Raw genomic sequence first — 144,179 nt, forward strand, 5'->3', positions numbered from 1 at the left:
TGACCTTAAATTTAAAAATAAGATAAGATATAATCAAATTTAAAAATAAGATAGATTTTTAAGCAAGAAGATAGATACTAATTCTATTCAAATTCAAATTACACTAATATCTTGAATTAAATTTAAAAAATATTAAATTAATTCAAAATGATAATTAGAATTGAATTAGGAATAGTAATAGTATATATACAAAACTATACAAAAAATCGGAAGTTAATTCCATGAAAAAGCATGAAAAATCGAAGAAAAACGAAAAAATTATGAGCTGTACGGACAGTTTTCGCGATCGCAGGAAAATTTCAGCACAGCTCCGATTTTTTTCGAATCTTCAAAAAATCATAACTAATTCAAATAAAATCGAAATTGAGTTCTGTAAAAGGCTAACTTGCTTAATTTTTTTCCATACTATCTAATAAAATTAATTCCAGAAACAGAATCGTAATTGTTTTTGACGAAAAATTTACAAACATCAATCAATCATCAAATAACACTCAATACAACATGATACCATCCAAAAACAAACAAACAATTGTTTTAAAGTCCAAATTTCTTGCAAGTAAATCAATTACCATGGCTCTGAGGCCAGTTGTTGGAGTTATTTTACCAGGATCTTAGATCTACTCACAAGTATGTTTATTAACATCCTAAATAAGAACTTTCTAAAACGATAAATTAAACACATATAAAGTTTAGTAAACCTTACATTGGGTGCAGCGGAATATAATGACTCCTTCCGTTCAGATATCTTGCCCTTGATTCCATTCTGTAGCAGAGCATTATCAATATCTGAACCTGGATCTCTTTCTCTGAATCTTTGATGCTGAAACTCCTTTGCTGATGATCTTTCTTCACGATCTTCACTACTACAAAAACCCCCTTTAGAGGCGGTTTTTAAGCCCTTTCAGCGTCGGTTTTCGCGAAATTCGCTACCGACGCTGATCAGGGCGACGCTAAAGGGTTTATAAAAACCGACGCCATATGTACCCCTATGGCGTCGGTTATTATGAAATAACAGACGCCACAGGACCCCTATGGCGTCGGTTATTATTAAATAACCGACGCCACAGGGGTACATATGGCGTCGGTTTTTATAAAATAACCGACTCCATAGGGGTTTCCTAAATTTTTTTTCAGCTTTCATTAATATATTTTTTTTACATTTATTAAAAATCTAAATTTATTTTTGTATTATTAATTAAATTAAATTAAAGCATAAATAAAATTAAATTAAAAAGTTAAATAAAGACAAATTATATTGCTCTATATGTTTGTATATTAGGTATTTTTTTATTAATATTTTATATTTTATAATTAATATGTGTTTGTATTCTAGTATTTTAGTATCATTTTTATAATTTTTTAAGTTATGTTTTATATAATAATTAGTATATTGAATATTAAAATAATGTGTAATATTCTAATTTTTATGTAATTTAATATTTTTATACATTTAAATTTTATAATATGGGTTTGTATTTTTCTAGTATATTATTATTATTTTTATAATTTTTTAAGTTATGTTTTGTATAATAATTAGTTTATTGAATAATAAAATAATGTGTAATATTTTAATTTTTATGTAATTTAATATTTTTATACATTTAAATTTTATAATAGGGGGTTGTATTTTTCTAGTATATTATTATTATTTTTATAATTTTTTAAGTTATGTTTTGTATAATAATTAGTTTATTGAATAATAAAATAATGTGTAATATTTTAATTTTTATGTAATTTAATATTTTTATACATTTAAATTTTATAATATGGGTTTGTATTTTTCTTGTATATTAGTATTAATTTTATAATTTTTTAAGTTATGTTTTGTATAATAATTAGTTTATTGAATAATAAAGTAATGTGTAATATTTTAATTTTTATGTAATTTAATATTTCTATACATTTAAATTTTATAATATGGGTTTGTATTTTTCTAGTATATTATTATTATTTTTATAATTTTTTAAGTTATGTTTTGTATAATAATTAGTATATTATCCCAATATTTTTGTATTTTTTTAGCTTACTATATCTATCATTAACACTCAACAATATCTATCCTATGTATTAATATTATTCGAAAATTACTCTAAGTATTTAAGGATTATCTAAATATATATAAAAAATATTCTTATAAAAGTAAGTTAAAGAAAACATACCTTATACCAAAAATTATGTACTTGACTTCCGATAAAGTCACTTCCGATAAAATCCTAACAACCAAGTTTAAGAGAAACGAAAATCAAATATTATCCTAATTCTATCAAAATTTCGTCAGCATAACGGCTATAATTGAACGTTTCCAAAAAATTTAAATCTATTAATAACATTTTCCTAATACCATTAATAAACAAAATTTGAGAACCTTTCAAATATGAACTTTGACATTGATAATCATGGTACTAACACGAACATATTATCAGTCAAATATAAAGACCTACTAAGTATAATAAATGCATAGACACATCAATTAGATTATACAAGACAAGTGCCTAAAGTAACAAACAAAACAAATGTCACCTAATTTCACGAACATGTTTTGAGTCAAATATAAAGACCTACTAACATGAACATGTTTTGAGTCAAATATGAATGTGTTATGTCACCTAATTTCTTACAACTAGCGAGTAATAACCTAGTTATTTATGTTATGTACTTTTCCTTTAACATTTATGTTTTTTATAATAAAATTTGATCCAAATTCTACTCGAAATTTTGGCAAGATAACTACTGTAATTGGACGTTCCCAAAAATTTTAAAAGTGCCTAAAGTAACAAACAAAACAAATATAACAATACAGAACAAAGAAACTAACATAAACAATACAAAATTTATCCACCCATCCGACCGCAGTACATGTATTCGCAGAACCTACTTCACTACGGATGAATATTTAAGATATTCAAACTCAACTAAGCATGCATTGATAATTATTTATACTAACAAAAGGTTAGTGGATGGATATACCTATTGCAAATTCGATCAACACCGAAATATGTCGACCCTCAAATATTAGCACACAACCAATAACATAATGCAATATACAACCAATTTAAAATTTTAATTATTAAATTACTTACTAGTTGTTAAATAAAGTAGCAAGTTACTAGCTAGTTACTAATTTCCATAGTTAATTTTTTAAAAAATAACATATAAATATATATACATATATAATCAATTATATATTCACACTACCATTATTTTAAAAATTTTATCTCTAAACTAATTAAATTCCTACTACCTCTCATTCTCATTCACAACAAATATATATATAAAATACAAATACACAAAAGACACAAATAGTATATACACACAAGATATATATAAACACATATTCAATAATAAAACACAAAATATATACATATATATTATATATCAAGTTAATAAATATTTACCTTATAAACGCAATCCGGCGATAAAATGCTACAAAAATCCGACCACCTCTAGAACACACACAATATAATATTAATAAAATAAAAAAATTCTAAAAAAATTTACAAAAACGAAATAATACCAATGTACACAAATAAAATGAATAGAAAGCATATTTATACCTTAATGGACGTTGAGACTCAACGTTTTCTCCGCTAAAATCGGTGGCCGGAGTTATACCCACCACCTTTCTTTATAATAGGTTCGGTTTGGTATATAGAGGGGAAAAAAACTAAACTTTTTTACAGTATAGGTTTAGGTATAGAAAATAGAAGATTTTAAGACAAAAATGTGGTAAAATGGTTAAGAAATGAGGGAGAATGAGGTTGTTTTAGTGGTGGTTGGCGAGGGTTTTTTCGTGGGTTTGGGGCTGCTGTGGGTGGCTGTTCTTCGTGCTCAGCAAGGTGTGAAATGAGGAAGTGAGGAAGACGAAGCAGAAAGGGTCTGATATATAACCCTATGGCGTCAGTTATTAGGTATTAACCGACGCCATAGGTGCCACGTGTCGAATAAAGGTGGCACCTATGGCGTCGGTTAATACCTAATAACCGACGCCATAGGGTTATATAGAAAAACCCTGATTTTTCCTAACCCCCAACCGACGGCATAGATATATATACACTCTATACCTACGGTTTTTACCAAAAAACCGCCTCTAAATGTCAATGCAGATATTTTCACCCCCTTTAGCTTCCCTTTTTATAAATTAGATTGAAAAAAGGGAAGCTAAAGGCTTAGATTGTAGTAGTGCTTCCTCACTATGATTGAGGTATCACTTGCTGTGTGTGGGCACTACTCATACACTAAGGATTTCGAAATTCAAGAGGGAAGAGAAAGAAGAAGTGGCAGCTAAAGATAGGGAGAGAGAAAGGCTCAGGTTTTTCTCTGAAGGAAAAATAAATAAATTAAGTGTAATTTTCCTGAAGCCTTCACTATCTATTTATAACATTCCACTAGGGTTAGGTTTAAATTATTTGGCATTAAAATAATGAAAATATCAGAGGGAAAACCCTACAAAAGTGGCCGGCCATGCAAGGTGGATTTATTAATTGAACCATACAAAGTATCATAATTAACAAATATGCCCCTAAAACTCTTTCTTTACAATTTCGCCCTTACTTAGTGAAAAATTCACAAATAGACATAGTCTAATTTGAGAATTATAATTGATTAATCAAAACCAATTACATGAGTCTTACAAGCAATATTATCTCAACTAGTGGGGGGACCATGGGTCTATATAACCGAGCTTCCAATAAGTAGATCAAGAATTTAGCACTAAAATTCACTAACTTATTAATTCTTCGTTGAATCCACGCATAGAACTTAGAATTGCACTCTCAGTATATAGAATGCTCTATATGTTCCACCATATAGACACATCATTAGTTATCCCTTGTTATAATCCTAATGTGATCAATGATCCTCTATATGAATGATCTACACTGTAAAGGGATTAGATTACCGTTACACCCTACAATGTATTTTATCCTTAAAACACTTGACCCTGTATAAATGATATTTCAGCTTATGTGAAATGAGATCTCCACCATTTATGTTCGTTTGGTCAAGCTCGAAGGAGATCATCCTTTGCTTGCTATTCGCGAGATAGAAGCTATAGATTCCATGTTTATGCTAGCGCTCCCACTCAATTGCACTACCGTGTTCCCAAAATGTACGTATCACCCTGACCTAAAAGTAGGCTTAACTAACAAATCAAAGAAGACGAATAGCCTTTCAAGATTGAGCCTAATCATAACAGGATTAAGTTCATTTGATCTAGGATCAACTAGGCGATATTGACTTGAATAGATATTACGGTAAGTTTAATAAATCTAAGTCAAAGTTCAATATCGGTCCCTTCCGATGCATACTCCATGCATCCAACCTGAGCTTTACTTTAACCAATGTTCTGGAAAGAACATAGTATTTCTCCAAATACAAGCAAACTCTTGTTGTAGATTATCATATCAGTAAAACCCTGTGTCTGATAAATCTAGGAAACTTTATTCACATAGTCATGTTTACTTTCCAATGTGTTAGCGGCACAATAAAGAGGATCAAGTATGTGAAAAGGGTTTCAGATGAATTTATACATTATGTACATATAATCATGAAATAAATCATGTGAACCATGCAACATTAAATGTTATTTCTGATCTATATTAATAAGTAAATCTGATTATATTAAAATGAGTTTTATTTAGGGCATAAAACCCAACAAGTTTGTGTCCGTGTTTGTGTCCAGGTCTGGACCCCGATCTGGGTCTAGGTTCGGGTCCAAGTCCTAGTTGGGGTCCCGAGTGCGGATCCAAGTTTGTGACTGGGTCAGGATCTCAGTCCAAATCTTGGTCCAGCATTTTGATCCCAATCTGGGTCCTTGTCCAAGTCCAGGTTCGAATCCAGATCCCTATCTAGGTCCAAGTCTATGTTTCGGATCCTGTCCCAGATTTAGGTCGAGGTCCGGGTCTTAGTTCCGGTCTAGGTACACGACCGTGTCGGGGCCAAGGTTCCAGTCTCAGTTTGGGTCTAAAGCTAGGTCTGTGTTTGGTTCTAGGTCTGGGTCCGGGTCCTTCTCACGGTCCTAATCTTGTTCTAGGTTCCTGGTTCGACGATTCTTGTTCAGGTTCTAATTTTGGGTACCAGGTCTCAGTCTGGGTTCCGGTTTTGCTCTTCGTCTGGGTTCTGGTCGAAGTCTGAGTCCCAGATCTAGACACCGAATACTGGTCTATTCTAGGCCCCGTTACCTGAATATGGAGTCAAAATCTAGATCACTGTCTTGGGTCTTGGTCTGGTTCTTGTTCAGGTCCAAGGTCACATTTCTGAGTTTGGGTTCGAGATCGAGAATGCGTTGCGGTTTTAGGTCCCGACCCTGGTTCTGTGTCCCTAGTCTGGTTCCATGTTGGGTCTGAGTTGAGGTTCGGGTTCAGGTCTCGAGTCCAGGTTTGGGTTGCGATCCGGGTCCAGCTCCCAATTCAGGTCTAGGTCTGATTTTGAGTCCGGGTCCTTGTCCGGTTACGGTTCTGGATCTAGGTCCAATTTCAGTTATGATTCCAAGTTGAAGTCCTAGTTCCAGTCCCGGTCAACTTCCCGTTTTGGTTTCAATTTTGGGTCACAGGGTACGGGTTCGGGTCCACATTTAGGTTTGGGACTGGGTTCCAGTCCGGGTGTGGGTTTAGGTCCTTGTCAGGGTTCGGGTTCAGGGCTGTGTCCCAAATCAAGACACCGACTACAGGTTTTGTCCAAGCTCTGGGTCCATATCCGGATCCTAATCACGGTTCGAAGTCTGGGTCCATTTCTTATACCGGGACACGAGCTGGGTCCAAGGTTCATGTACGGGTCTGGGTCGGGTACTTGGTTCATGTCCTAGTTCTGTTTCCCAGGTCCCTATCCTGATTCTTAGGTCAGGTCCCGGTTATTGTGTGGGTTTAAGTATCGTTATAGGTTCGGGTTCGAGTCCTAGTCTCATTTCAGGTTTAGGTCTCTATCTGGGTTTTTATATTGGTTTTGATTTGGGTTTAGGTCCTGGTCATAGTCCTAGTTCGGTTCTAGTTCCATTTGAGATTCTGAGTTCGAGTTTGGGTTTGTGTTCGGATTTCAGTCTAGGTCCAGATCAAGCTCCGGGTGTCAGTTCGCATCCTGGGTCTTGCTCTAGGTTGGGTCCCAATCCCAAGTTCCAATCCCGATCTGAGTCTGGATTCAGTTCCGAGTCTAAGTGCTTTATTCTGATCCTAGTCTAGGTTTGAGTTGGGTCCAGGTCCGGGTCTAGTTTGGGGTCTGATTCTAGATGTGGGTTTGAGTTTGGGTCTGAGTCTATGTCCGGGTTTGTGTCCAGGTCTGGACCCCGATCTGGGTCTAGGTTTGGGTCGTGGTCCAAGTTGGGGTCCTCAGTGCAGGTCCAAGTTTTGGTCTGTGTTAAGCATTTCGATCCCACTCTGGCTCTTGGTCTTGGTCTGTATACTAGTTCGTATCCGGATCCCTATCTACGTCCAAGTCTGTGTTTGGGATTGGGTCCCAGATTTAGGTCCAGGTCCAGGTCTCAGTTCTGGTCTTGGTACACGACCATGTCTAGCCCCGAGTTCCAATCTCAGTTTGGTTATGAGGTTAGGTCTGTGTTCGGTTCTAGGTCTGGGTCCGGGTCCATGTCACGGTCCTAGTCTCTTTCTAGGGTCCTGGTTCGGCGATTCTTGTTCAGGTTCTAATTTTTGGTCCCAAGTCTAGGTGTGGGTTAGGGTTTGGTTCATCGTCTGGGTTCTGGTCCTAGTCCGAGTCCCAGATCTAGACACCGACTACTGGTCTATTCCAAGCCCCGTTTTCCGAATCCCTGGTCCTGACCCTGGTCCTGTGTACCTAGTCTAGTTCCTTGTTTGGGTCTGAGTTTAAGTTCGGGTTCGGGTCCTGAGTATAGGTTTGGGTTGGGATCCGGGTCCGTCTCCTAATTCCGGTCTACGTTTGATTTGGAGTCCGGGTCCTGGACTGGTTACTGCTTTGGATGTAGGTCCAATTTCAGTTATGATTCAAAGTCCAAGTCCTAGTTCCAGTCCCGGTCAACTTCTTGTTTTGGTTCCAATTTAGGGTCACAGGGTACGGGTTCAGGTCAACTTTTGTGTTTGGGACTGTGTTCAGGTCCGGGTGTGGGTTCTGGTCCTCGTCATGGTTCGGGACTTGGGCTGGGTCCCAAATCCAGACACCGACTATAGGTTTTGTCTAAGCTCTAGGTCAAGATCTGGATCCCAATCTCGCGTCCAAGTCTGGTTCCATTTTTGGTGCTGGGTCACGAGCATGGTACTAGGTTAAAGTTCGGGTCTTTGTCGGGTAATAGGTCCATGTCCTAGTTCTGTTTCCCAGGTCCGTATCCTGATTCTGGGTCCAGGTCCCGATAATTGTGTGGGTTTGGGTCTCGTTCTAGGTTCGGGTTCAAGTCCTAGTCTCGGTTAGGGTTTAGATCTCTGTCTTTGTTTTGATCAGGGCTCGGGTTTGCGTTTAGATCCTAGTCCTGGTCCTGGTCCTAGTCCTAGTTCGGTTCTAGTTCCATTTGCGATTTAGAGTTCGAGTTTATGTTTGAGTTCGGGTCGGAGTTCGAGTCATGGTCTGAGTTTGGGTTCGGGTCCTGATTTCAGTCTAGGTCCAAATCATGCTCCGGGTGTGGCTTCGCGTCCTAGGTCTTGCTCTAGGTTGGGCCCGAGTCCCAAGTTCCAATCTCGATCTGAGTCTGGATTCAGTTCTGGGTCTAGGTTTGGGTCCAGGTCCAAGTTCGGGTCCTGAGTGCGGGTCAAAGTTTTGGTCTGGATCAGGATCTCGGTCCACACCTAGGTCAAGCATTTGGATCCCAGTCTGGGTCTTGGTTCGAGTCCTGGTTCGTATCCGGATTCCTATCTACGTCCAAGTCTGTGTTTGGGATCGGGTCCTAGATTTAGGTCAAGGTCCAGGCCTTAGTTCCGGTCTTGGTACACGACCGTATTTGGGCCCGATTTCCAATCTCAGTTTTGTTCTTTGGTTAGGTCTGTGTTCGGTTCTAGGTCTGGGTCCGGGTCCTCGTCACTGTCCTAGTCTCTTTCTAGGGTCATGGTTCGGCGATTCTTGTTCAGGTTCTAATTTTTGGTCCCAAGTCTAGGTCTGGGTTTGGGTTTCGTTCATCGTCTGGGTTTTTGTCCTAGTCTAAGTCCCAGATCTAGACACCGACTACTGGTCTATTCGAGGCCCCGTTTTCTGAATCACGAGTCTAGATCTGGATCACTGTCACGAGTCTCGGTGTTGTTGTAGTTCAGGTCCCAGGTCCCGTTTTTGAGTTTGGGTTAAGGATCGAGACTAGGGTGCGGTTCTAGGTTCCGACCCTGGTACTGTGTACCTACTCTTGTTCCACGTTTGGGTCTGAGTTCATGTTCGGGTTAGGGTCCTGAGTCCAGGTTTCGGTTGGGTTCCGGGTCCAGCTCCTGATTAGGGTCTACTTTTGATTTGGAGTCCGGGTCCTGGTCTGGTTATGGTTTTGGATCTAGGTCCAATTTCACTTATGATTCAAAGTCCAAGTCCTAGTTCCAGTCCCTGTCAACTTCTTTTTTTGGTTCCAATTTAGGGTCTCAATGTACTGGTTCGTGTCAACTTTTGGGTTTGGGACTGGGTTCAGGTCCAGGTGTGGGTTCTGGTGCTCGTCAGGGTTCGGGTCTTGGGCCGGGTCCCAAATCTAGACACCGACTACAGGTTTTGTCCAAGCTCTTTGTCCAGATCCGGATCCCAATCTCGGGTCCGAGTCTGGTTCCATTTCTGGTGCCTTGTCACGAGCTGGGTCCTAGGTTCAAGTTCGGGTCTTTGTCGGGTAATAGGTCCATGTCCTTGTTCTGTTTCCCAGGTCCCTATCCTGATTCTGGGTCCAGGTCCCGGTGATTGTGTTGGTTTGGGTCCCTATCTAGGTTCGGCTTCCAGTCCTAGTCTCGGTTCGGGTTTAGGTCTCTGTCTTTATTTTGATCTGGGCTCAAGTTTGCGTTTAGATCCTTGTCGTGGTCCTGGTCCTAGTCCTAGTTTTGTTCTAGTTCCATTTGCGATTCAGAGTTCGAGTATGGGTTTGAGTTCGGGTTAGAGTTCGAGTCCTGGTCTGAGTTTGTGTTCTGGTTCTGATTTCAGTCGAGGTCCAGATCAGGCTCCGGGTGTGGGTTCGCGTCCTGGGTCTTGCTCTAGGTTGGGTCCGAGTCCCAAGTTCCAATACTGATCTGAGTCTGGATTCAGTTCTGGGTCTAAGTCCTTCGTTCTGATCCTGGTCTGGGTTCGAGTTTAGGTCCGGGTCTAGCTATGGGTCTGATTCTAGGTGTGGGTTTGAGTTCGGGTCTGAGTCTGTGTCCGGGTTTGTGTCTAGGTCTGGACCCCGATCTGGGTCTAGGTTTGGGTCCAGGTCCAAGTTCGGGTCCTGAGTGCGGTTCAAAATTTTGGTCTGGATCAGGATCTCGGTCCACACCTAGGTCAAGCATTTGGATCCCAGTCTGGGTCTTGGTCCGAGTCCTGGTTCGTATTCGGATTCCTATCTACATCCAAGTCTGTGTTTGGGATCGGGTCCTAGATTTAGGTCAAGGTCCAGGCCTCCGTTCCGGTCTTGGTACACGACCGTATCTGGGCCCGATTTCCAATCTCAGTTTGGTTCTTTGGTTAGGTCTGTGTTCGGTTCTAGGTCTGGGTCCGGGTCGTCGTCACTGTCCTAGTCTCTTTCTAGGGTCATGGTTCGGCGATTCTTGTTCAGGTTCTAATTTTTGGTCCCAAGTCTAGGTTTGGGTTCGGGTTTGGTTCATCGTCTGGGTTTTGGTGCTAGTCTGAGTCCCAGATCTAGACACCGACTACTGGTCTATTCCAGGCCCCGTGTTCCGAATCAAGAGTCTAGATCTGGATCACTGTCACGAGTCTCGGTGTTGTTCTAGTTCAGGTCCCAGGTCCTGTTTTTGAGTTTGGGTTCAGGATCGAGAATGGGGTGCGGTTCTAGGTTCCGACCCTGGTACTGTGTACCTACTCTTGTTCCACGTTTGGGTCTGAGTTCAGGTTCGGGTTAGGGTCCTGAGTCCAGGTTTGTGTTGGGATCCGGGTCCTACTCCCGATTCGGGTCTACATTTGATTTGGAGTCTGGGTCCTGGTCTAGTTACGGTTTTGGATCTAGGTCCAATTTCAGTTATGATTCAAAGTCCAAGTCCTAGTTCCAATCCCGGTCAACTTCTTTTTTTGGTTCCAATTTAGTGTCACAATGTACGGGTTCGTGTCAACTTTTGGGTTTGGGACTGGGTTCAGGTCCGGGTGTGGGTTCTGGTGCTCGTCAGTGTTCGGGTCTTTGTCGGGTAATAGGTCCATGTCCTAGTTCTGTTTCCAAGGCCCTATCCTGATTCTTGGTCCAGGTCCCAGTTATTTTGTGGGTTTGGGTCCCGGTCTAGGTTTGGGTTCAAGTCCTAGTCTCAGTTTGGGTTTAGGTCTCTGTCTTGGTTTTGATCTGGGCTCGCGTTTGGATTTAGATCCTGGTCCTGGTCCTGGTCCTTGTCCTAGTTCGGTTCTAGTTCCATTTGCGATTTAGAGTTCGAGTTTGGGTTTGATTTCTGGTCGGAGTTGGAGTCCTGGTCTGAGTTCGGGTTCGGGTCCTAATTTCAGTCTAAGTCCAGATCAGGCTCCGGGTGTGGGTTCGCGTCCTGGGTCTTGGTCTAGGTTCGGTCCAAGTCCCATGTTCTAAACCCGATCTGAGTCTGGATTCAGTTCTGGGTCTAAGTCCTTGGCTCTCTGATCCTTGTCTGGGTTCGAGTTTGGGTCCGGGTCCGGGTCAAGCATTGGGTCTGATTGTAGGTGTGGGTTTGTGTCCAGGTGTGCACCCCAATTTGAGTCTAGGTTCCGGTCCATGTCCAAGTTTGGCTCCCCAGTGCGGGTCCAAGAATGGGTCTCGGTCAAGATCTCGTTCCTGATTTAGGTCCAGCATTTCGATCCCAGTCTGGGTCTTGGTCCGAGTCCAGCTTCATATCCATATCCCTATCTAGTACAAGTATGTGTTTGGAATCAGTTCGCTTATTTAGGTCCACGTCTGGGTCTCTGCTCCAGTCTGGGTATACGACCGTGTCCGGGCCCGAGTTCCAGTCTCAGTTTGTGTCTGAGACTAGGTTTGTGTTCGTATCTAGGTCTGGGTCCGGGTCCTGGTCACGGTCCTAGTCTTGTTTAGGTTCTAATTTTGGGTCCCACGTCTAGGTCTGGGTTTCGGTTTGGTTCTTCGTTTTTGTTCTGGTCCTAGTCTGAGTCCCAGATCTAGACACCGACTACTGGACTGTTCCAGGCCCCGTTACCTAAATCCCGAGTCAAGATCTGGATCACTGTCACGGGTTTCGGTCTTTTTCTTGTTCAGGTCCCAAGTCCCATTTCTGAGTTTTTGTTCGAGATCGAGACTGGGGTGTGATTCTAGGTACCGACCCTTGTTCTATGTCCATAGTCTGGTTCCATGTTTGGGTCTGAGTTCAAGTTCGGGTTTGGGTCCCGAGTCCAAGTCCTAGTTCCAGTCCCGGTCAACTTTCGATTTAGGTTCCAATTTTGGGTCACAAGGTACAGGTTTGGGTCAGGATTTCAGTGAAGGTCCAAATCAGGCTCAGAGTGTGGGTTCGCGTCCTGGGTCTTGGTCTAGGTTGGGTCCGAGTCCCAAGTTCCACTCCCGATCTGAGTCTGGATTCAGTTCTGGGTCTAAGTCCTTCGTTCTGATCCTTGTCTGAGTTCAAGTTTGGGTCCAGGTCCGGGTCTAGCTTTGGGTCTGATTCTAGGTGTGGTTTGAGCTCGGCTCCGAGTCTGTGTCCAGGTTTGTGTCCAAGTTTGGACCCCGATTTGAGTCTAGGTTCGGTTCCAAGTCCAAGTTTGGGTCTGGATCTCGGTCTTCATCTAGGTCCAGCATTTTGATCCCATTCTGTGTCTTGGTCCAAGTCCAGCTTCGTATCCGGATCCCTATCTAGGTCCAAGTCTTATTTTGGGATCAGGTCCTAGATTTAGGTCCAGGTCAGGTTCACAGTTCCGATCTGGGTACAAGACCGTGTCCGGGCCCGAGTTCCAGTCTCAGTTTGGGTCTGAGGCTTGGTCTGTGTTTGGTTCTAAGTCTGGGTCTGGGTCCTGGTAACGGTCCTGGCTCGGCGATTCTTGTTCAGGTTCAAATTTTGGGTCCCAAGTCTAGGTTTGGGTTCGGGTTTTGTTCTTCGTCTGGGTTCTGGTCCTAGTCTGAGTCCCATATCTAGACACCGACTATTGGTTTGTTCTAGGCCCTGTTACCCAAATCCCGAGTCAAGATCTAGATAACTATCACGGGTCTCAGTCTTGTTCTCGTTTAGGTCCCAAGTCCTATTCTGAGTTTGGGTTCGGGATCGAGACTAAGGTGCGGTTCTAGGTCCCAACCATAGTTCTGTGTCCCTAGTCTGGTTCCATGTTTGGGTCTGAGTTCAGGTTTGGGTTCGGGTCCTTAGTCCAGGTTCTGGTTGGGATCCGACTCCGGCTCCTAATGCATGTGTAGGTCTGAATTGGAGTCTGGGTCTTGGTCCGGTTACGGTTCTGGATCTAGGTCCAATTTCAGTTATGATTCAAAGTCCAAGTCCTAGTTTCAGTCCCGGTCAACTTCTTTTTTTGGTTCCAATTTAGGGTCACAGTGTACAGGTTCAGGTCAACTTTTGGGTTTGGGACTAGGTTCAGGTCCGGGTGTGGGTTCGGGTCCTCGTCAGGGTTCGGGTCTTGGGCTGGGTCCCAAATCCAGACACCGACTACAAGTTTTGTCCAAGTCCTAAGTCAAAATCTGGATCCCAATCTCAGGTCTGAGTCTGGTTCAATTTCTTGTGCCGGGTCACGAGCTAGGTCCTAGGTTCAAGTTTGGGTCTTTGTCGGGTAATAGGTCCATGTCCTAGTTCTATTTCCCAGGTCCCTATCCTTATTCTAGGTCCAGGTCCCAGTTATTGTGTGGGTTTGGGTACCGGTATAGGTTCGGGTTCAAGTCCTAGTCTCGGTTCGGGTTTACGTCTCTGTCTTGGTTTTGATTTGGGCTCAGGTTTGGATTTAGGTCCTGGTCCTAGTCCTAGTTCGGTTCTAGTTCCATTTGCGATTATGTGTTCGAGTTTGGGTTTGAGTTCGCGTCAGAGTTCTGTTCTGAGTTTGGGTTTAGGTCCGGATTTCAGTCTAGGTCCAGATCAAGCTCCGGGTGTGGGTTCGCGCCTTGGGTGTTGGTCTAGGTTGGGTCCGAGTCTGAAGTTCCAATCCCGATCTGAGTGCGGATTCAGTTCTGGGTCTAAGTCCTTGGTTCTGATCCTAGTCCATGTTCGAGTTTGTGTCCGGTTCTAGGTCTACCTTTGGGTCTTATTCTACGTATGGGTTTGAGATCAGGTCTGAGTTTGTGTCCAGGTTTGTGTCCAGGTCTAGACCCCAATCTGGGTCTAGGATTGGGTCTCGAGTGCGACTCCAAGTTTGAATCTAGGTCAAGATCTCGGTAAAGATCTAGGTCCAGCATTTCGATCCCATTTTGGGTCTTCGTTCGATTCCAGGTTCATATTTGGATCCCTATCTAGGTCCAAGTCTGTGTTTGGCATCAGGTCTCAGATTTAGGTCCAGGTCTGGGTCTCAGTTCCGGTCTGGGTTCACGACCGTGTCCGGGCCCGAGTTCCAGTCTCAGTTTGGGTCTTAGGCTAGGTCTCTGTTCAGTTCTAGGTTTAGGGGCGGGTCTTGGTCCTAGTCTTGTTCTAGGGTCCTAGTTCGGTGATTCTTGTTCAGGTTCTAATTTTGGGTCCCAGGTCTAGGTGTGGGTTCGGATTTGGTTCTTCGTCTAGGTTCTGGTCCTAGTCTGAATCCCAGATCTAGACACCGACTATTGGTCTGTTCCAGTCCCCGTTACCCGAATCCCGAGTTAAGATCTGGATCACTGTCACGGGTCTCGGTCTGGTTCTGGTTCAGGTCCCAGGTCCCATTTTGGAGTTTGGGTTCGGGATCGAGACTTGGTTGCGGCTCTAGGTCCTGACCCTGGTTCTTTCTCCCTAGTCTAGTTCCATGTTTGGGTTTGAGTTCTGGTTCAGGTTCGGGTCCCATCTCCAGGTTTGGGTTGGGGTCCGTGTCTGGCTCCTAATTCGGGTCTAAGTCTGATTTGGGGTGCTGGTCCTGAACCGGTTACGGTTCTGGATCTTGGTCCAATTTCAGTTATGATTCCAAGTCCAAGTCCTCGTTCCAGTCCTGGTCAACTTCCAGTTTTGGTTCCAATTTTGGGTCACAGGTTACGAGTTCGAGTACACTTTTGTGTTTGGTACTGGGTTTAGGTCCGGCTCGGGGTTCGGGTTCTTGTCAGGGTTCGGGTCCAGGGCTCGGTCCCAAATCAAAACACTATAACGGGTTTTGTCCAAGCCCTGGGTCCAAATCCGGATCTCAATATCGCGTCCTAGTTTTGTTCCATTTCTGGCGTCGAGTCACGAGCTAGGTCATAAGTTCAAGTTCGCGTATGGGTCGGGTACTAGGTCCTAGTCCTAGTTCTGTTTCCCAGCTCCCTATCCTTATTTAGGGTCCATGTCCTGGTTATTGTGTGGGTTTGGGTTCCGGTCGAGGTTCGAGTTCGGGTTCGAGTCCTAGTCCCGGTTCGGGTTTAGGTCTCTATCAGGGTTTTGATCTGGGTTCGGGTTTGGGTATAGGTCTTGGTCCTGGTCCTAGTGCAAGTTCGGTTCTAGTTCCATTTGCGATTTTGAGTTCGAGTTTGGGTTTGAGTTCGGGTCGAAGTTCGAGTCCTGTTCTGAGTTTGTGTTTGGGTCCGAATTTTAGTCTAGGTCCAGATCAGGGTTTGGGTGTGGGTTCGCGTCCTGGGTATTGGTCTAGGTTGGGTCCGAGTCCCAAGTTCCAATCCCCATCTTAGTCTGGATTCAGTTCTGGCTATAAGTCCTTTGTTCTGATCCTGGTCTTGGTTCGAGTTTGGGTCTGGGTTCGGGTTGAGCTTTGGGTCTGATTCTCGATGTGCGTTTTAGTTCGGGTCCGAGTTTGTGTCCGGGGTTCTGTCCAGGTTTGCACTTCAATCTGGGTCTTAGTTCAGGTCCTGGTCCATTTTTGGGTCCCGAGTCCGGGTCCAAGTTTGGGTCTCGGTCAATATCTCGATCCAGATCTAGGTCTAGCATTTCGATCCCAGTCTCGGTCTTTGTCCGAGTATAGGTTCGTATCCGTTTCCCTATCTAGGTCCAAGTCTGTGTTTGGGATAGGGTCCTAGATATAGGTCAAGGTCTAGGTCTCAGTTCCGGTCTGTGTACACGACCGTGTCTGGGCCCGAGTTCAAGTTTCAGTTTGGGTCTGAGGCTAGGTTTGTGTTCGGTTCTAAGTCTGGGTCCGGGTCCTGTTCGGCGATTCTTGTTCAGGTTCTAATTTTGGGTCCTAGGTCTAGGTTTGCGTTCGGGTTCAGTCCTTCGTCTTGGTTCTGGTCCTATTCTGAGTCCCAGATCTAGCCACTGACTATTCGTCTGATCCAGTCCCCGTTACCCGAATCCCGAGTCAAGATCTGGATAGCTGTCACGGGTCTTGGTCTTGTTCTAGTTCAGGTCCCAGGTCCCGTTTCTAAGTTTGGGTTCGGGAAAGAGACTTGGGTGCGGTTCTAGGTCCCAACCCTGGTTCGTGTAGGTCTTATTTGGAGTCCGGGTCTTGGTCCGGTTACGATTCTAGATCTAGGTCCAATTTCTGTTATGATTGCAAGTCCAAGTCCTAGTTCCAGTCCCGGTCAACTTCAGGTTTTGATTCAAATTTTGGGTCACAGGGTACGGGTTCGGGTCCACTTTTGGGTTTGGGATTTGGTTCAGGTCTGGTTGTGGGTTCGGGTCTTTTTCAGGGTTTGGGTGCAGGGCTAGGTCCTAAATCCAGACATCGACTACGGGTTTTGTCCAAGCCCTCGGTCCAGATCCGGATCCCAATCTCGGGTGCCAGTCTAGTTCCTTTTTTTGTGCCGGGTCACGAGCTAGGTCCTAGGTTCAAGTTCCCGTCTGGGTCGGATACTAGGTCCTGGTCCTTGTTCTGTTTCCCAGGTCCCTATCTTGATTCTGGGTCTAGGTCCATGTTATTTTGTGGGTTTGGGTCTCGGTCTAGGTTCGGGTTCGAGTCCTAGTCTCGGTTCAGGTTTAGCTCTCTCTCTGGGTTTTGATTTTGGTTCGGGTATAGGTTTAGGTCCTAGTCCTGGTCCTAGTCCTAGTTCGGTTCTAGTTCCATTTGCGATTCTGAGTTCGAGTTTGGGTTTGAGTTCGGGTCGAAGTTTGAGTCCTGTTCTGAGTTTGGGTTCGGGTCCGGATTTCAGTCTAGGTCTAGATCAGGCTCCGAGTGTGGGTTCGCGTCCAGGGTCTTGGTCTAGGTGGAGTCCGACTGGAAAGTTTCAATCCCGATCTAAGTGTGTTTTTAGTTTTGGATCTAAGTCCTTAGTTCTGTTCCTGGTCTGGGTTCGAGTTTGGGTTCGGGTTTGTGTGTTATTCTAGGTGTGCGTTTGAGTTCGGGTCTGAGTTCGTGTCTGGGTTTGTGTCAAGGTCTGGACCCCAATCTATGTCTAGGTTTTGGTCCAGGTCCAAGTTTGGGTCCGGAGTGCCGATCCAAGTTTGGGTCTGGGTCAAGATCTCAGTCCAGATCTAGGTCCACCATTTAGATCCCAGCCTGGGTGTTGGTCCAAGTCCAGGTTCGTATCCGGATCCCTATTTAGGTCCAAGTCTGTGTTTGGGATTGGGTCCAAGATTTAGGTCCAGGTCCGGGTCTCAATTCTGGTCTGGGTACACGACTGTGTCTGGGCCTGAGTTCCAGTCTCAGTTTGGGTCTGAGGCCAGGTCTGTGTTCGATTCTAGATCTGGGTTCGGGTACTGGTCACGGTCCTAGTCTTGTTCTAGGGTCCTGGTTCGGTGATTCTTGTTCAGATTCTAATTTAGGGTCCCAGGTCTAGGTCTAGGATCAGGTTTGGTTCTTTGTCTGGGTTCTGGTCCTAGTCTGAGTCCCAGATCTAGACACCGACTAATGGTTTGTTCCAGGCACCGTTACCCGAATCCCGAATCAAGATTTGGATCACTGTCACTGGTCTCGGTCTCGTTCTGGTTCACGTCCTAGGTCCCATTTCTGAGTTTGGGTTCGGGATCGATACTGTGGTGCGGTTCTAGGTCCCGACCCATGTTCTGTGTGCCTAGTCTAGATCCATGTTTGGGTTTGAGTTCAAGTTCGGGTTCGGGTCCCAAGTCCAGGTTTGGGTTTGGATCCGGGTCCGGCTCGCAATTCGGGTCTAGGTCTGATTTGGAGTCCGGTTGCTAGTCCGATTACGGTTCTAGATCTAGGTCCAATTTTTGTTATGATTCCAAGTCCAAATCCTAGTTCCAGTCCCGGTCAACTTCCAGTTTTGGTTCCAATTTTGTGTCACAGGGTACAGGTTCGAGTCCACTTTTGGGTTTGGGACTGGGTTCAGGTCCGGGTGTGGCTTCGGGTCCTTGTCCGGGTTCAGGTCCAGGGTTGGATCCCAAATCTAGACCGACTACGAGGTTTTTATCCAAGCCCTTGTTCCAGATCTGGATCCCAATCTCGGGTCCCGAACTGGTTCAATTTCTGGTGCCGGGGCACGAGCTGGGTCCTAGGTTCAAGTTCGGGTCTGGGTCGGGTACTAGCTCCCGGTCCTAGTTCTGTTTCCCAGGTCCCTAACCTTATTCTGTGTCCACGTCTCGGTTCAGGTTTAAGTCTTTATCTCGGTTTTTATTTGGGTGCGGATTTGGGTTTAGTTCCTAGTCCTGGTCCGAGTCCTATTTCGGTTCTAGTTTCATTTGCGATTCTGAGTTCGAGTTTTGGTTTGAGTTCGGGTTGGAGTTCGAGTCCTGTTCTGAGTTTGGGTTCGGGTCAAGATTTCAGTCTAGGTCTAGATCGGGCTCCTGGTGTGGGTTTGTGTCCTAGGTCTTGGTCTAGGTTGGGTCCGAGTCCCAAGTTCCATTCTCGATGTGAGTTTGGATTAATTTCTGGGTCTAAGTCCTTGGTTTAGATCCTGGTCTGGGTTCGAGTTTGGGTCCGGGTCTGGGTCCGGGTCTAGCTTTGGGCTTATTCTAGGTGTGGGTTTGATTTGAGGTCTGAGTCTGTGTCCGGGTTTGTGTCCATGTCTAGACCCTGATCTGGGTCTAGGTTCGGGTCCAGGTCCAAGTTGGGGTCCCGAGTGCGGGTTCAAGTTTGGGTCTGGGTCAGGATCTCGATCCAGATCTAGGTCCAGCATTTCGATCCCATTCTGGGTCTTGGCCCGATTCTAGGTTCGTATCCGGATCGCTATCTAGGTCCAAGTCTGTGTTTTGGATCAGGTCCCAGATTTAGGTCCAGGTCTGGGTCTCAGTTTCGGTCTGGGTAGAGTTCCTGTCTCAGCCTGGGTCTGAGGCTAGGTCTGTGTTGGGTTCTATGTCTGGGTCCTGGTCTTGGTCGCAGTCCTAGTCTTGTTCTAGGATCCTGGTTCGGCGATTCTTGTTCAGGTTCTTATTTTGGGTACCAGATCTAGGTTTGGGTTAGGGTTTGGTTCTTCGTTTGGGTTTTTCTCCTAGTCTGAGTCCCAGATCTAGACACCGACTATTGGTCGTTTCAAGGCCCCATTACCCGAATCCCGAGTCCAGATCTAGATAACTGTCACGGGTCTCCGTCTATTTCTTGTTCAGGTCCTAGGTCCCATTTCTTAGTTTAGGTTCCGGATCGAGACTGTGGTGCGGTTCTAGGTCCCAACCCTGTTTCTGTGTCCCTAGTCTAATTCTATGTTTGGGTCTGAGTTCGGGTTTGGGTTCCAAGTCCAGGTTTGGGTTGGGATCCGGGTCCGACTCCTAATTCGCGTCTAGGTCTGATTTGGAGTCCGGGTCTTAGTCCGGTTACAGTTTTGGATCTAGGTCCAATTTAAGTTATGATTCCAAGTTTAAGTCCTAGTTCAAGTCCCGGTCAACTTCAAGGATTGGTTCTAATTTTGGGTCACAGGGTACGGGTTCGGGTCCACTTTTGGATTTGGGACTGGGTTCAGGTCAGGGTGTGGATTCGGGTCCTTGTTAGGGTTTGGGTCCAGGGATGGGTCCCAAATCCAGACACTGACTACGGGTTTTGTCCAAGCCCTGGGTCCAGATCCGGATCCCAATCTCGACTCTCAGTCTCGTTCCATTTCTGGTGCCGGGTCACGAGCTAGGTCCTAGGTTCAAGTTCGTGTCTGGGTTGGGTACTAGGTCGCTGTCCAAGTTCTGTTTCCAAGGTCCCTATAATTATTTTTGGTCCAGGTCTAGGTTATTTTGTGGGTTTGGGTCCCGGTCTAGGTTCGGGTTCGAGTCCTAGTCTCGGTTCGGGTTTAGGTCTCTTTTTGGGTTTTGATATGGGTTCGGATTTTTGTTTAGGTCCTGGTACTGGTCCTGGTCCTAGTTCGGTTGTAGTTCCATTTGCGATTCTGTGTTCGAGTTTGGGTTTGAGTTTGGGTCGGAGTTCGAGTACTGTTCTTAGTTTGGGTTTGGGTCCAAATTTAACTCTAGGTCCAGATCATGCTCCGGGTGTGGGTTCGCGTCCTGGGTCTTGGTCTAGGTTGTGTCTGAGTCCCAAGTTCCAATCCCGATCTGAGTGTGGATTCAGTTCAGGGTCTAAATCCTTTGGTCAGATCGTGGTCTGGGTTCGAGTTTGGGTCCGGTTCTGGGTCTAGCTTTGGGTCTGATTCTAGGTGTGGGTTTGAGTTCGAGTCTGAGTCTGTGTCCAGGTTTGTGTCTAGGTCTACCCCCTGATCTGGGTCTAGGTTCGGGTCTAGGTCCAAGTTGGTGTCCCGAGTGCGGGTCCAAGTTTGGGTCTGGGTAAGGATCTCGGTCCAGACCTAGGTCCAGCATTTCGATCCCATTCAGGTCTTGGTCCGAGTCCAGGTTCGTATTCGCATCCCTATCTAGGTCCAAGTCTGTGTTTGGGATCTAGTCCCAGATTTAGGTCCAGGTCTGGGTCTCCGTTCCGGTCTGGGTACACGACTGTGTCCTGGCCCGAGTTCTAGTCTCATTGGGGTCTGAGGCTACGTCTGTGTTCGTGTAAAGCCCGCTTAGTTAATTTGGAAATTAGCAGTTATTTATGTTAATCAGGAAATTATTTATAGCTATTTAAATAATTTATCATGGATATTTATGGAATTCGGATATGCATATTTATGACATCAGCAGTTTTTATATTTCGCATTTCCGGTGTCCGGTATTTTGGAACGCGGCGTTTGGCTCAGTAGAAATCACAACTTAGTATGTTAGATTTTGGGGACGGGTTTTAGACATTGGGAATGTCGGGAATGGCCGGGAATTTAGAATGTCCCAAAAATACCCCTTTAGTGATTTTTATGTGATTTTAGAAAGGAGGGGCAAAATGGTCTTTTTGCCCCAATGACTTTTTTGTCTTTTGTGACTTGTAAATGGAATTATATGTTGATTTTAATTATTCTTTCTTGGCTGAAATTAATTGATTAATATGTTATAAAATCCCCTTTTTCTCAAAATTCCATCACTTAGGCAAATTTTAAAGAAATTAGAAAATCAAATAGAAAAACTCTCTCTCTCTTTTCCTCTCTTTCGGCTGAGACTTGGAGGTTCAAAAAGCTGGATTTTCTTTGGTGATTCAAGCCCTAACTTGCAACTTATTTGATCTCTTGTGTGGTATGTGTTTCCTAGGCACTTTCTCTTTAAATTCTTGAAGAAAAATGATGAAAAGTGTTGAAAATGCATGTGAATTTTGAGAGTTGTTTCTGCTGTATTTTGTTGTTGATTTATGTTGTTCAAAGCATGATTTTTGATGTTAAATGAGTTGTGTGAAGCATGAGTAGCTAGATTGTTCAAGCTTTTTATTAATTGTGTAAATTGATGATTTTTGTGAGAAAATGCCATGTTTTGTTTCTGTATAATTGCTGGGTGTTTTTGTTAGTTTGCTGAGAGTTTTTCTTGCTTAGTTAAGTAGAATTAACTAGGCTAGGGTGCATGCTAGTGGGTTTAACCAAGTTTGAGTTCTTGAACTCAAAGCTTGGTCTTCAATGGTGAATTTTGCTTGTGAGGTTTCTGGGTAGGTTTGAGGCCTTGGAATGGTCATTTGGGACCTATGTAGGAGGTCTGGAAAGTTTGGGACCATTTGGGTTCGAATTGGTCGAGATATGGGAATTTTTGGTTGTCGCTCGCGAGGAACCGAATTCCGGTTGAGCATCCGGAATTCGGATGGGGTTCGCATTTTCCCGAACCGGAATTCCGGTTGGGCAACCGGACTTCCGGATGGGGGATTTTTCAGAACCCTAGTTTTCCTCGTTTTTGGGTTTTTAGGGGTATTGCCATGCTTTTTATCGATAGGGAAACTTTTAGTTTCGAGTTTTAGTCCCCGGGAAGTGATTTAGCGTGTCACTTATAGCGTTGTGGTTTTTATGGTTTAGGAGCCGATCCGCCGTTCGGCTTCGATTCCGGTCGGGTTGGCCACACACCGAAATCGGAATCCAGGTAAGATTAGTATAACAGTATGCATATGTAGATTACATGTTTAGCGTGCATGTAGGAAGCCTGTTAGATTACATTAGATATGTATTAGGCTTCGAACCATCCAACCCTGTCACGTCGGTACAGGCTGGAGTATGACCAGCAGCCGGAGTATGACCGGTTTGACCGATCAGGCTGACACTTGGTTGGTGGTTCCGTGCTATTGACGTATCCCGTTCTGCAGACAGCCGGAGTATGACCCGCCGGAGTATGACCGGTTCGACCGATCAGGAGGATATAGTAACACGTCGGTACAGGCTGGAGTATGACCAGCAGCCGGAGTATGACCGGTTCGACCGATCAGGTTGTTACGTGTCAATAGTACCGTCCCCTGAACGTTCAAAACTCAGTACCATGTTGGACATGGCAGTAGTGCTCAGTACCATGTTGGACATGGCAGTAGCGGGACTCAGTATCGTGTTGGACACGGCGATCGGTTTTATGTATGATATTATTATGCTTTTCTTCGAGTCCGTCGACTCACGGTTTACGTTGCATGTGTAGGTAAAGGCAAGGCGATTCTTGATGGACCGTGAGCGAGCTTATGGGATTGTACATGTCGGGGCGGTTAGGCTGGAGCGTACGATCCTCGGATAAAGACGGCTGAGATTTTGTAATTGTCGTTAGACGACTTTATTTTGATGTAAAAGTTGAACAGTGAAAACGTTTGTAAATATTTTTATAAATCGGGATCCCGAGACTTTTTGGTAAAATGGTTTATAAGTTTAATGAAAAAGCAAAATTTTAATTAATCACGTTTTTCCATAAACCTCGTTGATTAGCAACGAGCTGCACAGTATGTTTAAAAATCACGTAATACGCCTAAGTTAGTTAGGGTGTTACAACTTGGTATCAGAGCCACCAGGTTGTCTTCCGAAGATCGTCACGACATGTACAATCATCATCGATTAGCTCGGTTCACGGTTCAGTAAGCCTTTATTGCTTTAGTAGTTTATTTTATTCAGTTATGAAAAAGAAAAGCCTGTTAGGAAGCATGTTAGTAGCCTGATAGTAGAATAGGCGCATGTTTCATTTCTAATTTCCAAATTAAGCGGCATTAGTAAGCTCGCCTTGAATACGACCTGATATGCCAACTCTTGGTTTCGCAGGCGGTTCTAACTAGATGGACGCCAGGCGGACTACCAGGAGTCGAGGCAACTCAGTGGGGTCGAATCAGGGAGAGGGAGCTCGGTTTCCCCCACCTGCTAGGGGCCGAGGTAGAGGTCCCCGAGGCAGGGCTCGTGGTCAGGATGATGAGAACCCGCCACAAGCCGCCTGTGCTCCCCGCCCGATCGTGAGCCCCGAATCGGGAGTTACGGTTTGCGGAGATGCAAGCCGGGATCGAAGAACAAGACCTCGAGATTCGGAGGTTGAGACGGCGGGGTGCTCCGGCGGTTCCGGTGCCGCGTAGTTCCGGCGGCACACCTGCCCCTGCGCCTGTGCCGAGATGGTAGTGGCGGCCCATAGATTGGAACCTTTGTATGAGCGGTTCCGGAAGCAAGCACCTCCGGTATTCCTGGGAGGTCCAGATGTGTCGAAAGCCGAGCAGTGGCTTACGGTGATCACCAGGATTCTGAACTTTATGGGTGTCACCGGCAACGACAGAGTGGTGTGCGCCACATTTCAGTTCCAGGAGGACGCCCTGGTATGGTGGGACATGGTGTCTCAGATTCATGATGTCACCACCATGACTTGGGAGAGGTTCCAGGAACTTTTCAACGCGAAGTACTACAACGAGGCGGTTAGAAGCGCCAAGAGAAAGGAATTCGTTCACCTGACCCAGCGGGAGAACATGAGTGTCACTGAGTATACCACTCGGTTGTGGGCTGGCGAGGTTAGCCTCGGGTATTGTGCCGACCGACTTCAGTAGGAAGGAGAAGTATCTGGACGGGTTGCATCCCAAGATCAGGCATGACCTGATGATTACCACTGACGACAACACCACCTACGCTCAGATGGTGGAGAAGGCACTGCGAGCTGAGGGCGCAGTGGGGTGTATGTCAGATTTAGCCAGTACTCCGGTTGGTGGCGGAGCTCCTACCCCTCCTGCATCAGGCTTTAGCAGGGGGAGTAGTGGTTCGGCCATTGATCAGAGGAAGAGGGCACCCACTGCTTCCGGCGGCTCGAGTCAGAACAAGAGGTTCCGGGGGAACCGCAATCGGAGGGAGTCGTCTGGTGGTAATGAGACTCGCTTCTCCTATCCCGAGTGCCCTATCCGCAAGAGGCATCATCGGGGAGAGTGCAAGGGGCGGGGATGCTTTCATTGTGGCATGCCCGGCACTTCAAGAGGGAATGTCCCCGGCTCCGGCCGCAGGCACCGAGAGCTCCGGCGATGCCCACTCCGGCCCGGGGTATTCGCGATCACGCAGGCGATGCGGATGCCGGCCCATCGGTTGTTACAGTCGATTCTTATTAACGACTCGTTTTATTCAGTCTTTGTTTGATTCTGGGGCTACACGTTCTTATGTGGCGGCCAGAGTCTTTAGTAAGTTGGGTAGACCCTTTGATAGATATGAGTCAGGGTTTGGAACCCTGTTACCTGGCGGAGAATTGGTTATCTCCAATAGGTGGATTAGGTCTATGCCGATCAGGATAGATGGTAGAGAGTTGAGCGCTGATCTGATAGAGATGAGCTTAGTCGAATTCGATATTATTTTAGGAATGGATTTCCTATCTAAATATTCGGCGAGCATTGATTGCAAGAGGAAGATGGTGGTCTTCCAACCAGAAAGTGAAGAACCGTTCGTATTTGTGGGTTCGGTTCAGGGATCTCGGATCCCGGTGATCTCGGCTATGTCAGCGAGAGAATTATTGCACGGTGGGTGCTTAGGGTTTCTGGCCGTGGTGGTGGACACCACTCGGCCAGACACCATTCGGCCAGAGGACATCAGCGTGGTTCGGGAATTTTTGGACGTTTTTCCCGAAGAACTTTCAGGGTTACCACCTCAACGGGAGATTGACTTTGTGATTGACTTGGCACCAGGGGTGGATCCGGTTTCTAAAGCCCCGTATAGGATGGCTCCAGCTGAACTTAAGGAGTTAAAGATTCAGCTCCAGGGGTTGCTTGACATAGGGTTCATTCGGCCCAGTGTGTCACCCTGGGGAGCCCCGGTTTTGTTCGTGAAGAAGAAGGATGGATCTATGAGGATGTGCATTGACTACAGAGAGTTGAACAAACTGACGGTGAAGAACAAATATCCATTACCTAGGATCGATGACTTGTTCGATCAGCTTCAGGGGAAGACGGTCTTTTCTAAGATTGACCTCCGTTCGGGTTATCATCAGTTGAGGATCCGAGAGGAGGACATTCCAAAGACGGCTTTCCGCACTAGGTATGGACGCTACGAGTTCCTGGTTATGTCATTCGGACTAACCAATGCTCCTGCAGCCTTCATGGACCTGATGAATAGAGTATTCAAGGATTTCCTCGATATCTGTGTGATTGTATTTATCGACGACATCCTCGTGTACTCTCAGTCAGAAGAGGAGCATGAGTTACATCTTCAGATGGTACTGCAACGACTTCGAGAACATAGACTCTACGCCAAGTTCAAGAAATGTGAGTTCTGGTTGTCGCAGGTGTCCTTCCTAGGGCACATTGTGAGTAAAGACGGGATCAAGGTGGATCCCGGGAAGATCGAATCCGTCAGGGATTGGCCGAGACCGAAGACAGTGACAGAGATCAGAAGCTTCTTGGGATTAGCTGGGTACTACCGTAGGTTCGTGGAGGGGTTCTCCAAAATTTCTATGCCCCTAACCGAGCTTACAAAGAAGAATCAACGATTTATCTGGTCAGATAAATGCGAAGCTAGTTTTCAGGAGCTGAAACAGAGGTTGATTACCGCTCCGGTACTAGCTTTGCCTTCGGACAAGGAGAAGTTCGTGGTCTATTGTGACGCATCCAAACAGGGTTTGGGGTGCGTATTGATGCAAGCCGATCGGGTTATCGCTTATGCCTCCCGACAGTTAAAGGATTATGAACAGCGATACCCGACTCATGATTTAGAATTGGCCGCAGTGGTTTTTGCACTGAAGATTTGGCGGCATTACTTGTATGGTGAGAAGTGCGAGATCTATACCGACCATAAGAGTCTCAAGTATTTCTTTACTCAGAAAGATTTGAACATGAGACAAAGGCGTTGGTTGGAGCTAGTGAAGGATTATGATTGTGAGATCCTTTATCATCCCGGGAAAGCCAATGTAGTGGCCGATGCCCTGAGCAGAAAGGGTCCCGGGCAGGTAGCTAGCATGGTTCAGATCTCACCTCAGCTAGCAGAGGATATGGTCAGGTCCAGCATTGAGTTTGTGGTAGGTCAGCTACACAACTTAACGCTGCAATCTGATCTGTTAGAAAGAATAAAAGTTGCTCAGACGACAGATCCGGAGTTAGTGAAGATCCGAGATGAGGTATTGGCTGGTCAAGCCAAGGACTTTTCAGTGTCAGATAGTGGGATGCTTTTGTATAAAGCCAGAGTTTGTGTCCCGAACAGTGTGGACTTGAGAAACGAGATCTTTGAGGAGGCTCATTCTACTCCATATTCTCTACATCCCGGCACCACCAAGATGTACCAAGACTTGAAACCGTACTTCTGGTGGAGCGGTATGAAGAAGAATTTGGTAGAATTCGTATCGAGATGCCTCACGTGTCAGCAGATCAAGGCTGAACATCAGAGACCAGCAGGGTTGTTGCAGCCTCTAACCCTACCAGAGTGGAAATGGGAGGACATTACGATGGATTTTGTGGTCGGGTTACCTAGGACCACGGGTATGTATGACTCCATCTGGGTAGTGGTGGATCGATTTACGAAATCTGCTCATTTTCTGCCGGTCAGAACGACGTTTACAGTGGATCAGTTGGCAGAGTTATATGTCAGGGAGATAGTGAGACTTCACGGGGTACCGAAGTCTATAGTTTCGGACAGGGATCCGAAATTCACCTCCAAATTTTGGCAAAGTTTGCAACGGGCAATGGGTACAAAGCTAAAATTCAGTACAGCATTCCATCCTCAGACAGATGGTCAGTCCGAAAGGACAATTCAGATATTGGAGGACATGCTGAGAGCCTGTGTTATGGACTTTGAGGGTTCATGGAATAAATACCTACCGTTAGTAGAGTTCTCATATAACAACAGTTATCAGAGTACGATAGGGATGGCACCCTATGAACTGTTGTACGGTAGGAAATGTAGATCCCCTATCCACTGGGATGAGACAGGGGAGAGGAAATATCTAGGTCCGGAGTCAGTTCAGCGGACCAATGAGGCAATAGAGAAGATTAAAGCTAGAATGCTTGCCTCCCAGAGCAGACAGAAGAGTTATGCAGATCCGAAACGTCGAGATGTTGAGTTCCGAGTAGGGGACCATGTGTTTTTGCGAGTATCTCCGATGAAGGGGATTAAACGTTTCGGGAAAAGAGGCAAGTTATGCCCTAGATTTACAGGACCTTTCGAGATTCTCGAGAAGATAGGTCAAGTGGCATATCGGTTAGCGTTGCCTCCAGCTTTATCAGCAGTGCACAACGTATTTCATGTCTCAATGTTGAGAAAATACGTTTCAGACCCCTCTCATATAATCAGTTATGAGAGCCTTCAGCTTCAGTCAGATATGTCCTATGAGGAACAGCCAGTGCAGATCCTGGATAGAAAGGATAAAGTCCTTCGGAATAAGACCATAGCGTTGGTCAAGGTTCTCTGGAGAAACAGTAAGGTGGAAGAAGCCACCTGGGAGCTAGAATCAGATATGCGAGCTCAATATCCAGAGTTATTCAGGTTAGATTTCGGGGACGAAATCCTTTTAAGGGGGGGATAGTTGTAAAGCCCGCTTAGTTAATTTGGAAATTAGCAGTTATTTATGTTAATCAGGAAATTATTTATAGCTATTTAAATAATTTATCATGGATATTTATGGAATTCGGATATGCATATTTATGACATCAGCAGTTTTTATATTTCGCATTTCCGGTGTCCGGTATTTTGGAACGCGGCGTTTGGCTCAGTAGAAATCACAACTTAGTATGTTAGATTTTGGGGACGGGTTTTAGACATTGGGAATGTCGGGAATGGCCGGGAATTTAGAATGTCCCAAAAATACCCCTTTAGTGATTTTTATGTGATTTTAGAAAGGAGGGGCAAAATGGTCTTTTTGCCCCAATGACTTTTTTGTCTTTTGTGACTTGTAAATGGAATTATATGTTGATTTTAATTATTCTTTCTTGGCTGAAATTAATTGATTAATATGTTATAAAATCCCCTTTTTCTCAAAATTCCATCACTTAGGCAAATTTTAAAGAAATTAGAAAATCAAATAGAAAAACTCTCTCTCTCTTTTCCTCTCTTTCGGCTGAGACTTGGAGGTTCAAAAAGCTGGATTTTCTTTGGTGATTCAAGCCCTAACTTGCAACTTATTTGATCTCTTGTGTGGTATGTGTTTCCTAGGCACTTTCTCTTTAAATTCTTGAAGAAAAATGATGAAAAGTGTTGAAAATGCATGTGAATTTTGAGAGTTGTTTCTGCTGTATTTTGTTGTTGATTTATGTTGTTCAAAGCATGATTTTTGATGTTAAATGAGTTGTGTGAAGCATGAGTAGCTAGATTGTTCAAGCTTTTTATTAATTGTGTAAATTGATGATTTTTGTGAGAAAATGCCATGTTTTGTTTCTGTATAATTGCTGGGTGTTTTTGTTAGTTTGCTGAGGGTTTTTCTTGCTTAGTTAAGTAGAATTAACTAGGCTAGGGTGCATGCTAGTGGGTTTAACCAAGTTTGAGTTCTTGAACTCAAAGCTTGGTCTTCAATGGTGAATTTTGCTTGTGAGGTTTCTGGGTAGGTTTGAGGCCTTGGAATGGTCATTTGGGACCTATGTAGGAGGTCTGGAAAGTTTGGGACCATTTGGGTTCGAATTGGTCGAGATATGGGAATTTTTGGTTGCTGCCTGCGAGGAACCGGAATTCCGGTTGAGCATCCGGAATTCCGGATGGGGTTCAGATTTTCCCAGAACCGGAATTCCGGTTGGGCAACCGGACTTCCGGATGGGGGATTTTTCAGAACCCTAGTTTTCCTCGTTTTTGGGTTTTTAGGGGTATTGCCATGCTTTTTATCGATAGGGAAACTTTTAGTTTCGAGTTTTAGTCCCCGGGAAGTGATTTAGCGTGTCACTTATAGCGTTGTGGTTTTTATGGTTTAGGAGCCAGTAATCCGCCGTTCAGCTTCAGTTCCGGTCGAGTTGACGCACACCCGAAATCGGAATCCGTAAGATTAGTATAACGGTATGCATATGTAGATTACATGTTTAGCGTGCATGTAGGAAGCCTGTTAGATTACATTAGATATGTATTAGGCTTCGAACCATCCAACCCTGTCACGTCGGTACAGGCTGGAGTATGACCAGCAGCCGGAGTATGACCGGTTTGACCGATCAGGCTGACACTTGGTTGGTGGTTCCGTGCTATTGACGTATCCCGTCGGTACAGGCTGGAGTATGACCAGCAGCCGGAGTATGACCGGTTCGACCGATCAGGAGGATATAGTAACACGTCGGTACAGGCTGGAGTATGACCAGCAGCCGGAGTATGACCGGTTCGACCGATCAGGTTGTTACGTGTCAATAGTACCGTCCCCGAACGTTCAAAACTCGGTACCATGTTGGACATGGCGGTAGTGCTCGCACCATGTTGGACATGGCAAGAGCGGGACTCGCATCGTGTTGGACACGGCGTCGGTTTTATGTATGATATTATTATGCTTTTCTTACTGAGTCTGTCGACTCACAGTTTACGTTGCATGTGTAGGTAAAGGCAAGGCAGTTGCTGATGGACCGTGAGCGAGCTTATGGGATTGTACATGTCGGGGCGGTTAGGCCTGGAGCGTACGATCCTCGGGACAGCACGGCTGAGATTTTGTAATTGTCGTTAGACGACTTTATTTTGATGTAAAAGTTGAACAGTGAAAACGTTTGTAAATATTTTTATAAATCGGGATCCCGAGACTTTTTGGTAAAATGGTTTATAAGTTTAATGAAAAAGCAAAATTTTAATTAATCACGTTTTTCCATAAACCTCGTTGATTAGCAACGAGCTGCACAGTATGTTTAAAAATCACGTAATACGCCTAAGTTAGTTAGGGTGTTACAGTTCGGTTCTAGGTTTGGGTCCGGGTCCTAGTTGTTGTGTTTTATGCCCTAAATAAAACTCATTTAAATATAATCAGATTTACTTATTAATATAGATCAGAAATAACATTTAATGTTGCATGGTTCACATGATTTATTTCATGATTATATGTACATAATGTATAAATTCATCTGAAACGCTTTTCACATACTTGATCCTGTTTATTGTGCCGTCAACACATTGGAAAGTAAACATGACTATGTGAATAAAGTTTCCTACATTTATCAGACATAGGGTTTTATTGATATGATAATCTACAACAGAGTTTACTTGCATTTGGAGAAATGCTATGTTCTTTCCAGAGCATTGGTTAAAGTAAAGCTCGGGTTTGATGCATGGAGTATGCATCGGAAGGGACCGATATTGAACTTTGACTTAGATTTATTAAACTTACCGTAATATCTATTCAAGTCAACATTGCCTAGTTGATCCTAGATCAAATGATCTTAATCCTTATATGATTAGTCTCAATCTCGAAAGGCTATTCGTGTTCTTTGATTTGTTAGTTAAGCCTACTTTTAGGTCAGGGTGATACGTACATTTTGGGAACACGGTAGTGCAATTGAGTGGGAGCGCTAGCATAAACATGGAATCTATAGCTTCTATCTGGCGAATAGTAAGCAAAGGATGATCTCCTTCGAGCTTGACCAAACGAACATAAATGGTGGAGTACTCATTTCACATAAGCTGAAATATCATTTATACGGGGTCAAGTGTTTTAAGGATAAAATACATTGTAGGGTGTAACGGTAATCTAATCCCTTTACAGTGTAGATCATTCATATAGAGGATCATTGATCACATTAGGATTATAACAACGGATAACTAATGATGTGTCTATATGGTGGAACATATAGAGCATTCTATATACTGAGAGTGCAATTCTAAGTTCTATGCGTGGATTCAACGAAGAATTAATAAGTTAGTGAATTTTAGTGCTAAATTCTTGATCTACTTATTGGAAGCTCGGTTATATAGACCCATGGTCCCCGCACTAGTTGAGATAATATTGCTTGTAAGACTCATATAATTGGTTTTGATTAATCAATTATAATTCTCAAAATATACTATGTCTATTTGTGTAATTTTAATAAGTAAGGGCGAAATTGTAAATAAAGAGTTTTAGGGGCATATTTGTTAATTATGATACTTTGTATGGTTCAATTAATAAATATGATAAATGATAATATTATTTAATAATTATTTATAGTTATTAAATAGTTAGAATTGACATTTAAATGGTTGAATTTGAAAATTGGCGTTTTTGAGAAAATCAGATGCAGAAAAGATAAAACTGTAAAATTGCAAAAAGTGAGGCCCAAATCCACTAGTATAGGGCCTGCCACTTTTGTAGGAAATTTAAACTGATATTTTCATTATTTTAATGCCAAATAATTCAAACCTGACCCTAGTGGAATGCTATAAATAGATAGTGAAGGATTCAGGAAATTTACACACTTTTCATCTGACACTTTCTGAATCAGAAAAACCTGAGCCTTCTCTCTCCCTATCATTGGCTGAACCCACTCCCTCTTTCTTCTTCCTTAAATTTCGAAAATCCTTAGTGTATGAGTAGTGCCCACACACAGCAAGTGATATCTCAATCATAGTGAGGAAGATCGTGAAGAAAGACATTCAGCAAAAGGAGTTTCAGCATCAAAGATTCAGAGAAAGAGATCCAGGTTCAAATATTGATAATGCTCTGCTACAGAAAGGAATCAAGGGCTAGATATCTGAATGGAAGGAGTCATATTATTCCGCTGCACCCAATGTAAGGTTTCTTAAACTTTATATGTGTTTAATTTATCGTTTTAGAAAGTTCTTATTTAGGATGTTAATAAACATACTTGTGAGTAGATCTAAGATCCTGGTAAAATAATTTCCAACAACTGGCCTCAGAGCCATGGTAGTTGATTTACTTACAAGAAATTTGGACTTTAAAACGATTGTTTGTTTGTTTTTGGATGGTATCATGTTGTATTGAGTGTTATTTGATGATTGATTAATGTTTGTAAATTTTCGTGAAAAATAATTGCGATTCTGTTTCTGGAATTATTTTTATTGGATAGTATGGAAAAAATTAAGCAAGTTAGCCTTTTACAGAACTCAATTTCGATTTTATTTGAATTAGTTATGATTTTTTGAAGATTTGAAAAAAATCGGAGCTGTGCTGAAATTTTCCTGCGATCGCGAAAACTGTCCGTACAGCTCACAATTTTTTCGTTTTTCTTCGATTTTTCATGCTTTTTCATGGAATTAACTTCCGATTTTTTTTTGTATAGTTTTGTATATATACTATTACTATTCCTAATTCAATTCTAATTATCATTTTGAATTAATTTAATGTTTTTTAAATTTAATTCAAGATATTAGTGTAATTTGAATTTGAATAGAATTAGTATCTATCTTCTTGCTTAAAAATCTATCTTATTTTAAAATTTGATTATATCTTATCTTATTTTAAATTTAAAAATAAGATATTTATAATCATGTAATTTTTAAATGATATAAGATATTTTGCTAATTTTTTAAATTTTGTTATTTTATTTATTTAAATTACATTTAAAATTTGAAAAAGATATTTATTTATCTTTTCTAATTTTTTATTTATAAAATAACATTTAAAATTTAAAAGTCGTTAGCAAATTTTTGAAATGATATTTAGGTTGGTTGAAACCTAATTTTTCAAAAATTGTAGGTTTAATTTTAAATTTAAATTTTTTTTTTTAAAAAAAAAATATTGAATTTTTCAAATTTTTTTAAATTTTCGAATTTTTTTTTATTATTTAATTAATTATTTTCGAAATTAAATATTTAATTTAAAATTAAATAAATCCTACATCCAACTATCCAGCTAACCTTGTTGCAGGAGTATGTGTTTTAGCTTGTTTGTAAGTTTTCAAAACCTATTATTACTTGATTGCAAATAGCCATGGTTACTTTTTGCCAGATCTAATGATCTGATGGCTCCCTTGGTCAAGTTAATAATTTGTAACAGGTATATTTACAATCTTCTTTCATCTGTGTATGACCTAGCAACATGATAGGACCCATCCAAAGTGTGCCTGTGTGAGCCTATGTGTTTAATTTGATTATAGATGTATATAGGTTGTTGTTGCTAAAATAAATTATCATAGTTCTTGATAGAATTTATTTAGGCCCATTTAGTTTTTGGGCCTATTCAATTAATAACAGTTGTTCTTATTAAGGTTAAATTCCTCTCTTTTGGGCCTTGTGTGAGAGTTGGGAGCCATAGAAGTGGGTACGACATACTGAACCCAGAACCCCCTCACATGAACCACCCCAATTGTGAAGGCCCATTTGCCTGATTTGAACAACTGTACTAGGTTAATTACACTAGTTTAACCTAATAAAATTGATTAGCAACATAATTAATTTCATTTATTTTGAAATTAATTTAAGAAAATTATAGTTTGAAGAATTTTTTATTCTAAGCTAAACTATGTATTTTCTTGTATTTAATTAAATATAGAATTATAACCATCTAGATTCTTTCTGAAGCTTAATTTAAATTTTTCATTAAATATTCCTATTTAAGTTGATATTTAGTTATCTACAACTAACCAACTTAAATCATAATATCTTTTGAATTTAAAATTTCAAAATTCAGTTGAGGAATTTTAGGCATTGGTTATTAAGATTCTTTAGATATTTTTTAAGTTAATATCTTTTCGAATATTAACTTAAAATGGAATATTTTCAAATTAAGTGGTTACAACTTAATTTTTGATATTTAATTAAATTTAAATTTGAAAGATATTTAAGTTCTAGATTTTTTCTAATACAACTTAAATTAGATATTTTTTCAAATTTTTTGGAAAAGATACTTAGTCAAATAAGATATTTTCTAGATAGTTATTTCTAGACTACTTATTATTTCTAATATTAAATAGGAAAATATTATACATTGTGAAATTAATTATTTAAATAATTAATTTTGGTACAATTTATTTTAAGTATATTTTTTCCTAGTATTAAACTAGAGATTAATAATTAAGCCTTCTCTACACTTAATTATTTATTTCTTGAATTTAATACATTTAAATAATTTGAAAATTAAATATCTAAGTTGATTTTTTTTTTATCATCATACTTAAATATTTCTTTTTCATGACATTTAATTAAATAGAAAATTACTTTTAGTTGAAATTTATTTTTTCAACTAAATTTAAATAATTTTCAAAATATATTTTTTCTTTATTTTATTAATCAATTTTCGAAATTGCATTTCTTAAATGCTAGAATTTCGAATTTTATCTTGAAAAATAGATTAAGTTGTAAATTAATTATTTATTTTAATTAATTCTTGGATCAACTTAAATCAATGATTTTTTCATTTATTGATTAATAAATTGAATTAAAGTATATTATTAGAAATTGAATTAATTAGTCAAAGGAAAATCTAGATAGATGATATTTTTGCTTGAAGTATTATTCTAGTGTATTTAATTAAATAGAAGATTTATATTTAAGTTGATTTTCATCATCATACTTAAATATTTGAAATTTTTCTTATATATTTAATTAAATAGGAAAATTATATTTTTTGTTGTAAATTAATTTTATTAATTAATTTTGGGCCAACATTAAATTAGAATAATTTTTCCCGGATTAATTTTTTATTTTAACATGCATTTTCGAAAATTGTATTCTTAAATACTTTAATTTTTCGAAATGCAATATATATTTATAGAAAATTAAATTTGAGTTGTAAATTAATTTATATTAATTTTGTAACAACTTAAATTGAATATTTTTCTAAATATTTATTGGAAATTATTACTAAGATGGAAATAATTCATGTTATTTTCATATCCATCTAAGTAAAATTTATAAATATTAAATTAAAATTTATATTTAGAATTTTTCATTCTAAATTGGAAATTTTAATTAAATAAATATGTATTTAAAATAAATAGAATAAATAAAGAGAATCAAAGAAAATATAACTCTTTTTAAATAATGAGCTTTATTATTAAGATATTCGATCTCCATTGTGGATTTTACACCGCGTTTGTTTTAGTGAGTAATCTTCCCTAATGGAGGAACGTTCATTAGCAATTTCGCACCGTTTAACCTCGCATGATAAGTAGTTTGTAAGTGTTTTGTATGGTATGGATCACCCTAATGGTGGCAACCGTACTTGACTTGCAAATTATGAAACAATGGTGGAAGCTCATAAGATAGAATTGCCTTGACTCTCGCCTAAACGGGACAACGCTGAATTCCAATCTTGATCGAATAAAAGGTTGCTAGAATGGTTATCATTTTAGATGAGCTGACAACTCTATTCAATGGATGATGCTTTGACTCTCGCCTAAATAGGACACTGTATCAGTTTGTTGAAAAACCTTGGAAATTATTTAGGATTGTAAGTTTTAGTATTTTCACTTGTCATTCCTACGTGCTATATGTTTATAATTTCTGAATTGTGTATGAATTTATATTGAACCATGTTATTTTCTGTTATTAAGTTGTAGTTTAATTTCGAATCTTCATTGTTGGTCTAACTTGGCTTGTTTATCTAATGAGATAAATCCCTAGTGGATTTTCACCATTAGACATACATAATAGCGTTAGATCTCTAGGTCTACCATGTTATTTTCTGTTATTTTCGAACCATGTTATTTTCTGTTATTAAGTTGTAGTTTAATTTCGAATCTTCATTGTTGGTCTAACTTGGCTTGTTTATCTAATGAGATAAATCCCTAGTGGATTTTCACCATTAGACATACATAATAGCGTTAGATCTCGAAAGATAAATATTGTATATGCGACATCTAGCTGTTCATCAATTGATGACACCTTAGACTAGTATTTTTACGATATGAAACAAGAAGATTATATAAATAAGATTACTTTGACTTTCGCTAATCGAAGCATCGTTGGATTCTTATTTATAAACGAAATTATCCTAATTCCTCTTAGCTTATTCATTTCGAATTAGCTCAATAATATATCATTGGATGAATGGTCTATAAATCATTTCATGTAATTATTTTTTTTTTCTTAAGAAATTAAATGACGCATATGATTATAATCCCGAAATTCTATTCCCAATTGATATAAATCCTCAATCTTGGAAATCTCCTACTTGTATGGGCAAATCTGACTTAGAGTTTAAATAGTAGTGGTGGTCCAAGAAAGAATTACTTATTATATTTGGTTGAATTTAAGTCTTTGACTTTAATTTTAGAATCCAAACAGAAATTTTCTTATATTTCTAATTCCAGAATACAATACAGTTACACTTTCTTACGTGTTTAATATCTATCTTCTATTAATGGATTCAAACTGTATGGAATATGAGTTAGGTATTCTGTGACCAAGATCCACTTGCACTATTCTAAAAACTCTTTGATGTAACTAAACCTAAGTCATCAAAAAGACACAACCAAATTTTTTATTAATCTATGGCATTTGTATCTTGTTCATAGTGGATTTGACAAGATCAATCTCTGCAAAGAGTTAATATGCCTATATCCACTGAAAGTAATTCATCTCATTCGCAGATGGATGTACATTCAGGGGTGGATATGAGTTTTTCGTTGTATTCTTAAAACGATAACTCTAGATTATACCTTTTAGCAAGAAATTTGAAATGTTTGAAAAATTTCATTAATTTCTAGCAATGGTTAAAACCATTAAGGTAAGTGGTTAAAGATCTTGCGAACTGATAGGGGTGGAGAAATAGTTAGTAGATATGCAGTTCAAAGATTATTAAATTGATTTTTGAATTATATCCAAACTTACCTCCCCAGAAATTTCGAGTTGCATGTTGATGATTAGTTACTAGTCGTTGCCTAATTCCTTCTATGGTAATACAATTTCAGAATGATGTAATGGTTGTATACTTAATGTAAATCATTACTAGATTCATGGATGACCTAATCAAAATCTTAAGAAAAGCTAGAACTGTTAACCATGGTTTCTTAGCTATTCTAAGTGATTAGGGGTGGACCATCCCATTGTCAATAGATAAGAAAGTGTTTGTTCAAACAATTACTACTTTTCTAAGAAAATGACTAAGTCTGAAAAACAAGTAGCAAATAAAGGAGATATTTAATTCTTGATTCCAAAAGTGTTCTATCATCTTATATAACATATGATGATCCCACTGCCTCTGTTGTCTTGTCACAACCGAAGAGATCAATACCATTTAGTTTTCTTAGACATAATTCACGGTGCCTTGTCGTAGTGGGAGAGTTTCTAGGAACTCACCTTCTTATGACTTGGGAGACACGAGTGATTAAAATCCATTGTGAGTTTAAACAAGTAATGGATTGTCAAGATAAGAAACTAAGAAGAAAGCCAATAGAACTATGGTTTAATCCATTCACATGGAGTAACCTAAAGTTTTCTATTACAAGGACATAAAAGGAAATTTTCGTTTATAAGTCCATTCAATGGACTTAACAAAACTTCCTATTCCTAGTATTATAGGTTTGAGTTTATCTAAACCTATGGCTTGTGGTATACCTGGTAATTACTTACTCTAATGCAAGAAACTTACTTTAGTAAGATGCTGAAGCATTTTCTTTCTAATGGCAATCTATAGAAGCTTCACAACTTCTTAGGTATAGATTTTATTTATCTAAGGAAAAGTCTTAACTATTCCAGAAAAGATAAAGCCATGAAAGAATTTCTTATATCAACAGTGAGAGGTCTTAGATATGCTTTTGTATGCCTTAGACCAGACACCTGCAGTTGAGTGGGAGTAATGAGTAGGTATCAGATTAATCCAGGAGAAGAACATTGGAAGACAATCAAGTAAATCTTAAGATAAAGAAGAGGAACTATATGTTAGTCTATAAGGGTGTGTTTAAAACTCTTAGACTACACCATATCAGATTTTGAAATTTGCCTTTGTGCTAGTAAATCTTTCTGATAAGATGGTGGTTACTCTGGGGGTGGAATAGTGATTTTGGAGAAGTGTAAAAACCTATATGAAGTCTCTAGGTCTACCCGAGAGGGACTGAATGTTAAGGTTGCAGGAAAGGTACTTATTCAGTCTAAGGAAAGTTCTATACATTTTTGGCATCATTCCAAATTGCCTTAAACTACTAGTGTTAATTTCCTGATTAACCAAAAGTAGTTGCCAAAGGTATAGAATCCAGTATCCCAAGAGAGTAAGACATATAGAGAGGAATTTCACATTATCAATGATTTTGTGATTAAGGAAGAGTAATGGTGGAGAAAAGGTTGTGTTTAATTCAACCTTTCAGATCCTATTACGAGGAGTTTACTACTACTACACTTGATTTGTATATCAAGGTGTTGAGATTATTTGAAACGCACTTTTTGTTTTATATTAGTGCAAGTGGGAGTTTGTTGGGTTTTATGCCCTAAATAAAACTCATTTCAGTATAATCAGATTTACTTATTAATATAGATCAGAAATAACATTTAATGTTGCATGGTTCACATGATTTATTTCATGATTATATGTACATAATGTATAAATTCATCTGAAACCCTTTTCACATACTTGATCCTGTTTATTGTGCCGTCAACACATTGGAAAGTAAACATGACTATGTGAATAAAGTTTCCTAGATTTATCAGACATAGGGTTTTACTGATATGATAATCTACAACAGAGTTTACTTGCATTTGGAGAAATGCTATGTTCTTTCCAGAGCATTGGTTAAAGTAAAGCTCAGGTTGGATGCATGGAGTATGCATCGGAAGGGACCGATATTGAACTTTGACTTAGATTTATTAAACTTACCGTAATATCTATTCAAGTCAATATCGCCTAGTTGATCCTAGATCAAATGATCTTAATCCTTATATGATTAGGCTCAATCTCGAAAGGCTATTCGTGTTCTTTGATTTGTTAGTTAAGCCTACTTTTAGGTCAGGGTGATACGTACATTTTGGGAACACGGTAGTGCAATTGAGTGGGAGCGCTAGCATAAACATGGAATCTATAGCTTCTATCTGGCGAATAGTAAGCAAAGGATGATCTCCTTCGAGCTTGACCAAACGAACATAAATGGTGGAGTACTCATTTAACATAAGCTGAAATATCATTTATACGGGGTCAAGTGTTTTAAGGATAAAATACATTGTAGGGTGTAACGGTAATCTAATCCCTTTACAGTGTAGATCATTCATATAGAGGATCATTGATCACATTAGGATTATAACAATGGATAACTAATGATGTGTCTATATGGTGGAACATATAGAGCATTCTATATACTGAGAGTGCAATTCTAAGTTCTATGCGTGGATTCAACGAAGAATTAATAAGTTAGTGAATTTTAGTGCTAAATTCTTAATCTACTTATTGGAAGCTCGGTTATATAGACCCATGGTCCCCCCACTAGTTGAGATAATATTGCTTGTAAGACTCATATAATTGGTTTTGATTAATCAATTATAATTCTCAAAATAGACTATGTCTATTTGTGAATTTTTCACTAAGTAAGGGCGAAATTGTAAAGAAAGAGTTTTAGGGGCATATTTGTTAATTATGATACTTTGTATGGTTCAATTAATAAATATGATAAATGACAATATTATTTAATAATTATTTATAGTTATTAAATAGTTAGAATTGACAATTAAATGGTTGAATTTGAAAATTGGCGTTTTTGAGAAAATCAGATGCAGAAAAGATAAAACTGCAAAATTGCAAAAAGTGAGGCCCAAATCCACTAGTATAGGGCCTGCCACTTTTGTAGGAAATTTAAACTGATATTTTCATTATTTTAATGCCAAATAATTCAAACCTGACCCTAGTGGAATGCTATAAATAGATAGTGAAGGCTTCAGGAAATTTACACACTTTTCATCTGACACTTTCTGAATCAGAAAAACCTGAGCCTTCTCTCTCCCTATCATTGGCTGAACCCACTCCCTCTTTCTTCTTCCTTAAATTTCGAAAATCCTTAGTGTATGAGTAGTGCCCACACACAGCAAGTGATACCTCAATCATAGTGAGGAAGATCGTGAAGAAAGACATTCAGCAAAAGGAGTTTTAGCATCAAAGATTCAGAGAAAGAGATCCAGGTTCAGATATTGATAATGCTCTGCTACAGAAAGGAATCAAGGGCTAGATATCTGAACGGAAGGAGTCATATTATTCCGCTGCACCCAATGTAAGGTTTCTTAAACTTTATATGTGTTTAATTTATCGTTTTAGAAAGTTCTTATTTAGGATGTTAATAAACATACTTGTGAGTAGATCTAAGATCCTGGTAAAATAATTTCCAACACTAGTCACAGTCCTAGTTTTGTTCTATGGTCGTGGTTCGACGATTCTTGTTCAGGTTGTGATTTTTGGTCCCAGGTCTAGGTTTGGGTTCGGGTTCGGGTCCCAAGTCCAGGTTTGGGTTGGGATTTGGGTCTGGCTCCTAATTCGCGTTTAGCTCTAATTTGGAGTCTGGGTCTTGGTCCGGTTAAGGTTTTGGATCTTGGTCCAATTTCAGTTATGATTCCAAGTCCAAGTCCTAGTTCCAATCCCGGTCAACTTCAATTTTGGTTCCAATTTTGGGTCACAGGGTACGGGTTCGGGTCTTCTTTTGGGTTTAGGACTGGGTTCAGGTCTGGGTGTGGGTTCGAATCCTTGCCAGGGTTTGGGTCCTTGGCTGGGGCCCAAATCCAGAGACTAACTACGGGTTTTGTCCAAGCACTGGGTCCAGATCCAGATCCCAATCTCGGCTCCCAGTCTCGTTCTGCTTCTGGTGTCGGGTCACAAGCTGGGTCCTATGTTCAAGTTCTGGTCTGGGTCGGGTACTAGGTCGCGGTCCTAGTTCTGTTTCTCAGGTCCCTATAATGATTCTGGGTCCAGGTCCGGGTTATTGTGTGGATTTGGGTCCCAGTGTAGGTTTGGGTTTGAGTCCTAGTCTCGGTTCGGGTTTAGGTCTCTGTTTGGGTTTTGATCTGGGTTCGGGTTTTTTTTTAGGTCCATGTACTGGTCCTGATCCTAGTTCGGTTATGGTTCCATTTGCAATTCTGTGTTCGAGTTTGGGTTTGAGTTAGGGTCGAAGTTCGAGTCCTGTTCTGAGTTTGGGTTCGGGTCCGGATTTAACTCTAGGTCCAGATCAGGCTCCGGGTGTGGGTTCGCGTCCTGGGTTTTGGTCTAGTTGGGTCTGAGTCCCAAGTTCCAATCCCAATCTGAGTGTGGATTCAAATCTGGGTCTAAGTCCTTGGTTCTGATCCGTGTCTGGGTTCGAGTTTGGGTCCGGTTCTGGGTCTAGCTTTGGGTCTGATTCCAGGTGTGGGTTTTATTTCGAGTCTGAGTCGGTGTCCGGGTTTGTGTCTAGGTCTAGACCCGATCTGGGTCAAGGTTGGGGTCTAGGTCAAAGTTGGGCTCCCGAGTGCAGGTCTAAGTTTGGGTCTGGGTCAGGATCTCAGTCCTTAACTAGGTACAGCATTTCGATCCCATTCTGTGTCTTGGTCCAAGTCCAGCTTCGTATCTTGATCCCTATTTAGGTCCAAGTCTTTGTTCGGGATCAGGTCCCAGATTTAGGTCCAGGTCTGGGTCACGGTTCCGGTCTTCATACACGACCGTGTTCGGGCCCGAGTTCTAGTCTCAGTTTGGGTTTGAGGCTACGTCTGTGTTCGGTTCTAGGTTTGGGTCTGGGTCCTGGTCACGGTCCTATTCTTGTTCTAGGGTCCTGGTTTGGCGATTCTTGTTCAAGTTCTTATTTTGCGTCCCAGGTCTAGGTTTGGGTTTGAATTTGGTTCTTCGTCAGGGATCTTGTCCTAGTCTGAGTCCCAGATCTAGACACTGACTATTGGTCTGTTCGAGGCCCCGTTACCCGAATCTCGAGTCAAGATCTGGATCACTTTCACGGGTTTAAGTCTGGTTCTAGTTCAGGTCCCAGGTCCCATTTCGGAGTTTGGGTTCGAGATCGAGATTGGGGTGCTGTTCTACGTCCCGACCCAGGTTCTGTGTCCCTTGTCTAGTTCCATGCATGTCTGAGTTTAGGTTCGGGTTCGGGTGCCGAGTCCAGGTTTGGGTTGGGATCCGAGTATGGCTCCCAATTCGGTTCTATGTCTGATTTGTAGTCCGGGTCCTAGTCCGGTTACGGTTCTGGATCTAGGTCCAATTTCAATTATGATTCCAAGTCCAAGTCCTAGTTCCAGTCTCGGTTAACTTACAGTTTTGGTTCCAGTTTTGGGTCACAGGCTACGGGTTCGGGTCCACTTTTAGGTTTGGGACTGGGTTCAAGTCTGGGTGTTGGTTCGGGACCTCGTCATGGTTCGGGTCCAGCGCTGGGTGCCAAATCTAGACACCGACTACGAATTTTGTCCAAGCCCTAGGTCCAGATCTGGATCCTAATCTCGGGTCGCTGTCTGGTTCCATTTCTAGTGTCGGGTCATGAGCTGGGTCCTATGTTCAAGTCCGTGTCTGGGTTGGGTACTAGGTCCCGGTCCTAGTTCTGTTGCCCAGGTCCCTATCCAGATTCTGGGTCCAGCTCCTGATTATTGTGTGGGTTTGGGCCCTGCTCTAGGTTCGGGTTCGAGTACTAGTCTCTGTTCGGGTTTAGGTCTCTGTCTAGGTTTTGATCTTGGTTTGGGTTTTGGTTTAGGTCCTGCTCTTGGTCGTAGTTCGGTTATAGTTCCATTTATGATTCTGAGTTTGAGTTTGGGTTTGAGTTCGAGTCAAAGTTCGAGTCCAGTTTTAAGTTTGGGTTCGGGTCCAGATTTCAGTCTAGGTCTAAATTAGGCTCCGGTTGTGGGTTCGCGTCCTGGGCCTTGGTCTAGGTTGGGTCTTAGTCCCAAGTTCCAATCCTGATCTGAGTCTGGATTCAGTTCTGGGTCTAAGACCTTTGTTTTGATCCTGGTCTGGGTTCGAGTTTGGGTCCGGGTCTGGGTCTAGCTTTTCGTCTGATTTTATGTGTGGGTTTGAGTTCTGGTCCGAGTCTGTGTCCCGGTTTGTGTCCAAGACTGGACCCCAATCTGATTCTAGGTTCGGGTCCAGGTCCAAGTTGGGGTCCCTAGTGCGGGTCCAAGTTAGGGTCTGGGTCAAGATCTCTGTCCAGATTTAGGTCTAGCATTTCGATCCCATTCTGGGTCTTGGTCCAACTCCAGGATCGTATCCGGATCCCTATCTAGGTCCAAGTTTGTGTTTGGGATCAGGTCCGAGATTTAGGTCCAGGTCAGGGTCTCTATTCTGGTGTGGGTACACGACCGTGTCCAGGCCTGAGTTCCAGTCTCAGTTTGGGTCTGAGGCTAGGTCTGTGTTCGGTTCTAGGTCTGGCTCCGGGTCCTGGTCACAAACCTAGTCTTGTTCTAGGGTCCTGGTTTGGCGATTCTAGTTCATGTTCTAATTTTGGGTCCCAGGTCTAGGTTGGGGTTCGGGTTTGGTTCTTCGTCTTGGTTTTGGTCTTAGTCTGAGTCCCAGATCTAGACACCAACTATTGGACTATTACAGGCCCCGTTAACCGAATCCCGAGTCAAGATCTGGATCACTGACACTGGTCTCGGTCTTGTTCTGGTTCATGTCCCAGGTCCCATTTTTGAGTTTGGGTTCGCGATCGAGACAGGGGTGCAGTTCTAGGTCTCGACCCTGGTTCTTTGTCCCTAGTCTAGTTCCATGTTTGGGTCTGAGTTCGGGTTCAGGTTCGGGTCCTGAGTCAGGTTTGGGTGGGGATTCGGGTCCGGGTCCCAATTCGGGTCTTGTTCTTATTTGGAGTCCGGGTCCTGGTCCGGTTACGGTTCTGGATCTATGTCCAATTTAAGTTATGATTCCAAGTCTATGTCCTTGATCCAGTCCTGGTCAACTTCCGATTTTGGTTCCAATTTTGGGTCCACTTTTGGGTTTGCGACTGGATTTAGGTCCGGGTGTGGGTTCGGGTCCTTGTCAGGGTTCGGGTCCAGGGCTGGGTCCCAAATCTAGACACCAACTACGGGTTTTGTCCAAGCCATGGGTCCAGATTCGGATCCCAATCTCGGGTCCCAGTCTGGTACCATTTCTAGTGTCGCGTCACGAGCGGGGTCCTAGGTTCAAGTTTGCGTCTCGGTCGGGTTCACATTCGCGTCCTAGGTCCTGGTCTAGGTTGGGTCCGAGTCCCAAGTTCCACTCCCGATCTGAGTCTGGATTAAGTTCTGGGTCTAAGTCCTTGGTTCTGATCCTTGTCTGGGTTTGAGTTTGGGTCCAGGTCCGGGTCTAGCTTTGGGTCTGATTCTAGGTGTTGTTTGAGTTCGGGTCCGAGTTTGTGTCCGGGATTGTGTCTAGGTCTGGACCCCGATCTGAGTCTAGGTTCGGTTCCAAGTCCAAGTTGGGGTCCCGAGTGCGGGTCCAAGTTTTTGTCTAGGTCAGGATCTCGGTCCTTATCTAGGTCCAGCATTTCGATCCCATTCTGTGTCTTGGTTCGAGTCCAGCATCGTATCCGGATCCCTATCTAGGTCCAAGGCTTTATTTGGGATCTGGTCCCAGATTTAGGTCCAGGTCCGGGTCACAGTTCCGGTCTGGGTACACGACCGTGTCCGGGCCCGAGTTCCAGTCTCAGTTTGGGTCTGAGGCTAGGTCTGTGTTCGGTTCTTAGTCTGGGTCCGGGTCCTGGTAACGATCCTAGTCTTGTTCTAGGGTCCTGGTTCGGCGATTCTTGTTCAGGTTCTAATTTTGGGTCCCAGGTCTAGGTTTGGGTTCGGGTTTTGTCCTTCGTCTGGGTTCTGGTCCTAGTTTGAGTCCCATATGTAGACACTGACTACTGGTTTGTTCCAGGCCTCGTTACCCGAATCCCGAGTCAAGATTTCGATAACTGTCACGGGTCTCTGTCTTGTTCCGGTTCAGGTCCCAGGTCCCTTTTCTGAGTTTGGGTTCGGGATCGAGACTACGGTGCGGTTCTAGGTCCCAACCCTAGTTCTGTGTCCCTAGTCTGGTTCCATGTTTGGGTCTGAGTTCAGGTTCAGGTTCGGGTCCCGAGTTCAGGTTTGGGTTTGGATCCTGGTCCGGCTCCCAATTTGGGTATAGGTCTGATTTGGAGTCTGGGTCCTGGTCTGGTTACGTTCTGGATCTATGTCCAATTTCAGTTATGATTCTAAGTCCAAGTCCTAGTTCCAGTCCCTGTCAACTGCCGGTTTTGGTTCCAATTTTGGGTCACAGGGTACGGGTTCGGGTCCACTTTTTGGTTTGGGACTATGTTTAGGTCCGGGTGTGGGTTCGGGTCCTTGTCAGTGTTCGTGTCCAAGGCCGGGTCCCAAATCCAGACAACGACTACGGGTTTTGTCCAAGCACTGGGTCCAGATCCAGATCCCAATCTCGGCTCCCAGTCTCGTTCTGCTTCTGGTGTCGGGTCACAAGCTGGGTCCTATGTTCAAGTTCGGGTCTAGGTCGGGTACTAGGTCCCGGTTCTAGTTCTATTTCCCTGGTCCATATCCTGATTCTGGGTCCAAGTCTCAGTTATTCTGTGGGTTTGGGTCCCGGTCTAGGTTCGGGTTCGAGTCCTAGTCTCGGTTCGGGTTTAGGTCTCTGTTTGGGTTTTGATCAGGGTTCGGGTTTGGGTTTAGGTCTCTGTTTCGGTTTTGATCTGGGTTCGGGTTTGGGTTTAGGTCCTTGTCTTGGTCCTAGTCCTAGTTCGGTTCAGTTCCATTTGCAATTCTTATTTCGAGTTTGGGTTTGAGTTCGGGTCGAAGTTCGAGGCCTGGTCTGAGTTTTGGTTCGGGTCCGAATTTCAGTCTATGTCCAGATCAAGCTCCAGGTGTGGGTTCACGTGTTGGAAATATTTTACCAGGATCTAGATTTACTACCAAGTTTATTTTATTAAAATCCTAATATGAATTCTAAAACAATGAAAATAAACACATAAGAGTTTAAGAAAACCTTACATTGGGTGTCGCGGAATATGATGACTCCTTCCATTAAGATCTCTAGCCCTTGATTCCTTTCTGTAGCAGAGCATTATCAAGATCTGAATCTGGATCTCTTTCTCTCCTTCTTTGATGCTGATTCTCCTTCTTGATGGTTGATTTTCCACATTCTTATATACTATGATTGAGGTACCACTTGATGTGTGTGGGCACTACTCTATCACTCAAGGGAATTTCGAAATTTAGAGAAGAGAAGAAAAGAGAGAGAAAGTGGCACATAGCTTTTTCTGAAAGAAACAAATGTGCAAAGTCATAAGTTTCCTGAAGCCAACACTTTCTATTTATAGAATGCCCTCTAGGTTTAGGTTAGAATTGTGTGGCATTAAAATAATGGAAAAATAAAATGGTAAAAGCCTATGCATAGTGGGCGGCCCATATAAGGAAATTGGGCCTCACTTTGTGTTAGTGTCATTATTTTGTGACAGTCTTTGTTATGTTCAATGTCTAGTCGTGTCTTGGTTTTTAGTCTGTTATATCTGCACTAGCATTCTATTACGTTAGTTTCAGTTAAGTGCTAGTTAGTGCCAGGTGGACTTATTTTGTGAATATATAAATAGTCGGTTTCTGTTAGTATAGCTTGAGGATGGTTATCAATGGCGGAATTATCTGAATCTGGAATTGCTGAGTTCCAACTGAAGGGAGTTCAGTGTCATCTTCATCATCAGATCTGAAGGGATTTCAGGTTGAAGACATGTTGAAGAAGAACTCAGTTGCTGCACAAGGGATTGTGCACTAACAATCAGTGTTCTTGATTGTTGTTGGTAATTCATTTCTAATTGCTGTTAAGGTTGTATTTGATTCCTTTAGAGAGAATTGGAAATTTTAATATGAACCTTTGAGAATTAGTAGATGAATTTACCCTGGTTTGGGGAACCCAAGCACTAGTCGGCTGAGATGTGTTTCTCAGTGCAGATGAAGCTTGTAAATTGTTGTGTAATTTACTGCTTGATTATTGATTCATGTCTATAATTCATATCTTGAAATCAATGAATCTAAAGATAATCAACTTGGTAATTTGGATCATTAAAATCAACAAGTTGTACTTTCAATTTGTATTAGAGCCTGAAATTTTCTAAAAATTTGTGTTAGCTCCTACTCCTGTCTGATTCCTTATCCTTGATTCTTGATTCAATCTTAAGGATTGATTCTGTCGTCACTAACCACCTCTGAGTTCTCTCTCAAAGAACTACAGGACGTTTGTGTGTCTGTTTTCCACTTCTGTGTGCAGGATGGAAATGTTTAGAGAAGGAGGTTCCACCTCGAGACCTCCGATGCTGGAAGGAGCCAACTATCCATACTGGAAAACCAAGATGCGTGCTTTCTTGAGAGCTGTAGATGAAAGAGTTTGGATGTCCATAGAAGAAGGGTGGTGGAAACCAACGATGATGGAGAATGAAATCGTTATACCCAAACCTATGAGCCAATGGACCACAGTTGAAATGGAAAGAGCGAATTTCAACTTGAAGGCACTTCATGCCTTGTTTAATGCTGTCTCCACTAATCAGTTGAAGGTCATAGCCAATTGAAATTGCTAAGGAAGATTGGGAGAAGCTGAAAATTAAGAACGAGGGAACTGATGCTGTCAAGAAATCAAGATTGCGTGCCTTGGCAAAGGCCTTTGAAAATCTTACCATGGAGGAGGATGAGTCTGTTGCTGAGTTCCATGCAAAATTGTGTGACATTTCAAATGAATAGTATGCTCTGGGGAAAACTTACTCTAATTCAAAATTGGTTCGAAAGGTGCTTGGTGTTCTCCCCAGAAGATTCATGTCCAAAGTTACCTCAATCGAAGAAATGAGCAACATTGAGGAACTCGATTTTGACGAACTCATCGGGTCTTTGCAAAATTATGAGCTATCTCTGTCCAGGTGGAAGAAAACCAAGAAACAAAAGGAGGTGGTGAAAGAAAAGTCAGATGCCAGCATTGCACTTATACACCAAGAAAACAAGAAACCAGTTCTGGAAGATTTGAATGGCATTACTGATGAAACGGTTGCCCTGTTAACGAGAAACTATGCGAAATTCTTGAAAAAGAACTACAGAAAAAATTCACCAGCTGACAAAGAAAATCTTCTCAAGAGAAACAAAGGTGTAAATTTCAAACCAGGACAAGCCTCTACTGATCAAAAAGGTCGAGGAATTAAGTGTAGAGAATGTGATGGATATGGCCACATTCAGGCTGAGTGTGCCAACACACTTAAAAAGAAAAAGGCCCTTGCAGCAACCTGGAGTGACAGTGATGAGAAAAAGAATTCCACAGCCAGTGAAGGATCAGATGAGGATAAGCAGATACTGGCATTCATGGCGCAAAGCTGTAATACAGTTGAGTCTGAAGATGATGCAGTCTCCACCTCATCAGAAGCTGATAGCACAGGTCGACAAAATGCTTATGAAGAAATATTTGCACAATGGGAGTACATGACTAAACAGATCCGTGCTCTAAAGAACTCACTAGAGCAAGTGGAGACTGAGAAAGGAAAGTTAGAAGACACTGTCAAAAACCTCAACAGACTTCTTGATGAAAAGGAGAATGAGATCTATAAACTCACAGCTGATCTAATTCGAACCAAGCAAGCTTTACAATTCATTCCCCAAGGCACTGCAGCTATCAATCAAACCCTACAGCTTCAGAAGCCCTATGGTGATCGAACTTCCTTAGGATATAAGATGATGTATAAACAAGGGAATGATCTGTCTGTTGAGCATTCTCTGCCCTCTAATGTCAATTCAACAAAGAAGGAAGATGAGTTACCTGACACCTCAACCACCATTAACGAATCTGACTCATCTGAGAAGAGACAGGTTCCAACTGGACCCATTAAACTCAAGTTTGAAGGAAGGAGGACTGATGCAGAAAATCTACTACAGAATGACAATTTCATTCCTACATGTCATTTCTGTAATAGGAGAGGCCACATTCGTCCCAAGTGTTACAAATTGCAGAACTACTTGAAAGCCATGAGCAATCGTCCAAATAGTTTCCCTCGACCAAATAAGTCACATGGACCCAAACCTCGTCGAGAATGGAAAATAAAGTCCAAACCAAATCTTGATGCTGGTTTGGTTCCAAAGCTATCCCTGTCTGCCTTTGTTGAAGGGCAGTGGTACTTCGACAGTGGATGTTCTCGTCACATGACTGGAAATAAGAAATTGCTAGTTAACTACAAAGATGAAAAAGGGGGATCTGTCACTTTTGGGGATGGTAACAAAGGGCAGATTGCTGGGAGAGGTGATGTGAATGTGAATGGAGTAGCTCAGCTAACTAATGTCCTATATGTGAGAGGACTCAAAGCCAATCTCATCAGCATCGGCCAATTGTGTGACGACAACCTCTCTGTAAGTTTCACTAAAACTCAATGTTTAGTTTCATTTGATGGGTGTGTTGTCTTAACAAGAAACAGAACAGTAGACCAGTTCTATGCTGTACGCAATACCATAGTGTGCAACAGGACCATCTTGGACAAACCTAACTTATGGCACTACAGGCTAGGACATTTGAACTACAGAGATCTCCAAAGATTGGTGAAGCTTCAAGCTGTAAGGGGAATTCCTGACATGAAAGTGTCCAAGGAGAGAGTCTGTGGTCCATGTCAGCTTGGAAAACAGCATAAGACACCTCATCCCCCAATTAATAGACTTCTCACCTCTCGTCTGTTGGAACTAATGCATGTTGACTTAATGGGGCCAATGCAGAATGAAAGTATCAGTGGGAACAGATATGTAATTGTCTTGGTGGATGACTACTCTCGGTTTACCTGGGTTTAATTTCTTAGAGACAAGTCTGACACATTCGGATCATTCTCTGCCTTGATATTGAGTCTGCAAACTGAGAAAGACTCCAAAGTTGGAAAAGTATTTAGACTGAGAAGTGACCATGGAAAAGAGTTCGAAAATTCCATATTCTCAGAGTTCTGTAATGGAATATGAATTCATCACTAATTTTCAGCCCCAAAAACTCCTCAGCAGAATGGAGTTGTTGAGCGAAAAAACATAACTCTCCAAGAAATGGCTCGTGTCATGATGCAGGCCAAGGATATTTCAAAAAAATTTTGGGCTGAAGCTGTCAATATTGCCTGCTACGTGTGCAATAGAGTTCATCTTCGCACTGGTACCTCTCAAACTGCTTATGAGCTATGGAAAGGAAGACCTCCAAACGTGAGCCACATGCACATTTTCGGATGTACGTGTTATGTTCTGAATGATCGTGATCACTTGGACAAGTTTGATCCTAGGAGTGATGAAGGGACATTTCTGGGGTACTCCACCAACAGTCTTGCTTACAGAGTATTCAACAAAAGGACTCTATCTGTGGTCGAATCAATGAACGTGAAATTTGATGACTTAGAAGGACATGAAGAAGTGTGGGTCGAAGATGATGCACCTGTCCTCTCTGGCCTAAGACCAGTCCTCACTAGGCCGCCTCAAGTGTATCCTGACACTCCTACAGAGTCCCTAAATACAGCACCAGGTGTATCAGGCGATAATCAAGCAGTTGTCAGTGATCCAGGAAGAGGAAATGAAGTTGATAGTGCCCTGACCAAAGAACCCCAACAAGCCAAATTATATAAAAACGGACCTCCATCCTGGGTTGAGAAAGCTCATCCTCAGGCCACTATCATAGGAAATCCGAATGATACCATGGTCACTAGACGAAAACTGCAGAATTTGTTAGCCTTTGCTTGCTATCTGTCACAAATTGAGCCCAAAAGTGTCTGAGATGCTCTGTTGGATGAGTTCTAGTTGGCTGAAATGCATGATGAAATGGGAAATTTTAAAAGACTTGGTGTATGGATAATGGTTCCTCGGCCAGATGGTGCGAATGTTATAGGTACAAAATGGCTTTTTAAAAACAAGTCTGATGAATTTGGGACAGTGACTCGAAATAAAGCTCGGCTTGTGGCTCAAGGATATAGTCAAGTAGAAGGCATCGACTTTGATGAAACCTTTGCACCAGTGGCACGATTAGAATCCATACGACTGCTTCTCATCATTGCATGCTTTCTGAAGATCAAACTCTTCCAAATGGACGTCAAGAGTGCTTTTCTCAATGGGGTAATTCAAGAGGAAGTCTATGTCAAACAACCACAGGTATTTGAAGATCCACATCATCCACACCATGTGTACAAGCTCAATAAAGCCTTATATGGACTGAAACAGGCTCCACATGCATGGTATGATAGACTCACCTCATTTCTCATCTCTCATGGCTTCACCCGAGGTACTGCAGATAGCACTCTATTCATTAAACATATTGAAAAAGGAATCTTTGTTGCACAAATATATGTTGATGACATCATTTTTGGCTCAAGTTGTGATAGTGAAGTCCATACATTTGTCACCTTAATGATTAATGAGTTTGAAATGAGCTTAATAGGTGACCTTAATTTCTTTCTAGGACTCCAAATAAAACAACTAGATCATGGCACATTCATATCACAGTCCAAATATGTCATGTCTATGTTAGATAAGTTTGGATTCTCACAGGTCAAGCATGCACATACACCAATAGGCACCACATCTAAATTGTCACGAGATGAGTCTGGTGACCCTGTAGACCCCACTCTATACAGAAGTATGATAGGTGGCTTACTGTATCTTACAACGAGTCGTCTTGATATATCCTTCAGTGTAGGTTTGCGTGCCAGGTATCAAGCCAATCCTAAACAGTCTCATCTCACTGCGGTCAAAAGAATTTTCAAATATCTAGCTGGGACAGTTAACTATGGTCTTTGGTATAGTTGTGACACAAATACCTCTTTGGTAGGATATAGTGACTCTGATTGGGTATGGTGTATAGATGATAGGAAAAGCACTTCAGGGGGTTGCTTTTACATTGGGAACAACCAAGTCTCGTGGTATAGCAAAAAACAGCAGTCCATATCCCTTTCCACTGCAGAAGCAGAATATATTGCAGTTGGTAGCTGTTGCACTCAATTAATATGGCTGAATAAAATGCTCACTGATTATGGATATCCTCAACCCGTCAATTTGGGATCCGATTCGGGATTTTCCTTGGGAGGTATCGGGAAGGAATTGGAATGGAATAATATCGATTTATACAGATACGTTTATACAGATACAGAAGAAAAGGTTCTCTATTAGCTCCAGTAGGTAGCCACTCCCTTCTCAGGGAACCGTACGTGAGACTTCCGCATCATACGGCTCCGTCCCGAGCTTCCGTCGTCGGCCTTTGTCATTAGACCACTATCTATGCATGTATTTTCCGCCTGGACTCTCGAATCTTTTGCTTCTTGGGTGGTGGCGAACAATGCAGCTTGCGTTGCGGGAGATGCCCGCCCGTAGGGCACGGCCCGCTTCTCGCCGGAAAGAACCACTCAACAGAGGAGAAGTTTGACTTCCGAGAGCGGATCCTAGCTTGGACTGATCTTTTTCCCTAGCTCCCGGCGAAAGGATACGTAGGTTTTTCTTCCTTCTTCTAAATGGGATCCTCCTCACCGGAGAGTTCCCCTATTGGGCTGGAACTGGAAAGGCGCCTTAAGACAACTTCACGCACTGACCATTTTTTGTGACAGTACAAGCGCCATAAACATGTCTAAGAACCTCGTGCAGCACTCTTGGACTAAACACATCGACATCAGGTACCACTTTATCCGAGAACTAGTTGAGTCAAATATGCTGTCAATATCTCATGTGCCCACAACGAATCAATTAGCAGATCTATTCACTAAAGCTTTAGATACTCAAACTTTTACTCCCTTAAGAACATGTATTGGTCTCTGTACTATCTAAACTGTTCTTAGTGTCATCTGATCAATCAATTTTGCCTATGAGTATGCTTGTGTTTCAAAGATCCTGAGCAATGGGTTGTTATGTCTTTCCCCAACTACTATGTGCTACTTTGGTTGATACTACTCTTGAATCTTCCCCAGACAAAAAGGCTACCTCTTCCAGATGCAATGGGAAGAGCTCTCTTAAACGTTTTTCTAATAAGTAGTATTCTCCTTCTCTATTAGTTCTTGGGACTCAAAGTGGACGGCTACATCTCTGGAAGAGAGTGAAAGCCATGTCTGGGTACCAAAGCAAGATCCAGAGTGATTCATATAAAAAAAAGGTTTTATATAAAAAAAATCGTCCTTTTTCTATGATCAGTTGTTGCTTAGTTGAGAGAGTGGTCCAGCTGATATTCACTCTTCTTGGATCACATGAGATCACTGTTGACACACGTATGGAGAATCAAGGCTTAGTGCTCTCATGAGTATCATTGTGGCTGGGGGTGGGGTAATGATTTGTTGCTCAAGGTGTGCCATACGTTTGTACTCAGAAACTGTATTCATTGATCAGTTGATACCAATTTTTTCCTAAAATTTGAGTATCTCTAAGATTTTTTTTATTATTCTCTGTTTTCTCTAAGTGTGGGCTTAGTGCAAATATTGTTGGTATATTTGTCACATTTCTGGTTTCTATATTACTCTCATTGCCAGATGTCGTTGGTTTGTTTCGTTTAGTGTGCCGTATTATGTGGTGGCAAATATTCAATTTGGGCGCGTACATTTTCCTTGGCAAAAATCAAATTTTTTTAAAAAAAATCATCATTATTTTTGCTTGGTCAGTTGTGTCAGGGTGCCTATACTTAAGGCCTACGGAAAGTGAACAGTATCACTCTTTCACTTTCCTCTCAGAAACCCTAAGCTCTGCAACATTCAAATTTCTTTCTCTCTATCATGGAGAGTACCACACCCATTGCAGTACCCCCTGTTGCTATGTTTGTTCCATTCCTGGCATCGACTGGTGATCCTACAGTGGCTCCTACAGTCGAGACTGCACTGCCTAATCCCTGTCGTGACATTGTCCTCTACCAGTTGGAGGTTGGTGGTTCTGCACATCCCCCCAGTCTTGAGTCGACTCCGTCTCCACCCTCACCTCTGGTCAGTCAGAAACTTCGTACGTTTCTAGGTAAGGCTCCTCCTCTCTCTAAAAAGGTTCGACCTTCACTGTCGTCTCCTTCCCGACCCGTGTCAAAACGAGTCACTCGTTCTTCGTCGAGTCACCAGTCTCCCTAAAAACCCGTAGGCCCTCCTCGTCCTCCATCTAAGGTTTCTATTCCTACCCCAACCAGTGAACGTGTTAAAACCAAACAAAAATCCTCAAGTGACACCACGTATCACCCACCTGAAAAAAAAATCCAAGAAAAAACTCACTCCAGTTGCCTCTACAGATTCATCTCCCAAACAGTCGTCGAGAGGTTCTAAAAAGTCCAAACTTCCCAAAGCACCTATATCAACTGTCGACCCAGCAACAGTACAATGTTTTGTTGATGCCTCTAAAGCCTCTGTTTATCAACGATGGTTTGGTAGTCGTGAGCTTTGGTTCGAACAAGTGGTTATCTTAGATGATTTTCCTGAACTGCATGAGTTTTTAAAACTTTGGAAATGGGTAAACACGGTCACCAACTTGTCTGCTCCTCATCCCATCTTAGTTCGAGAATTCTATGCCAACCTAGATAGGACTGTTATTGTTGAGGGTCATCCAAGGTGTGTGAGTGCCTTTGTTAGGGGTCATAGAGTTCCTTTTGGTCCATCCACTATTGCATCTTTATTGAAAGTTGAGTCCATCAGGAAACCAACATACCGGAAACACTTCAATCCATATCAAACTTTGATGGGTAGAGTGCTAACTGGCAGGGATGATTATATTTGGGAGAAACAGGAAATCTTGGTCACTCATTTGACTCCATTCTATACGGTTCTTCATCGGGTAGCCTTGTACAATTGGTTTCCTAATTCTAATTTGTCCGCTGTTACACTTGAGATCGGCAAGTTCTTGTAAGGTGTAGGCACTAATGTGTCCATTGATATTCCCTCGCTCATCTTTGAAAGGATTCTTGAAGCCTTAGAAACCACTGGAACTCGTAACAAGCTACCATTTCCAAGTCTAGTTCAACGAGTTCTTATGGATGCTCACCCTCCTCTTACAACGCATGATTATCAAGTTCAGAATCCGGTTCTCAGTAGGAGCTTTCTCTCTGTGGTCAATAGGAAGCCTTCCTCAACCACTCCCTTTGGAACCAAAGTGAGTAAAGGCAAGTCTCCTATGTTCAAAGGGCTTTCGGATTCCAGCTGGCAGGTACAAATTTTTTATGAGTTTCAATCTTTTCCAAACGTTATAAGAAGGATCAAAAGCGTCAGCTTGCCTTTGAGGCGTCCATGTATCAAATGGTTCGCTCTATCAAGTCAACTCTTTTGCACCATTTTCCTGGGGATTCTTTGCCTGACATCTCTTTGCCTGAGTTTCATCAAGATTCGTTTGGTGCATCATCTGACACGTCTGGAAGTAATGCACACATGCAGGGGGAGCCTTCAGCATTTGATCCTGTCACCAGTTCAGCCCCACCTGATCTGAATCCTCGAGCTGACTCTGCAACACCCTTGGTGTCGACTGGTCCACCATCCCAGGGGGAGTCTGGCACAGAACAAGATCCCACAACTCATATTCAATGAAGGGGGAGATATTTGTATTTCGTTTTGTTTTGTGGTAACTTTGTTTATATTACTAAAGACATTTATATTTGGATTATTAATTCTGGAATTTTTTTGTGGTCTTTAGTTTTGTTTGTTAGTCATTGAACATAACCTGTCAAGGGGGAGAATGTTAGTGTCATTATTTTGTGACAGTCTTTGTTCTGTTCAATGTCTAGTCGTGTCTGGGTTTTTAGTCTGTTATATTTGCACTAGCATTCTGTTACGTTAGTTTCAGTTAAGTGTTAGTTAGTGCCAGGTGGACCTATTTTGTGAATATATAAATAGTCGGTTTATGTTAGTAAATGATTCTTCCATTAAATCGTTCAGGTAGTTATTTCAGTTGTGTGTGGAGATAGTGTCGTATCTTGTTTCTAGTTGTTGTGATTACAGGTCAGATCGTATAGCTTTAGGATGGTTATCAATGGCGGAATGATCTAAATCAGGAATTGCTGAGTTCAAACTGATGGGAGTTCAGTGTCATCTTCATCATCAGATCTGAAGGGTTTTGAGGTTGAAGACATGTTGAAGAAGAACTCAGTACCTGCACAAGGGATTGTGCACTAACAATCAGTGTTCTTCATTGTTGTTGGTAATTCATTTCTAATTGCTGTTAAGGTTGTATTTGATTCCTTTAGAGAGAATTGGAAATTGTAATATGAACCTTTGAGAATTAGTAGATGAATTTACCCTGGTTCGGGGAACCCAAGCACTAGTCGGCTGAGATGTGTTTCTCAGTGCAGATGAAGCTTGTAAATTGTTGTGTGATTTACTGCTTGATTATTGATTCATGTCTATAATTCATATCTTGAAATCAATCAATCTAAAGATAATCAACTTGGTAATTTGGATCATTAAAATCAACAAGTTGTACTTTCACTTTGCAACTTTGCCATTTTGTTATTTCTCATTCCCATTTTCTCAAAAATGGCAATTTTCCAATTTAACCTTTTAAATGCCAATTCTAATTATTTAATAACTTAAAAATAATTATTAAATAATATTGCCATTTAATATATTTATTACTTTAGCCATGTAAAATATCCTAATCAATAAATAAACCTAGAATCTCTTTTCTTTACAATTTCGCCCTTGCTTAGTGAAAATTCATAAAGTAGACATAGTCGAACTTTAGAATTATAATTGATTAATTAAAATCAATTAACTGAGTCTTACAAGCAGTATAGTCTCAACTAGTATGGGGACCATGGGTCTATATAACCGAACTTCCAATAAGTCAAACCGAATTTACCAAGTAAATTCCCTAACTTATTAATTCCTTATTGAATCCACTCTTAGAACTTGAAATTGCACTCTCAGTCATATAGAACGCTCTATATGTTCCACGATACAGATACGTCATTAGTTATCCTTTGTTATAATCCTAATTTGATCAATGATCCTCTATATAGATGATTTACACTGTAAAGGGATTAAATTACCGTAACACCCTACAATGTATTTTATCCTTAAAACACTTAACCCTGTATAAATGATATTTCAGCTAAGTGAAATGAGTACTCCACCATTTATTTTCGTTTGGTTAAGCACGAAGGAAATCATCCTTTACTTTCTATTCGCCAAATAGAAGCTATAGATTCCATATTTATGTTAGCGCTCCCACTCAATTGCACTACCGTGTTCCCAAAATGTACGTATCACCCTGACCCACAAGTAGGCTTAACTAACAAATCAAAGAACACGAATAACACTCTTGAGATTGAACCTAATCATATCAGGATTAAGATCATTTGATCTAATATCAACAGGTGATATTGAATTGAATAGATATTACGGTAAATTCTAATATATCTAATCAAAGTTCAATATCGGTCCCTTCCGATGTATACTCCATACATCCGATACTGGTAAACTTTGCCAATGTCCTGGAAAGGACATAACACTTTTCCAAGGTGTAAGAATACCTATCGCTGAATATACCATGTCAGTTTAAATCCAGTGTTCTGACAAATCAGGGAATAAACTTTCGAACATATAATTAAGATTATATTCCACTGTGCTGACAACACTATAATCATTAACAAATTCATATGTTTTGGACTTAAATGGAATTCATACATTATACATATAATCATGAAATAAATCATGTGAACCATGCAACATAAAATGTTATTTCTGATCTTTATTAATAAGTAAATCTGATTATATTGAAATGGGTTTTATTTAGGGCAGAAAACCCAACAAACTCCCACTTGCACTAATATAAAACAAAATGTGCATTTCAAATAATCTCAACACCTTGATATACAAATAAAGTGTAATAGTAGTAAACTCCTCGTAATAGGATCTGACAAGTTGAATTAAACACAACCTCTTCTCCACCATTACTCTTCCTTAATCACAAAATCCTTGATAATGTGAAATTCCTCTCTATATGTCTACTCTCTTGGGATACTGGATTATATACTTTTGGCAAGTACTTCTTGGTTATTCAGGAAGTAACACTAGTAGTTAAGGCAAGTTGGAACAGTGCCACAAATGTATAGAACTTTCCTTAGACTGAATAAGTACCTTTCCTGCAACTTTAACATTCAGTCTCTTTCTGGTAGACTAAGAGACTTCAGATAGGTTTTTACACTTCTCCAAAATCACTACTCCACCCCCAGAGTAATCACCATATTATCAGCAGACTTTCTAGCACAAAGGAAAGTCTTGAAATCTAATGTGGTGTAGTCTAAGAGTTTGAAAACCACCCTTATTGACTAACATATAGTTCCTCTTCTTAATCTTAAGATTTACTTGATTGTCTTCCAATGTTCCTTTCATGGATTAATCTGATACCTACTCATTACTCCCACTCAACAGCAGGTGTCTGGTCTAAGGCATACAAAAGCATATCTGAGACCTCTCACTATTGATTTAAGAAATTCTTTCATGGCTTTATCTTTTCTGGAATAGTTGAGACTTTTCCTTAGATAAATAAAATCTATGCTTAGAAGTTGTGAAGCTTCTATAGATTGCCATTGGAAAGAAAATGCTTCAGCATCTTACTAAAGTAAGTTACTTGGATTAGAGTAAGTAATTACCAGGTATACCACAAGCCATAGGTTTAAATAAACTCAAACCTATAATACTAGGAACAGGAAGTTTTGTTAAGTCCATTGAATAGACTTATTAACGAAAATATCCTTTTATGTCCTTTTAATAGAAAACTTTAGGTTACTCCATGTGAATGGATTAAACCATAGTTCTCATGGCTTTCTTCTTAGTTTCTTATCTTGACAATCCATTACTTGTTTAAACTCACAATGGATTTTAATCACTAGTGTCTTCCAAGTCATAAGAAGAGTGAGTTCCTAGAAACTCTCGCACTACGACAAGGTACCGTGAAATATGTCTAAGAAAACTAAATGGTATTGACCTCTTCGGTTGTGTTAAGACAACAGAGGCAGTGGGATCATCTTGTAAAGAATAAGATGATAGAACACTTATGGAATCAAGAACAAAATTTATCTCCTTTATTTGCTACTTTATTTTCAGACTTAGTCATTTTATTGGAAAAGTAGTATTTGTTTAAACAAACACTTTCTTATCTAATGACTATGGGATGATTTGCCCCTAATCACTTAGAATAGCTAACAAATACGCAAACCAGGGTTAGCATTTCTAGCTTTTCTTAAGATTTCGATTAGGTCATCCATGAATCTAGTAATGATTTACATTAAGTATACAACCATTGCATCATTCTAAAATTATATTACCATAGAAGGATTTAGGCAACGACTAGTAACTAACTATCAATATGCAAATTGAATTTCTCGGGAGGTAAGTTTGGATATAATTCAAAAATCAAATTAATGATCTTTGAACTGCATATCTACTAACTTTTTCTCCACCCCTATCAGTTCGCAAGATCTTTAACCACTTACCTTGACAGTTTTTCACCATTGCTAGAAATTCATGAAATTTTTCAAACATTTCAAATTTCTTTTGCATAAGGTAAAATCTAAAGTGATCGTTTTAAGAATACAACAAAAACTCATATCCACCCCTGAATGTACATCCATCTGCGAATGAGATGAACTTAATTTCAATGGATATAGGCATATTAACTCTTTGCCTAATGATCTTGTCAAAACCACTATGAACAAGATACAAATGCCATAGATTTATAAAACATGGTTGTAGTCTTTTGATGACTCAAATTTAGTTACATTAAAGAGTTCTTAGAATAGTGTAAGTGGATCCTGGTCACAAAATACTAAACTCATACAGTTTAAATCCATTGATAGAAAATGGTTATTAAACACTTGTGAAAGTGTAACTGTATGATGAGTAATTCTTTCTTGGACCACCACTACTAATTTAACTCTAAGTTGATTTGCCCAACAAGTAGGAGATTTCTAAGATTGAGGATTTATATCATTTCGGGATAGAATTTTGGAATATAATCATATTCGTCATTTAATTTCATAAGAGAAAATATAGAATGACTTTATCTGATTTATAGACCATTCATCCAATGATATGTCATTGAGCTAATTCGAAATGAATAAGCTAAGAGGAATTAGGATAATTTCGTTTTAAATAAGAATCCAACGATGCTCCGATTAGCGAGAGACAAAGTAATCTTATTTATACAATCTTCTTGTTTCATATTGTAAAATACTAGTCTAAGGTGTCATCAATTGATGAACAGCTAGATGTTGCATATACAATATTTATCTTTCGAGATCTAACACTATTATGTTAGTCTAATGGTGAAAATCCATTAGGGATTTATCTCATTAGAAAAACAAACCGAGTTAGACCAACAATGAAGATTCGAAATTAAACTACAATTTAATAACAGAAAATAAGATGGTTCAATATAAATTCAAACACAATTCAGAAATTATTAATCACATAGAGCAAGTAGAAATGACAAGTGAAAATACTAAAACATACAATCCTAAATAATTTCCAAGGTCTTCAACAAACTGATATCAGTGTCCCGTTTAGGCGAGAGTCAATGATACCATTCATTGAATAGAGTTTTCAGCTAATCTAAAATGATAATCATTCTAGCAACCTTTTATTCGATCAAGATTGGAATCCAGCGTTGTCCCGTTTAGGCGAGAGTCAAGGCTATTCTATCTTATGAGCTTCCACCATTGTTTCATATTTTGTAAGTCAAATAGAGTCACCACCATTAGGGTGATCAATACCATATAAAACACTTACAAATATACTTATCTTTCGAGATTAAACGGTGCTAACTTGCTAATGAATGTTCCTCCATTAGGGAGGATTACTCACTAAAACAAAAGCTATGTAAAACCAACAATGGAGATCGAATGTCTTAATAATAAAGCTCATTATTTAAAGAAAGTTGTATTTTCTTCTGAAACTTTTTTTTAATTTATTTATTTTAAATATATAGATTTATTTAATTAAAATTTCCAATTTAGAATGAAAAATTCAAAATATAAATTTTAATGTAATATTTATAAATTATACTTAGATGGATATGAAAATAACGTGAATTATTTCCATCTTAGTAATAATTTCCACAAATATTTAGAAAAATATACAATTTAAGTTGTTTCAAAATTAATTTACAACTCAAATTTAATTTTCTATAAATATATATTGCATTTCGAAAAATAAAGTATATAAGAATACTACTTTCGAAAATGCTTTAAAATAAAATAAAAAATAAATCCTGGAAAAATTATCTTAATTCTATGTTGGCCCAAAATTAATTTACAACAAAAATATGATTTTCCTATTTAATTAAATATTTAAGAAAAATTTCAAATATTTAAGTATCATGATTAAGAATCAACTTAAATATTAATTTTCTATTTAATTAAATACACTAGAAAAATACTTCAAGCAAAATAGATAATATCTATCTAGACTTTCATTTACTAATTAATTCAATTTCTAATTATAATATATTTCTGTTCATTTACTTTAATTAATTATTAAATGAAAAAATAATTGATTTAAGTTGGTCCAAAATTAGAATAAATAATTTTCAACTTTAACCTATTTTTCAAATAAAATTCGAAATTTCTGCATTAAAGAAATGCAATTTCGAAATTTTGGGAAAAAGATTAATAAAATAAAATAAAAAATATATTTTGAAAATTATTCAAATTTAAGTTATTCTAAAATAAGATTCCAAACTTAAGATAATTTTCAACTTTAATTAAATAACATGAAAATAACAATATTTAAGTATCATGATGAAAATCAACTTAGATATTGAAATTTTCAATTTAATTAAATGTATTAAATTCAAGAAATAAATAATTAAGTATAGAGGAAACTTAATTATTAATTCTAGTTTAATACTAGAAAAATATTCTAAACTTAGATTGTACCAAAATTAATTATTAAACAATTAATGATATTTTCCTATTTAATATAAGAAATAATAACTAGTATAGAAATAACTATCTAGAATATATATCATTAACTAAGTGTTTTTCTAAAATTAACTTTAAAATATTAAATGAAAAATAAATTTCATATATTTTAAAAGTTAATTATGTTGCTAATTCAATTTTAATTAGGTTAGACTAATATAATTAACCTAATACAATTATTTAAATAAGGCAAATGGGCCTTCACAATTGGGGTAGTTCATGTGAGGGGGAGCTGGGTTTAGTATGTCGTACGCACTTCTATTGACCGCCAACTCTCACACAAGGCCCAAAAGAGAGGAATTTAACCTTAAATAAACAATTGTTATTCATTGAATAAGCCCAAATCTAATTGGGCTTAAATAAAATTACTTATGTCAAATTTTATTTTAGCAACCTAGTCCATTTACTTAGTAAAACTTAAATGGGCTTCCTATATGCATCTAAGCCCAATAGCGAACATATAGGCTCACACAGGTCAAATGATTTGGATGGGCCCTATCATGTAACTAGGTTTACACAGATGAAAGAAGTTCAAAATTTACCTCTTCCAAATTATTCATAAGATCTATTGACAATTGGACTATGATTAAAATCAGATCATTAGATCTGTCAACAAGTTAATCATAGCAATTTAGATCAAATAAATAATAGGTTTGTTAAAAAATTTTTTTTGAATAAACAATATAAATAAATAAACAAACATTGTCCATGTAACAGATGTGAAATAAGATATTAATATAATTAAATTATTATTCTTAAACTAACCAACTAAATTTTTGAAAATTTAGGGTTGTTAAAACAAACCTTAAAATCTCAAAAATAAAGAAAACTAATTTTAAAAATATCTAGGTTTATTTGAATCAAATTAAATTAAATATCAAATAAGATCAATGATTTGAAAGGAAAGAATCTTCAAAATCACTTTCAAATCTTATAATTTAATTAAAATAAACTAATTTTTAAATAGATTTAGTTAGATAGTTATTATTTTAGGAATAAAATAATAAATAAATAATAATTACCATAATTATATGTCAACTCAAATTAAGCAATATTCAAATTTCTACAAAATACCTAAGTTATTTAAATATTCAAGATATGATTTATAAATTTCCAATAAGAAAAAAAATGATATATATAGAAAAATATCATTTTTAAACTTATAATTTATAAGTAATTAAATATTTAACAACATAACAAATTTTGAATTTAAAAATATTATGGTAAGTATATCTATAAAAATATCTATGTTAATTTCAAATTTATTAATTATTTAATTTGTCATATAAGATAATTTTAATATAATATTTTAAATAAAAAGACAAAGTTATCTTTTAATTTAAAATATGTTAAATATCAAAATATCTAATCATATAATTAAATAATATATAAATATTAAAGAAGCTAACAAATTTTTAAATCTGACCATAATAGGAAATATTCCAAATTGAAATATTTTAAAAAAAAAAAGGAAATATTTCAAATTGAAAATATTTAAAATTGGAAAAATGAATTTTGGGAAACAATCCATGAAAAAATTGGATTTTTGGGAAAAAAACCCAAAAAATCGCAATTTGTGGGGAACACCATTGAACCCCGATTTTCCAAAAATCATAACTCTTTCAATTTTTATCGGAACCGAGTTCCGTAAAAAAAAATTACTTAGTTTTTCACAAGGAATCCAAATAAAATATTTTCAAAAATAGAAAAATTATTTTTTATGGAAAATATTCATACAACATAAACATTCATCACATAAGCACATAAACCAACATGAAACCATCCAAATCAACACAAAACATATAAAACATCGTTTTAATTCATATTACATGAAAGTAAATCATTACCATGGCTCTGGTGCCAATTTTTGGAAATATTTTACCAGGATCTAGATTTACTACCAAGTATGTTTTATTAATATCCTAATATGAATTCTAAAACAATGAAAATAAACACATAAGAGTTTAAGAAAACCTTACATTGGGTGTAGCGGAATATAATGACTCCTTCCATTCAGATCTCTAGCCCTTGATTCCTTTCTGTAGCAGAGCATTATCAAGATCTGAATCTGGATCTCTTTCTCTCCTTCTTTGATGCTGATTCTCCTTCTTGATGGTTGATTTTCCACAGTCTTACATACTATGATTGAGGTACCACTTGATGTGTGTGGGCACTACTCTATCACTCAATGGAATTTTGAAATTTAGAGAAGAGAAGAAAAGAGAGAGAAAGTGGCGCATAGCTTTTTCTGAAAGAAACAAATGTGCAAAGTCATAAGTTTCCTGAAGCCAACACTTTCTATTTATAGAATGCCCTCTAGGTTTAAGTTAGAATTGTGTGGCATTAAAATAATGAAAAAATAAAATGGTAAAAGCCTATGCATAGTGGGCGGCCCATATAAGGAAATTGGGCCTCACTTTGCAACTTTCCCATTTTGTTATTTCTCATTCCTATTTTCTCAAAAATGCCAATTTTCCAATTTAACCTTTTAAATGCCAATTCTAATTATTGAATAACTTAAAAATAATTATTAAATAATATTTCCATTTAATAACCTTTTAAATAATATTTAATATATTGAATAACTTAAAAATAATTATTAAATAATATATTTTCTCATTCTGTTACGTTAGTTTCAGTTAAGTGTTAGTTAGTGCCAGGTGGACCTATTTTGTGAATATATAAATAGTCGGTTTATGTTAGTAAATGATTCTTCCATTAAATCGTTCAGGTAGTTATTTTAGTTGTGTGTGGAGACAGTGTCGTATCTTGTTTCTAGTTGTTGTGATTACAGGTCAGATCGTATAGCTTTAGGATGGTTATCAATGGCGGAATGATCTAAATCTGGAATTGCTGAGTTCAAACTGAAGGGAGTTCAGTGTCATCTTCATCATCAGATCTGAAGGGTTTTGAGGTTGAAGACATGTTGAAGAAGAACTCAGTACCTGCACAAGGGATTGTGCACTAACAATCAGTGTTCTTCATTGTTGTTGGTAATTCATTTCTAATTGCTGTTAAGGTTGTATTTGATTCCTTTAGAGAGAATTGGAAATTGTAATATGAACCTTTGAGAATTAGTAGATGAATTTACCCTGGTTCGGGGAACCCAAGCACTAGTCGGCTGAGATGTGTTTCTCAGTGCAGATGAAGCTTGTAAATTGTTGTGTGATTTACTGCTTGATTATTGATTCATGTCTATAATTCATATCTTGAAATCAATCAATCTAAAGATAATCAACTTGGTAATTTGGATCATTAAAATCAACAAGTTGTACTTTCACTTTGCAACTTTGCCATTTTGTTATTTCTCATTCCCATTTTCTCAAAAATGGCAATTTTCCAATTTAACCTTTTAAATGCCAATTCTAATTATTTAATAACTTAAAAATAATTATTAAATAATATTGCCATTTAATATATTTATTACTTTAGCCATGTAAAATATCCTAATCAATAAATAAACCTAGAATCTCTTTTCTTTACAATTTCGCCCTTGCTTAGTGAAAATTCATAAAGTAGACATAGTCGAACTTTAGAATTATAATTGATTAATTAAAATCAATTAACTGAGTCTTACAAGCAGTATAGTCTCAACTAGTATGGGGACCATGGGTCTATATAACCGAGCTTCCAATAAGTCAAACCGAATTTACCAAGTAAATTCCCTAACTTATTAATTCCTTATTGAATCCACTCTTAGAACTTGAAATTGCACTCTCAGTCATATAGAACGCTCTATATGTTGCACGATACAGATACGTCATTAGTTATCCTTTGTTATAATCCTAATTTGATCAATGATCCTCTATATAGATGATTTACACTGTAAAGGGATTAAATTACCGTAACACCCTACAATGTATTTTATCCTTAAAACACTTAACCCTGTATAAATGATATTTCAGCTAAGTGAAATGAGCACTCCACCATTTATTTTTCGTTTGGTTTAAGCTCGAAGGAAATCATCCTTTACTTTCTATTCGCCAGATAGAAGCTATAGATTTCATATTTATGTTAGTGCTCCCACTCAATTGCACTACCGTGTTTCCAAAATGTACGTATCACCCTGACCCAAAAGTAGGCTTAACTAATCAAAGAACATGAATAACACTCTTGAGATTGAACCTAATCATATCAGGATTAAGATCATTTGATCTAGGATCAACAGGTGATATTGAATTGAATAGATATTACGGTAAATTCTAATATAGCTAATCAAAGTTCAATATCGGTCCCTTCCGATGTATACTCCATACATCTGATAACTGGTAAACTTTGCCAATGTCATGGAAAGGACATAGCACTTTTCCAAGGTGTAAGAATACCTATCGCTGATTATACCATGTCAGCCTAAATCTTCTGTTCTGACAAATCAGGCAATAAACTTTGGAACATATAATTAAGATTATATTCCAATGTGCTGACAACACTATAATCATTAATAAATTCATATGTTCTAGACTTAAATGGAATTCATACATTATACATATAATCATGAAATAAATCATTTGAACCATGAAACATAAAATGTTATTTCTGATCTTTATTAATAAGTAAATCTGATTATATTGAAATAGGTTTTATTTAGGGCACAAAACCCAACATCGCGTCCCAAGTTTGATTCCCGATCTGAGTCTGGATTAAGTTCTGGGTCTAAGTCCTTAGTTCTGATCCTAGTCTGGGTTCGAGTTTGGGTCCGAGTCCGGGTCTAGATTTGGTTCTTATTCTAGATGTGGGTTTGAGTTTAGGTCCGAGTCTATGTCTGGGTTTGTGTCCAGGTTTGGACCTCGATCTGGGTCTAGGTTTGGGTCCAGGTCCAAGTTAGGGTCCTGAGTGTGTGTCCAAGTTTGGGTCTGGGTCTGGATCTCTATCCAGATTTAGGTCCAGCATTTAGATCCCACTCTGGGTCTTGGTCCGAGTCCAGGTTCGTATCTGGATCCCTATCAAGGTCCAAGTCTGTGTTTGGCATCGGGTCCCAGATTTAGGTCCAGGTCCGGGTCTCAGTTCCGGTCTGGGTACACGACCGTGTCCGGGACAGAGTTCCAGTCTACTTTTGGGTTTGAGGCTAGGTCTGTGTTCGGTTCTAGGTCGGGGTTCGGGTCATGCTCACGGTCCTAGTCTTGTTCTAGGGTCTTGGTTCAACGATTCTTTTTCAAGTTCTAATTTTTGTTTCCAGGTCTAAGTCTGGGTTCGAGTTATGTTCTTCGTCTGGGTTCTCGTCCTAGTCTGAGTCCCAGATCAAGACACCGACTACTGGTGTGTTCCAGGCCCCGTTACCCAAATCCCGAGTCAAGCTTTGGATCACTGTCACTGGTCTCAGCCTGGTTTTGGTTCAGGTCCCAAGTCCCATTTCTAAGTTTGGGTTCGGTATCGTGACTGGGGTGCGGTTCTAGGTCCCGACCCTAGTTTTATGTCCCTAGTCTGGTTCCATGTTTAGGTCTGAGTTCAAGTTTGGGTTCGTGTCCCCTGTAAAGCCCGCTTAGTTAATTTGGAAATTAGCAGTTGTTTATGTTTAATTATGAAATTATTTATAGCTATTTAAATAATTTATTACTGTTATTTATGGAATTCAGAAATGCATGATTATGTCATCAGTAGTTTTTTTTTATATTTTGCATTTCCGGTGTCCGGTATTTTGGAACTCGGCGTTTGGCTCAGTAGAAATCACAACTTAGTATGTTAGTAATTTGGGGACGGGTTTTAGACATTGGGAATGTCGGGAATGGCCGGGAATTTAGAATTTCCCAAAAATACCCCTTTAGTATAATTTTCATGATTTTATGGTGGAGGGGCAAAATGGTCTTTTTGCCCCATTTGTGTTTTTTCTTATGTGAGTTTATTAAATGAATTTAAATGGTTATTTTATTTTTATTAGTGGCTGAAATAAGTGGTTTAAGTGGCATTATTCATTTACTTTTCTCATTTTCTATACTTAGCAAAAATTAAGAAAAAAACTTTGAAAAGAAAATTCTCTCAAGCTTTCTCTCTATTTCGGCTGAGGCATTGGGGTGCATGAAGCTGATTTTTCTCTTTGATTTCCAAGCAAACTCTCATCCTTTCTAAGCATTCTTCAAGCTAGGTTAGCTTCTCTTAATTTTCTTATTTGAAATTATGAAAAATGGTGAAATTTTGAGTACATGCATGCTTCTTGTGGCTGTGGTTATTACTGTGTTTTGTTGTTGATTTCTGAAGTGTAAAGCATGTCTAATTGAAGTTAATTAAGTGATTTTGAAAGCATGTTAGATAGGTTGTGCAAGCTTTAAGTTTTTATGCAAAGTATGATTTTCAAAGAGTATTAATTGAATCTGTTGCTGGGTTATTGTTGAGGTTTTTGTTTGATTTCAGAAGCTATTTCAAGCTTATTTGAGTAGAATTAACTAGGTTTGAATGCATGTTAGTGGATTTAACCAAGTTTGAGTTTTGGAACTCAAAGCTTGGTCTTTAATGGTGAATTTTGTCTCTGTGAGTTCTGGGTGATTTTGTTGCCTTTAAATGGTTATTTGGGGCATATAGAACAGGTCTGGAAGGTTTTGATTGATTTGGGTTAGAATTGATCAAGTTAGGAATTTTTGAAAAATTCCTGCGAGGAACCGGAATTCCGGTTGTGCAACCGGAATTCCGGATGGGTGTCCAGTAATTCCCAGAACCGGAATTCCGGTTGGGCAACCGGTCTACTAGTTGGGGAATTTTCTGAAACCCTAGTTTTCCTCGTTTTTATATTTTTAGGGGTATTGCCATGCTTTTTATCGATAGGGAAACTTTTAGTTCCTAGTTTTAGTCCCCGGGAAGTGATTTAGCGTGTCACTTATAGCGTTGTGATTTTTATGGTTTAGGAGCCAGTAATCCGCCACTCAGCTTCAGTTCCGGTCGGAGTTGACCAAGCACACCTGAAATCGGAATCCAGGTAAGATTAGTATAACAGTATGCATATGTAGATTACATGTTTAGCGTGCATGTAGGAAGCCTGCTAGATTACATTAGTTATGTATATAGGCTTCGGACCATTCAACCCTGTACAATCATCACGACATGTACAATTTGGTATCAGAGCCGCCAGGTTGTCTTCCGAAGATCGTCACGACATGTACAATCATCATCAGCAGTTAGCTCGGTTCACGGTTCAGTAAGCCTTTATTGCTTTAGTAGTTTATTTTATTCAGTTATGAAAAAGAAAAGCCTGTTAGGAAGCATGTTAGTAGCCTGATAGTAGAATAGGCGCATGTTTCGTTTTTAATTTCCAAATTAAGCGGCATTAGTAAGCTCTCCTTGTATACGACCTGATATGCCAACTCTTGGTTTCGCAGGCGGTTCTAACTAGATGGACGCCAGGCGGACTACCAGGAGTCAGGGCAACTCCGTAGGGTCGAATCAAGGCCAGGGAGCTCAGTTTCCCCCACCTGCTAGGGGCCGAGGCAGAGGTCCTCGAGGCAGGGCTCGTGGCCGGGGTGATGAGAACCCGCCACAGGCTGCCCAGGCTCCCCCAGCCGATCAGGGAGCCCCGAACTGGGAGTTACGGTTTGCGGAGATGCAAGCCCGGATCGAAGAACAAGACCTCGAGATTCAGAGGTTGAGACAGCAGGGTGCTCCTGCAGTTCCTGTGCCCATAGTCCCAGTGGCACCCGCCCTCGCCGCCTGTGCCGAGATAGTGGTGGCGGCCCATAGATTGGAACCATTGTATGAGCGGTTCCGGAAGCAAGCACCCCCGGTATTCCTGGGAGGTCCGGACGTGATGAAAGCCGAACAGTGGCTGACGGTGATCACCAAGATTTTGAACTTCATGGGTGTCACCGGTAACGACAGAGTGGTGTGCGCCACGTTTCAGTTCCAGGAGGACGCCCTGGTATGGTGGGACATGGTGTCTCAGATTCATGATGTCACCACCATGACCTGGGAAAGGTTCCAGGAACTCTTTAATGCGAAATACTACAACGAGGCGGTTAGAAGTGCCAAGAGGAAAGAGTTCATTCACCTGACCCAGCGGGAGAACATGAGCGTCACTGAGTATACTTGTAGCGCCCTGACCAACAGGGACGCCACGTGTGTGCACTTTATTTAAAATACCAATAATTATATAAGATGTAATTATACTAAAAGTGTGGGTAATTAAAATTTTGATAGTTAAAACTCAACCTTTAAATTGTTTAACAAAAGATAAGTAACATGATTTATGGGGTCCCCTTGTTTTCAAAATATTTACAAACTGGTTCCAAAATATTTTACAACATAAGCTTTATATTTTCCAAAATACAATCAAAATAGAGCATCCTGTAAACTGGGCTGCCTGCGGCTGGTATGTACATTGCTGCTGTGACCATCACTCATGGTTGTTCGACTTTAGCTTTTCCTTTACCTGCACCATAAAGCACCAGTGAGTCACAGAGACTCAGCAAGAAAGTGATCAAAACATTAATTGTAAGAAAATGATTATCAACTTATTCTCATGCCATTATGTTTACTCACTATTCGATAATAATAAGCATTTGCTTAAACATCATACATTCCTGGTACTTAATAAAGTACCACTTTTACCACTCGTTACATACGAGCTGAATATGTCACTATCGTTGCCCGATAACGCAGACGATAAGTAAGAAACCTAACCGTGGTTTCAAGAGTAATTACTCATAACGGTAATAACCGTTTCCAACCCTAGGTATTAACCTAGGCTTAATAAGCTTTAATCAACATCATAATAATAATTAAGGTCACCTCCATTCATTCATCGATTTTTAACCACATACGGTGCTTACCACTTTTCTTACCTTAATTCAGAAGTCAAGAATATGGCCGACCTGGGTGGGAAAAACAAGCTAGGCAATCCCGGTCCTATGTCACGACAATTGAAACACAATAAATACCTTAACATAATATTCCGGATTAAAACCCTAATTCTAAACCGATTAGACTTAGCCTTCACCATCAATATAATAATTCAAATAACTCAAAATTATTCAAAGGCAGGTACTAGGTTCAACCCCGAGCTAAACACGGATCAGAGAAAAACCCGAGAATTTTTCCCCGCCGTAACCGGTCGACCGGTTCTGATACAGCAGAACCAACCGGTCGACCGGTTGCTGCCAGACCAGAAAAATTCTGGTTTTTCTCCTCCAGCTCGAACCAAAACCATTTCATACCTAATTTGCACTTCCAGAACAGTTCAATATACCAAATACAATACATTCAACACATCATTTAATCACAATTCACCATTTAACTCAAAATCAACATCTCACTTGACAATTTGCATAAAAACATCTCTTTCAACACCTATTTAATTGCACAGCCCTTAATCTCACTCAATCTTCATTCACACAAGTTTCAAATCACCCTAAGAACCTACCCTAACTTCAGTTTATACCCCAGCTCTGGATTAAATGAAAACCCTCACCAAAACCTAAACTAAACTCATAAAAACCAACCAAGAGAAGAGTAGAAACCATACCTCCACTTAGCTAGCTTCTAGGGTTAGGATTAGCTCAAGAAATTGAAGAAAAAGAAATGAGTTTTCCCTGGTTCCAGCTGCTACAAGAATCGGCAGAAGGAGAAGAAGAAGAGAAGCTTGGAGCTTTGTATTTTTTTTGAAAAAAATGCTTTCTTGTTATGGAAGGAAGCTGCTTTAAATAAAGGTTCTCTCTTTTTTTTTTTTTAAATAATAATAGGCAGCTTAAAATAAAATGAAAGAAAAGTCAAATAAAAGATTCCATTGGATTTTACTAATCTACCCCTCTCACTTAAATTTTTTTAAAAAAAACCCTAGGGGCATTTTGGTAATTTTACTAATTCCCCATTCCGACATTCTAATAAAATTCTAACTTAATCCGGGATATTCTCAAAATAATTCTTTTATTTAATGTCGTGACATTGCTAACCACATAGCTAAAATTTCACAATTACGGGGCCCAAAATAACGTATTTCATTAAATAATTTCTCAAAAATTCATCTAAGTAAGATCATAATCCTACTTCATTTTCCAAGTAATTACATATTTAATAAAATATGTCCATTTAAATATTATTTATTTTCTGGGATATTACAACTATCCCCCACTTATAGGAATTTCGTCCTCGAAATTTACCTGAAAAGCTCGGGATACAACTCCCGCATCTGCGACTCTAATTCCCAAGTCGCTTCTTCAACTTTGCTGTTCCGCCACAACACTTTGACTAGTAAAATAGTCTTGTTTCGCAACACCTTTTCTTTCCTGTCTAAGATCTGTACTGGTTGTTCTTCATACGACAGGTCGGTTTGAAGCTCAATGTCTTCATAACTTAAAATATGAGTTGTATCAGATACATATTTCTGAAGCATCGAGACATGAAACACGTTATGAACCCCAGATAAAGCAGGAGGTAGAGCCAACCGATAAGCTACCTGGCCTACTTTCTCAAGAATCTCAAATGGACCAATAAATCTGGGACTCAACTTTCCTTTCTTCCCGAACCTTCGAATTCCTTTCATTGGAGACACCCGAAGAAAAACAAAATCCCCAACTTGGAATTCAACATCTCTACGCTTTGGATCTGCGTAGCTTTTCTGTCTACTTTGGGAAGCAAGCATACGAGCTCGAATCTTCTCAATAGCCTCGCTCGTTCTTTGGACAGCTTCAGGTCCAAGGTACCTACGTTCACCAGCCTCATCCCAGTGAATAGGTGATCGACATTTCCTTCCATAAAGCATCTCATACGGAGCCATGCCAACGGTACTCTGATAACTATTGTTATAAGAAAACTCAATCAGAGGTAGGTACTTGTTCCAAGAACCTTCAAAGTCCATTATACATGCCCTCAACATATCCTCAAGTATCTGGATAGTTCTTTCAGATTGACCATCAGTTTGAGGATGAAAAGCTGTACTGAATTTCAACTTAGTACCCATTGCTTGCTGTAAACTTTCCCAGAATTTGGATGTAAATTTTGGATCTCGATCTGAAACTATCGACTTTGGGGCACCATGAAGTCGAACTATCTCCTTAATATACAAATCAGCATATTGATCCACTGTATACGTTGTCCTAACCGGGAGAAAGTGAGCAGATTTCGTATATCGATCCACTATCACCCAAATAGAATCATAATACCCTACTGTTCTGGGCAATCCTACCACAAAATCCATGGTGATGTCTTCCCATTTCCATTCAGGAATCTTTAGAGGTTGAAGCAAACCTGCCGGCCTTTGGTGTTCTGCTTTAATTTGTTGATAGGTTAAGCATTTTGACACATATTCAACAATATCCCTCTTCATACCCGGCCACCAGTATAAAGCTTTCACATCATGATACATCTTGGTTGTTCCCGGGTGTAAGGAGTACGGTGTAGTATGAGATTCATCAAGAATCTCTTGTCTGATTTCTTTATCAACCGGTACACAGATTCTGTTTTTGTATCGCAACAACCCATCAGATAAGCACGAAAAGTCTCTTGCCAATCCAGCCTCAAACTTCTCCTTATGTCCCTGTAGCTCAAGGTCACTTTGTTGGGCTACTCTAATTCTTTCCAACAGATTAGATTGTATGGTGATATTAGCAAGTTTTCCAATTACAAATTCAATTCCCGCTCTCGTCATATCCTCAGCCAACTTGGCTGAGATTTCCTTTAGTTCACAAACTTGCCCTGGTTCTTTCCGACTTAGAGCATCCGCTACCACATTTGCTTTACCAGGGTGGTAGAGAATCTCGCTGTCATAATCTTTGACCAGTTCTAACCATCGTCGTTGCCTCATATTTAAATCCTTCTGAGTGAAAAAGTACTTGAGGCTTTTGTGATCTGTATAAATTTCACACTTCTCACCGTACAGATAGTGACGCCAAACTTTTAGTGCAAAGACAACCGCTGCCAATTCAATATCATGGGTAGGATATCGTTGTTCATACTCCTTCAATTGCCTGGATGCATAAGCAATCACTTTCCCTGACTGCATAAGAACACAACCTAACCCTTGTTTGGATGCATCACAATAAATCACAAACTTTTCATCACCTTTTGGTAAGGTTAGCACAGGAGCGGTAATCAACCTTTGCTTCAATTCCTGGAAACTACCTTCACACTTGTCAGTCCAAACAAACTTACAGTTCTTTCGGGTCAACTCAGTTAAAGGCGTAGAAATCTTCGCAAAGCCCTTAACAAATCTTCGGTAATACCCTGCTAACCCCAGGAAACTTCTAACTTCAGTTGCTGACTTAGGTCGAGGCCAGTCACGCACTGCTTCAACCTTTACTGGATCCACTAAAATACCATCTTTACTCACCACACGCCCCAAGAAACTCACCTGAGGTAACCAAAATTCACATTTCTTAAACTTGGCATACAACTTATGCTCCCTGAGACGTTGTAATACCATTCGAAGATGTCTTTCGTGAGTCTCTTCCGAGTCTGAATAAATTAGAATATCATCGATAAAGACAATAACAAAATCATCCAGAAAATCTTTGAACACTAGGTTCATCAAGTCCATAAATGCTGCCGGGGCATTTGTTAATCCGAAGGACATTACCAGGAATTCATAATGACCATACCGGGTCCGAAAAGCTGTCTTGGGAATATCCTCCTCCCGAATCCTCAGTTGGTGATAACCAGATCGAAGATCAATTTTAGAAAAGACAGTTTTACCCTGCAACTGATCAAATAAATCATCTATTCTTGGCAGAGGGTACTTGTTCTTCACTGTTAATTTGTTTAACTCCCGATAATCTATACACATTCGTAATGTTCCATCTTTCTTTTTCACAAACAAAACTGGTGCACCCCAAGGTGAAGTACTAGGTCTAGTAAATTTTAAATCCATCATCCCTTGTAATTGAACTTTTAACTCTTTCAAATTTCCGCAGTGCCATCCCGTAGGGAGCTTTCGATATGTGCTCAGCTCCTGGTATTAAATCAATCTCAAAATCAATTTCACGTTTTGGTGGCAACCCTGGTAACTCTTCTGGGAACACATCCAGAAATTCTCGAACCACTGGGACATGCTCCGGTCCCGCTAGTGGTTCCCTAGAAATATCCACAACACTTGCCAAGAAACCAATGCACCCTTCACACAACAAATCCCTTGCCTTAAGGGCTGAAATTAAGGGAATCCGAGATCCTTGCATCTTACCCACAAATACAAAAGGGTCCTCGCCCTCAGGCTGAAAAGTTACCATCTTTCTTTTACAATCAATGGTGGCGTTGTATTTAGCAAGCCAATCCATCCCCAAAATAACATCAAAATCCTCCAGATTTAATTCTATCAGATCAACTGATAACTCTCTTCCTTCCACAAACACTGGAAGGGATCGAACCCACCTGCTGGAGATAACCAACTCCCCAGTAGGCAACAAGGTTCCAAAACCTCTAGAAAGCACATCACTAGGTTTATTCAGCTGCTCAATTATTCTACTTGAAATATAAGAATGCGTCGCACCAGAATCAATTAACACAGTCAATAAAGTACCAGCAACAGAAAGCTGACCTGTCACAGTAGAAGGACCAGCATCAGCCTCAGCTTGAGTCAGGGCAAATACTCGGGCAGGAGCGGGTGTATCATCTTTCTTTTGCTCTAACCGTAGCAATTGTGGACAATTTCTCTTCATGTGACCCACCATTCCACAGTGGAAACAGGCCCTAGCCTGACACTCGCCCAGGTGATGCCTTTTACACCTCGGACATTCAGGAAATGTCCGCCAGTTTTCATTCCCACTACGACGGAAACCTTGGTTACCCTGGAATCTTTTGTTTGGGCCTGCTGCTGATGTTTCACTAGGTCTTTTCCTGCGGTCACCAAGATCAGTACCCCTACCCGAACCAAGACTCCGCCGTTTGTTTCCATGAATCTCTTCCGGCAATATTTTTCTTTCGTATCCGAGCCTCTCGCACCCTCGTAAACTAAAGCCAACTCAACTATCTGAGCATAAGTTCGGGCAACCCCCGGTTGTTTAGAAGCAACAATCACATCCCGGGCGATGTGTTCATCCAGCCCCCGAATAAACTTTGCTTTTCTAGCAGCTTCAGTAGCCACCTCATCTGAGGCAAACTTTGCCAGTCGATCAAACTTAGTAGCATACTCCGTCACAGTCATACTACCCTGAGTTAACCGTATAAACTCTTCTGCCTTTGCTGCCTTAATAGACTCATTATAATACTTCTCAAAAAATAAGGCCCGAAAAGTTTCCCAGGTCATATTATTCAGATCATGGCCCTGAGATACAATCTCCCACCAAATACGGGCATCATCTCGTAGCATATAGGTAGCACACCTAACCCGGTCATTATCTTCAACTCGCATAAAATCGAAAATGGATGTTATCATACTCATCCATTGCTCCGCCTTGAGTGGATCAGCACCACCCTCAAACACTGGCGGATTCTGCTTCCTGAACCGTTCATACAATGGTTCCAAACGATTCCCTGCATCCGGTGGCACTACTAGAGGTGCCGGAGGATCAGGATTCAGATTTAGAGCAGGCTGAGCTCGCTGCTCTCTTAATTCTCTGATTTGTTCACCCTGCTGCCGAATAGTTTCTTGCATAGCAGCATATAACTATTCCCAATTTGGTGGTGGTAAAGGGTTCTCACCTTCACCGGCAGCCCCGAGCCCAGCTAGCTCGCGGGCACCCCTACCAGTCCGCCTTGGGTGCATAACTATACACCTGCGATCACATTCCAAGTAATAACAATACTGATAAGTATTTCCATATATTATAATCCTTCCCACAACATTCTGATATCAACATAATTCAAATAATCAGGTAATCAGAAAATTAACAAGCTATCTTTTAACTTAAAGCTTACTAAACCATGAGTCGATCAGGTCCTTGCAGCCAATGTACATATCAAACCAGTCTTCAGGATCTAAAAACCTTGGCGCTCTGATACCATGTTGTAGCGCCCTGACCAACAGGGACGCCACGTGTGTGCACTTTATTTAAAATACCAATAATTATATAAGATGTAATTATACTAAAAGTGTGGGTAATTAAAATTTTGATAGTTAAAACTCAACCTTTAAATTGTTTAACAAAAGATAAGTAACATGATTTATGGGGTCCCCTTGTTTTCAAAATATTTACAAACTGGTTCCAAAATATTTTACAACATAAGCTTTATATTTTCCAAAATACAATCAAAATAGAGCATCCTGTAAACTGGGCTGCCTGCGGCTGGTATGTACATTGCTGCTGTGACCATCACTCATGGTTGTTCGACTTTAGCTTTTCCTTTACCTGCACCATAAAGCACCAGTGAGTCACAGAGACTCAGCAAGAAAGTGATCAAAACATTAATTGTAAGAAAATGATTATCAACTTATTCTCATGCCATTATGTTTACTCACTATTCGATAATAATAAGCATTTCCTTAAACATCATACATTCCTGGTACTTAATAAAGTACCACTTTTACCACTCGTTACATACGAGCTGAATATGTCACTATCGTTGCCCGATAACGCAGACGATAAGTAAGAAACCTAACCGCGGTTTCAAGAGTAATTACTCATAACGGTAATAACCGTTTCCAACCCTAGGTAATAACCTAGGCTTAATAAGCTTTAATCAACATCATAATAATAATTAAGGTCACCTCCATTCATTCATCGATTTTTAACCACATACGGTGCTTACCACTTTTCTTACCTTAATTCAGAAGTCAAGAATATGGCCGACCTGGGTGGAAAAACAAGCTAGGCAATCCCGGTCCTATGTCACGACAATTGAAACACAATAAATACCTTAACATAATATTCCGGATTAAAACCCTAATTCTAAACCGATTAGACTTAGCCTTCACCATCAATATAATAATTCAAATAACTCAAAATTATTCAAAGGCAGGTACTAGGTTCAACCCCGAGCTAAACACGGATCAGAGAAAAACCCGAGAATTTTTCCCCTGCTGTAACCGGTCGACCGGTTCTGATACAGCAGAACCAACCGGTCGACCGGTTGCTGCCAGACCAGAAAAATTCTGGTTTTTCTCCTCCAGCTCGAACCAAAACCATTTCATACCTAATTTGCACTTCCAGAACAGTTCAATATACCAAATACAATACATTCAACACATCATTTAATCACAATTCACCATTTAACTCAAAATCAACATCTCACTTGACAATTTGCATAAAAACATCTCTTTCAACACCTATTTAATTGCACAGCCCTTAATCTCACTCAATCTTCATTCACACAAGTTTCAAATCACCCTAAGAACCTACCCTAACTTCAGTTTATACCCCAGCTCTGGATTAAATGAAAACCCTCACCAAAACCTAAACTAAACTCATAAAAACCAACCAAGAGAAGAGTAGAAACCATACCTCCACTTAGCTAGCTTCTAGGGTTAGGATTAGCTCAAGAAATTGAAGAAAAAGAAATGAGTTTTCCCTGGTTCCAGCTGCTACAAGAATCGGCAGAAGGAGAAGAAGAAGAGAAGCTTGGAGCTTTGTATTTTTTTTGAAAAAAATGCTTTCTTGTTATGGAAGGAAGCTTCTTTAAATAAAGGTTCTCTCTTTTTTTTTTTTTTAAATAATAATAGGCAGCTTAAAATAAAATGAAAGAAAAGTCAAATAAAAGATTCCATTGGATTTTACTAATCTACCCCTCTCACTTAAATTTTTTAAAAAAAAACCCTAAGGGCATTTTGGTAATTTTACTAATTCCCCATTCCGACATTCTAATAAAATTCTAACTTAATCCGGGATATTCTCAAAATAATTCTTTTATTTAATGTCGTGACATTGCTAACCACATAGCTAAAATTTCACAATTACCGGGCCCAAAATAACGTATTTCATTAAATAATTTCTCAAAAATTCATCTAAGTAAGATCATAATCCTACTTCATTTTCCAAGTAATTACATATTTAATAAAATATGTCCATTTAAATATTATTTATTTTCTGGGATATTACAATACTACTCAGTTTGATCGGTTGGCGAGGTTAGCCTCAGGAATTGTGCCGACCGACTTCAGCAAGAAGGAGAAATATCTGGACGGGTTGAATCCCAAGATCAGGCATGACCTGATGATCACCACCGACGACAGCACCACCTATGCTCAGATGGTGGAGAAGGCACTGCGAGCTGAGGGCGCAGTGGGGTGCATGTCAGAATCAGCTAGTACTCCGGTTAGTGGCGGAGCTCCTACCCCTCCTGCATCAGGCTTTAGCAGAGGGAGTAGTTGTTCGGCCATTGATCAGAGGAAGAGAGCACCCACTGCTTCCGGCGGCTCGAGTCAGAACAAGAGGTTCCGGGGGAACCAGAACAGAGGGAGTCGTCCTGGTGGTACTGAGACCCGATTCTCCTATCCCGAGTGCCCTAGCTGCAAGAGGCACCATCGGGGCGAGTGCAAAGGTCAGGGATGCTTTCATTGTGGCATGCCCGGACACTTCAAGAGGGAATGTCCCCAGCTCCGACCAGAGGCACCGAGAGCTCCAGCGATACCCACTCCAGCCAGGGTTTTCGCTATCACGCAGGCTGATGCAGATGCCAGCCCATCAGTAGTCACAGGTCAGCTTTCTGTTAACAACTCGCTATATTCAAGCGTCGTTTGATTCTGGGGCTACACATTCTTATGTAGCGGCCAGGGTCTTTAGTAAGTTGGGTAGACCCTTTGATAGATATGAATCAGGGTTTGGAACCCTGTTACCTGGCGGAGAATTGGTTATCTCCAATAGGTGGATTAGGTCTATGCCGATCAGGATAGATGGTAGAGAGTTAAGCGCTGATCTGATAGAGATGAGCTTAGTCGAATTTGATATTATTTTAGGAATGGATTTCCTATCTAAATATTCGGCGAGCATTGACTGTAAAAGGAAGATGGTGGTCTTCCAACCGGAAAGTGAAGAACCGTTTGTATTTGTGGGTTCAGTTCAGGGATCTCGGATCCCGGTGATCTCGGCTATGTCAGCGAGAGAATTGTTGCACGGCGGGTGCTTAGGGTTTCTGGCCGTGGTGGTGGACACCACTCGGCCAGATACCATTCGGCCAGAGGACATCAGAGTGGTTCGGGAATTTTTGGACGTATTTCCTGAAGAACTTCCAGGGTTACCACCTCAGCGGGAGATTGATTTTGTGATTGACTTGGCACCAGGGGTGGATCCGGTTTCCAAAGCCCCATATAGAATGGCTCCAGCTGAACTTAAGGAATTAAAGATTCAGCTCCAAGGGTTGCTTGACATAGGGTTCATTCGGCCCAGTGTGTCACCCTGGGGAGCCCCGGTTTTGTTCGTCAAGAAGAAGGATGGATCTATGAGGATGTGCATCGACTACAGGGAATTGAACAAGCTGACGGTGAAGAATAAATATCCATTACCTAGGATCGATGACTTGTTCGATCAGCTTCAGGGGAAGACGGTCTTTTCTAAGATTGATCTCCGTTCGGGTTATCATCAGTTGAGGATCCGAGAGGAGGACATTCCAAAGACGGCTTTCCGCACTAGGTATGGACATTACGAGTTCCTGGTTATGTCATTCGGACTAACCAATGCTCCTGCAGCATTCATGGACCTGATGAATAGAGTATTCAAGGATTTCCTCGATATCTGTGTGATTGTGTTTATCGATGACATCCTCGTGTACTCTCAATCAGAAGAGGAGCATGAGTTACATCTTCAGATGGTACTGCAACGACTTCGAGAACATAAGCTCTACGCCAAGTTCAAGAAATGTGAGTTCTGGTTGTCTCAGGTGTCCTTCCTAGGGCACATTGTGAGTAAAGATGGGATCAAGGTGGATCCCGGGAAGATTGAATCCGTCAGGGATTGGCCGAGACCGAAGACAGTGACAGAGATCAGAAGCTTCTTGGGATTAGCTGGGTACTACCGTAGGTTCGTGGAGGGGTTCTCCAAAATCTCAATGCCCCTAACCGAGCTTACAAAGAAGAATCAGCGGTTTATCTGGTCAGATAAATGCGAAGCTAGTTTTCAGGAGCTGAAACAGAGGTTGATTACTGCTCCGGTACTAGCTTTGCCTTCGGACAAGGAGAAGTTCGTAGTCTACTGTGACGCATCCAAACAGGGTTTGGGGTGTGTATTGATGCAAGCCGATCGGGTTATCGCTTATGCCTCCCGTCAGTTAAAGGATTATGAACAGCGATACCCGACTCAAGATTTAGAATTGGCCGCAGTGGTTTTTGCACTGAAGATTTGGCGGCATTACCTTTATGGGGAGAAGTGTGAGATCTATACCGACCATAAAAGTCTCAAGTATTTCTTTACTCAGAAAGATTTGAACATGAGGCAAAGGCGTTGGTTGGAATTAGTGAAGGATTACGATTGCGAGATCCTCTATCACCCCGGAAAAGCCAATGTAGTGGCCGATGCCCTGAGCAGAAAGGGTCCCGGGCAAGTAGCTAGCATGGTTCAGATCTCACCTCAGCTAGCAGAGGATATGGTTAGATCCAGCATTGAGTTTGTGATAGGTCAGCTTCACAACTTGACGCTGCAATCTGATCTGTTGGAAAGAATAAAGGTCGCTCAGATGACAGATCCGGAGTTAGTGAAGATCCGAGATGAGGTATTGGCTGGTCAAGCCAAGGACTTTTCAATGTCAGACAGTGGGATGCTTTTGTATAAAGCTAGGGTTTGTGTTCCGAGCAGTGCAGAACTTAGAAATGAGATCTTTGAGGAGGCTCATTCTACCCCATATTCTCTGCATCCCAGCACCACCAAGATGTACCAAGATCTGAAACCGTACTTCTGGTGGAGCGGTATGAAGAAGAATTTGGTAGAATTCGTATCGAGATGCCTCACGTGTCAGCAGATTAAGGCTGAACATCAGAGACCAGCAGGGTTGTTGCAGCCTCTAACTCTACCAGAATGGAAATGGGAGGATATTGCGATGGATTTTGTGGTCGGGTTACCTAGGACCACGGGTTTATTTGATTCCATCTGGATAGTGGTGGATCGATTTTCGAAATCTGCTCACTTTCTGCCGGTTAGAACAACATTTTCAGTGGATCAGTTGGCTGAACTGTACGTCGGAGAGATAGTGAGACTTCACGGGGTACCGAAGTCTATAGTTTCGGACAGGGATCCGAAATTCACCTCCAAATTTTGGCAAAGTTCGCAACGGGCAATGGGTACAAAGCTAAAATTCAGTACACCATTCCATCCTCAGACAGATGGTCAGTCCGAAAGGACAATTCAGATATTGGAGGATATGTTGAGAGCCTGTGTTATGGACTTTGAAGGCTCATGGAGCAAGTATCTACCGTTGATAGAATTTTCTTACAACAACAGTTATCAAAGTACGATAGGGATGGCTCCCTATGAACTGTTGTACGGTAGAAAATGTAGATCCCCTATCGACTGGGATGAGACAGGGGAGAGGAAATACCTAGGTCCAGAGTCAGTTCAGCGGACCAATGAGGCAATAGAAAAGATAAAAGCTAGAATGCTTGCCTCACAGAAAGGCGAGAAGAGTTACGCAGATCCGAAACGCAGAGATGTTGAGTTCCAAGTAGGGGAACATGTGTTTTTACGAGTATCTCCGATGAAGGGGATTAAACGTTTCGGGAAAAGAGGCAAGTTATGCCCTAGATTTACAGGACCTTTCGAGATTCTCGAGAAGATAGGTCAAGTGGCATATCGGTTAGCATTGCCTCCAGCCTTATCACAAAGGCACAACGTATTCCATGTCTCAATGTTGAGAAAATACGTTTCAGACCCCTCTCATATACTCAGTTATGAGAGTCTTCAGCTTCAGCCAGACATGTCATATGAGGAACAGCCAGTGCAGATCCTGGATAGAAAGGATAAAGTCCTTCGGAATAAGACTATAGCCTTGGTCAAGGTTCTCTGGAGAAACAGTAAGGTGGAGGAAGCCACCTGGGAGCTAGAGGCAGATATGAGAGCTCAATATCCAGAGTTATTCAGGTTAGATTTCGGGGACGAAATCCTTTTAAGGGGGGGATAGTTGTAAAGCCCGCTTAGTTAATTTGGAAATTAGCAGTTGTTTATGTTTAATTATGAAATTATTTATAGCTATTTAAATAATTTATTACTGTTATTTATGGAATTCAGAAATGCATGATTATGTCATCGGTAGTTTTTTTTTTATATTTTGCATTTTCGGTGTCCGGTATTTTGGAACTCGGCGTTTGGCTCAGTAGAAATCACAACTTAGTATGTTAGTAATTTGGGGACGGGTTTTAGACATTGGGAATGTCGGGAATGGCCGGGAATTTAGAATTTCCCAAAAATACCCCTTTAGTATGATTTTCATGATTTTATGGTGGAGGGGCAAAATGGTCTTTTTGCCCCATTTGTGTTTTTTCTTATGTGAGTTTATTAAATGAATTTAAATGGTTATTTTATTTTTATTAGTGGCTGAAATAAGTGGTTTAAGTGGCATTATTCATTTACTTTTCTCATTTTCTATACTTAGCAAAAATTAAGAAAAAAACTTTGAAAAGAAAATTCTCTCAAGCTTTCTCTCTATTTCGGCTGAGGCATTGGGGTGCATGAAGCTGATTTTTCTCTTTGATTTCCAAGCAAACTCTCATCCTTTCTAAGCATTCTTCAAGCTAGGTTAGCTTCTCTTAATTTTCTTATTTGAAATTATGAAAAATGGTGAACTTTTCAGTATATGCATGCTTCTTGTGGCTGTGGTTATTACTGTGTTTTGTTGTTGATTTCTGAAGTGTAAAGCATGTCTAATTGAAGTTAATTAAGTGATTTTGAAAGCATGTTAGATAGGTTGTGCAAGCTTTAAGTTTTTATGCAAAGTATGATTTTCAAAGAGTATTAATTGAATCTGTTGCTGGGTTATTGTTGAGGTTTTTGTTTGATTTCCGAAGCTATTTCAAGCTTATTTGAGTAGAATTAACTAGGTTTGAATGCATGTTAGTGGATTTAACCAAGTTTGAGTTTTGGAACTCAAAGCTTGGTCTTTAATGGTGAATTTTGTCTCTGTGAGTTCTGGGTGATTTTGTTGCCTTTAAATGGTTATTTGGGGCATATAGAACAGGTCTGGAAGGTTTGGATTGATTTGGGTTAGAATTGATCAAGTTAGGAATTTTTGAAAAATTCCTGCGAGGAACCGGAATTCCGGTTGTGCAACCGGAATTCCGGATGGGTGTCCAGTAATTCCCAGAACCGGAATTCCGGTTGGGCAACCGGTCTACCGGTTGGGGAATTTTCTGAAACCCTAGTTTTCCTCGTTTTTATATTTTTAGGGGTATTGCCATGCTTTTTATCGATAGGGAAACTTTTAGTTCCTAGTTTTAGTCCCCGGGAAGTGATTTAGCGTGTCACTTATAGCGTTGTGATTTTTATGGTTTAGGAGCCAGTAATCCGCCACTCGGCCTTCGGCCGGTCGGGTTGACGCACACCTGAAATCGGAATCCAGGTAAGATTAGTATAACAGTATGCATATGTAGATTACATGTTTAGCGTGCATGTAGGAAGCCTGCTAGATTACATTAGTTATGTATATAGGCTTCGGACCATCCAACCCTGTCACGTCGGTACGAGTGCCGGAGTATGACCAAGAATGGAGTATGACCGGTTCGACCGATCAGATGACATTTGGTTGGTGGTTCGGTGCTATTGACCTATCCCGTCGGTACAGCCGGAGTATGACCAAGAATGGAGTATGACCGGCTCGACCGATCAGAGGATACTTGTCAATAGTACCGTCCCTATGAACGTTCAAAACTCGCACCATGTTGGACATGGCAGTAGTGGCTCAGTACCATGTTGGACATGGCAGTAGCGGGACTCAGTACCATGTTGGACATGGCAGTAGTGGCTCAGTACCATGTTGGACATGGCAGTAGCGGGACTCAGTATCGTGTTGGACACGGCAGTTAGATTTATGTATGATATTATTATGGTTTTCTTACTGAGTCTGTCGACTCACAGTTTATGTTCATGTGTAGGTAAAGGCAAGGCGATAGCCGATGGACCGTGAGCGAGCTTATGAGATTGTACATGTCGGGGCGGTTAGGCCTGGAGCGTACGATCCTCGGGACAGCAAGGCCGAATTTTTGTAACTGGTCGTAAGACGACTTTTATTTTGATGTAACAGTTAAACAGTTAAACTTTTTGTAAATATTTTTATAATCGGGATCCCGAGTCTTTTGTAATATGGTTATAAGTTTAATTAAAAAGTAAAATTTTAATTAATCACGTTTTCCATAAACCTCGTTGATTAGCAACGAGCTGCACAGTACGTTTAAAAATCACGTAATACGCCTAAGTTAGTTAGGGTGTTACACCCCAGTCCAGGTTTGGGTTTGGATCTGGGCCCAGCTCCTAATTCGAGTCTAGGTCTGATTTGGAGTCCGATTCGTTTTCCGGTTACGGTTCTCGATCTAGGTCCAATTTAAGTTATGATTCCAAGTCCAAGTCCTAGTACCAGTCCGGTCAACTTCCAGTTTTGGTTCAAATTTTTGGTCACAGGGTACGGGTACGGGTCCACTTTTGGGTTTGGGACTGGGTTCAGGTCCGGGTGTGGGTTCGTGTCCTTGTCAGGGTTCGAGTCCAAGGTTGGGTCCCAAATCCAGACACCGACTACGGGTTTTGTCCAAGCCCTGGTTCTGGATCTGGATCCAATCTCAGGTCGTAGTCTGGTTCTATTTCTGGTGTCGTGTCCCGAGCTGGGTCCTAAATTCAAGTTCGTGCCTGGGTCGGGTACTAGGTCCCGGTCCTAGTTCTTTTTCCCTTGTCCCTATCCTTATTCTAGGTATAAGTCCCGGTTATTGTGTGGGTTTGGGTCCCGGTCTATGTTCGGGTTCGAGTCCTAGTCTTGGGTCGGGTTTATGTATCTGTCTTGGTTTTAATCTGGGTTCGGGTTTGGGTTTAGGTCCTGGTCCTTGTCCTAGTCCTAGTTCAGTTCTAGTTCCATTTGCGATTCTGAGTTCGAGTTTGGGTTTGAGTTCGGGTCGGAGTTCGAGTCCTGGTCTGTGTTTGGGTTCGGGTCTGGATTTCAGTGTAGGTCTAGATCAGGCTCCGGGTGTGGGTTCGCGTCCTAGGTCTTGGTCTAGGTTAGGTCCGAGTCCAAGTTCCAATCCCGATCTGAGTCTGGATTAAGTTCTGGGTTTAAGTCCATGATTCTGATCCTAGTCTGGGTTCGAGTTTGGGTCCCAGTCCGGGTCTAGCTTTGGGTCTGATTCTAGATGTGGGTTTGAGTTTAGGTCCGAGTCTGTGTCTGGGTTTCTGTCCAGGTTTGGACCCCGATCTGGGTCTAGGTTTGGGTCCAGGTCCAAGTTAGGGTCCTGAGTGTGTGTCCAAGTTTGGGTCTGGGTCTGGATCTCTATCCAGATTTAGGTCCAGCATTTAGATCCCACTTTGGGTCTTGGTCCGAGTCTAGGTTCGTATCCAGATCCCTATCAAGGTCCAAGTTTGTGTTTGGCCTCGGGTCCCAGATTTAGGTCCAGGTCCGGGTCTCAGTTCCGGTCTGGGTACACGCCCGTGTCCGGGACAGAGTTCCAGTCTACTTTTGGGTCTGAGGCTAGGTCTGTGTTCGGTTCCAGGTCGGGGTTCGGGTCCTGCTCACGGTCCTAGTCTTGTTCTAGGGTCTTGGTTCAACGATTCTTTTTCAAGTTCTAATTTTTGTTTCCAGGTCTAAGTCTGGGTTCGGGTTATGTTCTTCGTCTGGGTTCTCGTCCTAGTCTGAGTCCCAGATCTAGACCCCGACTACTAGTGTGTTCCAGGCCCCGTTACCCAAATCCCGAGTCAAGCTTTGGATCACTGTCACTGGTCTCAGCCTGGTTTTGGTTCAGGTCTCAAGTCCCATTTCTAAGTTTGGGTTCAGTATCGTGACTGGGGTGCGGTTCTAGGTCCCGACCCTAGTTTTATGTCCCTAGTCTGGTTCCATGTTTAGGTCTGAGTTCAAGTTTGGGTTCGTGTCCCCAGTCCAGGTTTGGGTTTGGATCTGGACCCGGCTCCTAATTCGAGTCTAGGTCTGATTTGGAGTCCGGTTCGTTGTCCGGTTACGGTTCTCAATCTAGGTCCAAATTCAGTTATGATTCCAAGTCCAAGTCCTAGTACCAGTCCGGTCAACTTCCAGTTTTCGTTCAAATTTTGGGTCACGGGGTACGGGTACGGGTCCACTTTTGGGTTTGGGACTGGGTTCAGGTCCGGTGTGGGTTCGTGTCCTTGTCAGGGTTCGAGTCCAAGGTTGGGTCCCAAATCCAGACACCGACTACGGGTTTTGTCCAAGCCCTGGGTCTGGATCTGGATCCAATCTCAGGTCGTAGTCTGGTTCTATTTCTGGTGTCGTGTCCCGAGCTGGGTCCTAAATTCAAGTTCGTGCCTGGGTTGGGTACTAGGTCCCGGTCCTAGTTCTTTTTCCCTTGTCCCTATCCTTATTCTAGGTATAAGTCCCGGTTATTGTGTGGGTTTGGGTCCCGGTCTAGGTTCGGGTTCGAGTCCTAGTCTCGGTTCGGGTTTATGTATCTGTCTTGGTTTTAATCTGGGTTCGGGTTTGGGTTTAGGTCCTGGTCCTTGTCCTAGTCCTAGTTCAGTTCTAGTTCCATTTGCGATTCTGAGTTCGAGTTTGGGTTTGAGTTCGGGTCGGAGTTCGAGTCCTGGTCTGTGTTTGGGTTCGGGTCTGGATTTCAGTGTAGGTCTAGATCAGGCTCCGGGTGTGGGTTCGCGTCCTAGGTCTTGGTCTAGGTTAGGTCCGAGTCCAAGTTCCAATCCCGATCTGAGTCTGGATTAAGTTCTGTGTCTTAGTCCTTGGTTCTGATCCTGTTCTTGGTCCGAGTTTGGGTCCGGGTCCGGGTCTAGCTTTGGGTCTTATTCTAGGTGTGGGTTTGATATCAGGTTCGAGTCTGTGTCCGGGTTTGTGTCAAGGTCTTGACCCCGATCTGGGTCTAGGTTCGGGTCCTGGTCCAAGTTGGGGTCTCGAGTGCGGGTCCAAGTTTGCGTCATGGTCAAGATCTCGGTCCAGATCTAGGTCTACCATTTTTATCCCAGTCTCGGTCTTGGTCCGAGTCCAGGTTCGTATCTGGATCCCTATCTAGGTCCAAGTTTGTGTTAGGGATCAGGTCCCAGATTTAGGTCCAGGTTCGGGTCTCAGTTCCGGTCTGGGTACACGACCGTGTCCGGGCACGAGTTCCAGTCTCAGTTTGGGTCAGGGGCTAGGTGTGTGTTCGGTTCTAGGTCTTTGTCCGTGTCCTTGTCATGGTCCTATTCTTGTTATAGGGTATTGGTTCGGCGATTCTTGTTCTAATTTTGGGTCCCAAGTCTAGGTCTAGGTTCGGGTTCGGTTCTTCGTCTGGGTTCTGGTCCTAGTCTGAGTGTCATATCTAGACACTGACTACTGGTCTATTCCAGGCCCCGTTACTCGAATCCCGAGTCAAGATCTGGATCACTGTCACGGCTCTCAGTCTGGTTCTGGTTCAGGTCCCATGTCTTATTTTTAAGTTTGGGTTCGGGATCGAGACTGGGGTGCGGTTCTATGTCCCAACCCTTGTTCTATGTCCCTAGTTTGGTACCATGTTTGGGTCTGAGTTCAGGTTCGCGTTCGGGTCCCTAGTCGAGGTTTTGGTTAGGATCCGGGTCCGGCTCCCAATTCAGGTCTAGGTCTGATTTGGAGTCCGGGTCCTAGTTCGGTTACGGTTCTGGATCTATGTCCAATTTCAGTTATGAATCCAAGTGCAAGTTTTAGTTCCAGTCCTCGTCAACTTCTGGTTTTGGTTCCAATTTTGGGTCAAAGGGTACGGGTTCAGGTCAACTTTTTAGTTTGGGACTGGGTTCAGGTCCGGCTGTGGGTTCAGGTCCTTGTTAGTGTTCGGGTTCAGGGCCTCGTCCCAAATCAAGACACCGACTACGGGTTTTGTCCAAGCCCTGGGTCTAGATCCGGATCCCAATCTCGGGTGGCAATCTGGTTCCATTTCTGGTGCCGGGTCACGAGCAGGGTCCTTGGTTCAAGTTCAGGTCTGGGTTGGGTACTAGGTCGTGGTCCTAGTTCTATTATTGTGTGGGTTTGGGTGGTCTAGGTTCAGGTTCGAGTCCTAGTCTCGGTTCGGGGGTAGGTCTCTGTCTGGTTTTTGATCTAGATTTAGGTTTTGGTTTAGGTCCTGATCCTGGTCCTTTTCCTAGTTCGGTTCTAGTTCCCTTTGCGATTCTGAGTTCGAGTTTGGGTTTGAGTTCGGATCGGAGTTCGAGTCCTGCTCTATGTTTGGGTTCGGGTCCGGATTTCAGTCTAGGTCCAGATCAGGCTCCAGGAGTGGGTTCGCGTCCTGGGTTTAGGTTGGGTCCGAGTCGCAAGTTCCAATCCCGATTTGAGTCTAGATTCGGTTCTGGGTGTAAGTCCTTGGTTCTGATCCTAGTCTGGGTTCGAGGTTGGGTCCGGGTCCGGGTCTAGATTTGGGTCTGATTCTTGGTGTGGGTTTGAGTTCGCATCCGAGTCTGTGTCTGGGTTCGTGACCAAGTTTGGACCTCGATCTGGGTCTATGTTTGGGTCCAGGTCCAAGTTGGGGTCCCGAGTGCGGGTCCAAGTTTGGGTCTGGGTCAGGATCTTAGTCATGATCTGGGTCTAGCATTTTGATCCCAGTCTGGGTCTTGGTCCAAGTCTGTGTTTGGGATCGGGCCCCAGATTTACGTCCAGGTACGGGTCTCAGTGCCAATTTGGCTACACGACCGTGTCATGGCCCGTGTTCCAGTCTAAGTTTGGGTCTGAGGCTAGGTCTTTGTTCGGTTCTAGGTCTGATTCCAGGTCCTTGTCACTGTCGTAGTCTTGTTCTAGGTTCCTGGTTCGGCGATTCTCGTTCGAGTTCTAATTTTGGATCCCAGGACTAGGACTATGTTCGCGTTCGGTTCATCGTCTGGATTCTGGTCCTAGTTTGAGTCTCAGATCTAAACACCAACTACTGGTCTGTTCCAGGCCCCCTTACCCGAATCCCGAGTAAAGATCTAGATCACTTTCACGGGTCTCCATCTGGTTCTGGTTCAGGTCCCTTGTCCCATTTCTGAGTTTGGGTTCGGGATCGAGACTGTGGTGCGGTTCTAGGTCTCGACCCTGGTTTGGTGTCCCTAGTCTGGTTCAATGTTTGGGTCTGAGTTCAGGTTCGAGTTCGGGTGCCGTGTCAAGGTTTGGGTGGGGATACGGGTCCGGCTCCCAATACGGGTGTAGGTCTGATTTGGAGTTCTGGTCCAGGTACGGTTAAGGTTCTGGATCTAGGTCCAATTTCAATTATGATTCCAAGTCCATGTCCTAGTTCCAGTCCCGTTGAACTTCCGGTTTTGGTTCCAGTTTTGGGTCACAGTGTTATAGTGAGATTTCTCTCACCTAGAAACTCGAGACCAGACTCCTCTTTAAAGGACACGTGTATTCAGATTTCCAATGAAGGCTGAATGTCCGTGAGAGATTTCTCGAAGTTTAGACCTCGCTCAGGATAAAAACAGCGAGATACTGTAAGTGTGACTTAAGTCGCACTGCATAACCATAATTCTCATCATGCAGGGTAGATCCAACTCGCATATGTCAGAACATGTGCGAGTGTCCCCTCTATATCTCCGCGACAAGTATAGAGACCAATCCCCTATGATGCAGTTTTGGTCCCAACGACCCAACAGCCCTGACAGACCAATATAAGTTCGCATGGCCAGACTTTACTAGCTCCAACATGCGAAGTCTACAAAGGGCGATTACCTGAGGACGCAGACGTTCCAAACGTACTGGCGATCCTGCGAGCTCAACAAACGGAACATGAACGGTCAACTCGCAGATGCAGAAGACGCATACGTTGATGAATTTAGTAACTGTCATACATTTATTAATGTTAACGTTGTTTGAGTTCAGTTATTGCAAATCAATGTGTAAATAATGGATTAACAATGAATGTGATCCTCATGTAACCGATTGGACACCTACTTTGTATATAAAGGGGTGATCCACCATGAAAATGCACCTACGAATCCCTTGCTACAGTGGACTAAGCAGAACAAAATCTGACTGAACCACTATAATTCATCGTCTTGTTTACTTTTTCCAGCCTTGTTGTTTGTTCTTGCATTCCCAGTCGAGTACTCGCCATTTTAGGTTGAATACTCGCACTTGTCATCTCTCAAATAATTCTCTTTTTTATCAATTAAACTATACTTTTTGGTGTTGCGAAATTTGCTCGACAACATTTGGCGCCGTCTGTGGGAATTTCGACTGAAAGATTTTATTCACTTCAAAGAACACCACTCATCATGGCTGGAAATCACGCTAATGGAGCTAGCAACGGATCCATCAATATTGGAATGATGAGCGTACCATTGCCTGGAGCTGGAGTGCCACCTGTAGACGTCATTAACGGCGGGGTAGGGAGGAGCAACATCAGACCTCTCAACCTATTCCCAGAAACAACTGGTCCTCAAGTCGGAGACACGTCCACACCACCAGCAACCATGCACTTTCCCCCCGTCACCCCGGCGGTAGTGTCCGAAGGAGTGGTCCAGCTCACGACCGATCAATACGCTGCAATCCAGGATCAGCTGCGAGCACTACAAGCCGAGGTAGATGGACAGAGCCGAGCTCGACGCCCTCCTCGAGTTCCTGCCATTCGCAACGAAAACCCTCAGGTAACAGTTTCCAGACGTCAAACTAACCGTGTACGCAGGGAACAGAGAACTGATCCTGAAGTTTTGGACTTGAATCACCCGACGTCAAGAGACCAATCTGCAAGGTTGCCTAATCAGAGCGCGCAAATCGATGAGGATCCTGAGCGCCGCAACCCTCGCAGTCGTCCACCTCGAGATAACGACGCAGAGTCGGCCTCTTCATCCTCGCATGGCCGCACTCCGAGCAGGTATACGAGGTCTGGCTCTGTACAGACACAGCAAGGAGGACATTATCGTGTACGCCGAGGTGATCTGCGTGATCACCTCAACGCAGTCTTTAGGGCGCGCTCCCGCGGCCCGCATAACACTGAGACGCTCCATGATCCCAATACGGGCGATCAGGGTGTCAATACAGTTAACAACCCGCCTATCGCACCGATTGCGACCACTGGGATCAATATCCCCTCGAACCTTGCCGCAGTGGTTGCAAGCCCCGCAATCGTAGCGACTCCAACCCCTGCGACAGGAGGAATCGATCAAAGCATGCTTCTGCAAGCCTTGAAGATGCTCGAGCAGCAGCGTAAGCCCATATACAAGCTGCACGGCACCTCGCCTTTTACCGCAGAAGTGCGGCAGGCCCAACTTCCAAAAGGGTTTCGTTTATCCGAATCCCTCAAATATAAAGGTACTTCTAACCCTTTAGATTACCTAGAAAAGTTTAACACTATAATGGAAGTGGACCAGGTACCGCAACTTGCGAAGTGTCGCATTCTCGCGGCCACACTCGAGGAAAATGCCCATGATTGGTTCACCCAATTACCAGAGGCATCGATATCGACGTGGGAAAACTTCGTCGACTTATTCCTCACACATTTCCAGGCCACGATGACGTATAGGCCACCCTATACGACTTTGGCCAACATCAAACAAGAGCCTGGTGAGTCTTTGCAAAATTATTTCAAGCGTTTTAACGCCGAAGTAACAAAGGTTGAGAAGGCCCCCGAGTCTTCGCTTGTTTGCATGCTAATAACAGGTATCTTGCCAAGAACCGATTTCTGGAAAGAGCTACAGGCCCGAAGGCCAGAATCCTTGGTAGAGTTCTTCGCCATGGCCGAACCTCATAAGAGAATCGAGAATTCCTTGGCAGAGTTAGAGAAGGGCAAAAACAAACGGCGATCACCCGTACCGCGGTCGCGGTCTCGCAGTCCGCGAGGAAAGAACGCCAGGGGCCGAAGCCCAAGAAGACGCAGTCCGCGCAGACCGCGGAGCCCAAAGTTGGCTAAGTCACCCCCAAAAAAGGAGTCCTCGCCAAAAAGAAAAGGGGGACCTCGCTTCGTCAATTATACCGAACTTGCCGTACCTCGAGACCATATCTATGGGATTGAGGAAAGGAACGGCGTCTTCAAGAAGCCGCCCCCCATCAGGGGAAATCGCGACAGAAGAGATCCCAAAAAGTTCTGTAAGTACCACAAAGACATTGGTCACACTACCCTTGAGTGTTGGGCCTTGCAGGACGAGATAGAAGAACTGATCAGAAGAGGAAAGTTCGACAAGTATAAGAGAAGCGAGGAGGGACATCCCCAAGCGGATGGCAAAGGAGATAGTCAGAACGCGAGTGGCTCGAGAACGCCTCGCAACATCTTAACTATAATCGGAGGACCGCATATCGCAGGCGACTCTCGCAAGTCACAAGAAAGGTATGCTAGAGAAGCCAAGGAGAGGCCGTTAACCAATGTAAACAATCTTGGTGAACGGCCAGAGAAGCTCTTCAAGAAAGAATGCGAGGACATTGTCTTTATGGAGAGCGATGCGAGATGGGTCCACTACCCGCACTCTGACGCACTCGTGATAGTCGCCAATATCGGTGGAGACAACGTCCATCGCATATTGGTCGACAATGGAAGTTCGGTGAATTTACTGAACTTCCAAGCCTTCAAGCAAATGGGGTTATAAGAAAAGGATTTGCGGCCTATGACATTGAGCATCTATGACTTCTCGGGAGATGTCATAACAATCAAAGGAATGATCAAACTCCCAATCACTTTGGGGACCGCCCCAATAACTGCCAAGTCGATGGCCGACTTCGCAGTAATCGACCAATACTCAACATATAACGCCGTGATTGGTCGACCAATTCTGAAGGAGATGAAGATCATAACCTCGATCTATCATCTAACGATGAAGTTCCCCACTCCCTCTGGAGTAGGATCAGTAAGGGGAGTCCAATTTGACTCTCGAGAATGTTACAATGCAGCTGTCAAGCTCGCAGAAAAAAGGACAGTTAATGTTATTCACCTTTTGAATGCGCCACCACCTCGCCAGGAGATCCTCAGGATCGAGGAGGTACCGCACGTGGACAAACCAGACTTGGATCCAAGAATCCTTGATCACACCGCCGCAGCCCAAGCCGCGGAAGACACAATCGAGATATGGTCGGGATATCTCCACAGGTCATGTGTCATCGCTTGAACATTGACCCAGAAGTGCGAGGTGTCCGACAAAAGCGCCGCAAAATGGACCCCGCGAGGTACCAAGCGCTGAAAGAAGAAGTTGACCGCCTCCTTGCCTGCGGCTTTATACGGGAGTCATTTTACCCCGATTGGTTAGCTAACCCAGTACTCGTGCCAAAACCCAATGGCTCATGGCGTACATGCGTTGACTTTACAGATCTGAACAAAGCCTGTCCCAAAGACAGCTTTCCTCTTCCTAGCATTGACCAGCTTGTCGATGCCACTGCAGGTCACGCACTTTTAAGCTTTATGGATGCGTACTCGGGATATAATCAAATCCCGATGTACGAACCAGACCAAGAACATACCTCGTTCATTACCGATCGAGGATTATACTGCTACAAAGTAATGCCTTTCTGTTTGATAAACGCAGGTGCGACTTATCAAAGGCTAGTGAATATGATGTTCGCAGATCTTATTGGAAAGACAATGGAGGTATATGTTGACGATATGCTCGTAAAATCGCAACATGCGGAGGATCATATTACGCACTTACAGGCCATGTTCGACATATTGCGACGATACAAGATGCGTCTAAACCCGTTAAAATGCGTCTTTGGAGTGGGTTCCGGAAAATTCCTTGGTTTTATGGTAAATCAGCGAGGAATAGAGGCCAATCCTGCGAAGATTAGAGCGTTGGTAGAAATGCCGTCACCGACTAAGCCAAAGGAAGTTCAGAGCCTCACAGGCAAAGTCGCGGCTTTAAACCGCTTCATATCCAGATCCTCTGACAAGTGTAAAGAGTTTTTTCAGACTTTGAAAGGTAACAAAAGGTTTCAATGGGATGAGAAATGCGAGCAGGCTTTTCAAGCGTTAAAATCGCATCTGGGGCAACCTCCAGTTCTATCAAAACCGTTGCCCGGAGAAGTTTTGTCTATTTATTTGGCCGTCTCCGAATACGCGATTAGTTCAGTACTAGTCCGCGAGGACCAAGGACGTCAACACCTGGTGTACTACGTCAGTAAGCGATTGTTAGATGCCGAGATGCGTTATCCTCAAATGGAGAAACTGGCTTTCGCCTTGATAATATCCTCAAGAAAATTACGACCTTATTTCCAGGCTCACAGCATTGAAGTTTTGACAAACTTCCCCTTAAGGCAGGTTTTGGCAAAGCCAGAGGCATCAGGGAGATTGTTAAAATGGGCGATGGAGTTAAGTCAGTTTGACATCAGGTATAAATCAAGAACTGCGATCAAGGGGCAAGCCTTGGCAGATTTTATACTCGAATTCCCAAGCACAGAGGTGGCAGTTGTAGAAGGTGGAAATGACATTGCCGTGGCAAGCAAGGAGGTATGGACATTGTATGTCGATGGAGCCTCAAATAATGAAGGTTCTGGCAGCGGGATCTTGTTAATCAGTCCCAATAATTTCAAGGTACACGCTGCTCTGCGTTTTGAATTCTCTGCATCTAACAATGAAGCCGAGTATGAGGCTTTAATCGCAGGTCTGAAATTGGCTCTCGAGATGAAAGTCGAGTATCTACAAGCTTTTAGCGACTCTCAAATCGTGGTATGCCAAGTGAGTGGAGAATACCTGGCAAGAGGCGAAAGATTGATTAAATACTTAGCCATCGTTCGTGAAATAATGCAAAAGTTCAAACATGTAGTTGTGTCTCGAGTACCGCGTACTCAGAATGCCCACGCAGACGCATTGGCCCGACTGGCCTCCACCAGAGAAGCCGAATTACTCGATGTAATTCCGGTAGATGTATTGGCTCATCCAACCATAAATCGAGAAACAATCATGGAGATCGATGACGTTCAGGAGATTACCTGGATGACTCCTATCCTCACATACCTTGACAAGGGGCTCCTACCTGATGATAAAATAGAAGCAAGGAAATTGCGACAACGAGCAGCCCGTTATGTGATATATGACCAGAATTTGTATCGCAGAAGTTTTAGTCAACCACTTCTCAAATGTATCAGTGGAGAAGGCTGCGGTTACATACTGCGTGAAGTACACGAGGGAATTTGTGGCAATCATACTGGAGGTAATTCCCTTGGCTTAAAAATTATGCGGCAAGGGTATTACTGGCCAACATTGCGACAAGATGCCCTCGCATTTGCAAAAAGGTGTGATAGGTGCCAACGAATAGCCACTTACACACACCAGCCCCCCAGTAACCTCCATTCTATCACGAGTCCCTGGCCCTTTGCAATATGGGGAATTGATTTAATTGGCGAGTTACCCAAGGGAAAAGGCAGAGTCAAATATGCTGTGGTCGCGGTTGACTATTTCACGAAGTGGGCTGAAGCAAAAGCACTCGCGACCATCACTGCAACGAAGTTACGCGAGTTCGTCTACACTTCCATCATTTGTCGTTTTGGCATTCCGCACAAACTCATTTCAGATAATGGAAAACAGTTTGACTGTAAAGAGATGCGACAGCTATGCGATGATTTAGGGATTAAAAAAGCCTTTTCCGCAGTCGCTTACCCGCAGAGTAATGGACAGACTGAAGCAGTCAATAAAATAATTAAGCACACCATAAAGGGAAAATTAGAAGATCGCAAAGGGGCGTGGCCAGATGAATTATCGCAAGTCCTATGGTCTAATAATACAACCCCTCAATCTACAACTGGCGAAACACCCTTCTCGCTTTCTTACGGGTGCGAGGCCATGTTGCCAGTAGAAGTGGGGGCAGGTTCCTTACGCAGAGATACTTTCAATATCTCGCAGAACAACGAGAACCAGTTGTTTTGCCTTGATCTTTTGGAAGAAAAGCGTGACAAAGCGCAACTACAAAACGCGGCTTATCAACAACGAACAGCAGGGTACTTCAACTCCAAAGTAAAGATAAAAACTCTGCGAGTAGGAGACTTGGTCCTTAGAAGAGTAATGCCAAACACCAAAATCCCGTCTCATGGAGTCTTTGGGGATAATTGGGAAGGACCATACATAGTCGCAGACCAAATTGGTGATGCAACTTATCGACTCGCAACACTCGATGGAACCGCGATTCCACGAGCATGGAATAGCGAGAGCTTGAAATTTTATTATCAGTAATATTCGCAATATTCGATTATGTTAATTCGAGTACTTATACTTAGATATTTTTTGTTCAAAAAATCCTAAGTATAGGGGGATGTATGCCCGCATGTACTACTGATTGCATGAATAAAATTACTTGCCAAGTTTTTCGAGTGATTTAAATTTAGTAATTTAGTTTACCAACTGTAAAAATTTTCCTACTTTATTACACCAAGCTGTAATTAAAGTCGCATATGTATATAAAATTTCGATTACACCGAGCTGTAATCAAAGTTAAAAATATATATATAATCGCAAGTACCCGTGTACTGCGTAAATATTAAAGTATAAGCTATCCCCGCGAGGATAGAAATTTGTCCAAAAGGTAAAATAAATTTGTTCAAGTACAGAAGTGCGAGTACCCATGTACCGCATATATAAAAAAAAAAGTGAAATTAAACAACAACATAAATTGGAAGATGATCAAGCGTCTGGAGCAGCAGGAGTAGTCTCATCAGGAGCAGCCTCGTCCGCGACCTTGCTGACGACCTCATTCTCGACCTCTTCAGCCTGTGCGCCCTCGACCTCGTCCGGAAGGTTGCCTCCCCCACCTTGAGTCTGGGTAGGCGACATGGCGCGAAAGGCTTCAGCCATCTCAGCAGCTTCAGCTCCAAGAAGCGAGAAGTCGAAGTCGGGGACTTTGGAAAGAGTGGTATAAATATAATCAGACACAGCCTGATCGTACTGTTTCTTCCCATTCTCTTTCTCAGCCTCCAAGTCGCGAGCCATCTCAGCGATCGTTGTCTGCGACTTCTTGACCTCGAGCTCTGCCTGTTCTTTTGCCCTGCTGAGTTCTTCGAGCTCCTTCTCCTTGGCCTTGTTAAGTTCCTCAATCCTCGCCACATCCTGCTTCAGCTTCTTTATATTTTCTTGAAAATGGGCGTTCTGCCTCTTCAGCGAGTCGACTTCCTTCGAAGGAGTAGCCGCGGCTTTTATGAACAAAGCCATGGATTGCGCGGCCAGTTCAGTAGATCGAGCAACGAGATCCTCGTAAGGGATCTCAGTCAGGAATTTTTCCTGCATGGCCAGGAAGTCGCGAGCACGAACTGGAGGGTCGATGACGACTTTCTTCCCCTTATCCTGAGTAGTCTTGGCCAACTTCTTGGAAGAGTCTGCGACAAGCGAAGCCATCACATCGCTCTTCCTCTTCTGGGCGACGACCGGCGAAGTCGCCGGTGTTCCACCCTTTTGCTTGATCTTCAGGACAGGGGCAGACTTCAAAAAAGTCATGTCTACAAGCATAAAGGACAGATAAGTAAAAATCGCAATCCTACCCGTCAGTTTATAGCAAAAAGACGAGTTACCTGAAATTTGCCGAGGAGTTTGCTTAGAAAGACGTTTATCTATCCGCTCTTGCTGCTTCTCAGATGGTTCTTTATATACTGGCTCCCGTTGAAGACTCGCGTTCTCGGGGATCAACTGGTGTTCTCGCAACTTCGCAGTTGTGCACAATAATCGCCAGTCGCGATCTTGTACCGGAAGACTCCCGAGAATTTCAGCTGTCTCCTTCCTAGTCGCGTCAAGAGTTGGACGAGCTGGTCTATCTGCGATGACAACAAAAAGCGAGTTAGCAAAAGATCTCGAAAAACAAGGTTAAAATTATATCTAAGTCAGCAAATACGCGGCATACTGGGTCTGCGATTAAAGTCGGTCCTAATCCCAGGAACCTTAAAAACGTAAAACCACTTCGACTTCCAGTCACCCATGTTCGATACCATCCCCTCGACACCGTTTATTTCAGAAGTCGCCCATTTACTAAAGCAATAGAAGCCGTTATGAAGACCCACGCTCTTTATGTCGTAGAAGTAACTAAACTCCTCTACTGACGGAGCCCTATGGGCATACTCCATGTACATCGCATAGAAAGCTAGTACAGTGCGGTAACTGTTGGGTGTCAGCTGAAAGGGCGATACGTCATATCGCCTAAGAATGGCTGCGACGAAGGGATGAAATGGGACCGATACCCCACATCGAAGGATGGGTATTGAGATGACCACATCCTCTGTAGGGATGATCGCAGGGTTGGTGAACGGAAGATGCGCTCTCTGAGATGGTTTAGGATGCTGAAACGCGAGTCGCAACAAATTCAACCTCACAAAGGTGGTGAAGTCAGATTTGGCAACTCTCGAGACTAAATCTTCGCATGAGAAGGGCTCGTTCAATTGGGAGTCGTCGACCGAATCCGTCCCACTCCCTTCCGCTTCCTCTTCTTCCCCACCTGACTCGCGGACCGGAGTGGTCCATTCCTCCTCCACCTCCTCGACCTCGATGTCGGGAGCATGCCTCGTATGTATGAGGTAGTCGCGTGCTGACACTGTGGATTCGCTGTCTCGGATATCGATTGTCCCAGGTTCAGCGAGCTCCTGTACCATTCTCTCGATGTCTACGGAAGACATCGGATCTAACTCTATTTCCGCAGCCTCCATTTCGGAGATGTCCGTAGGGAGAAAACTGTCTCTCTCCTGGTCCGACTCTCCTTCAAAAGCGCGACCTCCTGAGCCGAATTGCTGGCTATCCGATAGATCGCTCATCTGAAAGATAGAAGATCTTTTCAGCGTGATGGATGTGTGAAAAATAAAAGTAAGTGATCTCACCCGCAGTAGAATATAAAAGTCGCATTCGACAGAAAGGTCAGCCTCCATGCGAAAACTGACCATCCTATCAACATGCGAGAAGAAATATAGCTATCTTTGGGCAAGTAATTCACGCATCCTCGGTTGTGCGGTATACCTCCAGAAACGGCTGGGCGTATCCCAGTGACTCAAGAGGTATGCATTTTCGAGCATAACCCTGAAGTTACTGGGAGACCCCCACCGTTTCGAGACTACCTATCAACCAAAGAGTGCGATCATTCGAGCATTAACGCAAGTCAACAAATGGCTGGGCGTATCTCAGTATCTCAAGGAGCATATAATCGCATATATGGCCATTAGAATACTGTGACACACCCACCATTTGGAATGGCAATTAATACTCTCATCACTCAGCCCGCGACATGTAAAGATCCTAAAAGGTCTAGCTAATAGTTAAGTGAAAATAAATCTTGGAAACATGCGATTATTTGAGTTGTTCATCTGAACACCCGCGAACATTCAAATTGTTCATCCGAATATCCGCGAGTACTCGAGACGTGAATCAGTGCCTATGAATTGTGTGCGGTTATGACAGTTTACAGGCCCGATACTATGAATGTTACCCAGTTTCATTGACCCAAAACACATAAATACCCACTAGCATACACTCCTAAAAAGCCTTCAAAAACATCCAAACCCAGAAACGAAAAATGCAGAAAACTAACCTTTAGTTTTGATTCCTGTGAACTGCTCTCGATCACGTCTGAGATTGGAAATGTTGTGAAAGCTGGCAGAAAATCTGGGGATGAACTTTTTTCTGAAATGTATGAACTAGAGGGAAGTTAAGAGAAAAGAGGGAAAATGGGGAAATTTGATTCGTATCAAAGCGTTTAAATACCCATATCCCTTATTAATTGGGATTATGACACGTGGCAGCCAGAATGCCTAAGGTCGCCCAATCTAACGGCCAATTATGGCCACGCCTACACGAAAACCGAAGGGTTTTGTGACGTGGCATCCTAGAGATAATAAGAATTAATTATTACAGCCGTCATTTTTCGAAACCCTCGATGGGACAACCAAAAGGTCACCTCCTCGTGACAACCTTTCACCTGTCTCTCGAGTAATAGTTTCCCTCAGTGACCGCTCTAGTCACGTCGCGAAACTAGGGGCATGTGTTATAGTGAGATTTCTCTCACCTAGAAACTCGAGACCAGACTCCTCTTTAAAGGACACGTGTATTCAGATTTCCAATGAAGGCTGAATGTCCGTGAGAGATTTCTCGAAGTTTAGACCTCGCTCAGGATAAAAACAGCGAGATACTGTAAGTGTGACTTAAGTCGCACTGCATAACCATAATTCTCATCATGCAGGGTAGATCCAACTCGCATATGTCAGAACATGTGCGAGTGTCCCCTCTATATCTCCGCGACAAGTATAGAGACCAATCCCCTATGATGCAGTTTTGGTCCCAACGACCCAACAGCCCTGACAGACCAATATAAGTTCGCATGGCCAGACTTTACTAGCTCCAACATGCGAAGTCTACAAAGGGCGATTACCTGAGGACGCAGACGTTCCAAACGTACTGGCGATCCTGCGAGCTCAATAAACGGAACATGAACGGTCAACTCGCAGATGCAGAAGACGCATACGTTGATGAATTTAGTAACTGCCATACATTTATTAATGTTAACGTTGTTTGAGTTCAGTTATTACAAATCAATGTGTAAATAATGGATTAACAATGAATGTGATCCTCATGTAACCGATTGGACACCTACTTTGTATATAAAGGGGTGATCCACCATGAAAATGCACCTACGAATCCCTTGCTACAGTGGACTAAGCAGAACAAAATCTGACTGAACCACTATAATTCATCGTCTTGTTTACTTTTTCCAGCCTTGTTGTTTGTTTTTGCATTCCCAGTCGAGTACTCGCCATTTTAGGTTGAATACTCGCACTTGTCATCTCTCAAATAATTCTCTTTTTTATCAATTAAACTATACTTTTTGGTGTTGCGAAATTCGCTCGACAACACACAGGGTCCGGGTTCGGGTCCAGTTTTGGGTTTGGGACTGGGTTCAGTCCGGGTGTGGGTTTGGGTCCTTGTCTAGGTTCAGGTCCAGGGCTGGGTCCCAAATCCAGTCACCGACTACGGGTTTTGTCCAGGCCCTAGGTCGAGATTCGGATCCCAATCTCGGGTCGCAGTCCGGTTTTTGGTGTCGGGTCACGAGTTGGGTCCTACCTTCAAGTTCGGGTCTGGGTTGGGTACTAGGTCCCGGTCCTAGTTCCGTTTCCCAGGTCACTATCATGATTATGGGTCAAGGTCTTGGTTATTGTGTGGGTTTAGGTCTCAGTCTAGGTTCGGGTTCGAGTCCTAGTCTCAGTTCGCGTTTCGGTCACTGTCTGGGTTTTGATCTGGGTTCAGGTTTGATCTTAGGTCCTGGTCTTAATCCTAGTCCTAGTTCTGTTCTAGTTCAATTTGCGATTCTAAGTTCTAGTTTGGGTTTGAGTTCGGGTCGGAGTTCGAGTCTTGGTCTGAGTTTGGGTTCGGGTCTTGATTTCAAATAGGTCCAGATGAGGCTCCGGGTGTTGGTTCGCATCCTGGGTCTTGGCCTAGGTTCGGTCCAAGTCCCAAGTTCCAATCCAAATCTGAGTCTCGATTTAGTTCTTGGTCTAAGTCCTTGGTTCTGATCCTGGCCTGGGTTTGAGTTTGGGTCCGAGTCCGGGTCTAGCTTTGGGTCTGATTCTAGGTGTGGGTTTGAGTTCGTGTCCGAGTTTGTGTCTAGGTTTGTGTTCAAGTCTGGACCCCGATCTGGTTCTAGGTTCGGGTCCAGGTCCAAGTTGGGGTCCCCAGTGTGGGTCCATGTTTGGATCTGGGTCAGGATCTCGGTCTAGATTAAGGTTCGTATCCGGATCCCTATCTAGGTCCAAGTTTGTGTTTCGGATCTGGTCCCAGATTTAGGTCCAGGTCCGTGTCTCTGTTCCGGTCTCGGTACACAACCGTGTTCAGGCCTGAGTTCCAGTCTCAGTTTTGGTCTGAGTGTAGGTCTGTGTTCGGTTCTAGGTCTGGGTCCGGGTCTTGGTGACGGTGCTAGTCTTGTTCTAGGGTCATGGTTCGACGATTTTTGTTGAGGTTCTAATTTTGGGTCCCAGGTGTAGGTTTGGGTTCAGGTTTTGTTCTTCGTCTGGGTTCTGGTCCTAGTCTGAGTCCCAGACTAGACACCGACTACTGGTCTGGTCCAGGCCCCGTTATCCGAATCCCGAGTCAAGATCTGGATCACTGTCACGTGTCTCAGTCTGGTTCTGGTTCATTTCCCAGGTCCAATTTTTGAGTTTGGGTTCGGGATCGAGACTGTGGTGCGATTCTATGTCCCGATCCTGGTTCGGTGTCCCTAGTCTAGTTCCATGTTTGGGTCTGAGTTCAGGTTCGGGTCCCGAGTCCAGGTTGGGTTGGGATCCGGGTTTGGCTCCCAATTCGGGTCTAGATCGGATTTGGAGTCCTGGTCCTGGTCCAGTTACGGTTCTAGATCTAGGTTCAATTTTAGTTATGATTCCAAGTCAAAGTCCTAGTTCAAGTCCCGGTCAACTTCCGGTTTTGGTTCCAATTTTGGGTCTCAAGGTACGCGTTCGCGTCCACTTTTGGGTTTGGGACTCGGTTTAGGTTCGCGTGTGGGTTCGGGTCCTTGTCAGGATTTGGGTCCAGGGCTGGGTCCCAAATCCAGACAACGACTACGGGTTTTGTCAAAGACGTGAGTCTAGATCCAGAGCTCGATCTCGGGTCGCAGTCTGCTTACATTTCCGGTGCCGGGTCACGAGCTGGGTCCTAGGTTCAAGTTGGGGTCTGGGTCGGGTACTAGGTCCCGGTCCTAGTTCTATTTCCCAGGTCCCTATCCTGATTCTGGGTCCATGTCACGGTTATTGTGTGGGTTTGGGTCCTGGTCTAGGTTCGGGTTCGAGTCCCAGTCTCGGTTCGAGTTTAGATCTCTGTTTGGGTTTTGATCTGGGTTCGGGTTTGGGTTTAAGTCCTGGTCCTAGTCCTAGTCCTAGTTCAGTTCTAGTTCCATTTGCGAATCTAAGTTCGAGTTTGGGTTTGAGTTCGTGTTGGAGTTCGAGTCCTGGTCTGAGTTTGGGTTCGGGTTCAGATTTCAGTCTAGGTCCAGATCAGGCTCCAGTTGTGGGTTCACGTCCTGGGTCTTGGTCTATGTTTGGTCTGAGTACCAACTTCCAATCCCGATCTGAGTTTGGATTCAGTTCTTGGTGTAAGTCCTTGCTTCTGATCCTTGTGTGGTTTCAAGTCTAGGTTCGGGTCTGGGTCTAGCTTTGGGTCTGATTCTAGGTGTGGGTTTGAGTTTGGGTCTGAGTCTCTGTCCGGGTTTTTGTCAAGGTCTGGACCCCGATCTGGGTCTTGGTTTTGGTCCAGGTCCAAGTTCGGGTCCCGAGTGCAGGTCCAAGTTTGGGTCTGGGTGAGGATCTCGGTCCAGATCTAGGTCCTGCATTTCGATTCCAGGTTTGTATCCGGAGCCCTATCTAGGTCCAAGTATGTGTTAGGGATCGGGTCCTAGAATTAGGTCCAGGTCCGGGTCTCAGTTTCTGGCTGGGTACACGACTGTGTCCGGGCACGAGTTCCAGTCTGAGTTTGGGTCTCGGCCTAGGTGTGTGTTCGGTTCTAGGTCTAGGTCTGGGTTTGGGTTTGGTTCTTCGTCTGGTTTCTGGTCCTTATGTGAGTCCCAAATCTAGACACCGACAACTGGTCTGTTCCAAGCCCCGTTACCTGAATCTCGAGTCAATATCTTGATCACTGTCACGGGTCTTGGTCAAGTTCTGGTTTAGGTCCCATGTCGTATTTCTGAGTTTGGGTTCGGGATCGAGTCTGGGGTGCGGTTCTTGGGCCCGACCTTGGTTCTATGTCCCTAGTCTGGTTCCATGTTTGTGTCTGAGTTCAGGTTCGGGTCCTGAGTCTAGGTTTGGGTGGGGATTTGGGTCCGGTTCGCAATTCGGGTCTAGGTCTGATTTGGAATCCGGGTCCTGGTCCGGTTAGGGTTCGGGATCTAGGTCAAATTTCAATTATGATTCCAAGCCCAAGTCCTCGTTTCAGTCCCGGTCAACTTTCGTTTTTGGTTCCAATTTCGGGTCTCATGGTACGGGTTCGGGTCCACTTTTGGGTTTGGGACTGGGTTCAGGTCCGAGTGTGGGTTCGGGTCCTTGTCAGGGTTCGTGTCTTGGGCTGGGTCTCAAATCCAGACACTGACTACGGGTTTAATCCAAGCCCTAGGTCCAGATCTGGATCCCAATATCAGGCCGTAGTCCAGTTCCATTTCTGGTGCCGTGTCACGAGTTGGGTCCTAGGTTCAAGTTCGGGTCTGGGTCAGGTACTAGGTCCCGGTTCTCGTTCTGTTTTCCAGGTACCTATCCTAATTCTCGATCCAGGCCACGGTTATTATGTGGGTTTGTTTCCCGGTCTAGGTTTGGGTTCGAGTACTAGTCTTGGTCCGAGTTTAGGTCTCTGTCTAGGTTTTGATCCGCGTTCGCGTTTGGGTTTAGGTCCTTGTCCTGGTCCTAGTCCTAGTTCGGTTCTAGTTCCATTTGCGATTTTGAGTTTGAGTTCGGGTCTGAGTCTGTGTCCGGGTTTGTGTCCAGGTCCAAGTTGGGGTCCCTAGTGCGGGTCAAAGTTTGGGTCTGGATCAGGATCTGGGTATCTAGGTCCTACATTTCGATCCCAGCCTGGGTCTTGGTCCGATTCCAACTTCGTATCGGGATCCCTATCTAGGTCCAAGTCTGTGTTAGGGATCGGGTCCCAGATTTAGGTCCAGGTCCGGGTCTCAGTTCCTGTCTGGGTACACGACTGTGTCCGGGCACGAGTTCCAGTCTGAGTTTGGGTCTCGGCCTAGGTGTGTGTTCGGTTCTATGTCTAGGTCTGGGTTTGGGTTTCGTTCTTCGTCTGGTTTTTGGTCCTTATGTGAGTCCCAAATCTAGACACCGACAACTGGTCTGTTCCAAGCCCCGTTACCTGAATCTCGAGTCAATATCTTGATCACTGTCACGGGTCTTTGTCAAGTTCTGGTTTAGGTCCCATGTCGCATTTCTGAGTTTGGGTTCGGGATCGAGTCTGGGGTGCGGTTCTTGGTCCCGACCTTGGTTCTATGTCCCTAGTCTGGTTCCATGTTTGTGTCTGAGTTCAGTTTCGGAACCTGAGTCTCGGTTTGGGTGGGGATCCGTGTCCGGCTCGCAATTCGGGTCTAGGTCTGATTTGGAATCCGGGTCCTGGTCCGGTTAGGGTTCGGGATCTAGGTCCAATTTCAATTATGATTCCAATTCCAAGTCCTCGTTTCAGTCCCGGTCAACTTTCGTTTTTGGTTCCAATTTCGGGTCTCATGGTACGGGTTCGGGTCCACTTTTGGGTTTGGGACTGGGTTCAGGTCCGAGTGTGGGTTCGGGTCCTTGTCAGGGTTCGTGTCTTGGGCTGGGTCTCAAATCCAGACACTGACTACGGGTTTTATCCAAGCCCTGGGTCCAGATCTGGATCCCAATATCAGGCCGTAGTTCAGTTCCATTTCTGGTGCCGTGTCACGAGTTGGGTCCTAGGTTCAAGTTCGGGTCTGGGTCAGGTACTAGGTCCCGGTTCTCGTTCTGTTTGCCAGGTACCTATCCTAATTCTCGATCCAGGCCACGGTTATTATGTGGGTTTGTGTCCCGGCCTAGGTTTGGGTTCGAGTACTAGTCTTGGTCCGAGTTTAGGTCTCTGTCTAGGTTTTGATCTGCGTTCGCGTTTGGGTTTAGGTCCTTGTCCTGGTCCTAGTCCTAGTTCGGTTCTAGTTCCATTTGCGATTTTGAGTTTGACTTCGGGTCAGAGTCTGTGTCCGGGTTTGTGTCCAGGTCTGGACCCCGATCTGGGTCTAGGTTCGGGTCCAGGTCCAAGTTGGGGTCCCTAGTGCGGGTCAAAGTTTGGGTCTGGATCAGGATCTGGGTATCTAGGTCCTACATTTCGATCCCAGTCTGGGTCTTGGTCCGATTCCAACTTCGTATCGGGATCCCTATCTAGGTCCAAGTCTGTGTTAGGGATCGGGTCCAAGATTTAGGTCCAGGTCCGGGTCTCAATTCCGGTTTGGGTACACGGCCGTGTCCGGGCCCGAGTTCCAGTCTCAGTTTGGGTCTGAGGCTACGTATGTGTTCGGTTCTAGGTCTAGGTCCGGGTCCTTGTCACGGTCCTAGTCTTGTTATAGGGTCCTAGTTCGGCAATTCTTGTTCAGGTTCTAATTTTGGGTCCCAGGTCTAGGTCTGGGTTTGGGTTTGGTTCGTCGTCTGGGTTCTGGTGCTAGTCTGAGTCCCAGATCTAGACACCGACTACTAGTTTGTTCTAGTCCCCGTTACCTGAATCCCGAGTTAAGATCTGGATCACTGTCACGGGTCTCGTTCTGGTTTTGGTTTAGGTCCCAGGTCCCATTTCTAAGTTTGTGTTCGGGTTCGAGGCTAGGGTGCGGTTCTAGGTCTCAATTCTGGTAGTGTGTCCCTAGTCTAGTTCCATGTTTGGGTCTGAGTTCAGGTTCAGGTTCGGGTCCCGAGTCCAGGTTTGGGTTGGGATTCCGGTCCGGCTCCCATTTCGGGCCTAGGTCTTATTTGGACTCCGGGTCCTGGTCCGGTTACGGTTCTTGATAAAGGTCCAATTTCAGTTATTATTCCAAGTCCAAGTCCTAGTTCCAGTCCCGGTCAACTTTCTGTTTTGGTTCCAATTTTTGGTCACAGGGTACGGGTTCTGGTTCACTTTTGGGTTTGGGACTGGGTTCATGTCCTAGTGTGAGTTCGGGTCCTTGTTAGGGTTTGGGTGTAGGGCTGGGTCCCAAATCCAGACAACGACTACGGGTTTTGTCCAAGCCCTGGGTCCAGATTTGTATCCCAATCTCGGGTCGCAGTCTGGTTCCATTTCTTGTGTCAGGTCACGAGCTTGGTCCTCGGTTCAAGTTCGGGTCTGGGTTGGTGTTGGGTTTTATGCCCTAAATAAAACTGTTTACAATCTGATTAGTTATCAATATAAGAAATTTGAAGTGATTGATGTTTGCATGAATTTTACATGCTAATGGTTTAATATGTTTGATATGTTTATTACATTCATACACACAAAATCAGTTAAATCCAGATCATATGTTTATTCACAATTATAGTATCGTCAACACAGTGGAATGTGATTGTGATCATATGAATCAAAAGTTTTGGTCCCTGTTTCATCAGTGTTATTGGATTTACACTAATGTGATAATCAGCGATGATGTGTACTTACACTTGGAGTAAGTGTTATGTTCTTTCCAGGACATTAGTAAAGTATACTAGTTTCGAATGTATGGAGTATACATTGGACTGGACCGATATTGCAACTAAGTTAAGATATTACAAACTTACCGTTATACATATCTTTCCAAGTCAATATCAGTAGTTGATCTTAAGATTAAAAGAATCTAAATCCTGATATGCTTAGGCTCAACTCAGGAATGCTATTCATGTTCTTAGATTTATTAGTTAAGCCTACTTTTGGGTCAGGGTTATACTTATATTTTGGGAACATGATAGTATGATTGAGTGGGAGTGCTGAACATAAATATGGAATCTATAGCTTCTACTGTTGTATAGAAGTCAAGTGATGATTCTCTTCAAGCTTAGCAAATAGAAGTAAATGGATGAGCTCTTGTTTAACTGACTAATTATTAGATCACTAAACACCATTTACAGGTAGCTAAGTGTTTTAAGGGGCAAAATACATTGAGGGGTGAGAACGGTAAAGAAATCCCATCTCGATGTAGATCATCTATATAGAGGATCTTTAAATCACAATAAGATTATAACAATGGTTAAATGAGATAGTATATTGATATCGTGGAACATACAATATGCTCCATATAAGTCTGAGAGTGCAATTCTAAGTTCTAAGAGTGGATTCAACGAAGAATTAATAAGTAGGAATTTACTTGGTAAATTTGGTTCACTTACTGGAAGCTAAGCATATAGATCCATGGTCCCCATTCTAGTTGAGAACATTCTGCTTGTAAGACTCATTAATTGATTCGTGATTGATCAATTATAAATCTAAAGTTAGACTCTGTCTAATTTTATGAATTTTCACTAAGCAGGGGTGAAATTGTAAAGAAAAGAGTTTTCTAGGTTTATTTATTTATTAATGGACTTTATATGTCTAATTAATAATTAAATTAAATGACAATATTATTTAATAATCTATTTTAGTTATTAAATAATTAGTTTTGGCATTTGAAAGGTTAGAATTGGAAAATTGGCATTTTTGAGAAAATAGAGATAAAATTTGATAAAACTGCAAAATTAAGTGAGGCCCAATAACACACCTTGGCCGGCCACTTAAATAGCTTTTTCAAATTAATATTTTCATTATTTTCATGCCAAATAAATCCTAACCTAAACCTAGTAGTTGCCTATAAATAGAAAGTGATTGCTCAGTCTCATAACATGCTTTCATTAGTAATCTGACAAAAATTTCTCTCTTCAGAAAAACTGAGCCTTCCCAACTTTCTATACCTTGGCCGAAACCCTCTCTCTTCTTTTCTCCTTGATCAATTTCGACCCTAGTGAAAGAGTAAGTGCCCACACACAGCAAGCAGTAACTCAATCATAGATTGGAAGACTGTGAAGGATCAAACTTGAAGAAGAAGGATATTCGGGCTCAGATCTTGATTATACTCTGCTACAGAAAGGATTCAAGGGTTAGAGATCTGAGTGGAAGGAGACATTAATTCCGCTGCATCAATGTAAGGTTTTCTTAACTTTATATGTGTTTATTTATCGTTTTAGAAAGTTCATATTTAGGGTGTTTAAACAACATACTTGTGAGTAGATCTAAGATCCTGGTAAAATAATTCCCAACAACTGGTATCAGAGCCATGGTAATTGATTTACTTACATGAAATTTAAACTTTAAAACGATTGTTTGTTTGTTTTTGGATGGTATCATGTTGTATTGAGTGTTATTTGATGATTGATTGATGTTTGTAAATTTTCGTGAAAAATAATTGCGATTTTGTTGCTGGAATTATTTTTATTGGATAGTATGGAAAAAATTAAGCAAGTTAGCCTTTTACAGAACTCAATTTCGATTTTATTTGAATTAGTTATGAATTTTTGAAGATTTGAAAAAATCGGAAATGTGCCGATATTTTCTCATGATCGCAAATCTGTCCGTACAGTTCACAATTTTTTCGTTTTTCTTCGATTTTTCATACTTTTTCATGGAATTAACTTCCGATTTTTTGTATAGTTTTGTATATATACTATTACTATTCCTAATTCAATTCTAATTATCATTTTGAATTAATTTAATATTTTTTAAATTTAATTCAAGATATTAGTGTAATTTGAATTTGAATAGAATTAGTATCTATCTTCTTGCTTAAAAATCTATCTTATTTTTAAATTTGATTATATCTTATCTTATTTTTAAATTTAAGGTCAGATTTTATAAATATTTTTTTTAAAATCAAATCTTTTTTAGATATTTTGACCTTATTTTAATTCAAAATAAGATATTTATAATCAAGTAATTTTAAATAGATGTAAGATATTTTGCTAACTTTTAAATCTTGTTATTTTATTTATTTAAATTAAATTTAAAAATCTGATAAGATGTTTCATTTATCTTTTCTAATTTTTATTTTTAAAATAACATTTAATTTTTAAAAGTAGTTAGCAAATTTTGAAATGATATTTAGGTTGGTTAAAACCTAATTTTTCAAAAAGTAGGTTTGATTTTAAATATTTTTTTTTAAATTTCGAAATTTAAATTTTTTTTCGAAATTAAAATTTTTTTTTATTTTTTTTAAAATTAAAATATTTTTTATTTAATTATTTATTTTTCGAAATTATTTAAAATTAAATAAATCCTACTTCCAACTATCCAGCTAACCTTGTTGCAGGAGTATGTGGTTTTAGCTTGTGTGTAAGTTTTTAAAACCTATTATTACTTGATTGCAAATAGCCATGGTTACTTTTTGCCAGATCTAATGATCTGATGGCTCCCTTGGTCAAGTTAATAATTTGTAACATGTAAATTTTACAATCTTCTTTCATCTGTGTATGACCTAGCAACATGATAGGATCCATCCAAAGTGTGCCTGTGTGAGCCTATATGTTTATTTTGTTTTAATATAGATACATATAGGTTGTTGCTAAATAAAATGTCACACCCTGATAGATTTTATTTAGGTCCATTTAGTTAATGGACCTATTCAATTAATAACAGTTATTTATTTTAAGGTTAAATTCCTCTCTTTTGGGCCTCGTGTGAGAGTTGGGAGCCATAGAAGTGGGTACGACATACTGAACCCAGCACCCCCTCACATGAACTACCCCAATTGTGAAGGCCCATTTGCCTGATTTGAATAACTGTACTAGGTTAATTATATTAGTTTGACCTAATAAAATTGAATTAGCAACATAATTAACTTTTAAAATATATGAAAATTTATTTTTCATTGTAATATTTTAAAGTTAATTTTAAGAAAAACACTTTTAGTTTAGATATTAATTCTAGACAAACTATTTGTATTTTTCTTGTATTTAATTAAATATAGAATTTTAACTAACTCGATTCTTTCTGGAGCTTATTTAATTAAATATTCCTATTTAAGTTATAAATTAGTTGTATCAACTGATTTTTCTTATCTAACTTAAATTTGAATATTTGATTTAAATTTTAAATCAAGTTGAGGAATCCTAGGCATTAGTTATTAAAGATTCTTAAGATATTTTTTAAGTTAATATCTTTTCGAATATTAACTTAAAATGGAATATTTTAGATATTTTTTAGGTTAATATCTTTTCAAATATTAATGTTGACCGAGGTTTTCGGCAACTAATAAAAGATGAATATAATAATGAGCTGTAAGAAAGCGAGATTAAGACTTTTTACGTGGTTGGGGCGTTAATGAGCCTTAGTCCACGAGCCACTGATATTTATGGATGTCTTTAATAAAGATTCTACACTTGGGAGAATGTTTCTCTCTTTAATACAAAGAATGTTCTTGGCGAGTTTTTTCTCTGTTTGCTCTTAAGCAGCCAAGATTCTCCGACCCCATTAAATGAGCTTTGAGGGGGTATTTATAGTGTTTTGGTGGGGTAATCCCTAGAATTGTACTTACACATGTGTCTGTAAGTATCCATAAAGTTGGGCATTTCCGATGAATGTACCATGGGTGATGCATGGTCAAATCCCTAGGTGCTGTAGGGTTTTTATGGAGAATGTCCTTTTTGTCTTATGATTGACGTGACTCTTCGCAGAGTAGCCGTCGCTAGACTTAAATGATCATTACTGTAGCGCTGCTGTTTGGGGGATGTGCCGTCAGACTTTATTGCGTGTTACAGTCCCAACACGCTTCCTCCCATGCAGTATTAAATGCGACTTGATTTCTCGAGAGAGATCTGACACATCCCGGAGTGCCTTTAAGCTATGCTCGCTTCCGGGAGTACCTTGTACTCCGGGTGCATATTCCAGGACCCATACGAATAATGCTTCCTGGTGTCATTCAACGACTTAGCAGTTCTTCTCAAGTAATTTGGTCCACGCGTCCCTTCCTGACTGGTCCACGTATATTGGGCGATTTTAGGAGCAACATTTACCCCCCAAGCCTTGTTTACTTAGTAAAAATAAACCAAGGCTTGTTCAAGTGTCTCCAGTTGACTCCTCATTTCCTTCATTTCGGTTACTTTCCATTCCTTACCATTTTTGCTTGCATTTCTCAGAGAGAAAAATTCCTCAAAGTAGCACAAACCGTCTTAACACTTAAACACTTTCTGTAATCTTCCAGTGTTCGATTTCGCCAGTGCTTCTCAACTCTCGCTCAACCATACCCAGTACCCCCAGTTCAACAATCAACTGTAAGTTTTTCGCATCTTTAGACACTAACATGCTTACATTTATTTTGTCTGTTTTCTGGGTTCGTACTTAGAGATTTCTGGAGTGTGAGTGTTTGAGCTCTTCGAGCTCTGCTTTACGTTTTTCTTGTATTAGTTGTAGGCGTACAGTTTCGTTTGAAGAAGGCCGTGTATCCTTCGTTTAGCAATTGCTTAGGGCATAGGAAGACTTTTCTTTTCCTTTTTGCAAAACCACTTTTACTGTGATTTTACTGCACCCGACACTTGTTCAGGGATTCTCTTTCAAATTTCCCAGGCGACACGTGTCCGGAGGGGGCCTCTTTCCAGCGGTTAGGGGACCCCCACTCCCTTTTTTGTGGTTTAGGGTTTGATATGGGGCCTAACTGCTGGGTTTTTTCTTTTCGTTTTTCTCAGAGCATAACATGTCTGCTGGCTGGAGGAGGTTTCTCTGGGACCTGTTGCCCAGGAAGGGTACAAGTCCCGCGCCACTGGCTGGGAGGCGGCCGAGCTTCGATCGACCCTGACCTGCCCTCACCAGCTGGAGAACATCATTAACGTAGCTGGAATCAAACCCTCTACTTCAGGGACCTTCCACCGGCCTCCCCGTGACTCGGAGACGCCCAACTTCAACTATGATGGCTTCGGGGCCTGGAGTCAGACCCATCTGATGGCCGGTGCAATGCTCCCGCTCCAGGATTATTTTGTTAATTTTCTTGTATTTGTCGGCCTTGCGCCATACCAACTTATTCCTCAAGCTTACCGCCTGCTCTCAGGCTTATTTATTTTTTACGCCGCACGCGGCTGGGGGTCTCCCAGCCCGGCGGAGATTTTATATTTTTACGAACTTGTATCCGTCCCCAAGAAAGGGGACAAATTTAAGGATGGTTTTTATGGGTTCCGGATCCACCCTGCTAACGAAGGGAAGGTTCCGTATAATAGGCAGACTCATGTTAAGGAGTACCGCCACCGATTTTTCTTCTCCTCCGGTTTTAGGGCCGTGGACCATCCAGAGCTTCTCACGGAGTGGGTGCGGATCCCACCTTACCAGCGGACGCTTACCACTCAGGCTTTCCTTCGAAGGGCCCAAGCCTTCGCCTCCTACGACAATGCCGATCTTGACGTCGGGGGCCTGGTCACCACGGAGAATTGTAGAAAGGCCAAACTTATCCTTTCTCACCAATCCGTGGATGACTCTAACCTCTCCAAGGTTATCTGCCCTAACGTGAGGGCGCCAGCCGCGGAGAAGGCCTTCCGGGATGAGCTTATTGCTACGGCAGAGAAGAAGTACCAAGATTATCTCTACCGGAAGGCCCAGGAGAAGGCGTATTCTAGTGCCCAGGCTGCCTCTGGGAGAGGGCTTCGCGTGGGGAGCCCGGTGGTGCGGAGGAGCCAAGCCATTGGCGGGAAGTCCGAAGCTAAATTTTTTGACAAGATACTTCAAGAAGAGATTGGAGGTCCTTCCGCCGGGGGACCCCTTCGTCTTGAAGGTTCCTCTGAAAACCAGACTTCCCGGCCTCAGCCTTCAGTCCCCGAACCAAACTCGGGCGCTCCCGGTGCTAGCACTTCTGGTGCTGGTGGTAAGTCTCCTTTGATAATTCAATATGTCCCTTCCGTTGATGAATATACCAGTCGTAGGCCCATAGGGTTCGACGAGCGTCTCCGTAGGTTTAGGATGCCGTCGACCCGGTGGGGGGATCATTTGAAGGAATTTTATTTTACAAACTTAGGAGATTACCTAGGTCGGTCCCGGATGGGCCCCGGCCCTCCGGAACCTATTCCCTTAGGTCCGTCGGCTTACATAGCGTCCAGCTGGTTTCGGCCCTCGGACAGTTATCTTGGAGATGATGCTGCCAGCATTAAAGTTCGGGACTTTGCTAGGGCCGAACTAGGGAGTCCGGGTAGGAGTAGTTTATTTGCTGCACCTTTTTGTAAGTAGTTTCTCACGGACTTTTAACACTTGCTTGTTTTATTGGAACAGGTACCTCCATGGATGCCATCCTGGAACAGCTGGCTGGGGTCCATACTCCGGTGGCTCCTCCGGCTTTCACCCCCTCTCCCCCGGCCCCTTCCTTGAAGGTTTCCTCCGGCGCTCCTCCCGAAACCATCGACTTGGTGGATGACGAGGAGGTGCTTCCGGGAGAAGGCCAGGGGAAAGGGTGGGACTTCTCGGAGGAAGCCGCCGAGGGTGCTGGAGAACCTCAAGCTCTTCCAGTGGTAGCAGAGGAGGACGAGGAGGAGTCTGAAGTGGCTCTGATTCGCAAGCGTAAGGGCAAGATGATCGCCCAGGACGAGCCGAAGAGGCCTCGGAGGGCCGACACTCCCGCTCATGGCCTAGACGGCGGGGTTTCTCCGATGGAGGAAAATCCTGCTCCTCCTCGCATTGAGCTTACCCCGATTCCGGGGGATGAGGCAAGGCAGGAGCTTCGCATAGCCAAACACAACTACGCTATGGACGAGTACTCCCGGGGATATGCCGATGTGGAGGCCCTTAGGAGGATTCTGCGAGCGGAGGTTGAGGCGAGCATTAACCATCCGGACTATCATGATCCGTGGAACCTCAACCTGGATCCTTTGGCAGACTGGTTCCGTCCCCTCCTAGGGCCCACTCTGGCTCCCTTCGCCGCGGAAATGACCGGTGAGTTCGCTTCTCAGCTTACACGCTGTGCGCCCAAGCGGTTTGCCACTTGCGCTTCCCTGAACTCCATCTTCCAAGTCCAGGACCTCAGCCATTCCCTCACAGTGGTAAGTACTTTGCAACTTCTTGCGTTTCCTTTTTGGTGTTTGTATTTTGTTTTCTTCCTTTGAGAAATTTTTCCTTACATCCCGTTATGGTTCAGCTTGCAGCTGAGGCTGGTCGCCTCTCCAAGAACATTATAAGCCATGGCTTCGCTCTGTCCGATTTTGGGGACATGAACGACGTCAAGAAGGTCCTCCAAGACCTTACAGCGGAGAGGCAGATCTACCAGGAGGCTGCCGAGCGCCAGGAAGCAGCGGCCAAGGCTAAGGAAGAGAGGGCCAAGGCCAGGGAGGAGGAGGCCATCCGGAGGGAGGCTCAGGCGGAGGACATGATCCAGGCCGAGGCCCAGCGGAGAGGCAGGATGGAGGCCCACCATCAGGAGGAGCTAAGGGCTCAGACTGAGGCTGCCGAGAAGGCTAGGCGGGACCTTCGGGAGGCCAGGGAGGCTTTGGACGAAATGGCCGCCAAGGTGAGGTCTCTAGAGGAGACTCACCAGTCGGATATTGAATCCAAGGCCGCTCTGGCTGCGGAGTTGAAGGAGCTTCGGGACTATAAAGATCAGTCTATTAGGAAGGCCAAGAGGGCCGAGCTCCTTTCTCCCGTTTCCTGTGCCCGGTGCCCGAAGCGCTTTGATGATGGTGTCTACATGGCTTGGGCCACCAACGATCAGAGTATCAAGCTTTCCTTCTATCCCAAACCCGAGGACATGATTGCCAAATTTCGGGAGAAGAAGAAGAGACTTGATGCTGAGCTTGAGGCACGGATCGGACCTCGTCTTCCGCCGCGGGCTGACTGAGCTGCCATATTACTGACCCAGATTGTACCCGTTCTCTTCATAACTCTTCTTTTTTTTTTTGTACATACTTGCTGCTGCCTTAGAACAATTTACTTACAGGCGGCAGCTTTTATTTGAAGGGGAGACAATTTAAGGCCTGTCCCCGGGCCATTTATATGTGTATGACCTACCCTTCGGGCTAGGATATTTTATTATTATTATTTTTTATTTATATATATGTGCGATCTTTTATCCACACTTTATATATTTCAACCTGTCCTTTGGCTCAGGGTTTCATACTTACGCTCTTTATTTTTGCGCATGTTTTTGACCTGCCCTTTGGGTCAGGATATTTTACTTAGCTTGACCTGCCCTTTGGGTCAGGATATTTTACTTAGCTTGACCTGCCCTTTGGGTCAAGATATTTTACTTAGCTTGACCTGCCCTTTGGGTCAGGATATTTTACTTAGCTTGTTTTTGTTTGTCCGTGCGGTATACCCTAGTACCCCCCTGAGTGGCATAGAAACTTTGTTTTTAAGGCACTCAGCTTTATTTAATATAGAGGAGGCATACATTTGGACGGTACAAACCCTTTGAACAAAAGCTAAGTTTAGTTCGCTACTGGTAGTATTTTCTGAGGTGATCGGCATTCCAGGCTCTTGGGACAGTAGTTCCGTCCATTCTTTTCAATTTATAAGTGCCAGAGCCGATTTCGTCCTCGATTTCATATGGTCCTTCCCAATTTGGTCCAAGTACCCCCACTCCGGGTTCTTTGGTGGCTGGGAAGACCCTTCTTAGGACCATGTCACCGATAGCGAATTTTCTGTTTTTAACCTTGGAGTTAAAATACTTGGTCACCTTCTTTTGATAAGCGGCCATCCGTATTTGGGACTCATCCCGGAGTTCTTCGACTTGATCCAGAGCTTCTTGGAGCAGGGCCTGATTGGTGGCCGGATCGTAGGTCGTTCTCCTGTGGGATGGGAATAATGTTTCCACCGGGACCATTGCTTCACAACCGTATGCCATTGAGAACGGCGAGTGACCGGTTGTGGTTCTGGGGGTCGTCCGGTAGGCCCACAATACCCTTGGCAATTCTTCAGGCCAGTTATTTTTACAAGCCAGCAGCTTCTTTTTCAAGGTGACCTTTAGGATTTTATTGACTGCCTCCGCCTGGCCGTTCGTTTGAGGCCGGGCTACCGCGGAGAAGCTTTTCACTACTCCGTGTCGGTTGCAGAAGTCAGTAAATTCCTCGCAATCAAATTGCTTTCCATTGTCTGAGACTATTTTGTGAGGTAAGCCGTATCGACATACTATGTTTTTGATAACAAAGTCCAACGCCTTCTTAGCGGTTATTGTCTTCATAGGCTCGGCCCTCTCGTCCATTTGGTGAAGTAGTCTACCGCTACTATTGAATACTTTACTCCTCCTTTTCCCGTAGTTAGAGACCCGATGAGAGCTATGCCCCGTACCGCGAAGGGCCGGGGGCTTGTCATCGCCGTGATCTCATTTGGAGGAGCTCTCGGTATGTTCGCGTACCTTTGGCACGAGTCACACTTTTGGACATAGTCTATACAATCTTTTTCATTGTTGGCCGAAGTATCCCCGCCTCAATATTTTCTTTGAGAGGCCGGGTCCTCCCGTATGATCTCCACAGAACCCTTCGTGGACCTCCGGCATGATTTGTCTAGCTTCGTGGTCCGATACACACCTTAAATAAGGCATGCCGAGTCCTCTCCGTAGAGAATTTGATCCATCATTACATAACGATGAGCCCGATACCGAATCTTTCGAGACAATTGCCCTCTCTTGGGGCAACTCACCCGTGGTTATGTATTTTATGATGGGGACCATCCAACTGGGTTCTTGCCCAACCGTTTGTGTGGTCTCTTTTATTTTGATGCTTGGCTCGCCAAGCGTTCCACGGTACTACCCCAGCTCTTCGATCTCACTATCCGAGGCTAACTTAGCCGGACATCCGCATGAGCGTTTTTTCTGGGATTCTTTCTATTTTATAGTCCGTGAACTCGTGGAGCAGTTCTCGGACTATTGTTACGTATGCGGCCATCCTTTCGCCGCGGGTTTGGTATTCTCCTGATACTTGGTTTACGACCAGCTGGGAATCACTGTAGATTTCCACCCTCTCGGCTCCTACAGCTTTAGCCAATTTTAGCCCTGCTATCAGGGCCTCATACTCGGCTTCATTATTCGAAGCTGTGAAGTTGAATCGGAGTGCTGCCTGGAGCCGCAACCCAGTGGGTGATATCATAGCCACTCCGGCTCCCGAACCGTTTTCGTTTGAAGCTCCATCCACAAATACTCTCCAAGTGGGGATGGGTGGCTCCGGAGTATTGGCTGTTGCCTCGGCTTCATTACATTCGGTGATGAAGTCCGCCAAGGCTTGGCCTTTTACAGAAATCCGGGGCACGTAATGCAAGTCAAACTGACTCAGTTCCATTGCCCATTTGAGGAGTCTTCCGGAGGCTTCAGGTTTCTGGAGGACTTGCCGGAGTGGATGATTGGTAAAAATTCTGATTGGATGGGCTTGGAAGTATGGTCTCAACTTCCGCGATGCCATCAGGAGGCAGAATACCAGCTTTTCAATGACCGGATACCTTGTCTCGGGCCCTATCATGCGTTTACTAACATAGTACACGGGGTGCTGAATCTTTTCTTCCTCCCGGACCAATGCAAAGATCGACCGCATGCTCGGAGACGGCCAAGTAAAGGAACAAGTCTTCTCCAAGGACGGGCTTTGATAATATAGGAGGTTTGGCCATATGGTCTTTTAGCCTTTTGAATGCCTCTTCGCATTCGTCCGTCCATTCGAACTTTTGACATTTCTTCAGTATGTTGAAGAAAGGTATGCACTTGTCCGTGGATCGTGAGATAAAACGGCTCAATGCGGCCACCTTTCCGGTCAAACTTTGCACGTCCTTATGTTTCTTGGGGGATGGCATGTCCAAGAGAGCTTGGATTTTCTCCGGGTTTGCCTCGATCCCCCTCTGGCTGACTATGAAGCCCAGGAATTTTCCCGACTTGACTCCAAAGGTACACTTCTTCGGATTGAGCTTCATGCCGTATTTCCGGACGACTTCGAAACATTCTTCTAAGTCGTTTGCATGGCTATTGCATGCTTTGGATTTGACGAGCATGTCGTCTACATATACTTCCATGTTTCGTCCCAGGAGGTTTTTAAACATCCGGTTAACCATTCTTTGATAGGTTGCTCCGGCGTTTTTCAGTCCGAAAGGCATGACTAGGTAACAGTATACCCCCTTATCGGTCCTGAAGCTAGTGCACTCCTGGTCTGCCGTATGCATCTTTATTTGATTGTACCCAGCATAGGCATCCATGAAAGATAGCAGTTTGAATCCGGAGGTGGCGTCCACCATCTGGTCAATCCTGGGCAGCGGAAAGCAGTCCTTTGGGCAGGCTTTGTTTAGATCTGTGAAATCTATGCAAACCCGCCAAGTCCCGTTTGGCTTGGGCACCAGGACCGGATTGGCTAACCATTCCGGATAGTATACGTCGCGGATCATGCTATTGGACAAAAGTTTATCCACCTCTTTCTCTAAGGCCTCGGCTTTCGCCGAGTCGAGCGGGCGTCTCTTTTGCTGTACAGGAGGCATGTCCGGATTGACGTTGAGGACATGGGTGATGACATGAGGGCTGATGCCGGTCATGTCCTCTTGGCGCCATGCAAAAATGTCAATGGCGCCCTTCAGTGTCTTTATTATCTTATCCTTTTCCTCCGGATCTAGTCCTCTCCCTATCCGGAGTACTTTGGTGGAGTCGTCGTCGCACACTGGTATCTCTTCGACGTCCTCCATTGGTTCTACGACCCTTTCGGATCCTATACGAGGATCCAACTCGTCTTCTTCAGCCTTCTCTGCTTCAGGGGGCCCCCGGACCATGAGCACTGGCAAGTGGGTGGCAACGTTGTAACATTGCCTGGCCTCCCCTTGATTTCCCCTCACCGTTCCGACTCCGGCTTCCTGAGTAGGAAATTTTAGGCATAGGTGTCGGATGGAAGTTATTGCACCAAAGTCGACGAGGGCCGGTCGGCCTAATATTGCGTTGTAGGCTGTTGGACAGTCTATCACCACGAAGGTGCAATACTTAAACGTGCTCTGGGGAGTGTCCGGGCACAGGGTAACTGGGAGCCTGACTTTCCCCATCGGGATTAGAGTTGTCCCGTTAAACCCTGTGAGCTGCGATCCGCTAGGAGAGAGGTCCCGGTCGGTCAGCCCTATCGCGGTGAAGGCCTCTTTGAAGAGCAGGTTCACGGAACTTCCATTATCAATCAGGACCCTGGCCACTACTTTGTTTGCAATGGGGGTCTCTATGACCAGTGGGTCGTGATGAGGAAAACGCACTGTCTTGGCGTCCTCTTCCGTGAACGTTATGGGCTGGTCCATTAGCCGAGGCCTTTGAGCTGGGAGTTGAGTAACCTCCCACACCTCACTGTGCCTTGCGGCCTCGGCGTATCTTTTTCGCTCCTTCCGAGTATTACCTCCGATATGGGGACCTCCGGAGATCATGGCTACCCGTCCATTAGGCCGGGGCGGTAGTCCGGCATATGCCGGGTGTCACCTGCAGGAGCAGCTGGAGGCAATACTCCTGCTGTACCCCCTGGTGTTCCCGAAGGCATGCCCCCGCCACCTCGCCCCGGTTAAGGTGGGGTAACCTATTCTTGATCCACTCATAGAGGTGGCCCAACCGGATCAGATTCTCAATCTCATCTTTGAGATTTTTACACTCGTTGGTGCTGTGGCCGATGTCGTTGTGATATTCGCACCTTTTGCTCGGATCTCTCCGGGAGCTGTCCCTGTACAATGGCTGGGGTCTCCGGTAATGCGTATTCTGCCTTGTGGCAAAATAGACACGTTCCTGAGAGTCCGTGAGCTCTGTGTACTGGGTGTATTGGGGTGTGTACCCCTTCTTTTGGCGCTTCTCCCGTTCGGGTGCTGCCCTTGGAAGACCTCTTGCTTCTAGACCCTTGAGTAGGGCCTGTTAAGCTAGCGGTTGGGGCAGCCTGTGAAGGAGCCCGTCCATTCACCCCGGACGGATTGCCGTAATGGGAAGATGCCGGGGGCAGAGCTTGGTTGTATCCGGGGGTAGCGGAAAACTGTATGCCACTAACCTGCGGGGTCGCAGTCGGGACAGTACCCGAGGGCGATACCCCTGGCATGTATCCGGCTATCCCGGTGGGATAATAGCCTCCGTAAGCCACGATCTGGGCCTCTTCGAGGTTAATATATTTTTGGACTCGCTTCTGGAAGTCCTGAAGGCTAGCAGCGCCTTCTTGCTGTAATTCGTTCCAGAAGGGAGTCCCAGTGCGGATTCCTGCTTGGAGAAGCGCAAGCTGTTGTCCGTCATCGACCTTCTTGGTCTTTGAGGCTTCCTCTCGGAACCTCTTGATGTAATTTTTCAAAGTCTCGGTGGGTAGTTGCTTGATGTTAGTCAAGGCACTAACTTCCAAATTGACCTTCCTGGCGGCGACAAATTGTCTCCGGAAGTTGGTTTGGAGTTTGTTCCAACATCCCACCGATCCTGGTTCTAGTTTCTTGAACCACTCCTCCGCCGAACCGCTCAGAGTGAGGGGGAAGCATAGGCATTTGGCGTCATTGCTGACCCGCATGACTGTCATGACTCGGTTGAATCGTGACAAGTGATCACTGGGGTCGGAGTTCCCAGTATATGCCGCCATTTCGGGCATTTTGAAGTTTTTAGGGAGCTCCGCCTCCAGGATATGCTTGGCGCAGGGCTCCCGGTCCTCACTGTCCGAGTCGGAGTCATCTCCCTTCTGCCTCCGGGAGACTCGGGCAATATCTTTTCGAAGGATGGCAAGCTCTGCCATAATCCCTTCGTTTACAGTACCCGAGGAGACTTCGGGTCTGTATCTTTTTTGATCAAGGTGATCCCGAAGGTCACCTTGATTCCCATTGATTTGATTTCTCAAATCAATGGGTGGACATCTCTGTCCTCCTCTTCCTCTACCCCCCGGTTCCTGGTGCACGGAAACGCTTTTCCGGTCCCCTCGATCCTGAGGGCCAAGACTCCCTCTTTGGGGCTTGCCCCTCTGCGGACCTTTCCCTTTAGGGAAATCTGAGCGGACCTTACGCGGATCCTGCGCCTTTTTCTTTCGACCAGGGGCAGAAGTAGGGTTTTTTGTTTGGTTTTCCTCAGCAGGGTGCCTTATAGGGCTAGGTTCCCTAGGCCTTTGCTGCTGGGAATCGGGCGAAGACGTAGCTGGCTCCCCGTCGAGTCCAGCGGCCATTGCCTTGGGATGCACGTGAATGCCAGCTGCCTCCATGGCTTTCTGCATGGCTAGCATCACCTCATGCATCTTTTGATTTTGCACTTTCTGAGCTTCGATCTCAGCTTCGTGATCGATGGCTTTTTGTCTGAGGAGCACCAGCTCTTGGTAGCTTCCATCATCGTAAGCGTACTCGTCGAGGTGTTCCTCGTGGTTTTCATCTGGAACTTCTTCCTCGGACTCCTCTGCTGCCCTTGAGGCTACATCCTCTTCATTGGGATCTTGAGCATCTTCTAGAGGGCGAGGGTGACGTGTAGCTCTTGTCTCCACCATTGTTGTGAAGTTAAATGCTTGTTGTGAAGCAGCCTTCCTCAGCTCTCAATGAAAGCACCAAAATGTTGACCGAGGTTTTCGGCAACTAATAAAATATGAATATAATAATGAGCTGTAAGAAAGCGAGATGAAGACTTTTTACGTGGTTGGGGCGTTAATGAGCCTTAGTCCACGAGCCACTGATATTTATGGATGTCTTTAATACAGATTCTACACTTGGGAGAATGTTTCTCTCTTTAATACAAAGAATGTTCTTGGTGAGTTTTTTCTCTGTTTGCTCTTAAGCAGCCAAGATTCTCCGACCCCATTAAATGAGCTTTGAGGGGGTATTTATAGTGTTTTGGTGGGGTAATCCCTAGAATTGTACTTACACATGTGTCTGTAAGTATCCATAAAGTTGGGCATTTCCGATGAATATACCATGGGTGATGCATGGTCAAATCCCTAGGTGCTGTAGGGTTTTTATGGAGAATGTCCTTTTTGTCTTATGATTGACGTGACTCTTCGCAGAGTAGCCGTCGCTAGACTTAAATGATCATTACTGTAGCGCTGCTGTTTGGGGGATGTGCCGTCAGACTTTATTGCGTGTTACAGTCCCAACACGCTTCCTCCCATGCAGTATTAAATGCGACTTGATTTCTCGAGAGAGATCTGACACATCCCGGAGTGCCTTTAAGCTATGCTCGCTTCCGGGAGTACCTTGTACTCCGGGTGCATATTCCAGGACCCATACGAATAATGCTTCCTGGTGTCATTCAACGACTTAGCAGTTCTTCTCAAGTAATTTGGTCCACGCGTCCCTTCTTGACTGGTCCACGTATATTGGGCGATTTTAGGAGCAACAATTAACTTAAAAAGATATCTTCAAATTAAGTGGTTACAACTTAATTTTTGATATTTAATTAAATCTAAATTTGAAATTATTTAAGTTTTAGATTTTTTATATCTAACTTAAATTAGATATTTTTCAAATTTTTGAAAAGATACTTAGTCAAATAAGATATTTTCTAGATAGTAATTTCTAGACTACTTACTATTTCTAATATTTAAATAGGAAAATATTATACTTTGTGAAATTAATTATTTAAATAATTAATTTTGGTACAATTTTATTAAGTATATTTTTCCTAGTATTAAACTAGAAATAAATAATTAAGCCTTCTCTACACTTAATTATTATTTCTTGAATTTAATACATTTAATTAACTTAAAAAATCTAAATATCGAAGTTGATTTTCATCATGATACTTAAATATTTATTGATTTTTCATGACACTTAATTAAATAGAAAATTATTTTTAGGTTGAAATTTAATTTTTCAACTTAAATTTAAATAATTTTCAAAATATATATATTTTCCTTTATTTTATTAATCAATTTCGAAATTTGCATTTTATTAATGCAATATTTTCGAATTTTTTATTTTGAAAAATAGATTGAGTTGTAAATTAATTATTTATTTTAATTAATTCTTGGACCAACTACAATCAATGATTTTTTCATTTAATTGATTAATTTAAAATAAATAAATTTAAAATATATATATTATTAGAAATTGAATTAACTAGTCAAAAGAAAATCTAGATAGGTGATATTTTTGCTTGAAGTATTACTTTTCTTATTTTTATTATTTTCGAAAATTGTATATCTTTTATATACTTTATATTTTCGAACTCAATAAATATATTCTCAAAGGAAATATTTAAGTTGCTAATTAATTTAATTTAATTCAACTTAAATTAATTTCCTTAATATTTATATTTAAGATTATTACTAAGATGGAAATAATTAATTTTATTTCAATCACCATCTAAGTATAATTTTATAAATATTATATTAAATTCTTATTTTTGAATTTCAATTCTTAATTTAGAATTTAATGAGATTTATTTGTTATAATAATAAAGAAAATACATTTTAAATAATGAGCTTTATTATTATTAAGATATTCGATCTCCACTGTGGGTTTTACACCGCGTTTGTTTTAGTGAGTAATCCTCCCTAATGGAGGAACGTTCATTAGCAATTTCGCACCGTTTAATCTCGCATGATAAGTGGTTTGTAAGGGTTTTATATGGTATAGATCACCCTAATGGTGGCGACCATATTTGACTTGCAAATTGCAAAACCATGGTAGAAGCTCATGAGATAGAATAGCCTTGACTCTCGCCTAAACGGGACAATGCTGGATTCCAATCTTGATTGAATAAAAGGTTGCTAGAATGTTTAACATTTTAGATGAGCTGACAACTCTATTCAATGGATGGTAGCTTTGACTCTCGCCTAAACGGGACACTGATATCAGTTTGTTGAAAAACCTTGGAAATTATTTAGGATTGAATTTTTAAGTATTTTCTCATATCATTCCTACATGCTATGTGCTTATAATTTCTGAATTGATTTTGTGTTAAACCATTATTAATTTCTATTTATTGATTTCTATTATTTTGTAGTATCCTGTATTATCAAAATGAATCCCATGTTATCACTATTGACTGAAAACAAGCTGAATGGATCGAACTTTAATAAATGGAATGAGAACATTAATATTGCTCTCATAGGAGAAAGTGCCTTGTTTGTTTTGACTGAGCCGTCACCTGAAGTGCCTAGGGATAATGCATCCAAAGCTGTGAAAGAAAAGTATGAGCGTTGGCAGAAAGCAAATGACAAAGCTCTATACTTTATGCTTTCTAGCATGGTTGACACCCTCAAAACACAGTTTTCTAAAACCGAGAAGGCTGCTGATGTTATGACGAAGTTGAATGAGCTATTCGGTAAGGCATCACTTCAGTCACGCTTTGACGCGACTAAGAACTACATTAACGCACGGATGGAACCTCATCAAAACGTGTGTGACCATGTTCTCCTCATGTCCAGTTATTTCCAAGAAGCCCAGGATCATGGTGCTGAAATGGATAGTGCTACTCAAGTTAGTCTTATCTTGAATAGCCTGACTCAAGCATTTCTACCATATACATCAAATTATGTCATGAATAAGAAGGAAATTGACTTTCATGAATTAGTCAATGACCTTCAAACTTATGAAAATTTGATTGGAGGACCCAAGAAGAAAGGGAGTAAACCTCACAATCCTGGGAATGGTAATGGGACGATAAAACCTTAAGCAAATGTTGCCTCTGCTTCAAAGCCCAAATCGAAGAGGAAGTGGCACAACACCAAGAAGCGAACTAAAGCCATGAAGAATAAAAAGGTTGTTCCTTCTGGTGATGCTACACTTAAAGGAAAGTGTTTCTACTGCATTGAAAAAGGTCATTGGAAACCCTAGTGTCCTAAACATCTTGCAAAGAAACAAGGTATTTCCATTAATAAACTTTAAGAGTTTTAGTGAATTGTTATCCAATTGGATTTATGATTCTGGACTAAACTTTGTTTATTTGTTTTCTTCTTCTTATAGGCCAAGCTACTTGAACTCAATTGAGTTGGATCAGAAAGCTGGACCAAGGGTGAAATCGTCCAGATGAAGATGAAGCTCTTCAATTTTTTGAATTAATTGTTTTAGTTTAAAGACAATTTGGATTTCAAATTTTAGTCAGGGATATTTATCCCTGTTTATCTCATATTGTTGCAATACATTTTTCTTTTAATAAAGTTTTTTATTTTCGAAATCACCATTGCAAATTATGAGATTGAGCTTCATTTATTTTATCTTCATCAATTATTACCACATTATATTTGTATGTTTTTTATGTGTAAGTGTTTTTATTATTGATGCAAATTCTATAATATTTTCAACTCTTCATAGAGTTATATTATATAAACACTAGAAATTATTTCTATGTTTATCAATAATTGTTAATTCTCATACAATTATTAAGAATTTGTTTAATAAAAGGATCTTTTGATCTGATAGGGGTGGAGAAAAGTTAAGAAAACTATGCAGTTCAACGATCTTTTATATCTAATGAACTCTGGATAGTATTCAACTCCACATAAAAACTATCACACTAAGAGAATCATGATCTTTACAACCTTTAGGGGTGGATCATAATCTCTATATACTTAGGGGTGGAGGTTATCCATAGTACCCTATATGTATATTCTTAGGGGTGAAGTCTATTCCACAATTCCCTATGAAACACATATCTTGTTTAAACATGGAAGTAATATGATGAGTCAGCTATTGTCAATATAAATTCTTGATCTTGATTGTATGTTCCATTTCGTTTTTACTGTTATAAGTAAGAGTTTGATACCTTTGAAAGTTCTTTGTTAAAGTTTCACACTACCTTAATTGAGTGGGAGAATTTTAAAGTTCTATACCCATCCTCATTAGGTTGATAATTGTGATAGGTACTTAAGAACACTACTGAAAAGCAAATCTAACCATTCACATGGATAGGAATAGCTTATCAGAATTATGAGAATAAGATAAAGAACTCTAGTTCAGTCCATTCGAATCACTTGAACCAAGAATTCTTAATCCTCATAAATTTTGATGGTATCTTAATTTTTGATTACTTTATCTCTGGCATGTATTTTTCACTTCAAAATACTAGTCTGCTATGTTGATGACTTAGTCTTGACTTAAAGTTTCAGACTAATACAAAAGTCACAACTAGGTAACTCTCTAAACAATCAGAGGTTAAAAGTATTATTTAACCAGACATCTGCTATTGAGTGGGAGCTATCTGAGATGTAATCAAATAGGGAACATTAGAAGGTATTCAAGAAAGATTTATGAAAGTGATCTATATGTCAGACATTAAGGAACTGTGTATCAGTTGTCTTTGTATCTCACCATCTAATTTCGAAATTCTTGAGATGGTGCTTACTTTGGGGGTGGAGGAATTATTGAATAATAATTCAAGCTCTACCAGAGAAGAATTGTAACTTGGTCTATTCGAAAATACCAGAAAGTTATATCACTGAAGATAAGTCTACACTGTATTATCTCAATTACATATTTTAAAATATGAGAGATATGTCTTCTGTTTATCCAGATGTACTTTTAAAACAGTAAAGATTTCAGTATCCCTTGATAAGTAAAGCATATAGTAAAGGATGTTTCATAAGAGTTTTTATGAACTATTTTCCAGAAGTTTGGGTGGATTCAAATATACTACACTTGATCTGAAGATCAAGACATCAGATTGACCTATTTGCACAGTTTGTTTTATATTAGTGCAAGTGGGAGTTTGTTGGGTTTTATGCCCTAAATAAAACTCTTTACAATCTGATTAGTTATCAATATAAGAAATTTGAAGTGATTGATGTTTGCATGAATTTTACATGCTAATGGTTTAATATGTTTGATATGTTTATTACATTCATACACACAAAATCAGTTAAATCCAGATCATATGTTTAGTCACAATTACAGTATCGTCAACACAGTGGAATGTGATTGTGATCATATGAATCAAAAGTTTTGGTCCCTGTTTCATCAGTGTTATTGGATTTACACTAATGTGATAATCAGCGATGATGTGTACTTACACTTGGAGTAAGTGTTATGTTCTTTCCAAGACATTAGTAAAGTATACTAGTTTCGAATGTATGGAGTATACATTGGACTGGACCGATATTTCAACTAAGTTAAGATATTACAAACTTACCGTTATACATATCTTTCCAAGTCAATATCAGTAGTTGATCTTAAGATTAAAAGAATCTAAATCCTGATATGCTTAGGCTCAACTCAGGAATGCTATTCATGTTCTTAGATTTATTAGTTAAACCTACTTTTGGGTCAGGGTGATACGTATATTTTGGGAACATGATAGTATGATTGAGTGGGAGTGCTGAACATAAATATGGAATCTATAGCTTCTACTGGTGTATAGAAGTCAAGTGACGATTCCCTTCAAGCTTAGCCAATAGAAGTAAATGGATGAGCTCTTGTTTAACTGACTAATTATTAGATCACTAAACACCATTTACAGGTAGCTAAGTGTTTTAAGGGGCAAAATACATTGAGGGGTGAGAACGGTAAAGAAATCCCATCTCGATGTAGATCATCTATATAGAGGATCTTTAAATCACAATAAGATTATAACAATGGTTAAATGAGATAGTATATTGATATCGTGGAACATACAATATGCTCTATATAAGTCTGAGAGTGCAATTCTAAGTTCTAAGAGTGGATTCAACGAAGAATTAATAAGTAGGAATTTACTTGGTAAATTTGGTTCACTTATTGGAAGCTCAGCATATAGATCCATGGTCCCCATTCTAGTTGAGAACATTCTTCTTGTAAGACTCATTAATTGATTCGTGATTGATCAATTATAATTCTAAAGTTAGACTATGTCTAATTTTATGAATTTTCACTAAGCATGGGTGAAATTGTAAAGAAAAGAGTTTTCTAGGTTTATTTATTTATTAATGGACTTTATATGTCTAATTAATAATTAAATTAAATGACAATACTATTTAATAATCTATTTTAGTTATTAAATAATTAGTTTTGGCATTTGAAAGGTTAGAATTGGAAAATTGGCATTTTTGAGAAAATAGAGATAAAATTTGATAAAACTACAAAATTAAGTGAGGCCCAATAACACACCTTGGCCGGCCACTTAAATAGCTTTTTCAAATTAATATTTTCATTATTTTAATGCCAAATAAATCCTAACCTAAACCTAGTAGTTGCCTATAAATAGAAAGTGATGGCTCAGTCTCATAACATGCTTTCATTTGTAATCTGACAGAAATTTCTCTCTTCAGAAAAACTGAGCCTTCCCCACTTTCTATACCTTGGCCGAAACCCTCTCTCTTCTTTTCTCCTTGATCAATTTCGACCCTAGTGAAAGAGTAAGTGCCCACTCACAGCAAGCAGTAACTCAATCATAGATTGGAAGATTGTGAAGGATAAGAAGAAGGACATTCGGGCTCAGATCTTTATTATACTCTGCTACAGAAAGGATTCAAGGGTTAGAGATCTGAGTGGAAGGAGACATTAATTCCGTTGCAATAATGTAAGGTTTTCTTAAGTTTATATGTGTTTATTTATCGTTTTAGAAAGTTCATATTTAGGGTGTTTAAACCACATACTTGTGAGTAGATCTAAGATCCTGGTAAAATAATTCCCAACAGTTGGGTACTAGGTCCCGGTCCTACTTCTGTTTCCCAGGTCCCTATCTTGATTCTGGGTCCAGGTCCCGGTTATTGTGTGGGTTTGGGTCCCCGGTCTAGGTTGGGGTTCGAGTCCTAGTCTCAGTTCGGGTTTAGGTCTCTGTCTGGGTTTTGATCTGGGTTCGGGTTTGGGTTTAGGTCCTGGTCCTGGTCCTAGTCCTAGTTCGGTTCTAGTTCCATTTGCGATTCTGAGTTCGAGTTTGGGTTTGAGTTCGGGTCAGAGTTCGAGTCCTGGTCTGAGTTTGGGTTCGGGTCCAGATTTTAATCTAGGTCCAGATCAGGCTTCGGGTGTGGGTTCGCGTCCTGGGTCTTGGTCTCGGTTGTGTGCGAGTCCCAAGTTCCAATCCCGATCTGAGTCTGGATTCAGTTCTGGGTCTAAGTCCTTGGTTCTTATCCTGGTCTGGGTTCGATTTTTTTCTGGGTCCGGCACTAGATAAGGGTCTGATTCTAGGTGTGGGTTTGAGTTCAGGTCAGAGTATGTGTCCGGGTTTTTGTCGAGGTTTGGACCCCGATCTGGGTCTAGGTTTTGGTGCAGGTAAAAGTTGGGGTCCCGAGTGCGGGTCCAAGTTTGGGTCTGGGTTAGGATCTCGGTCGAGATCTAGGTCTAGCATTTCGATCCCAGTTTGCGTCTTGGTCCGAGTCCAAGTTCGTATCCGGATCCCTATCTTGGTCCAAGTTTGTGTTTGTGATCGTGTCGAAGATTTAGGTTCAGGTTTGGGTCTCCGTTTCGGTCTAGGTACACGACCGTGTCCTGGCCCGAGTTCCAGTCTCAATTTGGGTCTGAGGCTAGGTTTTTGTTCGGTTCTAGGTCTGGGTCCGGGTCCTAGTCACGGTCCTAGTCTTGTTCTACGGTCCTGGTTCGGCGATTCTTGTTCAGGTTCTAATTTTGGGTCCCAGGTCTAGGTCTAGGTTCGGGTTTGATTCTTCGTCTGGGTTCTGGTCCTAGTCAGAGTCCCAGATCTAGACACTGACTGCTGGTCTGTTTCAGGCCCCGTTACCCAAATCCCGAGTCAAGATCTGGATCATTGGTTCTGGTTCAGGTCCCAGGTCCCATTCTTGAGTTTGGGTTCGGGATCAAGACTGGGGTATTGTTCTAGGTCCCGACCCTGGTTCTCTGTCCCTAGTCTGGTTCCATGTTTGGGTCTGAGTTCAGGTTCGGGTTTGGGTCCCGAGTCCAGGTTTGGGTTGGGATCTGGGTCCGACTCCCAATTCGGTTCTAGGTTTGATTTGGAGTTCGGGTCCTAGTCCGGTTACGGTTCTGGATCTATGTCCAATTTCAGTTATGATTCCAAGTCCAAGTCCTAGTTCTAGTATCGTTCAACTTCCCATTTTGGTTCCAATTTTGGGTCACAAGGTACGAGTTCGGGTCCAATTTTGGGTTTGGGAATGGGTTCAGGTCTGGGTGTGGATAGTAGCCAAATTAGCGTTGACCGACGTGAATAGTACCCAAATTATTAAATTCGTCTATTTAAAAATGACGCTAATAATGTGTAATTAGCGTCATTTGCTTAAATGACGGTAAAAGGGCAACCGACGAAATAAAGCCAAAAAGATTTTGAAAACTTTCTTTCATTTTGCGTCTATTATTAACAGTCAATTATTTTGTTTGTGGGATTTAAAACTGGCGTAAAATTAAATTATAAATAATGTAAACAGACGCGAATTTGATAGATTCCCTAAAAGCCAAATAACACAAGGCCACTGTTCACACATTCCTAACCCTAAAAATCTTGGAAAGCTCTGGCGAAACCACCTTCTCAGCCCCTTCAAATTCGCCCAGTTGCTCTCCGAAACCAGCGTCAACCATGTCAATCATCCTCTCTAAAACCATTATCTCGACCCTTCTGATCGTCCTCTTCGAAACCAGCCACTCGAGCCCCTTTCCCTTTCCGTCGTCAGCTTCCTCACGGTGGTGCTGTGAAGCTCTCTGCTCCGATGTAGCTCTCAATGGAAGCTTCTCTCCTTTCCCTGTACTTTTTTTTTTAAGGTAATGCATGGTCCATCTCCATCTCAGCTCTAAAACTTTTATTTTTAAAGCTTGATTTTGTTTATGAATGGCAACTCTCTGTTTTGGTTACTAGGTCTTAGGATTGAACAACACAACACTAATCATTTGTCCTTGATGTCGTTTATGAATGGCATCAACTGTACTTGAATGCAATAATAACCATAATGGTTAGCTCTAGTCTTGACTGAACAATACCATATCAGCAGTATATAAAAAATAGTATATTCGTGTACTTTGAATGAAATTTCACCATATTGTTCCTTTAGCTACAAGAGTTTTCTGCTTGTGAGTTTTTTCCGTGTCTTCATATATCATTCATTTAGGGAATTTAATTTATAAATTACAAGAGAAGAATATGCTGAGATGTAAGGTGTGTATCACGTGTTTGGGAATGAGAATTTTGAGGGAAAAACTAATTAAATTATTACGTTTTTTTTTCATTATATATACATACAAATTGTCTATAAAAAATTATAGATTAGATTTGTCTGTTGGAGTCAACTTAATCCCTTAATTAAATACAAGTCTAATTATAAAAGAGATAATCCAGCCATAGATTTGTATTTTCATAATTGGTCACTGTCAATTTGATTCATGGGCAAAGTTTTGAACGATATGGGATTGTCTCTGAGTGTGATATTTTATTAGGTTGATCACTCTATTGTGATTTTAGTTTGTCAAATTAGGCTAATATTACATAAGAGAGTGTAATTATTGTGCGTGTGATTTATTAATTTTTATTATAAGTTCTGTTAGGAATGCATCTTTGATTTCTTGCTTCATGCAACCTGAGTTCTTGGACAGAATTCTAACACCAGTACATAATCAGAAAACAGATCAACCTTTTTGAATAGAAATGTGTATTTAATCTTATTGCAATGAAAACTGAATTGTATTTACAATATATACATGTGTCTTAAAGAGACTAGACTAGCATAACTAAGATTGACTAAGGCCTTATATACTCGGTCTTAGACAATTACAAGAATATCACAATGCTAACTAATCTTATGACACTTAGACAATCAGGACACTAACTGTCAACAACAAACTATAACTAACAATCCCACAGGTTCATTACTCTAATTTTTTAAATTGGGCTAATGTCTAAATAAAAATACTTGGGATTTTAGAATAGAATTGCTACTTAAGAGTGATTGTGTAATTAGGAATTAGGAAAGCTTGTATATGCTAATATTATTACTATATATGCTTTTTTAAAAGTATTTTGTTTCCTTTTTAAGAAAGAAAAAGTATTTTTGTCTAGGTAAAATATGATTTATTTCAACTTTTACTTCTTAGTTACTAATTATGATTTTTAATTATCCATTGGCTACTATGGTACTACCACTTGTGTTGTAAATAACTAGAAAAGAGCAAAATTACTCACCTTCCCCTCTGGTACCACACTTATATGCATTAATTATAAATAACTTTCTTTTTTATTTTTGTTTTACAATAAAGTCAATATTTATTGGTCGTATAAAATCCAAAGAATAATACATGTCTTATACTCTTTTCCTACTTCCTTGATTGAGCATAATAGAAATATTACTATGAACCCTAGTGACATTGAATTGAATTGAAATTAATCAAAATGAGTAAAATGAGTAATTGATGAGTGATATATGAGTAGCATTATCAATTGTCACATTAGTTGTTAATTGTTAATTATTGAGATTGAAGTGTACACATGTGATACTCTATAATTTTATTTAATGAAAATTTAAGTTATTTTGTGTTTATATCATAAGCAACTCCCAAAGCTGTGTTAAGGCTAATGGGATTAAAAGATCTGTTATTATACCATTTGAAAAGCCATTTACAGGTAAATGTTCATCATTTATTTTTATTTTGTTAGCTATTTTGATTCTAAGAAAATATGATTTCATTTTTGTTGAAGTGAAGAAATTGTTAATTTTGCAGAAGAACAAACTAGGCAGCAGACTCGGAAATTGTGAGTCACTATTTTCTAAACATAACAAATTGTTCTTTTTTCTTTATTTTTGTACAAGCCAAAAAATTGTAACTTTAATTGATTTTGCCACCTTGTTATATACTTAATTTTGTTTAGATATAAATACTTTAATTCTGCATTTTTTAGGTTGTTCATATGAGCAATTTGGTAGTCATTCCCAACTTCATCAAGATATGACAAAGAAAAAGGGTAGGCCTAATCATCAACTTTTTTTTTTGCTTTGTTATTATAGATTTTAAGCCTAGTCAATTATCACTAAAATAGGATTTATAACTATCTAATACTTCTCACTTATGGTACTATGAAATGTGGAAATATCAATTTTATTTTGCATAGAAAAGTATAATGTAAAGCACGATCAAGACAAAAAATACTAGTGTTTACTAAAAATCACTTACAAATTTGCTAAGAAACTTATTCCTATGAATAATTATAATTATTATTACTTAATTTATTGTCAGAGATAAATTTGTAATACTACAAAATTGGCCACACATGCATGAACTTTCATCACTACATGTCAATAAGACTCTCACAGTGAAAGCTTTGACAGTTTCTCTTAACTCTTTAAGTATTTGAGTTTGTTAGTCTTACAATCGACCCTTTTTATTGTTGCATGATTATCTTCTTTGAAATTTTGTGATACTAATTACTATTTTCATAAAGCAGTGACATCCCAATTACAGAAGCACTAAAGCATCAAATTGAAGTAAAAAGGAGATTGGAAGAGCAGCTATAGGTAAATTAATATACTAATTACTTTGCATACAAGATGTATATACCAAATATTAGCAAAAAAACTATTATAGTAGTATATATGTGTATAGTTATCAGTTGTGTTGGTGTGTTTTGGACTTTGTATATTATATTTTTCATGTACTAAAGTACTTTTTTACAGTATTGGTATTTTTTTTTTCTTTTTACCTTGTTTCAGTTTTACTTAATGTTGTAACTTTTTATCACTAACTTTGGTTTACACTTTGTTATGTAGGTTTAATATCTTAGAATTAACATTTTAATTATGACAATACCTTTGTGTAATCAAGTTAGTGTATGATTTTATGTATTAATGTAAAGTTTAGTTGGTTAATTTTTTGTAGATAATTTTTCTAACTTATTTAGTGATTACATGCCTCATTTAATTATAATTTTTTTAACTTTTTTTTAGATTATTTATTTAGTTACAGTTACTTTTATAGTTAATGATTATAAAATCTGAAAATACAGGTAGAAAAAAGTTGTATGGAAATTTGCAATTTTACCTTACCTACACCTTTGCTTCATTTTATAACTAACGCAATAGGTGAAAAAAAATATTTTGCAACAAGTTATGCGTCATTTAAGAACCGACGGTATAAATATTTTGTGTCAATTCCAAACTGACGCAATATGTCATAAAATACTATTTGAGTCTACTGTTTATACGTCAGTTTTGTCGACCGACGCAAAATCATTATATGTCACTAAAAAGCTGACGAAAATACTCCTTTTTGTAGTAGTGTTTTCAGGGTTTGGGTCCACGGCTGGGTCCCAAATCCAAACAACGATTACGGGTTTTGTCCAAGCCCTGGGTCCAGATTCGGATCCCAATCTCGAGCCCCAGTCTGGTTTCATTTCTGGTGGCGGGTCACGAGCTGGGTCCTAGGTTCATGTTCGGGTCTGTGTCGGGTACTAGGTCCCGGTCCTAATTCTGTTTCCCAGGTCCGTATCCCTATTCTGGGTCCAGGTCCCGGTTATTGTGTGGGTTTGGGTCCCGGTCTAGGTTCGTGTTCGATTCCTAGTCTCAGTTCGGGTTTTGGTCTCTTTCTGGGTTTTGATCTGGGTTCGGGTTTGGGTTTAGGTCGTGGTCCTGGTCCTAGTCCTAGTTCGATCCTAGTTCCATTTGCGATTCTGAGTTCGAGTTTGGGTTTGAGTTTGGGTAGGGTGCAGTTCTAGGTCCCGACCATGGATCTGTGTCCCTAGTTTGGTTCCATGTTTGGGTTTGAGTTCAGGTTCGGGTTCGGGTCCCGAGTCAAGATTTGGGTCGAGATCCGGGTCCGGCTCCCCATTCGGGTCTAGATCTGACTTGGAGTCCGGGACCTGGTCCGGTTACGGTTCTTGATCTAGGTCCAATTTTAGTTATGATTCCAAGTTCAAGTCCTAGTTCTTGTCCCAGTCAACTTCCAGTTTTGGTTCGAATTTTGGGTCACAGGGTATGGGTCGGGTCCACTTTTGGGTTTGGGACGGGGTTCAGGTCCAGGTGTGGGTTCGGGTCCTTGTTAGGGTTTGGGTCCAGGGCTGGGTCTAAAATCACGACACCGACTACGGGTTCTGTCGAAGCCCTGGCTCCAGATCCGAATCCCAATCTTGGGTCGAAGTCTGGTTCCATTTCTGGTGCCGGGTCACGAGCTGGGTTCTAGGTTCAAGTTCGGGTCTGGTCGGGTACTAAGTCCTTATCGTAGTTCTGTTTCCCAGGTCCCTATCTTGATTCTGGGTCCAGGTCAAGGTTACAGTGTGGGTTTCGGTCCTGGTCTAGGTTCGGGTTCAAGTCCTAGTCTCGGTTCGAATTTAGGTCTCTGTCTCAGTTTTGATCTGGGTTCGGGATTGGGTTTAGGTCCTAGTCCTAGTCCTAGTCCTAGTTCGATTCTAGTTCCATTTGCGATTCTGAGTTCGAGTTTGGGTATGAGTTCGGGCCGGAGTTCGAGTACTAGTATGTGTTTAGGTTCGGGTTCAGATTTAAGTCTAGGTCCAGATCAGGCTTCGGGTGTGGGTTCGCAACCTGGGTCTTAGTCTAGGTTGGGTGCGAGTCCCAAGTTCCAATCCCGTTCTGAGTCTGGATTCAGTTCTGGGTCTAAGTCCTTAGTTCTGATCTTGGTCTGGGTTCGAGTTTTGGTCCGGGTCCGGGTCCATTTTTGTGTCTGATTCTAGGTGTGGGTTTGAGTTCAGGTCTGAGTCCGTGTCCAGGTTTGTGTCTAGGTCTGGACCCCAATCTAGGTCTAGGTTCGGGTCCATGTCAAAGTTGGGGTCCCGAATGCGGGTCCAAGTTTGGGTCTGGGTCAGGATCTTGATCCAGATCAAGGTCCAGCATTTCAATCCCGGTCTGGGTCTTTTTCCGAGTCCAGGTTCGTATCCAAATCCATATCTAGGTCCAAGTATGTGTTTGGGATCGTGTCCCAGATTTTGTTCCAGGTCCGGGTCTCAGTTCCGGTCTAGGTACACGACCGTGTTCGGGCCCGAGTTCCAGTCTCAGTTTGGGTCAGAGGCTAGGTCTGTGTTCGGTTTTTAGGTTTGGGTCCGGGTCCGGGTCCTGGTCACGGTCCTATTCTTGTTCTAGGGTCCTAGTTCGGCGATTCTTGTTCAGGTTCTAATTTTGAGTCCCAGGTCTAGGTTTAGGTTCGGCTTTGGTTCTTCGTCTGGGTTCTGTTCCTAGTCTGAGTACCAGATGTAGACACTGACTACTGTTCAGTTCCGGGACCTGTTACAAGATCTGGATCACTGTCCTGGGTCTCAGTGTTTTTTTGTTTCAAGTCCCAGGTCCCATTATTGAGTTTGGGTTTGGGATCGAGACTAGGGTGCAGTTGTAGGTCCCTAGTTCTTTGTGCCTAGTTTTGTTCCATGTTTTGGTCTAAGTTCAGGTTCACGTTCGGGTCTCGAGTCCGGGTTTGCGTTGGGATCCGGGTTTGGCTCCCAATTCGGCTCTAGGTCTTATTTGGAGTCCGGGACCTCGTTCGGTTACGGTTCTGGATCTATGTCCAATTTCAGTTATGATTCCAAGTTCAAGTCCTAGTTCCTGTCCCGGTCAACTTCCGGTTTTGGTTCAAATTTTGGGACACAAGGTACGGGTCCGGGTGCACTTTTGGGTTTGGGACTGGGTTCAGGTTCGGGTGTGGGTTCGGCTCCTTGTCAGGGTTTGGATCCAGGGCTGGGTCCCAAATGTCGACACTTACTACGGGTTTTGTCCATGCCCTGGGTCCAGATCCGGATCCCAATCTCGGGTCGCAGTCTGGTTCCATTTCTGGTGCCGGGTCACGAGCTGGATCCTAGGTTCAAGTTTGGATCTGGGTCGGGTACTAGGTCCTGGTCCTAATTTTGTTTCCAAGGTCCCTTTCCTGATTCTGGGTCCAAGTCCTGGTTATTGTGTGGGTTTCGGTCCCGGTTTAGGTTCGGGTTTGAGTCCTAGTGTCGGTTCGAGTTTAGGTCTCTATTTTGGTTTTGATTTGGGTTCGGGTTTGGGTTTAGGTCCTGGTCCTGATCCTAGTCCTAGTTCGGTTCTAGTTCCTTTTGCTATTCTGAGTTAGAGTTTGGGTATGAGTTCGAGTCGGAGTTCGAGTTTTGGTCTGACTTTGGGTTCCGGTCCAGATTTAAGTCTATGTCTAGATAATGCTCTCGGTGTGGGTTCGCGTCCTTGGTCTTGGTCTACGTTGGGTGCGAGTCCCAAGTTCAAATCCCGATCTGGTCTGGGTTCGAGTTTGGGTCCGCGTCTGGGTCTAGCTTTGGGTCTAATTCTAGGTGTGGGTTTGAGTTCGGGTCCGAGTCTGTGTCCGGGTTTGTGTCTAGGTCTGGAACCCGATCTGGGTCTAAGTTCGGGTACAAGTCCAAGTTGGGGTCTCGAGTGCGGGTTCAAGTTTGGGTCTGGGTCAGGATCTCGGTCCAGATCTAGGTCCAGCATTTCGATCCCAGTCTGGGTCTTGGTCTGAGTAAAGATTCGTATCTGAATCCCTATCCTGGTCCAAATCTGTGTTTGGGATCGTGTCCCAGATTTAGGTCCAGGTTCGGGTCTCAGTTCCGGTCTGGGTATACGACAGTGTAAGGGCCCGAGTTCTTGTCTCAGTTTGGGTTTGAGGCTAGGTTTGTGTTCGGTTCTAGGTCTGGGTTCGGGTCTTAGTCACGGTCATAGGTCTAGGTCTGGCTTCAGGTTTGGTTCTTCGTCTCGGTTCTGTTCCTAGTCTAATTCCAAGATCTAGACACCGACTACTAGTCTGTTCCAGGCCCCGTTACCAGAATCCCGAGTCAAGATCTGGATCACTGTCATGGGTCTCGGTCTGGTTCTGGTTCAGGTCCTAGGTCCCATTTCTGAGTTTGGGTTCGGGATCGAGACTGGGTGCGGTTGTAGGTCCCGACCCTTGTTTTATGTCCCTAGTCTGGTTCCATGTTTGGGTTTGAGTTCAGGTTCAGGTTCGGGTACCAGTCCAGGTTGGCGTTGGGAAATGGGTCCGGCTCCCAATTCGGGTCTAGGTCTGATTTGGAGTCCGGGTCCTGCTCCGATTACGGTTCTGGATCTAGGTCAAATTTGAGATATGATTCCAAGTCCAAGTCCTAGTTTTGTCCCGATCAACTTCCGGTTTTGGTTCCAATTTTGGGTCACAGGTTACGGGTTTGGGTCCACTTTTTGGTTTGGGATTGCATTCAGGTCCGGGTCCTTGTCAGGTTTTGGGTCCAAGGCTGGGTCCCAAAGCCAGACACCGACTACGGGTTTTGTGGAAGCCCTGGGTCCAGATCCGAATCCCAATCTTGGGTCGAAGTCTTGTTCCATTTCTGCTGCCGGGTCACGAGCTAGGTCCTAGGTTCAAGTTCAGATCTGGGTCGGGTAATATGTCACAGTCCTAGTTGTGTTTCCCAGGTCCCAATCCTGATTCTGGGTCCAGGTCCCGGTTATTGTGTGGGTTTGGGTCCCGGTCTACGTTCGGGTTCGAGTTTAGGTCTCTTTCTGGGTTTTGATCTGGGTTCGGGTTTGGGTTTAGGTCTTGGTCCTGGTCCTTGTCCTAGTTCGGTGCTAGTTCCATTTGCGATTCTGAGTTTGAATTTGAGTATGAGTTCGGGGCGGAGTTCGAGTCCTTGTCTGAGTTTGGGTTCGTGTCCGGATTTAAGTCTAGGTCCAGATCAGGCTCCGGGTGTGGGTTCGCATCCTGGGTCCTTGTCTCTGTTGGGTGCGAGTCCCAAGTTCCAATCCCGATCTGAGTATGGAGTCAGTTTTGGGTCTAAATTCTTGGTTCTGATCTTGGTGTGGGTTTAAGTTTTTGTCTGGGTCTGGGTCCAACTTTGGGTCTGATTCTAGGTGTGGGTTTGAGTTTGGGTCTGAGTCCGTGTCCGTGTTTGTGTCTAGGTCTTGACCCCAATCTCGGTCTAGGTTCGCATCCATATCCAAGTTGGGGTCCCGAGTGCGGGTCCAAGTTTTGGGTCTAGGTCAGGATCTCGATCCAGATCAAGGTCCAGCATTTCAATCCCGGTCTGGGTCTTTTTCCAAGTCCAGGTTCGTATCCGGATCCATATCTAGGTCCAAGTATGTGTTTGGGATCGTGTCCCAGATTTAGGTCCAGGTCCGGGTCTCAGTTCCGGTCTGGGTACACGACCGAGTCCGAGCCCGAGTTCCAGTCTCAGTTTGGGTCTGAGGCTAGGTCTGTGTTCGGTTCTGGATCTAGGTCCGGTTCCTGGTCAGGGTCCTAGTGTTGTACTAGGGTCCTGGTTCGGCGATTCTTGTTCAGGTTCTAATTTTGGGTCCCAGGTCTAGGTTTGGGTTCAACTTTGTTTCTTCGTGTGGGTTCTGTTCCGAGTCTGACTACCAGATCTAGACACCGACTACTGTTCTGCTCCAGGAATCGTTACCAGATCTGGATCACTGTCCTGGGTCTCGGTGTTGTTCTGGTTCAAGTCTCAGGTTCCATTTTTGAGTTTGGGTTTGGGATCCAGACTGGGGTGCAGTTCTAGGTCCCAACCCTAGTTCTGTGTCCCTAGTTTTGTTCCATATTTTGGTCTGAGTACAGGTTCACGTTCGGGTCTCGAGTCCGGGTTTGCGTTGGGATCCGGGTTTGGCTCCTAATTCGGGTCTAGGTCTTATTTGGAGTCCGGGACCTCGTCCGGTTACGGTTCTGGATCTATGTCCAATTTTAGTTATGATTCCATGTTCAAGTCCTAGTTCCTGTCCCGGTCATCTTCCGGTTTTGGTTCAAATTTTTGGTCACAACGTACGGGTTCAGGTCCACTTTTGGGTTTGGGACTAGGTTCAGGTTCGGGTGTGGGTTCGGATCCTTGTCAGGGTTTGGATCCAAGGCTGGGTCCCGAATCTCGACACTTACTACGGGTTTTGTCCAAGCCCTGGGTCCAGATCCGGATCCCAATCTCGGGTCGTAGTCTGGTTCCATTTCTGGTGCCGGGTCATGAGTTGGGTCCTAGGTTTAAGTTCGAGTCTGGGTCGGGTACTAGGTCCCGGTCCTAGTTCTGTTTCCAAGGTCCCTTTCCTGATTCTGTGTCCAAGTCCCGGTTATTGTGTGGGTTTGGGTCTCGGTCTAGGTTCGGGTTCGAGTCCTAGTCTCGGTTCGAGTTCAGGTCTTTATTTGGGTTTTGATCTGGGTTCGGGTTTGGGTTTAGGTCCTGGTCCTGGTCCTAGTCCTAGTTCGGTTCTAGTTCCTTTTGCTATTCTGAGTTAGAGTTTGGGTATGAGTTCGAGTCGGAGTTCGAGTCGTGGTCTGACTTTGGGTTTGGGTCCAGATTTAAGTCTCGGTGTAGATTATGCTCTGGGTGTGGGTTCGCGTCCTGGGTCTTGGTCTATGTTGGGTGCGAGTCCCAAGTTCAAATCCCGATCTGGTCTGGGTTCGAGTTTTCGTCCGGGTCTGGGTCTAGCTTTGGGTCTGATTCTATGTGTGGGTTTGAGTTCGGGTCCGAGTCTTTTTCCGGGTTTGTGTCCAGGTCTGGAACCCGATCTAGGTCTAAGTTCGGGTACAAGTCCAAGTTGGGGTCTCGAGTGCGGGTTCAAGTTTGGGTCTGGGTCACGGTCTCGGTCCAGATCTAGGTCCAGCATTTCGATCACAGTCTGGGTCTTGGTCTGAGTAAAGGTTCGTATTTGAATCCCTTGTTTTATGTTCGTAGTTTGGTTCCATAATTGGGTTTGAGTTTAGGTTCAGGTCCGGGTACCGAGTCCAGGTTGGCGTTGGGAACCGGGTCCGGCTCCCAATTCGGGTCTAGGTCTGATTTGGAGTCCGGGTCCAGCTCCGATTACGGTTCTGGATCTAAGTCAAATTTGAGATATGATTCAAAGTCCATGTCCTAGTTTTGTCCCGATCAACTTCCAGTTTTGGTTCCAATTTTGGGTCACAGGTTACGGGTTTGGGTCCACTTTTTGGTTTGGGATTGCATTCAGGTCCGGGTCCTTGTCAGGTTTTCGGTCCAAGGCTGGGTCCCAAAGCCAGACACCGACTACGGGTTTTGTGGAAGCCCTGGGTCCAGATTCGAATCCCAATCTTGGGTCGAAGTCTTGTTCCATTTCTGCTGCCAGGTCACGAGCTAGGTCCTAGGTTCAAGTTCAGGTCTTGGTCGGGTAATATGTCACAGTCCTAGTTGTGTTTCCCAGGTCCCAATCCTGATTCTGGGTCCAGGTCCCGGTTATTGTGTGGGTTTGGGTCCCGGTCTAGGTTCGGGTTCGAGTTTAGGTCTTTTTCTGGGTTTTGATCTGGGTTCGGGTTCGGGTTTAGGTCCTTGTCCTGGTCCTAGTCCTAGTTCAGTGCTAGTTCCATTTGCGATTCTGAGTTTGAGTTTGGGTATGAGTTCGGGGCGGAGTTCGAGTCCTTGTCTGAGTTTGGGTTGGGGTCCGAATTTAAGTCTAGGTCCAGATTAGGCTCCGGGTGTGGGTTCGCGTCCTGGGTCCTTGTCTAGGTTGGGTGCGAGTCCCAAGTTCCAATCCCGATCTGAGTATGGAGTCAGTTTAGGGTCTACGTTCATGATTCTTATCCTGGTCTGTGTTCCAGTTTGGGTTCGGGTCCTAGTCTAGCTTTCGGTCTGATTCTAGTTGCTGGTTTGAGTTCGGGTCTGAGTCTGTGTCTGGGTTTGTGTCCAAGTCTGGACCGTGATCTGGGTCTAGGTTCGGGTCTAGAACCATGTTGGGGTCCTGAGTGCGGGTCAAAGTTGCGGTTTGGGTCAGGATCTCAGTCCAGATCTAGGTCCAGAATTTCGATCCCAGTATGGGTCTTGGTTCGAGTCTAGGTTCGTATCCGGATCCCTATCTAGGTCCAAGTCTGTGATTGGGATCGTGTCCCAGATTTTAAGTCCAGGTCCGGGTCTCAGTTCCGGTCTGGGTACACGACTGTGTCCGGGCTCAAGTTCCAGTCTCAGTTTGGGTCTAAAGCTAGGTCTGTGTTCGGTTCTAGGTCTGGGTCCGGGTCCTGGTCACGGTCCTAGTCTTGTTCTAGGGTCTTCGTTCGGCGATTCTTGTTCAGGTTCTAATTTTGGGTCCCAAGTCAGGTCTGGGTTCGGGTTTGGTTCTTCGTCTGGGTTTTGGTCCTAGTCTGAGTCCCAGATCTAGACACCGACTACTGGTCTATTCCAGGCCACGTTACCTGAATCCCGAGTCAAGATTTGGATCACAGTCACAGGTCTCGGTCTTGTTCTGGTTTAGCTCCCAGGTCCCATTTCAAAGTTTGGGTACGGGATCGAGACTAGGGTGTGGTTCTAGGTCCCGACCCTGGTTCTTTGTCCCTAGTCTGGTTCCATAATTGGGTCTGAGTTCAGGTTCGGGTTCGGGTCCCGAGTCCAGGTTTGGGTTGGGATCTGGGTCCGGCTCCCAATTCGGGTCTAGGTCTTATTTGGAGTTTGGGTCCTTTTCCGGTTACGGTTCTGGATCTAGGTCAAATTTTAGTTATCATTCCAAGTCCAAGTCCTAGTTCCAGTCCCGGTCAACTTCCGGTTTTGGTTCTAATTTTGGGTCACAGGGTACGGGTTCCGGTCCACTTTTGGGTTCGGGACTAGGTTCAGGTCCGGGTGTGGGTTTGGGTCCTTGTCAGGGTTCGGGCCGAGGGCTTGGTGCTAAATGCAGACACCGACTACGGGTTTTGTCCAAGCCGTGGGTCCAGATTCGGATCCCAAACTCGGGTCCCAGTCTAGTTCCATTTCTGGTGCCGTGTCACGAGCTGGGTCCTAGGTTCAAGTTCAGGTATGGGTCTAGTACTACGTCCCGATCCTAGGGGTGTTCGCGGTTCGGGTGGTGCGGTTTTTAACCATATTTTAAAACCAAGCCGCACATGCTGTTTTTCCAATTTTCCAAACCGCACCCGCACCTCGATACTAAAAAATTGCAAAAACTGCACCGCAAAAAATGATGCGGTGGGGTTTCTTGCGGTTTGAACTATAACAATTTTTTTTTAAATCATCATAAAATAATTAAACTATCATTAATATAATTATTCCAAAACACTTAAGAAAATACAACAAACTTGCGACTAATAAAAGTGATAACAACAACAATAAGTCAATAATCTTTTTAAAGTTTCAACAACACACTTAAATCAAAATA

Source organism: Cannabis sativa, chromosome 9 (genome assembly GCF_029168945.1).
Source record: "Cannabis sativa cultivar Pink pepper isolate KNU-18-1 chromosome 9, ASM2916894v1, whole genome shotgun sequence".
Taxonomy (NCBI): Eukaryota; Viridiplantae; Streptophyta; class Magnoliopsida; order Rosales; family Cannabaceae; genus Cannabis; species Cannabis sativa.